This window comes from Petromyzon marinus, unplaced genomic scaffold (genome assembly GCF_048934315.1).
Source record: "Petromyzon marinus isolate PM22_M1 ecotype Great Lakes invasive population unplaced genomic scaffold, UKy_Petmar_22M1.pri1.0 PM_G_Scaffold_20, whole genome shotgun sequence".
Classification (NCBI taxonomy): Eukaryota; Metazoa; Chordata; class Hyperoartia; order Petromyzontiformes; family Petromyzontidae; genus Petromyzon; species Petromyzon marinus.
In genome coordinates this window covers 2147744-2277309 of record NW_027422762.1, presented here as the reverse complement: position 1 = coordinate 2277309, position 129566 = coordinate 2147744, and the positions used below count along the sequence as shown (strand labels likewise).

At 48.3% G+C, this 129566-nt stretch overlaps 4 protein-coding genes across 5 annotated transcripts; all 4 read right to left on the bottom strand.

Annotated features, from left to right (window-relative positions):
- Nucleotides 1-21746: 21746 nt before the first annotated feature.
- On the bottom strand, nucleotides 21747-42262 carry LOC142912439 (ephrin type-A receptor 3-like). Its single transcript, XM_076060638.1, has 10 exons — nucleotides 41596-42262; nucleotides 37089-37153; nucleotides 33264-33936; nucleotides 32503-32658; nucleotides 31101-31466; nucleotides 29212-29336; nucleotides 25690-25849; nucleotides 23967-24167; nucleotides 22584-22645; nucleotides 21747-22106 (listed from the first exon to the last, which is right to left on the bottom strand). The coding sequence occupies exons 1-10, from the start codon at nucleotides 41702-41704 to the stop codon at nucleotides 21747-21749; spliced, it is 2277 nt and encodes a 758-aa protein (XP_075916753.1). The 5' UTR covers nucleotides 41705-42262.
- Nucleotides 42263-61269: 19007 nt separating this feature from the next.
- On the bottom strand, nucleotides 61270-104674 carry LOC142912438 (uncharacterized). Its single transcript, XM_076060637.1, has 15 exons — nucleotides 104507-104674; nucleotides 94873-94936; nucleotides 93180-93239; nucleotides 82079-82248; nucleotides 76398-76451; nucleotides 75895-76031; nucleotides 74921-74977; nucleotides 74627-74705; nucleotides 71547-71642; nucleotides 68588-68761; nucleotides 67750-67803; nucleotides 67260-67396; nucleotides 65754-65810; nucleotides 65074-65158; nucleotides 61270-61308 (listed from the first exon to the last, which is right to left on the bottom strand). Exons 1-15 carry the CDS (start codon nucleotides 104672-104674, stop codon nucleotides 61270-61272), a joined length of 1431 nt encoding a protein of 476 aa, XP_075916752.1.
- A 938-nt stretch (nucleotides 104675-105612) lies between these two features.
- On the bottom strand, nucleotides 105613-108633 carry LOC142912437 (uncharacterized). The gene is made up of 3 exons (XM_076060636.1): nucleotides 108617-108633; nucleotides 106297-107181; nucleotides 105613-105813 (listed from the first exon to the last, which is right to left on the bottom strand). Exons 1-3 carry the CDS (start codon nucleotides 108631-108633, stop codon nucleotides 105750-105752), a joined length of 966 nt encoding a protein of 321 aa, XP_075916751.1. The 3' UTR covers nucleotides 105613-105749.
- Nucleotides 108634-110691: 2058 nt separating this feature from the next.
- On the bottom strand, nucleotides 110692-118452 carry LOC116937304 (gap junction gamma-1 protein-like). Of its 2 annotated transcripts, none has more exons than XM_076060605.1 (4): nucleotides 118373-118452; nucleotides 114727-115061; nucleotides 114119-114580; nucleotides 110692-111449 (listed from the first exon to the last, which is right to left on the bottom strand). In XM_076060605.1, exons 2-4 carry the CDS (start codon nucleotides 115026-115028, stop codon nucleotides 111005-111007), a joined length of 1209 nt encoding a protein of 402 aa, XP_075916720.1. In that variant the 5' UTR covers nucleotides 115029-115061; nucleotides 118373-118452; the 3' UTR covers nucleotides 110692-111004. The 2 variants fall into 2 exon arrangements, with proteins under 2 accessions (XP_075916720.1, XP_075916721.1); XM_076060606.1 differs by having other exon boundaries at nucleotides 114239-114580.
- Nucleotides 118453-129566: the final 11114 nt, after the last annotated feature.

The window sequence follows — 129566 nt, the reverse complement described above, 5'->3', positions numbered from 1 at the left end:
CCCGAGGCCTGCGTATTTGGAGTTTTGCAGGCCTCTCTCCCCGCGTGGTTGAGTGGATTTTTCCTCCGGCTCCTCCGGTTTTTCCCTCTGCACGTAGGAAACATCGCGTCGGTCAGCTTCACAGTGGAACAGACTTCAGCAGCAGGCCGCGATGCCAAGGAGCGTGAAAGGCAGCAGCGGAGAGGCCGGTCGTCGCCGTGCCGGTTTTCTGTCGACGCTAGAAGCTAGCCGCTATGAGGGCGCTGAAGGCGACGGTCTGTCAGCAGCGGCCACGGCCGGTTCTGGATTCTGGCTCGTTCGGGAGGCAGTTACGGGTCGATGATTGGGGTCAAGTCTAGCAAGCAATGGCACGATCCATCGGCTTGGAGGTGGGCATCAAGCGGGACAGCCATGGCCGACAATTACCCCGATGGATTTAACCCTGTACGGTAATATACTGAACATGCATGGGCATACCAAGTACTTGCACCATATATTGATAGACGTTATGCTGTTTTAAAGCGTGGATTCTTGGGGACTTTTTTATGGGCCATCAGCCATCACGACAATTTCCGTCTGCTTATGACAGCGTAACGTGCCGACTTATCCCGAGATCCACAAACAAAAAATATTTTGCGATCCACCCATGAATCACCATCCACGCATTGGCCACCGCTGACCTGCTCGCGCAACAGAATTGTTAACCGGTATGAAGCAGGAGATGTTTTGTGGACCACTCAAAATCCAGGGCCCCGAACGGCAGCCCCGGCTGCCCCTGGCGATTGTTTACGTACAATCCTTTTCACTTCAGTCGTAAAATTAAAGATTTTTTGTTAAACAATGGGCAGTGCCACCCGTTCCCAGGGCGGTGCGGAGCGATCCTGAGAGATGCTGACAGATGCTGAGACACGTACCGCGTCGCCCTCTACCCTGTCCGTGCATCAATCCTGAGAGACGCTGGCAGATGCTGAGACACGCACCGCGTCGCCCTCTACCCTGTCTGTGCATCGATCCTGAGAGACGCTGACAGATGCTGAGACACGCACCGCGTCGCCCTCTACCCTGACCGTGCATCGATCCTGAGAGACGCTGACAGATGCTGAGACACGCACCGCGTCGCCCTCTACCCTGTCCGTGCATGTCTCGACATCTTAAGGCGTGAAAATTATTTCTAGCCAAGGGGGGGGGGATGGTTTGGCACACAAAGTACGTAGATTTATTTATCCCACATATGCACAATGTCTTAACAGCTGCAAAAAAAACTGTCAATTTGTAATGAACGCCTTTTCAAAGGAGAAGTTTTTCATCAGCAAAGAAATGTCCATAATACAGGTTAACTCTCCAATGAGTGACACTTTTTGACAATACATTCAATGTGTATGTATTATACAGTTTTTCAGTACAAACAATGTTAGAAATAACATTTTTTTTTGGCGTGACATCAAACGTGCAGTGTGCAAATGTGTGACCGTGTGCGTCTATGGATGTCCTTTGTGGTTTCACGTCACGTGGCCTCAACGTGCACATAGCCTGGCACAAGCGCCGTGGTGACGTCACCGCCACTTAGTGGCGAATGGTGGTTGTTGTGTTCTATGTTTGTACGCGTGGCTCTGGTTCTGTGTCTTTTGATGTCCTTGTCTGTGAGTGCAGAAATTGTGGCACTGTCGGATGTCATCGGTACCATAACGACCTCCCACAATGAGCAAACAGCAGCGATGGGGGAAACGTCGTGAACCAACCGCACTGCATCATCATACCTCGTGACGTTATGCCCTGTGGCAGCTTGTCATTACACTTTGGCTGGGGCCTAGACTTTGACTCAAAATTGACAGAAATTATTTACAATGCGTATTTTTATTCTTGGTTCTTTCGATAAAGTCACCACGTAGAAGGGAAACAATAAAATAATAAAAATATAAAACAATAAAATGTATCACGACGTTTAGACTGCAACACAAGCAATCATCATCAGGTGTGAAAACCACAGCAAGAAAAATTCAAATTGTTCTTGCTGTGGTTTTCACACCTGATGATGATTGCTTCTTGTGTTGCAGTCGAAACGTCGTGAGAATTGTATTGTTTTATATTTTTATCATTTTATTGTTTCCCTTCTACGTGGTGACTTTACCGAAAGAACCAAGAATATGAATCCCTGCAGTCACGAAAGCTTTAAATCAAAATTTAATGCATATTTTGTTTTTCTGAACAAAAATACGAGCGTGTTGTGTGTTGAATCCTAGGGTCAGAGTCTATGCCACACGTGCAGTCTCAAGTTACCTATTGACAACTTTTACTCAGCCTACCCTGTCAACTCCCATCGTTCACTTTACTGGACTTCACCCAAGCTCGACTGCCAAGGTCTACACAAGTCTCACAATTTATCGATTTAAAGCTTTCGTGACTGCAGGGATTCATCTTCTTGGATTATTTCGGTAAAGTCACCACGTAGAAGGGAAATAATAAAATAATAAAATAAAATAATATTTTATTATGTTTTATTTGTATTACTTATGTTTTATTTGTATTATTGATGTAGTGGAGTAGATAATGCGCATGGGAATTGGCCATGTACAGTACATACAGACAGACAAGGAGAACGGGTCACACGAGGGCGAACAGGTGGTCGAGTCGCAAGTGCCGTAACCAAACCCAAGTAATTAAGAGAGTTGTGACACGAGGGCTGTGATTGGTCGAGAGGCTGTTAGCGTTAAGTGGTGGCGTCGGAATGTCTGATGAGGGGGACAGGTGCGGGCTGGCGGGAAACGGCCAGCGAGCCACGTGGCAATTAATTAAGGCTAATGCGAGAGGGGATAAAACGCGAGGTGGTTTGAACAGAGGGGGGTTGCTGTTGGGGAGTTACGGTTGGAGAGTTGCTGCTGGGAAGTTGTTGCTGGGCAGTTGTTGGCGAGAGGTGAAGAGATACGGAGAAGACAGCTGGAAATGTTCTGGAAGAATAGATAGAGAGCCGGATCCCAAAGACAGTAAATAGCGATAGGGAGAGTCAGCGTTAGCGGAGATAGATAGAGTCACTGTGTGTGGATAGATGGAAGTCACTGCGTGTGAAGAGATAGCAGCGATACTGTGTGTGAGGAGATAAAAGGCGAACCACTGTGTGTGGAAGAGATAGAAGACGAACCACTGTGTGTGGAAGGGAAGACACTGTGTGTGAAGAGATAGGCGAAGAAACACTGTGTGTGGAAGGAGATGCACGGACGATGCTGAAGTAAATCGGAGCGTCCGAGTTGGCGGAGCACGGAGAGAATTACTGTGTGTACGGAACGATGGAATAAAAGTGACGGCGGAAAAAGAGACGGTTGTCGTCCGGGTGAATTCACGGCACTACATTTGGTGTCAGAAAAAGTACGGAACACGCCACAATGTCAGGAAAGCGGCAAAGAAGAGAAATGTGCCAGTGGACTTGAGCGGCGACAGCGACAACAACGATTTGCAGCCCGGCCAGATGGCCGGCAGTACTCCGGACGGTGACAGCGGTTCGGGTGGTGCTGAAGGCCCGGGATCGCCGGAAGATTGGGTGAGTCCTCATGACCCAGTGGGAGGCCAGAATGGAGAAGTTGTTGGAGGAATTCCAGAACTTCTTGACGGAGAACCGCATTCAACTACCCGTACCGGGTCCACCGCCGGAGGTTGCCGCTCAGCCGGAGCGGTTGGAAGAATCTGACGACGAAGACGACCCGTCGGAGGGACCGCCACGACGGCTACACGTACAACGATTTGAGGCCAAGGTGGGAGATTGGACGGCCCCTGCCGGGGCTGCGAGCACGGTGGCGGTGGTGGTGGACGAGGCGCCGCCGATGGCAGCGGCGGCCGGGGTGTCGACCGGAGACCGACGGCGTCGTCCCGGGGCATATGGAGATGGCGTGCATCGGACATGCTACGAGTGCGGGCGGAGGGGTCATCTCGCCCGCGACTGCTGGAGATGAAGAGGTTGTCCTCCATGGGCGCCGAACTACTACAGCGGGCGGTTCCCCCAAGACCAAGGATCCCGGGTGAGTCGAGATGCATTCAATACAGGGCCGCCCTATCCACATCACTCATCCGCGTCATCTCACCCGTATTCATCGGGTTCGGATAGTACGCATGGCCGGGATACGTGGGGCGCGTTGGTACATCGTGTGTTGGGGGCCGCGCCAGGATCGTTGGATGTGATGGGGCGTCGGCGACTCTCATTTCGTTGCAAACTTTTCGGTCGCTGCCGACGTCGCCTGGCTCGTTAGCGCCAGTGGAAGGGCCATGCGTAGCGGCAATCGGGGGTAGTTTGGGCATTATGGGCTGCGTGGTTGCGACAATTCAAATTGGGGAGGTGATTGTGACGGGAAGTGTTTTGGTTTCAACGGCCTTGGCGGTACCGTGTTTGTTGGGCACAGATTTCTTGCAAAAGATGCCAATTAAGATTTCAGTGGAAAAAGGTTGTTTGGAATTACCGTCGGGGAGATGTATGAAATTTTTGGGGACACCTTCGAAATTTGCGGTGGCGAACGCTGTGGTGCAGGCCGTGGTGAGCCGCACCGTGCGTGTCCCACCTGCATCGCAAATATTGATACCTCTACGGTTAAAGAAGGAATTGCCTTGGGATGAGCTGCAGGAGGGATTGCTGTTAACACCCTCAAATGCTGTATCGAGAATGCCCACCGTGGTAGGGGCTTTGACCACAATACCAACGTATTGCGATCCTTTCATTCAAATTGTAAACACGGGGCACGAAGAGGTTGTTATTCAAGAGGGCACTACGTTGGCGCACGCGATGGGTGCGCCGGGTCCAGAAACGAAAACATGCTTGCCTAGGGGACAGGATGAAATGTTGTCAAGGGAGGAAGACGATCCGGAATGGTTAAGGGATCTTTACAAACAAAACCCAGAGTTATTGCCTGTGCAGCAGTCGGGTTTGCATGCGTTGCTAGTGGAATTTAAAGATGTGTTCAGTTCAGGGAAATACGACGTGGGTCGAACGACGTTGTTGCAGCATCGTATTGACACGGGGAACGCACCCCCGATCAGGTTAAATTCGCATCGTGTAGGTCCTCTTCAGAAAGAATGTATTCGGCGATCTGTTGATGAAATGCTAGAGCACGATATTATCGCCCCATCGTCCAGCCCCTATTGTCCTCGTTAAAAAACGTGACTGAACCATGCGATTTTGTTTTGACTATCGGAAATTGAATAAAGTTTCGGTGGCGGAAGCGTACCCGCTTCCACGAATTGATGATTCGCTGGACGCCCTGTCCGGCGCCAGAATCTTTTCAACCCTCGATTTGTTGTAGGGCTTTTGGCAATTGCCCCTGGATAAAGAGTCAAAACCTAAAACGGCATTTCGGACACCACAAGGATTGTATCAATTTAACGTGCTCCCGATGGGACTCCACTCAGCGCCGGCGACCTTCCAGCGATTAATGGAACTCGTGTTGTCGGGCCTGCAGTGGGAGTCGTGCTTGATATATTTAGATGATGTGATTGTTTTCAGTAGGAATTTCGATGAACATTTGCAACGGCTGCGCGCCGTTTTTGGCAGAGTGCGGCGCGCTGGATTGAAATTTAAACCACAGAAGTGCCAATTGTTGAGAACATCGGTGAAGTATTTGGGGCACGTCGTTAGTGCGTCAGGAGTGGCCACTGATCCGGAAAAGACGAGTTGTGTGCGTACATGGCCAGTGCCGAAAACAGCAGGGGAAGTGCGTAGCTTTGTGGGCTTTGCATCGTATTATCGGCGGTTCGTTAAGGATTTTGCCACGATTGCTCGACCATTGCATACGCTGACCGGGAAAGGTGTAAAGTTTCAATGGGGGATTGCTGAACAAAAATCGTTTGAAGCGTTGCGGGCCGCACTGGCGGATGCACCGCCGTTGGGATACCCGGATTTTACGAAGCAATTTATACTTGACACGGATGCCTGTGATACGGGCATAGGCGCGGTTTTGTCACAAATGGTTGATGGCGTCGAGAGAGTGGTGCCATATGGCAGCCGGGTGTTATCGCCGGCAGAGCAAAAATACTGTGTGACGCGTAGGGAATTATTGGCGATTGTCCATTTTGTGTGCCAGTACCGACCGTATCTATACGGCAGGGAATTTTTGATCCGCACTGATCACGCGGCGCTACAGTACTCGCTGCGCATAGGTCAGCAAACGGGGCAAATGGCTCGCTGGATTGAGACCCTCCAGGAGTACTCTTTCACGATCCAGCATAGGAAAGGGACGCACCATGTAAACGCGGATGCTTTGTTGAGGTTGCCGCGACCGGCTGAGACGTGTCGGTGCAAAGATGGCTCGCTGCGTTGCGGCCCGCCGCTGCAGGAGGTTCCGCAAACGGTCGCTGCAGCGGGTTCGGGGGTGCCAGGGATAATCCCTGGAGCAGAAATTGGACTGTTGGGGTTGTCATTGAAGCAGTGGAAGCAACTGCAGGTGGAAGATTCCTCGCTGACCAGGATGAGGCTGCGTGCCTCTCGTTCAAGGGAATCGGAGGATCGCCCATTTTTGATGTTAACGGAGGGGTTGCTTGTTTGCTGGGATGTGGAAGCACAAAAATTTTGTATTGTTGTCCCGAAGGTGTTGCGGGGGAAACTGATTAACGAGATACATGAGAAATTGATGCATCTGGGGGAGAAGAAGACCGCGTTGATGGTGGGGAGTGAATTTTACTGGCCGGGAATGTTTAACGATGTGAAACAGCATGTAAAAGCGTGCCAGGAATGTGCACGGAGGAAAGCGCCGGCACGGCCATATCGTGTCCCTTTGCAATCGATTCAAGTTTCGAAAGTGAACGAAATTGTGGCACTGGATATTTTTGGTCCGTTTCCCGTCACCCCTCGAGGGCACAGATATTTGCTCGTCGGGGTGGAATATTTAACTTGTTGGCCGATGGCATGGCCGCTAGTAGACCAGTCAGCGACGTCGATCGCTGAGGCTTTCTTGAATGGATACATATTAGATAAGGGGGCCCCGGAACATTTGCTTCCTGACCAAGGCAGAAATTTTTCATCGAAATTGATTAAGGACGTGTGTGACTCGCTGGGGAGCAAAAAGATTCGGACGTCCCCGTACCACCCGCAGACTGACGGGATGGTCGAGCGGCGGCATAGGACGCTGACGTCCATGCTTTGTCACCAAGTAAACACCACTCAAGATGATTGGGATCTGCATGTTGCAGTGACGCTGGCCGCGTATAGATCGGCCCCGCATGCCTCAACGGGGTACTCGCCATTTTTTCTGATGTATGGACGGGAACCGGAATCGCCGGCTATTGTGAAATTGGGAATTCGAAAACGGGAGAAATCTACGACGGTGCCTGCTCCGATGCAGGTGGCTTTGGACCGTCTAAGGGAAGCCGAGAGGCTGCATTGAAAAATACGGCACGATGACAAGCCGCTAACGAAAGATTGTTCGGCAGGCAGTGGCCACGAGAGCCGTGGAGTGTTGGAGATAAAGCCTGGTTGCACTGCCCCATGGTGCCGGTGGGAACGTCCCCGAAATTTCACCGCCCCTGGCAGGGGCCCGTTGATATTGTGGAGGTTTTACGGGATCAGAGTGTGCGAATAAAATTCGGTCGTCGGACATGGTTTGTTCACCCGTCGCGCCTGAATAAATTTGTGTTACCATATGATGCGTCATCCCCCATCCGAGAGCGGCCTGTATTGGATGTGTCCGACGAACCTGTGGGGAGGTCACAAGTGCGCGTGTCCCAGAAATCTGCCCCCCGTATGCCTGCAGGATCGCCCTTTTTGGGCAGGGTTACCGACCGGACGCCGATTGAACGGCCACAGATCCGGACCAATGGCCGTCCCGACCATGAACGACGGACAGCCCCACCAGCTGAGTGTCGCGGGGACAGGGATGGGCGCAGGATTCATTGGCAAGACGAGCAAGGCCCTCCCTTACCGAAGAGATTCCCGTGCAGGGGAGATGGACCGGCAGCGGGAACCCGTTCCAGGAGGAATGCAATACATTGACTTTGGGGGTTGGGAATTCTGTATAAAGGTCTTGTGTGCTTGTCGTTGCGTGAGTGTACAAAATGGTTGTATATTGCAAATGCTTTATGTATATATGTTGTCATCGTTCCGTCCGCTTCACTCCACTACTCCAATTCGAGTATATCGTAGCCGGGGACGGCTAGGTTCTTTCATCACGGGGGGGGGGGGGGGGGGGGGGGGGTGATTTAGTGGAATAGAAAATACACATGGGTAAATTGGCCATATACAGTAAATACAGACAGACAAGGAGAACGGGTCACACGAGGTCGAACATGATGTCGAGTCACGAGTGGCATAAACAAACCCAAGTAATTAAGGGAGTCGTGGCACGAGGGCTGTGATTGGTCGAGAGGCTGTTAGCGTTAAGTGGTGGCGTCTGAATGTCTGATGAAGGGGACAGGTGCGGGCTGGCGGGAAATGGCCAGTGAGCCACGTGGCAATTAATAAAGGCTAATGCGAGAGGGGATAAAACGCGAGGTGGTTTGAACGGAGGGGGAGTTGCTGTTGGAGAGTGGCTGCTGGGGAGTTGTTGCTGGAGAGTTGTTGCTGGGCAGTTGTTGGCGAGAGGTGAAGCGATACGAAGAAGACAGCTGGAAATGTTAGGGAAGAATAGATAGAGAGCCGGACCCCAAAGACAGTAAATAGCAATAGGGAGAGTCAGCATTAGCGGAGATAGATAGAGTCACTGTGTGTGAATAGATAGAAGTCACTGCGTGTGAAGAGATAGCGGCGATACTGTGTGTGAGGAGATAGAAGACGAACCACTGTGTGTGGAAGAGATAGAAGACGAACCACTGTGTGTGGAAGGGAAGACACTGTGTGTGAAGAGATAGAGGAAGAAACACTGTGTGTGGAAGGGGATGGACGGACGATGCTGAAGTAAATCGGAGTGTCCGAGTTGGTGGAGCACGGAGAGAATTACTGTGTGTACGGAACGATGGAATAAAAGTAAAACTTTTATAATATCACAAAATACACAACCTCAATCCAGATTGTATGTTACATTTCCATATTTAGTAAAACTTTTATAACATCACAAAATATACAACCTCAATCCAGATTGTATGTTTCATTTCCATATTTAGTTAAACTTTTATAACATCACAAAATAAACAACGCCAATCCAGATTGTATGTTACATTTCCATATTTAGTTAAACTTTTATAACATCACAAAATAAACAATGCCAATCCAGATTGTATGTTACATTTCCACATTTAGTAAAACTTTTATAACATCACAAAATATACAACCTCAATCCAGATTGTATGTTACATTTCCATATTTAGTTAAACTTTTATAACATCACAAAATAAACAACGCCAATCCAGATTGTATGTTACATTTCCATATTTATTAAAACTTTTATAAAATCACAAAATATACAACACCAATCCAGATTGTATGTTACATTTCCATATTTATTAAAACTTTTATAAAATCACAAAATAAACAACGCCAATCCAGATTGTATGTTACATTTCCATATTTATTAAAACTTTTATAACATCACAAAATACACAACGCCAATCCAGATTGTATGTTACATTTCCACATTTAGTAAAACTTTTATAAGATCACAAAATATACAACGTCAATCCAGATTGTATGTTACATTTCCATATTTAGTAAAACTTTTATAACATCACAAAATACACAACCCCAATCCAGATTGTATGTTACATTTCCATATTTATTAAAACTTTTATCAAATCACAAAATATAGAACACCAATCCAGATTGTATGTTACATTTCCATATTTATTGAAACTTTTATAACATCACAAAATACACAATGCCAATCCAGATTGTATGTTTCATTTCCATATTTAGTCAAACTTTTATAACATCACAAAACAAACAACGCCAATCCAGATTGTATGTTACATTTCCATATTTATTAAAACTTTTATAACATCACAAAATAAACAACGCCAATCCAGTTTGTATGTTACATTTCCATATTTAGTAAAACTTTTATAACATCACAAAATATACAACCTCAATCCAGATTGTATGTTTCATTTCCATATTTAGTTAAACTTTTATAACATCACAAAATAAACAACGCCAATCCAGATTGTATGTTACATTTCCATATTTAGTTAAACTTTTATAACATCACAAAATAAACAACGCCAATCCAGATTGTATGTTACATTTCCACATTTAGTAAAACTTTTATAACATCACAAAATAAACAACGCCAATCCAGATTGTATGTTACCTTTCCATTTTTAGTAAAACTTTTATAACATCACAAAATACACAACCCCAATCCAGATTGTACGTTACATTTCCATATTTAGTAAAACTTTTATAAGATCACAAAATATACAACGCCAATCCAGATTGTACATTACATTTCCATATTTATTAAAACCGTTTATAACATTACAAAATACACAACCTCAATCCAGATTGTATGTTACATTTCCATATTTAGTAAAACTTTTATAACATCACAAAATATGCAACCTCAATCCAGATTGTATGTTACATTTCCATATTTAGTAAAACTTTTATAACATCACAAAATATACAACCTCAATCCAGATTGTATGTTACATTTCCATATTTAGTTAAACTTTTATAACATCACAAAATAAACAACGCCAATCCAGATTGTATGTTACATTTCCATATTTTTTAAAACTTTTATAAAATCACAAAATATACAACACCAATCCAGATTGTATGTTACATTTCCATATTTATTAAAACTTTTATAAAATCACAAAATAAACAACGCCAATCCAGATTGTATGTTACATTTCCATATTTATTAAAACTTTTATAACATCACAAAATACACAACGCCAATCCAGATTGTATGTTACATTTCCACATTTAGTAAAACTTTTATAAGATCACAAAATATACAACGTCAATCCAGATTGTATGTTACATTTCCATATTTAGTAAAACTTTTATAACATCACAAAATACACAACCCCAATCCAGATTGTATGTTACATTTCCATATTTATTAAAACTTTTATAAAATCACAAAATATACAACACCAATCCAGATTGTATGTTACATTTCCATATTTATTGAAACTTTTATAACATCACAAAATAAACAACGCCAATCCAGATTGTATGTTACCTTTCCATTTTTAGTAAAACTTTTATAACATCACAAAATACACAACCCCAATCCAGATTGTACGTTACATTTCCATATTCAGTAAAACTTTTATAAGATCACAAAATATACAACGCCAATCCAGATTGTACATTACATTTCCATATTTATTAAAACGTTTATAACATCACAAAATACACAACCTCAATCCAGATTGTATGTTACATTTCCATATTTAGTAAAACTTTTATAACATCACAAAATATGCAACCTCAATCCAGATTGTATGTTACATTTCCATATTTAGTAAAACTTTTATAACATCACAAAATATACAACCTCAATCCAGATTGTATGTTACATTTCCATATTTAGTTAAACTTTTATAACATCACAAAATAAACAACGCCAATCCAGATTGTATGTTACATTTCCATATTTATTAAAACTTTTATAAAATCACAAAATATACAACACCAATCCAGATTGTATGTTACATTTCCATATTTATTAAAACTTTTATAAAATCACAAAATATACAACACCAATCCAGATTGTATGTTACATTTCCATATTTATTGAAACTTTTATAACATCACAAAATACACAACGCCAATCCAGATTGTATGTTTCATTTCCATATTTAGTCAAACTTTTATAACATCACAAAACAAACAACGCCAATCCAGATTGTATGTTACATTTCCATATTTATTAAAACTTTTATAACATCACAAAATAAACAACGCCAATCCAGTTTGTATGTTACATTTCCATATTTAGTAAAACTTTTATAACATCACAAAATATACAACCTCAATCCAGATTGTATGTTTCATTTCCATATTTAGTTAAACTTTTATAACATCACAACATAAACAACGCCAATCCAGATTGTATGTTACATTTCCATATTTAGTTAAACTTTTATAACATCACAAAATAAACAACGCCAATCCAGATTGTATGTTACATTTCCACATTTAGTAAAACTTTTATAACATCACAAAATATACAACCTCAATCCAGATTGTATGTTACATTTCCATATTTAGTTAAACTTTTATAACATCACAAAATAAACAACGCCAATCCAGATTGTATGTTACATTTCCATATTTAGTTAAACTTTTATAACATCACAAAATAAACAACGCCAATCCAGATTGTATGTTACCTTTCCATTTTTAGTAAAACTTTTATAACATCACAAAATACACAACCCCAATCCAGATTGTACGTTACATTTCCATATTTAGTAAAACTTTTATAAGATCACAAAATATACAACGCCAATCCAGATTGTACATTACATTTCCATATTTATTAAAACGTTTATAACATCACAAAATACACAACCTCAGTCCAGATTGTATGTTACATTTCCATATTTAGTAAAACTTTTATAACATCACAAAATATGCAACCTCAATCCAGATTGTATGTTACATTTCCATATTTAGTAAAACTTTTATAACATCACAAAATATACAACCTCAATCCAGATTGTATGTTACATTTCCATATTTAGTAAAACTTTTATAACATCACAAAATATACAACCTCAATCCAGATTGTATGTTACATTTGCATATTTAGTACAACTTTTATAACATCACAAAATATTCAACCTCAATCCAGATTGTATGTTACATTTCCATATTTAGTAAAACTTTAATAACATCACAACACGTACCACACTCCAGGCTTGTTGACACCCCAGGCTGTACACGTTACATCTTCACGTTGTGTGGTGAGCGCCGTGTCCTGGCCATGGCAGGAACCACCTGACAATCCCACACCACCCAATGGGGGTGAGTCAGCTGTGGGTAAATCACCTGGGGGGGTGAGTCACCTGGGAGGGGGGTGAGTCAGCTGAGGGGGGTGAGTCAGCTGTGGGGGGTGAGTCAGCTGGGGGGGGGTGAGTCAGCTGTGGGGGGTGAGTCAGCTGGGGGGGTGAGTCAGCTGTGGGGGGTGAGTCAGCTGGGGGGGGGTGAGTCAGCTGTGGGGGTGAGTCAGCTGGGGGGGTGAGTCACCTGGGGGTTGAGTCAGCTGGGGGGGGTGAGTCAGCTGTGGGGGTGAGTCAGCTGGGGGGGTGAGTCACCTGGGAGGGGGGTGAGTCAGCTGGGGGGGTGAGTCACCTGGGAGGGGGGTGAGTCAGCTGTGGGGGTAAGTCAGCTGGGTGGGGTGAGTCAGCTGGGGGGCATGAGTCAGCTGTGGGGGTGAGTCAGCTGTGGGGGTAAGTCAGCTGGGGGGGTGAGTCAGCTGTAGGTAAATCACCTGGCGTGGTTGAGTCAGCTGTGGGGGTGAGTCAGCTGTGGGGGGTGAGTCAGCTGGGGGGGTGAGTCACCTGGGAGGGGGGTGAGTCAGCTGTGGGGGGTGAGTCAGCTGTGGGGGGTGAGTCAGCTGTGGGGGGTGAGTCAGCTGGGGGGGTGAGTCAGCTGAGGGGGGTGAGTCAGCTGGGGGGGTGAGTCAGCTGGGGGGAGGTGAGTCACCTGTAGGTAAATCACCTGGCGTGGTTGAGTCAGCTGTGGGGGTGAGTCAGCTGGGGGGGGTGAGTCACCTGGGGGGGTGAGTCAGCTGAGGGGGGTGAGTCAGCTGAGGGGGGTGAGTCAGCTGGGGGGAGGTGAGTCACCTGTAGGTAAATCACCTGGCGTGGTTGAGTCAGCTGTGGGGGTGAGTCAGCTGGGGGGGGTGAGTCAGCTGGGGGTTGAGTCAGCTGGGGGGGTGAGTCAGCTGTAGGTAAATCACCTGGCGTGGTTGAGTCAGCTGGGGGGCGTGAGTCAGCTGTGGGGGGTGAGTCAGCTGTGGGGGGTGAGTCAGCTGGGGGGGGTGAGTCAGCTGTGGGGGGTGGATCACCCAGTGGTACTGGATCTGGGGGTTCATCATCCAGGGGTGACTCAGCTGCTGAGCCAGCTGTGGGCGGCTCACAAGCTGGGGGTGACTGACAGGAGCCTGGCGATACACCGCCTGGGAGCGACTCCCCCAGGGGGGGAGATTGACCCCAGGTTGAGTCAGGCCGCGTTGACTCCTCACCGGGCGGTGAGTCAGCTGGGAGGGGAGTGGGGACAGAGGGGGCAGAGAGAGAAGATGAACATCAGGTAGGTCACCACCACACTCACCACCACACTCACCACCACACTCACCACCACCACACTCACCACCACCACACTCACCACCACCACACTCACCACCACCACACTCACCACCTGCTTCTGCTGTTGGCGCTCTCCTTCTTGTCCTCCCACGGTGGTGGTGGCCCCCAACCCCCCCACCTCCTCCAGCTCCTCCACCTCCTCTTTCACCTCCTCCTTCATCTCCTCCTTCACCTCCTCCTTCATCTCCTCCAGCTCCTTCACCTCCTCCTCCTCTTCTTCCAGCTTCTTCACCTCCTCCTTCATCTTCTCCAGCTCCTTCACCTCCTCCTCCTCCAGCTGCTTTACCTCCTCCAGCTCCTCCACCTCTTCCACCCCCTCCTCCTCCACCTCCTCCTTCACCTCCTCCTTCATCTCCTCCTTCACCTCCTCCTTCATCTCCTCCAGCTCCTTCACCTCCTCCTCCTCCAGCTGCTTCACCTCCTCCAGCTCCTCCACCTCCTCCACCCCCTCCTCCTCCACCTCCTCCTTCACCTCCTCCTTCATCTCCTCCTTCACCTCCTCCTTCATCTCCTCCAGCTCCTTCACCTCCTCCTCCTCCTCTTCCAGCTCCTTCTTCACCTCCTCCTTCATCTTCTCCAGCTCCTTCACCTTCTCCTTCACCTCCTCCTCCAGCTGCTTCACCTCCTCCAGATCCTTCACCTCCTCCCACGTCTCCCCCCTGCACCTGCTGGTGTCTCTGTAGCACGTCACCGATCGTGGCACCACCATAGACACCAAATAGCCACCACCAGAGACACCTCCGCTATAGCTACCACCATAGCCACCACCAGAGACACCTCCGCTATAGCTACCACCATAGACACCACCAGAGACACCTCCGCTATAGCTACCACCATAGCCACCACCATAGCCACCTCCGCTATAGCCACCACCAGAGACACCTCCGCTATAGCTACCACCATAGCCACCACCATAGACACCACCATAGACACCTCCGCTATAGCTACCACCATAGCCACCACCATAGACACCTCCGCTATAGCAACCACCACCACTGCCATCATAGCGCCACCAGGCCCCCTCTCTGGCAAGTGCACACCACCCTCCCCAACCAGCCCACATCCACGCCCAAGCTTCTTCACCTCCTCCAGATCCTTCACCTCCTCCTTCACCTCCTCCAGATCCTTCACCTCCTTCCACGTATCCCCTCTGCACCTGCTGGGGTCTCTGTAGCACGTCACAGATCGTGGCACCACCACCACCTCCACCACCACCATAGACACCTCCACTATAGCCACCTCCACCACCACCTCCACCACCATAGCCACCACCATAGCCACCACCACCACTGCCATCATAGTGCCACCAGGCCCCCTCTCTGGTAAGTCCATGCCACCCTCCCCAACCAGCCCACATCCTCGCCCAAGCTTCTTCACCACCTCCACCACCTCCACCACCTCCTCCACCACCTCCACCACCTCCACCACCTCCTCCTCCTCCCCTTCCTCTCTGATGGTCGCCACCTCCGGCCCTCCTCATCTCCTCCTCCATCCTCGTGGTCCGAGGGGCACCTGGGAGCGAGACAGAGAGATACAGACTTCAAACATTCAGTAGCAGCAGCAGAAGGTGTCGCCAGGGTCGGGATCGAACCCACGGACCTCTGTAGACCAGGCGAGGGAGTTAACATCTCCTAGCCAACCGCGTGGCGAGGATCTCTCACATTGCTACATTTTAAGTTGTCGTGACGTAAAAGGTAAAAAAACGAGCCTACTTTTTTCCTACCTTTTACCTTACCACAATACAATCACTCTATCTACCTTTTACCCTTCAGCAGGTAAGGAAAAAGGTTAAAAACAACGAGCCTACCTTTTCCCTACCTTTTACCTTACCACAATACAATCACTCTACCTACCTTTTACCCTTCAGCAGGTAAGGTTAAAGGTTAAAAACAACGAACCTACCTTTACCCGACCTTTTACGCTTATGTGGGTTGTGGTGATGATGGTTGATGTGGGTGGTGGTGGTGATGATGGTTGATGTGGGTGGTGGTGATGATGGTTGATGTGGGTGGTGGTGATGATGGTTGATGTGGGTGGTGGTGATGATGGTTGATGTGGGTGGTGGTGATGATGGTTCATGTGGGTGGTGGTGGTAATGATGGTTGATGTGGGTGGTGGTGATGATGGTTGATGTGGGTGGTGGTGATGATGGTTGATGTGGGTGGTGGTGATGATGGTTGATGTGGGTGGTGGTGATGATGGTTGATGTGGGTGGTGGTGATGATGGTTGATGTGGGTGGTGGTGATGGTGGTTGATGTGGGTGGTTGTGATGATGGTTGATGTGGGTGGTGGTGATGATGGTTGATGTGAGTGGTGGTGATGATGGTTGATGTGGGTGGTGGTGATGATGGTTGATGTGGGTGGTGATGATGTGGGTGGTGGTGATGTGGGTGGTGGTGATGATGGTTGATGTGGGTGGTGGTGATGATGGTTGATGTGGTGGTGGTGATGTGGGCGGTGGTGGTGGTGATGGTTCATGTGGGTGGTGGTGATGATGATGGTTGATGTGGGTGGTGGTGGTGATGGTCGATGTGGGTGTATAGATGTTGTGTGTGTAGTGTATAGTGTAGTGTATGTGTTGATAGCTATGTATATAGATGTGTGTAGTTTATAGTGTAGCGTATAGTGTAGTGTATGTGTTGATAGCTACACTACACTATAGTACACACTACACTAAAGTACACACTACACTATAGTACACACTACACTATAGTACACACTACAGTACACACTACACTATAGTACACACTACACTGTAGTATACAGTACACTACACTATAGTACACACTACACTATAGTACACACTACACTATAGTACACACCACACTATAGTACACACTACACTATAGTACACACTACACTGTAGTATACAGCAGACTATACTATAGTACACACTACACTATAGTACACACCACACTACAGTACACACTACACTATAGTACACACTACACTGTAGTATACAGTACACTACACTGCACACTACACTATAGTACACACTACACTACAGTATACAGTACACTATAGTACACACTACACTGTAGTACACACTACACTATAGTACACACTACACTGTAGTACACACCACACTACAGTACACACTACAGTACATACTACACTACAGTACACTATAGTACACACGACACTATAGTACACACTACACTATAGTATATAGTACGCACTACACTGCAGTATACAGTACACACTACACTACAGTACACACCACACTACAGTACACTATAGTACACACGACACTATAGTACACCTTACACTATACACTATAGTATACACTAGAGTCTACACTATAGTACGCGCTACACGTATAGTTCCAACGTGCGCACACACACACACTGTAGTGTAGTGAAATACGCCGTGCGTACAGTTGACCGAGGGGCAAGTCGATGCGCAGTGTGCAACACGTGAGGGTCGTTGATGTGGGTGGTGGTGATGATGGTTGATGTGGGTGGTGGTGATGATGGTTAATGTGGGTGGTGGTGATGATGGTTGATGTGGGTGGTGGTGATGATGGTTGATGTGGGTGGTGGTGATGATGGTTAATGTGGGTGGTGGTGATGATGGTTGATGTGGGTGGTGGTGATGATGGTTGATGTGGGTGGTGGTGATGATGGTTGATGTGGGTGGTGGTGATGATGGTTAATGTGGGTGGTGGTGATGATGGTTGATGTGGGTGGTGGTGATGATGGTTGATGTGGGTGGTGGTGATGGTGTGATTGATGTGGGTGGTTGTGATGTGGGTGGTGGTGATGATGGTTGATGTGGGTCGTGGTGATGGTGGTTGATGTGGGTGGTGGTGATGATGGTTGATGTGGGTGGTGGTGATGATGGTTGATGTGGGTGGTGGTGATGATGGTTGATGTGGGTCGTGGTGATGGTGTGGTTGATGTGGGTGGTTGTGATGTGGGTTGTGGTGATGATGGTTGATGTGGGTGGTTGTGATGTGGGTTGTGGTGATGTGGGTGGTGGTGATGATGGTTGATGTGGGTGGTTGTGATGTGGGTGGTGGTGATGATGGTTGATGTGGGTCGTGGTGATGATGGTTGATGTGGGTGGTTGTGATGTGGGTTGTGGTGATGTGGGTGGTGGTGATGATGGTTGATGTGGGTGGTTGTGATGTGGGTGGTGGTGATGATGGTTGATGTGGGTCGTGTTGATGGTTGATGTGGGTGGTTGTGATGTGGGTGGTGGTGATGGTGTGGTTGATGTGGGTGGTGGTGGTGGTGATGATGGTTGATGTGGGTGGTGGTGGTGATGGTTGATGTGGGTGGTGGTGATGTGGGTGGTGGTGGTGATGGTTGATGTGGATGGTGATGATGATGGTTGATGTGGGTGGTGGTGATGTTGGTGGTGGTGGTGATGGTTGATGTGGGTGGTGGTGGTGATGGTTCATGTGGGTGGTGATGATGGTTGATGTGGGTCGTGGTGATGATGGTTGATGTGGGTGGTTGTGATGTGGGTGGTGGTGATGGTGTGGTTGATGTGGGTGGTGGTGGTGATGATGGTTGATGTGGGTGGTGGTGGTGATGGTTGATGTGGGTGGTGGTGATGTGGGTGGTGGTGGTGGTGATGGTTGATGTGGGTGGTGGTGATGTTGGTGGTGGTGGTGATGGTTGATGTGGGTGGTGGTGGTGATGGTTCATGTGGGTGGTGATGATGATGGTTGATGTGGGGGTTGGTGGTGACGGTTGATGTGGGTGTATAGATGTTGTGTGTGTAGTGTATAGTGTAGTGTATGTGTTGATAGCTATGTATATAGATGTGTGTGTAGTGTATAGTGTAGTGTATGTGTTGATAGCTATGTATATAGATGAGTGTAGTTTATTATGTAGTGTATAGTGTAGTGTATGTGTTGATAGCTATGTATATATATGGTGTGTATAGTTTATAGTGTAGTGTATGTGTTGATAGCTATGTATATAGATGTTGTGTGTAGTTTATAGTGTAGTGTATAATGTAGTGTATGTGTTGATAGCTATGTATATAGATGTTCTGTGTATCTTCTTTGGTTCTTTCGGTAAAGTCACGTAGAATGAGAATAAAATAATAAATTGATAAAATAAAATAACACAATAATATTCTCACGACGTTTCGGCCACAACACAAGCGGCCTTCATCAGGTGAAGGGGGCGAGACTGTCTGGTAGGACAGCGCTGGAGTGAGAGAGCCACGTTCAGATCACGGCTTTTAAGCTGTGTGAGAGGAACAAAAAAAATGTTCTGTGTAGTTTATAGTGTAGTGTATAATGTAATGTATGTGTTGATAGCTAAATAGAAGCATTGTTTCACTCTGTCCCATGTGTGTGTCTCTCTCTGTGTCTCTGTGCTGGCTCTCTCTGCTTGGATGTCAGTATATGTGTCTGTGATCTGTACTCTATCACTCTTAACCTATAATTTAGCAATCTTTGAAATAACTTAATCAGCCAGACCATGCGTTAATTGTGTTTTGACCGACCCTCTGTGCTGCATTATATTGTTTCCAAAATTTTACTAAATCTTGTTTCAATTTGATGTGCTTCTCCATCTCTCTGTGTTTCCTCTCTCCCTTAAATTTAGCTCTTCTATACCTGATGATGATTGCTTGCTTTGCAATCGAAACGTCGTATGCTATCATGTAATTTTATTTCATTATTATTTATTATTTCTACGTGACTTTACCGAAAAAAACAAAGAGTATTTTCAACCGAAAGTTCAAAAGTTCAAGTTTCAACCGCAAGTCCAAAATTTCAAGTTTCAACCGCAAGTCCAAAAGTTCAAGTTTCAACCGCAAGTTCAAAAAATGCAAGTTTCAACCGCAAGTTCAAAAGTTCAAGTTTCAACCGCAAGTTCAACAGTTCAAGTTTCAACCGCAAGTCCAAAAGTTCAAGTTTCAACCTCAAGTTCAAAAAGTTCAAGTTTTAACCGCAAGTTCAAAAGTTCAAGTTTCAACCGCAAGTTCAAAAGTTCAAGTTTCAACCGCAAGTCCAAAATTTCAAGTTTCAACCTCAAGTTCAAAAAGTTCAAGTTTCAACCGCAAGTTCAAAAGTTCAAGTTTTAACCGCAAGTTCAAAAGTTCAAGTTTCAACCGCAAGTTCAAAAGTTCAAGTTTCAACCGCAAGTCCAAAAGTTCAAGTTTCAACCGCAAGTTCAAAAGTTCAAGTTTCAACCGCAAGTTCAAAAGTTCAAGTTTCAACCGCAAGTTCAAATTTCAAGTTTCAACCGCAAGTCCAAAAGTTCAAGTTTCAACCGCAAGTTCAAAAGTTCAAGTTTCAACCGCAAGTCCAAAAGTTCAAGTTTCAACCGCAAGTTCAAAAGTTCAAGTTTCAACCGCAAGTTCAAAAGTTCAAGTTTCAACCGCAAGTTCAAAAGTTCAAGTTTCAACCGCAAGTTCAAAAGTTCAAGTTTCAACCGCAAGTTCAAAAGTTCAAGTTTCAACCGCAAGTTCAAAAGTTCAAGTTTCAACCGCAAGTTCAAAAGTTCAAGTTTCAACCGCAAGTTCAAAAGTTCAAGTTTCAACCGCAATTTGAAAGGCACCACGGGCGTGAGGTGGCGGCTCTCCCTGTTGGTGGAGTTGGCATGGTGGGCAGCTCTGCCAGTCGCCCCCCCACCCACCCAGTCAGTTGACCTCCCCACCACAATCCGAATTGTCTTGCGACCTCCTGCCGCGTGAGCTTCTGCCATTCCACTTTGGCTCCTCGCTCGTTCGTTCCGCCACAGGTTGCCATTGCGACGTCGCTCCGTGACATTGCCACTAGGCGGGGCTTCCCATGAAAGTGATAAAACTGTCTCATCTACCGGCGGCGGGCGCTTATAGACAATACGACTTTTTTTTTGAAACACGACAAAACAATTTGCGGGAAAAGTTAATTTTTTTATTAGAAAAGTAATTTGTCATCTCGAGCTGCTTTGTGGGGCGATGTCCCAACTCCCCCTTAGTGGATGAACCAACGCAGCAGCCCCCAGGTAGTGATTACATAAAGAGCCTCAACTCAGCGCACAACTCAAACGCCTGGAGACGTGGCAGCAGCAGCAGTCGAATCACGGCCGCACGCAGCAGCAGCAGCAGTAACGGCGTCATCCAGCAGCGGAGAGAGGAGCTGACCAGGGATTGTGTAAGTCGTCGGCCCTGCTTCCACTATAGTCTGTGTGGTTAGTAAAGAACACGAAGAGACGATGTGATGCAGCCACGACCGTCAATTACCCCTACAGGCCGGCAGGTGTCACCCTGTCATTACACAAGTTAAGGGATCAAAGAGGAGGCACGCGAACAACAAACGAGCACGGGGAAGACGCAGGTCGTCGCGAGCGGGGGAAAAACAATAGAAAGTGTTAAAACCGACGGGGGAGCGCCGTGAGAAAAACCCAACGGGACACGAGAGGCAAACGCTGAGACCCCGAGTGCGTGTGTGTGCGTGTGTGTGTGTGTGCGTGTGTGTGTGTGTGTGCGTGTGTGTGTGCGTGTGTGCGTGTGTGTGTGTGTGTGAGGTTAATGCATTTCGCTCGACGCACGGCGGCGGCAAGTACTTTCGGCGAAAAACGGAAGCCCCTTAGGGAGCGGTAACGCCGCGCCGACACACGCCGGGCCGGCGCGGCTTTGCCTTCTCCTCGACTCCGGCCGAACGTCGGCCGAACGTCGGCCGAACGTCGGCCGTCGACGACGCCGGCGCTTCTTTTTTCCTGCCCCGCCTTACCCGGGAGGTGTACGCTCCCTCGGGGTCGGCGTCCAGTAGAAGCGTCCGCGAGAGGCCAAAGTCGGACACCTTGCACGTCAGCTCGCCACTCACGAGCACGTTGCGGGCGGCCAGGTCGCGGTGCACATAGCCCTTGCGGGACAGGTACTCCATGCCCGATGCGACGTCACGCAGCATCCCGAGCAGCTGGGTCACCACCAGGTGCCCCTTCTTCATCTACACCGTGCCCGGCCAGGGGGGGGAGAGAGGGAGGGAGGAGGGGAGGAGAGGGGGGAGAGGGGGGAGGAGAGGGGGGAGAAGGAAGAGGAAGGGAGGGAGAAGAGGAGGCGATGAGGAGCCGCCTGGGTGACGTTGTGCTGCTTGTTGTGCGGCCGTCTGGAATGCTCTTCCGGGAGCTGCTATGTGCGTTTAAGTCATCGTTGTCTAAACTAATTTGTTTAGAACTCTCGCTTGTTGTGTTTAGTTTGTCCCCCCCCCCCGCGCCAGTTGGCTACGTAAGGTACAAAGGAAGTTTGACGCAGACGCGTGCAGTTGTCACCACAAGCGGAGCCCCGGTTAGTAGGATCTACAGCACACACACACAACAATGCCACCGTGTGCTCTCCATTTGTGGACAGTTACACACACAACCGCTGAGGAGTGTGAGACTGCAACACACAGATGATCGCATCATTTGGCATTGCCACTTCTTACCCTGAGGAATAAATCCAAGGAATGGTTTTCCATGAATTCGGTGATGATCATGACAGGTTTACCTTCGTCGAGAGGACAAGAAAACCAAACGTTAGCAATCCACGCACAGCATTCACGACTTATACCGTAACATCATCACTTGGTCACATACACACCTTGTATCTCTGCCAAGATGCGTCGCTGTGGGTTCATACACAGGGACTCCTCTACTTACGAATGTTCCTCTTACGAACTCTCAGAGGTACAAACAAACCTGTTCGTACGTCCGGTTGCCCGTTCTGAACCGAGAGTCAGAGGTTCAACCTCTGCGCAATAGATGGTGGTGGCATCTACATCTGCAGAACGTGAAGAACCAGTGGCATGTACATCTGCAGAACGTGAAGAACCAGTGGCATCTACATCTGCAGAACGTGAAGAACCAGTGCATCTACATCTGCAGAACGTGAAGAACCAGTGCATCTACATCTGCAGAACGTGAAGAACCAGTGGCATCTACATCTGCAGAACGTGAAGAACCAGTGGCATCTACATCTGCAGAACGTGAAGAACCAGTGGCATCTACATCTGCAGAATGTGAAGAACCAGTGCATCTACATCTGCAGAATGTGAAGAACCAGTGGCATCTACAGCTGCAGAATATGAAGAACCAGTGGCATCTACATCTACAGAACGTGAAGAACCAGTGGCATCTACATCTGCAGAACGTGAAGAACCAGTGGTATCTACATCTGCAGAACGTGAAGAACCAGTGGCATCTACATCTGCAGCACGTGAGGAACCAGTGGCATCTACATCTTTAGAACATAAAGAACCAGTGGCATGTAGTGTATAGTAGTGTATAATGTAGTATAGAGGAGTGTAGTGTATAGTCGTGTATAGTGTTGTGTATAGTGTAATGTGCAGTGTGTATAGTGTAGTATAGAAGTACACCACACCGGTGTGTTGGAGAGCAAATCCACAACATTTCCAATCTGAGTACAATCACCAGTGATTACAACAACGGGCATAATCAACTGGACAGCCAGCTACATAACAGACTTGCCAGTTTTAAACTTGGTTCGAAGCTTTTGTGACTGCAGGAATTAATCTTTGTTTTTTTCGGTAAAGTCACGTATAAATAAGAAATAATAAAATAACATAATAGCGTCCGACGTTTCGGTTGTATACATCTGGGGTTATGTATTTCCCCTCTCTCTTAAATTTAGTTCTTCTGTACCTGATGATGGCTGCTTGCGTTGCAACCGAAACGTCGTACGCTATTATGTTATTTTATTACTTCTTATTTATATGTGACTTTACCGGAAAAAACAAACAAAGATTAATTGCCAGTTTTTAGTTTGTTTAAAATGCGTGTGGCATCGATTGGACGTTCTCGAAGCTCACTCTTGGTGACGACGCCCTCCAGGCGGACGATGTTGTCATGCTCGAACTGTCCCATGATGCTCGCCTCACATAGGAAGTCCTGCTGCTGCTGCTGCTTGCTGGATCCGCCCTTCAGCGTCTTGATGGCCACGCGCACTGTTGCCGCCCCTCCGCTGCTGCCCTGGCGCTTCAGGTATCCGACGTGCACCTTCCCAAACTCTCCTGCGGGCCGAGGGGTCGATGACAGTGGGTAGCACGTAGAGCAGGTGTGAGGACCCCCCCCCCCCCCCCCCGTCCAGCTGCTAAGTAAGGTTCGTCACGTGAATAAAACGTGCCGATTGCTTGCTGGTTGTGCACTGGCCGGTCGCTGTGTGGTGCATGCGTTGGGGAGTGTGAACCCACGGCAAACGACGGGGTGCTGCAAAACAATGTTAACACTTTTCGATTTGAAGCTTTCGTGACTGCGAGGATTCATCTTCTTTGGTTCTTTCGCTAAAGTCACCACCACGTAGAATGAGACTAAAATAATAAATTGCTAAAATAAAATAACGCGGTAAAACTCTCACGACGTTTCGGCCACAACGCAAGCGGCCTTCATCAGGTGAAGGGGACGAGACTGTCTGGAGGACAGCGCTGTCCAGACAGTCTCGTCCCCTAGGGTTAGGGTTAGGGTTAATAAAAAACAATAACACTCCCCCAAACCATTTACAGCATTAACGCGATATCAAGGTCACATCACCATTTTAAAGGTGCAGACATTTATTTCAGTTAAGCATAAAGGAAGGAAATATGCAGTTTTTTTTACAGTGCCTTCATTTACGTTCCATCATTCGCCACTTAGTGGCGAATGGCGGTTGTTGTTGTGAGTGTATGAGGGGTGGTGTGTGAGGGGTGGTGTGTGAGGGGTGGTGTGTGTGTATGTGTGTGAGAGGTGTGTGTGTATGAAGGGTGGTGTGTGTGTGTGTATGAGGGGTGGTGTGTGTGTATGAGGGGTGGTGTGTGTGTGTGAGTGGTGTGTGCGTGTGTATGAGGAGTGGTGTGTGTGTGGGTGTATGAGTGGTGTGTGTGTGTGAGGTGTGTGTGTGTGTATGAGGAGTGGTGTGTGTGTGTATGAGTGGTGGTGTGTGTGTGTGTGAGAGGTGTGTGTGTATGAGAAGTGGTGTGTGTGTGTGTATGAGTGGTGTGTATGTGTATGAGGAGTGGTGTGTATGAGGTGTGTGTGTGTGTATGAGAGGTGGTGTGTGTGTGGGTATGGTGCTGAGGTGATGGGGATGGTGCTGGTGAGTGGTGCTGGTGAGTGGAGGTGGTGGGGTGGTGGTGGTGTCGGCGTATTGGTTGGGTGGGGATGGTGCTGGGGTGGTGGTTGGTGGTGGTGGGGTTGGTAGTGGTTGGTGGTGGGTGGGTGGTGATTGGTGGTGGGTGGTGGTGGTGCTAGTTGGTGGTGGTGGGGTGGTGGTTGGGGGTTGGTGGTGGTGGGCTTGGTGGTGGTTGGTGGTGGTGGGGTTGGTGCTGGTTGGTGGTGGGTGGGTAGTGGTTGGGTAGTGGTTGGGTAGGGTTGATGCTGGTTGGTGGTGATTGGGTGGTGGTGGCTGGTGGTGGTGGGTGGTGGCTGGATTGGGTGGTGGTGATGATTGGGTGGTGGTGGTGATTGGGTGGTGGTGGCGATTGGGTGGTGGTGGTGATTGGGTGGTGGTGGTGATTGGGTGGTGGTGGTGATTGGATGGTGGTGTTGTTGCTCACGTGCGGGAGACGTCTGGAAGTGGAGTGTGGGGCTGTAGTCTCCGTAGCCGGCGGCGTTGCGAGCGCGGACCTGCAGTGAGTAAACCGCGGCATGCCGGAGCCCCGTCACGGTGATGCTCGGCACGCTGGAGATCAGCCTCATTACCTCTCTCGTCGTCGTCATCCTGGTGGGGGGTACAGATGGGGGGGGGGGGTACAGATGGGGGGGTACAGATGGGGGGGGGATGGGTTCAGACTCATCCCACAGAGACCCATTGAACCTGGGTCACGTGGTTCACAGCATATTGTTGTGTTAACTCTACTGCCCTCCACTTGCTAATGCAAAGACAAAGAACCCCCGTATAGTGTCAGCAGACTGTCGGGGCGAGTGCTGTTAGCGGCCACCTATGGAGGCACACGAGGGGGTGGGTGGTCAGCACCACGCCCGGCCGCCTTTGTATCCACAGTGGTGATGTTGTTGTATACGGCCCTTTTTCCACAATTAATATCCATAAGAATATTTACGGATGCATACACCTAGATTTCTTTTTCCTTTCTTTCGTGACAAACAATTTATATTTTTTAATGAATAAAACCCGTAAGCCAGAAACACGAAAAACCAGATGTCGGTCATAAACAGGCCATATATATATAAAGAAATAATAAAACTCTCAAGGCGAGGAGGATGTAACAGCTATCGGCAAAAATCTCCAGGTGAACAAGAGTTTGATGGGCCCTTAGGAAAGGTCCCTCCGAGGTCAGAACACCAAGAGAGTAGACACAGAGACGCCAACAGGGTAAATCGTATACATATTCTTTTCCTTATTTGCCAGTAAAAAAAAAGGCAACAACAAGAATAAGATAGAATTAGCGATCCTAACGCTCACTCCAATTAAGAACAGGCCACCAGACACATCAGTGAATATTATCCAATGATTAATTCGCTATCAAATGATTTTCACCTTTAATACTTTTACTGTTAAAACAAAGCTTGGAGCAGGAATACCAAGTCACATCAAAGGTTATCGAGAAGGAATGAGACAACGGGTAAACTTGCAAAATAATTTAAACAATATCCCAAGCAACCCCGACCACCTTTGTCCCTCTCACAGCGCGGAGAAGCAGGAATTACACCTTATCACAAGGGGCCATCTGGAAAAGCCAGCCGGGTTTGATGAGGAGACACACCCCACCCCACACACGGCAACCAGGCAAAGACAGTTTTAAAGAAAATTGCAATATAATATTAATAATAACAACGTGTTAACCTTACACGACATTCCATTATAGAACCTTACAGAACCAAGGGATATGGATTCCAACAATCAAGAAACGGACCTCTTAAACTCAGGATGATAATTATTTTTCTTTTTAATAATTCTATCATAACAATTCGAACCTCGGTAAAACCGAGAGGTGTCGGGAGGACGTAGTTACAAACACGAGTCTTGGCGAACATGGGACCAAATGGTATTTGAGAAATATAAGTCGAAAGTATAAAGAGGTGCTCCCGACCACCTTTGTCTCTCCCGAAGAGCGCGAGAGAGGAATTTCACGCCAGGGCAAACAGATCGTTATCGCGGGGACCATCTGCCACACACGGGACTTAGTAGTGGCCCCCACCCCACCCTGCACACGGGCAGCAAAAGAGCGTATCTACTCGTTCACCAACATCCGTCGAGTCCGAACCAACTACTGAAAGAAGAATCAACTGATACGTATGATACACTGCCCCCCACTACACGACAAACCAGACGTCTGCTTGACGCAAAGAATCGATTCCGAACATTGGCCTACTCTTTCACCACTCATACCATTCAACACACACACACACGGGTCATTAACAAAGCCTAAAACCTCAAGCCATTGAACCATCCGTGATTGTGGAAACATCGCAACGACCGAGTGAATAATCCATCGTTTTTAAGAGTGTTCATAATTTTCCTCTGTAATATTGTGCTGGGGCTGTACTTCTAACCGCATAAATTACCAACTGACCCATTAACAAGGATTAATTCTTGGCACCTCACCACGGAGCGCCGCTCGCGGGGGTGAAGAGCGTGCTCAACCGGTTCCCTGTCAGGGATCTGGCCACAATTAATTAAAAGATTGGCCCGAGATAAGGATCTAAAAAGGAAACATCGCCACCCATTGAGTCGCGTTGAGAAGTCGATTAGAAATACTTGAGTCGTTCGTTAATATTTTCTTTCTACATAATCTTGCTGGTATCCACGAATGAAATAACGAATTCAAATGCATATTTGTGCCTCCAAGAATAATACTGGTTGGAGTGCCCCTTCAACGAGTAGCGTTGCATAATAATTAGTCATCCTATTGTTAACAACGTGACAATAATTGCATTAAGGGCCGCGCATGATCAATGACCGAATGCTGTGTTGTGTGACAATTCAAGTAACGAAGCATTGCGGCCATCGAGTGTTGTTGATAAGGTAATTAGAAGTATTTCAGTCGAACGCTTTAAATTCATAATCGTTATGAATCAATGAACGAACATCAACGTGGTACTGTGCTGACGATTTCAAGCATAATAACTTCGCATATCAGAATGTATTAAGGATTGGATACGAATCAAAGACCAAGTGCCGTATTGTGTAACAATTCAAGTATACGAGTTTGCATATTATAAAGTTAAGGTTTGATAGAATAGTTCGCATATTTTTAATCTCTCTCTCAACAACCGATCGATTGCGTTACGCGTCGGGAATTAACCACAGGTGCCGCTATCGAGGTGAAACGCAATCGTGATGTTATGTTAACGCTGTGTTGAAATTCCAAATCCCGAGATTGAGTTTTCATATTATCCAAAAATTAAAGTTAGCTAGAAATAAAATTGATAAAAGCAGAACGTTTGTGTGTGATTCTTCCTGAAATCCTGCATAATATTGTTCTGCGTATGAGATCTGAATCCTGGGGACCTATCATAAGTACACTATCACCACACATAATCCATAACACACATAATTCATAATGTTCAATCGAGAGTAATCGTATCCTTATCGATAATACGGAATTAAAGAGCAGAGTCGAATCGACTCTCTCTCATTCACGCTCACAACGCCTGCGTCACTGCATACGATTAATTGCGTTATTCCAATTCATAACACAATCCTCGTCACCGAGGCTCGACCTTATAATCCATAACGACCTGCATTATCATAACCACGCTCACTCGCATAAATTAATACGATTATCTCTCGAATCAGCATAATTTATGCACATAATTACACTGATTAACATAATTTCGGATAAATTATGCGAATTTCATAACACCTATATATACAACAATGTTTACTACACACCGCACCAGGGTACTCAATTTGAGGCTGAGTCGACCTAGGGGAGACCCAGGACTCGTTCAGATTATCGTCACCGGTGCCGGTTGCCGTGAGCGGGAATCGAACTCGAGACGCCGGGTTCGTAGCGCAGCGTAGCGCGTATCGCTGCACCACCGCTCAGCACGCACGCGCGTGCACATTCACACGCACACGCGCGCAAGTAAAATGGATAATCGCGAGCCGCTACGCACCTCGTCAAAGCATTTGACTTCATAGTCCATAACGATGCCATTGGGCTGCTCCGGCTCGGCCCAGGTCAACAGGACGGCGTCTTCAGAGACGATCTCCGTGTGGACACGCACCACGGGTGACGGTGCTGCGGGCAATCACAGCATGTGGTCACGCGCTAACTCGTTTGTTTACCCCCCTGGCCAACGTCTCGAGGTGCGGTGAGTGACAATCGGTGTGCGTTTCCCCTTGCTGCTGAATGAAATACGAGTTGCGGTGAGATGTTCAAACACCAAGCAGACGGACGCCGCTTTGCGAGCAATCAACTCAACTTGCAACAGCCACACACGCGGTGCTTTGTGGTGAACATGCGAACATGGCTATGATGATGATAATTATAACAGATGATGCATTGTCTTTAAGAATAATAATTAGAGTGGTATATGCATTAAGAATAATATAATTATAATGTTACATGTGTAGTGGAGTAACACGCGCGCTGGGGGGGTTTGCAAGCGGTGTGCACGGATGTGTGAGGTCGCATCGGGGCGAACAGGAGCAGCGAGAGACGCCCAAAAAAGATGCAGAGCGGTGATTGGCTGGCTGCAAATGCAGGCGGCCAATTTAGATGCAGAGCGGTGATTGGCTGGCTGCAAATGCAGGCGGACAATTTAGATGCAGAGTGGTGATTGGCTGGCTGCAAATGCAGGCGGACAACTAAGATGCAGAGCGGTGATTGACTGGCTGCAAATGCAGGCGGACAATTTAGATGCAGAGCGGTGATTGGCTGGCTGCAAATGCAGGCGGCCAATTTAGATGCAGAGCAGTGATTGGCTGGCTGCAAATGCAGGCGGACAACTAAGATGCAGAGCGGTGATTGGCTGGCTGCAAATGCAGGCGGCCAATTTAGATGCAGAGCGGTGATTGGCTGGCTGCAAATGCAGGCGGACAACTAAGATGCAGAGCGGTGATTGGCTGGCTGCAAATGCAGGCGGCCAATTTAGATGCAGAGCGGTGATTGGCTGGCTGCAAATGCAGGTGGCCAATTTAGATGCAGAGCGGTGATTGGCTGGCTGCAAATGAAGGCGGACAATTTAGATGCAGAGTGGTGATTGGCTGGCTGCAAATGCAGGCGGACAACTAAGATGCAGAGCGGTGATTGGCTGGCTGCAAATGCAGGCGGCCAATTTAGATGCAGAGCGTTGATTGGCTGGCTGCAAATGCAGGCAGACAATTTAGATGCAGAGCAGTGATTGGCTGGCTGCAAATGCAGGCGGATAACTAAGATGCAGAGCGGTGATTGGCTGGCTGCAAATGCAGGCGGCCAATTTAGATGCAGAGCAGTGATTGGCTGGCTGCAAATGCAGGCGGACAATTTAGATGCAGAGCGGTGATTGGCTGGCTGCAAATGCAGGCGGACAACTAAGATGCAGAGCGGTGATTGGCTGGCTGCCAATGCAGGCGGCCAACTAAGATGCAGAGCGGTGATTGGCTGGCTGCAAATGCAGGCGGACAACTAAGATGCAGAGCGGTGATTGGCTGGCTGCAAAGGCAGGCGGATAATTAAGATGCAGAGCGGTGATTGGCCGGCTGCAAATGCAGACGGCCAACTAAGATGCAGAGCGGTGATTGGCTGGCTGCAAATGCAGGCGGCATTGTCTTTAATCATAATATAATTATCATGTTTTTGCATAGCATTTAAGAATAATATTATTATAATGTTATGTGCATGTTATAGCTTTTAAAAAAGGAGAATGTATTTTTAAAAAAATATTTTAAAAAACCATTTAAAAAAAGATAGAAAAAAAATATTTGACAAAAGCAACTAAATATCTAAAGATGAAAAAGAGATTTCAAAAAAAGAAAGACGATGGCCGTGAGCGAGAGGAGGAGGGGGGGGACGACGACTCACGATCCCGTGACGTGGCGACGTGGACGGCCGCGAACGCCGAGGGGACGCCGCTCAGGCGGGAGACGCCATTGGTGGCGTGCACCTCCAGGGTGTAGGCGGCGTTCTCACGCAGGCCGCTCACCTCCACCGAGGCGTTCGTCAGCGGGAGCGGAGGCCGGAACCTCACGGCCGGGCCGCACGGCGGCGCCGGCTCCTGGCCCCTCTCCCCACCCCCCCCCCGCAGGGGGGGCGGGTGGAGCCGGCACACGACGGAGTAGGCGAGGTCGGAGCGCCCGCCGGGATTCGCCGGCGGGCTCCACCGGAGCGTCACCGAGGCGGCGGCGGAGAGCGGCGAGGTGACGACGTCCCTGGGGGCCGACGGCGGCTCTGGCCGGGGGGGGGGGGGGCGGAACGGAGTTTATAGAGTAGTGTAGTAGGTAGTGTATAGTGTAGTGTATAGTGTAGTGTATAGCGTAGTAGTGTATAGTGTAGTGTAGTACTGTATAGTAGTAGTGTATAGTGTAGTGTATAGTGTAGTGTATAGTGTAGTGTATAGTGTAGTGTAGTAGGTAGTGTATAGTGTAGTGTATAATGTAGTGTATAGTAGTGTATAGTGTAGTGTAGTGTATAGTGTAGGGTAGTAGTTTATAGTGTAGTGTATAGTGTAGTGTAGTAGGTAGTGTATAGTGTAGTATATAGTGTAGTAGTGTATAGTGTAGTGTACAGTGTAGTAGTGTATAGTGTAGTGTATAGTGTAGTGTATAGTGTAGTGTGTAGTGTAGTAGGTAGTGTATAGTGTAGTGTAGTAGTGTATAGTGTAGTAGTGTATAGTGTAGTGTAGTAGTGTAGAGTGTAGTGTAGTAGTGTATAGTGTAGTGTAGTAGTGTATAGTATAGTGTAGTAGTGTATAGTGCAGTGTAGTAGTGTAGTGTATAGTGTAGTGTAGTAGTGTAGTGTATAGTGTAGTGTAGTAGTGTATAGTGTAGTGTATAGTGTAGTGTATAGTGTAGTGTGTAGTGTAGTAGGTAGTGTATAGTGTAGTGTAGTAGTGTATAGTGTAGTAGTGTATAGTGTAGTGTAGTAGTGTAGAGTGTAGTGTAGTAGTGTATAGTGTAGTGTAGTAGTGTATAGTATAGTGTAGTAGTGTATAGTGCAGTGTAGTAGTGTATAGTGTAGTGTATAGTGTAGTGTAGTAGTGTAGTGTATAGTGTAGTGTAGTAGTGTATAGTGTAGTGTATAGTGTAGTGTATAGTGTAGTGTGTAGTGTAGTAGGTAGTGTATAGTGTAGTGTATAGTGTAGTGTAGTAGTGTATAGTGTAGTGTAGTAGTGTAGTGTATAGTGTAGTGTAGTACTGTATAGTGTAGTGTAGTAGTGTATAGTGTAGTAGTGTATAGTGTAGTGTATGGCGCATAGTGAACGAACTTGCACAGGCCACAGACTGGGGCTCGCCGCTGGGCCGGAAGTATCCATCGTGGCAGGTGCAGGACGTCGCTCCGATGACGCTGCCCGTGCTGTGTGGCGGACACCGGGAGCAGGAGCTGTCTTGGGCCGTCTCCTTATAAGAGCCCTGCTCACACACTGCACGCACAAAGGTCCCGCCCCCCGACCTGTAGCCTTTACAGACTCAGTTTAACACCTTTATTATGAACCTTTACAGACTGTTGGTGCTGTCAGTAGCGAGAGATGGGGAGAGAGATGAGCAGATGGGGAGAGAGATGAGCAGATGGGGAGAGAGATGAGATGGGGTGGGTGAGAGAGTGCGTGGGTGGGTAAGTGGTTGGGTGAGTGAGAAAGTGGGTGAGTGAGTGGATGAGTAGGTATGTGGGTGGGTGAGTGGGTGGGTGAGTGGGTGAGTGGGTGAGTGAGTGGGTGAGTGAGTGGTTGGGTGAGTGAGTGAGTGGGTGGGTGGGTGAGTGAGTGAGTGGGTGGGCGAGTGAGTGAGTGGGTGGGTGAGTGGTTGAGTGAGTGAGTGGGTGAGTCAGTGGGTGAGTGAGTGAGTGGGTGGGAGGATAAGTGGTTGGGTGGGTGGGTGGGTGAGTGAGTGAGTAGGTGGGTGGGTGAGTGAGTGGGTGAGTGAGTGGGTGAGTGGGCGAGTGAGTGTGTGGGAGGTCCGCTGGGTCTTTCCACATCTCTCTCGAGGGTAAGCGATGATGAATCTACTAAAACAAATCCCAACGCGTCACCTTGGCAGGCGTTCCCCGCCTGCTGGTACCCGGCACGGCAGACGCAGCTCCCGGGGTGGCCCTCCCACTCGCCGTCGGCGTTGCAGAACATCGCCGGCTCCGGCTCCCCCTCGGGCCGGAGCGCGTGGCCCACGCACGCCCCCGTCACCTCCGACAGCGCCCACGGCCCGTCGCCGGCGGCCGGAGCGTCGGGGAACTCGGCGAGGCGGACCGCGAGGGCCGGGCAGCGCCTGCGGTAGACGCGCACGGACGCCAGCCACGCGCAGGCCCCCGTGTCGCGGAACGCCAGACGGAGGCCGCCCCGGGAGAGGGGCCCCACGTCGCCCGCCGCCTCGACCTCCGACCCGCCCGAGCCGACGACGTCGACCTTGGAGAAGAGCCGCCGCTCGTCGTCGGCGAAGACCCCGGCGGCGACGTCGCCGGGGTCGTCCGACTCCCGGTAGTAAACGTCCAACGTGTCGTCGTCGCAGCCGGCGGCGGAGGCGGCGGCGGCCGGGAGGCGACGGGGGCACCGGCGCCGTAAGCTGAAGCGGAACTCGAGGAAGATGCGGCGAGCGTCGCCGCGCGGGATCCAGGCGGTGCGCAGCCACTTGTCCTGCCTGGGCACGGCGGGGCGGCACTGCGCCTGGTACAGCCTGGGCCTTGAGCGTTGGCCACTCGTAGCCTGCTGCCACTGCGGTCGTGATGAGGGGAGAGGGAGTGGAGTGTGGGAGGGAGTGTGGGGGGGAGTGTAGATGTCACAGTGATTCTGAAACATTGTTCTCCACTCCTTGAATCAATTTTTATAACCTGTAAACCGTTTTACTCGCCTCGCGAGTTCGCGTCGCTCATTTTGGTCGGAGTTTATTTGCCGCCATGTCCTCAGGTTAAAGAGGCCCAACGCATGCTCGCCGATCAGATTCTGAGTGTGGAGCGAGCAAATCCAGATTCGTTGGTTATCGTACTTGGCGACTTTAACAAAGGTAATCTCAGCCACGAACTCCCCAAATACATACAATTCATTAAATGCCCAACCAGAGAAGGGAACACTCTGGATCACTGCTACACTACAGTCAGTAGAGCCTACCACGCCGTCCCCCGAGCAGCACTAGGACACTCTGACCATGCCATGGTCCACCTGATTCCTGCATACAGGCAGAAACTAAAACTCTGTAAACTTGCTGTGAGGACATCTAAACAGTGGACCAGTGAGGCTGTGGAAGATTTGCGGGCGTGCTTAGACTGTACTGACTGGGATATGTTCACGACTGCTACCAATAGTCTGGATGAACTCACAGAGGCTGTGACGTCCTACATCAGCTTCTATGAGGACTGCTGTATCCCAACACGTAACAGGGTGAACTTTAACAACAACAAGCCCTGGTTCTCAGCAAAGCTCAGAAGGTTGAGGTTGGAGAAGGAGGAAGCGTTTAGGGGTGGAGATAGAGACAGATTCAAGGAGTCGAAGAACAGGTTTAGCAAAGCGGTGAGAGAGGCTAAACGACTGTACTCAGAGAGACTAAAACACCAGTTCTCTACTAACGACTCTGCTTCTGTCTGGAGAGGGCTCAGGCAGATCACCAACTACAAGCCCAGAGCTCCCCACACCACTAACGACTCCCGCCTGGCCAACGACCTGAACGAGTTCTACTGCAGATTTGAAAGACAATTAGACTGTCCTGAACTACCCCTTCCCACTCAAGAGGCCCCATCCCCCACCCATACTACAGAGACGACTCTCTCCTTTCAGGAGGGAGACGTTAATAGACTTTTCAAGAGGCAGAATCCACGCAAAGCAGCCGGGCCGGACTCTGTCTCTCCAGCCACCCTCAGGCACTGCGTTGACCAGCTGTCTCCGGTGTTCACCTACCTCTTTAACACCTCCCTGGAGACATGCCATGTACCAGCCTGTCTCAACTCCTCCACCATCATCCCTGTGCCCAAAAAGCTAAGGCCAACAGGACTAAATGATTACAGACCGGTCGCCCTTACATCTGTGGTAATGAAGTCTTTTGAGCGCCTGGTCCTGGCACACCTCAAAGCCATCACAGACCCTCTCCTGGACCCCCTTCAGTTTGCCTACAGAGCCAACAGGTCTGTGGACGACGCAGTTAACATGGCCCTCCACTTCATCCTACAGCATCTGGATGCCCCAGCATCCTACGCTAGGATCCTGTTTGTGGACTTCAGCTCTGCCTTCAACACCATCATCCCTGCCCTGCTTCAGGACAAGCTCTTCCAGCTGAACGTGCCCTACTGGATCACAGACTTCCTGTCTGACAGGAAGCAGTGCGTTAAGCTAGGAACACAAGTCTCTGACTCCAGCTCCATCAGCACCAGAACTCCTCAGGGCTGCGTCCTTTCCCCACTGCTCTTCTCTCTGTATACCAACAGCTGCACCTCCAATCATCTGTCCGTCAAACTCTTGAAGTTTGCGGACGACACCACCCTCATTGGGCTGATATCTGGTGGGGATGAGTCTGACTATAGGTGGGAAGCTGACAACCTGGTGACCTGGTGTAGCCAGAACAACTTAGAGCTAAATGCTCTAAAGACAGTTGAGATGGTTGTGGACTTCAGGAAGAATACAGCCCCACTCACCCCCATCACCCTGTTAGACTCCCCAGTCAAAAGTGTAGAGTCCTTCCGCTTCCTGGGCACTATTCTCTCCTGGGACCTCAAGTGGGAACTGAACATCAGCTCCCTCACCAAGAAAGCTCAACAGAGGATTTACTTTCTATGGCAGCTGAAGAAATTCAACCTGCCAAAGACAATGATGGTGCAATTCTATACAGCAATCATTGAATCCATCCTCACCTCCTCCATAACCGTCTGGTACGCTGCTGCCACTGCCAAGGACAAGAGCAGACTGCAGCGTATCATCCACACTGCTGAGAAGGTAATTGCCTGCAATCTACCAACCCTCGAGGACCTGCACACGACAAGGACCATGAGGCGAGCGAGGAAGATTGGGTTTCCTGCCGGTAAGGCATCACTCTCGACAGCCCAGGGGGGGGAACAGGAGCGCGGCGGCCCTTCCCCGCCCGGTGAGGAGTGCAGCGGCGGCAGCTCCCACACTAGTGGAGAGTCTGGGGGCGTCGGTACTTCGCGGGCAGGGTCGCAGGCAGGAGAGATCCCGGGGGCCGACGACCCTAACATAATCATCATCAGGTGTGAAAACCACAGCAAGAAATTTAGAAAAAAGTGGCGTTTTTTTAACGTTAGCACCACGGAGAGCGATTTGGCAGTTCAGAAGGACGAGTCCATCTATGTTCGGAAAAGAGGAGGGGGGAGACGAAAAATAATGGATGAGGTCTGAAGGCCACCGTAAGCGTGAACAATCAATTAAGACCCGAAATGGTTTATCAAATCCTTCCAATGATTGCTAAGCCAGAATCCATCTTCTCGGTTGAAATTGTCTCTGTGTTTGTATATGTGAATAGACTCATGAACGAATCTCTCATGGTAGCCAGATGGCTTGCAAAGAACCTCTGTCTTGGATAAGTCAATGTCATGTGAGCCTACTGAATTATAACAGTGATCTGCCACGGCCGAGGTGTTGGTCCTACCGTGTTTCAGGTCTGCTTTGTGTTCACGAATGCGGTCCGAGACATGTCATTTGGTTTCTCCAATATAACTACTCCCACCGAGGCAACTTAGCGTTGTCTGTATTTATTTAAAGTTGCGCATTTTGATGATGTGACGTCACATTTCTCAAACCTCCCTCTCTCGTCACGCATCGTCACAAATGTCTGACCCCGCCCCCTAAGTGCGTGACGTCATCTATGGACGCCCCTCCCCCCCCGAACATCCACGGAGGTCTCGTGGCCTCCACGCTCGACTCACCCCATCGGGCGGGGAGGCGACCCAGCCGAGGTCGCCCTGCGCGGTCTCCGTGTCGAGCAGGTCCACTGCGGCGGGGTGGGTGGGTGGGGGGAGAGACACGCGCACGCGCGCACACAGAGAGAGACGAAGTTTCAAGTTTGTTAGGTACGAGCTGTACTACCCGGCTACGCCCGGGACGAGGATTCACCACGTCCCCCCAGTGGCGATGTTCACACAGCAGAGCAGGTACTCGTTTGATGCCAAGTCGACCTAGGGAAGGCCCAGGACCGGTAAAAAAATAATCGTCACCGGCGGTGGCCGTGAGCGGGAATCGAACTCGGGTTACTACACTACAACGCGTTACGCTTCCACGTGCGCGGGTCACGTGACAGATTTGACGTCACAGCTCACTTGACGTGCAAAAAAAATAGATGCATTATTGAGCTACCCCCCTAAAGAAAAAGCAAAAGTGTATTTTTATAATTTTAGGATGGTGTACAGTCTGGAAAGCACCCACGTGGCAAATTTCCAGTTTGTTGCATGTCGGGAAGTACGCTAAACATTTTGAACAGACACGCACAATCACAACTTTGCCTTTTATATCTATGGAGATAGCGTTGTGAGCCATGCGGCTCTCAAGTCGGGTGCAGCCGCAACAAACAAAATATGAACACAGAACATCTTAAAGCGACAACGCGTAACAGAAACATCCTGGAAAAAAAACAGCAAATATTTAATATAAAACGCCGCGTGCAAAAAATCCCCACCATCGTGTACACGACGGCTGTCACGGACTGCCGGGGCAAGTGCTGCTGCTGCTCGCGAGTAGCAGCACCTACCAAGGCTACCGGCACTGTGGCACACGAGGGCGTGGGTGGCCAGCACCACGCCCGGCCGCCTTTGTCTCCCCAGTGGCGATGTTTACTACACACCGCACCAGGTTACTCATTTGAGCTTGAGTCGACCTAGGGGAGGCCCAGGACCGGTTCAGAGAATCGTCACTGACGGTGTTGGCCGTGAGAGGGAATCGAACTTGGGTCGCCGGGTTCGTAGCGCAGCGCGCTAACAGCTACATACACACACACAACAACTGCCATTCGCCACTAAGTGGTGGTGACATCACCACGACGCTTGTGCCAGGCCATGTGCACCTTGAGGCCACGCTGGCAGGTCACGGGGCAGACCCAGGTGCCACGGGTCGACTGACTGAGATGACCGAAATGACTGGCTGGTGCACCACCTGTGCCCCCTACTGTGCCAACCTGCTGTGCTTTAGCCACCCGGCGCTCCGCTCGTTGTTGTGAGCGTCGCTCCTCCACCCTCCGTTGTTGTTGGAGGGCGACTGCCTCCAACTGCCCAGTAGCGTCCTTCACGAGCCTCCTCCACAGAGGCCAATTTTGACACCGCTGGTACCAGTCATCGACAAGTCCACTCAGCTCCACGTCCTCCCGTACCACATCACTCCATCTCCTCTCTAGCCCGTGCCGCGCCCGTTTAGCCCCCTCGATCCGGCCGAACAAAAGCTGTTTCGGCATGCGGTGGCTGGGCATGCGGGCTACATGACCCAGCCTTGCCTGCCGGAGGAGCTCATCGATGGGACCTTGCCCAGATCTTTCAAGGATTTGTGAGCTCCTCACACAATCCAGTCTGGTTAAACCCAGGATGGATCGTAGGCAGGCCAGCCTAAATGTTTCAACCGGCGAAAATGCTCCATTAAGGGGGTCCACGTTTCGCAAGCGTAGAGAAGGGAGGGAATGACCGTGGCCGAGAAGACCTGAAGCTTAGTGCGGAGCGACAGACCAGGTAGCTTCCACACAGCGTTACGCAACCGATGAAAAGATATTGCCGCTCGACTGATTCGGAGTGAGACCTCTGCTGTTAAACTGGAGCCAGTCATAAGCACACTGCCCAGGTATGGGAAACTCTCCACTCTCTCCACAACTGCCCCATCACCGATTGGGAGTTGTGGGGGTGGAGTGTCCGATGGTACAAAATATCCAGGCAGGTGCTTAGTTTTGGTGTGGCTGAAGGTAAGGCCCCCATCTCTTAGTGGCACGCTCCAGTCTCAGCAGCAGCGTCTCCAACTCCTCCTCTGAATGAGCAGCTATTACCAAATCATCAGCATACATAACGTGGTTGAGCAATAGGGAGCCATCCCTTGACCGCACCCGGGCATCGATCAGCCTCCCATTATAGCTGTACCAAATGGAGATTCCCCCGGTACAGACACACACACTCACACACGTACACAGACACACACTCACACGTACTCAGACACACACTCACACGTACACAGACACACACTCACACGTACATACATGTACACACACTCACAGACACACACTCACACACGTACACAGACACACACTCACACGTACACTCACACGTACACAGACACACTCACGTACAAGACAAGACAAAGATCCCCATATAGCCTTAACAGACTGTAGGGGCAAGTGCTGTTAGCGAGCACCTATGAAGGCCGAAACGGTACACGAGGGGGTGGGTGGCCAGCACCACGCCCGACCGCCTTTGTCTCCCTAGTGGCAATGTACTCATTTGAGGCTGAGTCGACCTAAGGGAGGCCCGGGACCGGTTCGAATAATCGTCACTGGTGTTGGCCGTGAGCGGGAATCGAACCCGGGTTGCCAGGTTCATAGCGCAGCGCGCTAACCGCTACACTATCGCACATACATACACACGTACACACACGTACACACACTCACACGTACACAAACACACACACTCACACGTACACAGACACACACTCACACGTACACAGACACACTCACGTACACACACATACGTACACACACGTACACAAACACACACTCACACGTACACACACGTACACACTCTCTCTTCATGTGGTCGCGTGGATTTTTCCCTCCGTGTCCTCCGCTTCCCCCACCACCCCCACCCCCACATCGAGAATGGACGTGGCCGCCACGCGGGGCATCATCATCATCATCAGTTTGTGGTCACCGCTCGCTGTGCATCATCTCAGCACGCGGTGAGACGCTTCGAGCGGCGTCGGCGTCGTCTAAACAAGCGAGCAGCCTCGCCTGCTAGCGTCAAAGGCTCCGTCGGAGCGCTCCATCTCGGCGAACGAGTTGACTCCGCGGGGAACGAGAGAGACGCGGAGAGAGACGTGGAGCTTTCAAAGAGCCATCGTTGTGCGGAGCCACGAGCCGCTTTGTGTTTTTGTCACCTTCAGTTTATCAGATGTTTTTTTTCTTCAGTTTCAGTTTATTTTGGTTATAGCCCCTGTGAGCCGTTCGGCTCTTGAATAGGGTCCAACCGCAACAAACACAAAAACACAAAAACACGAACGAGAAAACAGAGTGACTATGTGGTGACTGTGTAAACAGAAAATCCGTGAAAAAAAACCCATGCAAAAATATTCCGGAAAAAAGCACCGTACACCACCAACGCTGTGTGTGTACCACCAACACTGTGTGTACACCACCAACACTGTGTGTACACCACCAACCCCTGGTGCACCACCAACCCCTGGTGCACCACCAACCCCTGGTGCACCACCAACACTGTGTGTACACCACCAACACTGTGTGTACACCACCAACGCTGTGTGTACACCACCAACACTGTGTGTACACCACCAACACTGTGTGTACACCACTAACACTGTGTGTACACCACCAACACTGTGTGTGTACACCACCAACACTGTGTGTACACCACCAACACTGTGGTGTACACCACCAACACTGTGTACACCACCAACACTGTGTGTGTACCACCAACACTGTGTGTACACCACCAACACTGTGTGTACACCACCAACACTGTGTGTACACCACCAACGCTGTGTGTACACCACCAACACTGTGTGTACACCACCAACACTGTGTGTGTACCACCAACACTGTGTACACCACCAACCCCTGGTGCACCACCAACGCTGTGTGTACACCACCAACACTGTGTGTACACCACCAACACTGTGTGTACACCACCAACACTGTGTGTGTACCACCAACACTGTGTGTACACCACCAACACTGTGTGTACACCACCAACCCCTGGTGCACCACCAACCCCTGGTGCACCACCAACCCCTGGTGCACCACCAACACTGTGTGCACACCACCAACACTGTGTGTACACCACCAATGCTGTGTGTACACCACCAACACTGTGTGTACACCACCAACACTGTGTGTACACCACCAACGCTGTGTGTACACCACCAACACTGTGTGTACACCACCAACACTGTGTGTACACCACCAACACTGTGTGTACACCACCAACACTGTGTGTGTACACCACCAACACTGTGTGTACACCACCAACACTGTGGTGTACACCACCAACACTGTGTACACCACCAACACTGTGTGTACACCACCAACGCTGTGTGTACACCACCAACGCTGTGTGTACACCACCAACGCTGTGTGTACACCACCAACGCTGTGTGTGTACCACCAACGCTGTGTGTACACCACCAACGCTGTGTGTGTACCACCAACCCCTGGTGCACCACCAACGCTGCGCCCACCTTCATAAGCAGCGGCCACCGCCAAGACGGCGACGATGCCAACGGCGACAGGAGATGGAGCCAGACTCCTGCAGCTGCGGAGGGGCGCGGAGACGGAGCCTGGGGACATTTCTGCTGGTGCTGGTGGTGGTGGTGCTGTTGGTGGTGGTGCTGTTGGTGGTGGTGGTGCTGGTGGTGGTGGTAGTGCTGGTGGTGGTGGTGGTGCTGGTGGTGGTACTGCTACTGGTGGTGGTGGTGCTGGTGGTGGTGGTGGTGCTGGTGGTAGTGCTGGTGGTGGTGGTGCTGGTGGTGGTACTGCTACTGGTGGTGGTGGTGCTGCTGCTGCTGGTGGTGCTGCTGGTGGTGGTGCTGGTGGTGCTGCTACTGGTGGTGGTGCTGCTGCTGCTGCTGGTGGTGCTGCTGCTTTTGGTGGTGGTGCTGGTGGTGGTGGTGCTGCTGCTGGTGGTGGTGGTGATGCATGGATCGGCTCGGTTCACCAACCCTCCTCTTTTCCTCCTGCGAGGGAGACGAGCAGGCGAGAGGATTTAAAAGAATGGAATGAGTCAGAGTGAGTGGGGTGTGTACGATTAATGATTGACCCAGCTGGAGAAGACACCAATGAATTATTAACCCTGGCAGAAGTGAAGGTTTGCTGAGGCTTTCGGCTCCCCTCCCACCTCCCTCCATCCAAAACCACTCCACACATCTCTCTCCTTGTGTGTAACTGTGAGTGTGTGTAAGTGTGAGTGTGTGTACGTGTGAGTGTGTGTACATGTGTACGTGTGAGTGTGTACGTGTGTGTACGTGTGAGTGTGTGCAGGTGTGAGTGTGTGCACGTGTGAGTGTGTGTACGTGTGAGTGTGTGTACGTGTGAGTGTGTACGTGTGTGCACGTGTGAGTGTGTGTACGTGTGAGTGTGTGTACGTGTGAGTGTGTGTACGTGTGTGCACGTGTGAGTGTGTGTACGTGTGAGTGTGTGTACGTGTGAGTGTGTACGTGTGTGCACGTGTGAGTGTGTGTACGTGTGAGTGTGTGTACGTGTGAGTGTGTGTACGTGTGTGTACGTGTGAGTGTGTGTACGTGTGAGTGTGTGTACGTGTGAGTGTGTACGTGTGAGTGTGTGTTCGTGTGAGTGTGTGTACGTGTGAGTGTGTGTACGTGTGTACGTGTGAGTGTGTACGTGTGAGTGTGTGTACGTGTGAGTGTGTGTTCGTGTGAGTGTGTGAACGTGTGTGTACGTGTGTACGTGTGAGTGTGTACGTGTGAGTGTGTGTACGTGTGAGTGTGTGTACGTGTGAGTGTGTGTACGTGTGTGCACGTGTGAGTGTGTGTACGTGTGAGTGTGTACGTGTGAGTGTGTGTACGTGTGAGTGTGTACGTGTGAGTGTGTGTACGTGTGAGTGTGTGTACGTGTGAGAGATACACGGGGAGAGATACACGGGGAGAGATACAGGGGGAGAGATACACGGGGGAGAGATACAGGGGGAGAGATACAGGGGGAGAGATACACGGGGGAGAGATACAGGGGGAGAGATACAGGGGGAGAGATACACGGGGAGAGATACAGGGGGAGAGATACAGGGGGAGAGATACACGGGGAGAGATACACGGGGGAGAGATACAGGGGGGAGAGATACAGGGGGGAGAGATACAGGGGGAGAGATACACGGGGAGAGATACACGGGGATAGATACAGGGGGAGAGATACAGGGGTAGAGATACATGGGGAGAGATACAGGGGGAGAGATACACGGGGGAGAGATACAGGGGGAGAGATAAACGGGGAGAGATACACGGGGGAGAGATACACGGGGAGAGATACACGGGGAGAGATACAGGGGTAGAGATACATGGGGAGAGATACAGGGGGAGAGATACACGGGGAGAGATACACGGGGAGAGATACAGGGGGAGAGTTACACGGGGGAGAGATACACGGGGGAGAGATACAGGGGGAGAGATACACGGGGGAGAGATACACAGGGAGAGATACAGGGGGAGAGATACACGGGGAGAGATACACGGGGGAGAGATACACGGGGAGAGATACACGGGGAGAGATACACGGGGGAGAGATACAGGGGGAGAGATACACGGGGGAGAGATACACAGGGAGAGATACAGGGGGAGAGATACACGGGGAGAGATACACGGGGGAGAGATACACGGGGAGAGATACACGGGGAGAGATACACGGGGAGAGATACACGAGGAGAGATACACGGGGAGAGATACACAAGGAGAGATACACGGGGGAGAGATACAGGGGGAGAGATACACGGGGAGAGATACAGGGGGGAGAGATACACGGGGAGAGATACAGTTAGGGAAAAAAGTATTTGATCCCCTGTTGATTTTGTACGTTTGCCCACTGACAAAGAAATGATCAGTCTATAATTTTAATGGTAGGTTTATTTGAACAGTGAGAGACAGAACAACAACAACAAAATCCAGTAAAACGCATGTCAAGAATGTTACACAGGGAGAGATAATGCAATCAATTTATAACATTCTTGACATGCGTTTTTCTGGATTTTTTGTTGCTGTTATTCTGTATCTCACTGTTCAAATAAACCTACCATTAAAATTATAGACTGATCATTTCTTTGTCAGTGGGCAAACGTACAAAATCAACAGGGGATCAAATACTTTTTTCCCTCACTGTATAAAGCGCCTGCATGTTTGTTCGGGTGTGGTCTCAGGTCGAGTTGGGACTTGAGCTGTGTGTGTGTGTAACATAATCACATCCTGTATGTGTGTGTGTAACATAGTCACATCCTGTATGTGTGTGTAACATAGTCACATCCTGTGTGTGTGTGTAACATAATCACATCCTGTATGTGTGTGTGTAACATAGTCACATCCTGTATGTGTGTGTAACATAGTCACATCCTGTGTGTGTGTGTAACATAATCACATCCTGTATGTGTGTGTGTAACATAGTCACATCCTGTATGTGTGTGTAACATAGTCACATCCTGTGTGTGTGTGTGTAACATAGTCACAGCCTGTATGTGTGTGTGTAACATAGTCACATCGTGTGTGTGTGTGTAACATAGTCACATCCTGTGTGTGTGTGTAACAATCACATCCTGTGTGTGTGTAACATAATCACATCCTGTATGTGTGTGTGTAACATAATCACATCCCGTAGCTGTGTGTGTGTGTAACAGTCACATCCTGTGTGTGTGTAACATAATCACATCCTGTATGTGTGTGTGTAACATAATCACATCCCTGTAGCTGTGTGTGTAACATAGTCACATCCTGTTTGTGTGTGTGTGTAACATAGTCACATCCTGTTTGTGTATGTGTAACATAGTCACATCCTGTATGTGTGTGTGTAACATAATCACATCCTGTGTGTGTGTAACATAGTCACATCCTGTGTGTGTAACATAGTCACATCCTGTATGTGTGTGTAACATAGTCACATCCTGAAGCTGTGTGTGTGTAACATAGTCACATCGTGTGTGTGTGTAACATAGTCACATCCTGAAGCTGTGTATGTGTGTCACATAGTCACGTCCTGAAGCTGTGTGTGTGTGTAACATAGTCACATCGTGTGTGTGATGTGTGTGTAACATAATCACATCCTGTGTGTGTGTGTGACATAGTCACATACTGTGTGTGTGTAACATAGTCACATCCTGTATGTGTGTGTAACATAGTCACATCCTGAAGCTGTGTGTGTGTAACATAGTCACATCCTGAAGCTGTGTGTGTGTAACATAGTCACATCCTGTGTGTGTGTGTAACATAATCACATCCTGTATGTGTGTGTAACATAGTCACATCCTGTATGTGTGTGTGTAACATAATCACGTCCTGTATGTGTGTGTGTAACATAGTCACATCCTGTATGTGTGTGTGTAACATAATCACATCGTGTGTGTGTGTAACATAATCACATCCTGTATGTGTGTGTAACATAGTCACATCCTGTATGTGTGTGTGTAACATAATCACGTCCTGAAGCTGTGTATGTGTGTGTAACATAGTCACATCCTGTATGTGTGTGTAACATAGTCACATCCTGTATGTGTGTGTGTGTGTAACATAGTCACGTCCTGAAGCTGTGTGTGTGTAACATAGTCATGTCCTGTATGTGTGTGTGTAACATAGTCACATCCTGTGTGTGTGTGTAACATAATCACATCGTGTGTGTGTGTAACATAGTCACATCCTGTGTGTGTGTGTAACATAATCACATCCTGTATGTGTGTGTGTAACATAGTCACATCCTGTGTGTGTGTGTGTAACATAGTCACATCCTGTATGTGTGTGTGTAACATAGTCACATCGTGTATGTGTGTGTGTAACATAGTCACGTTATGTGTGTGTGTAACATAGTCACGTCGTGTGTGTGTGTAACATAGTCACATCCTGTATGTGTGTGTAACATAATCACATCCTGTATGTGTGTGTAACATAGTCACATCCTGTATGTGTGTGTGTGTAACATAATCACGTCCTGAAGCTGTGTGTGTGTGTGTGTAACATAGTCACGTCCTGAAGCTGTGTGTGTGTAACATAGTCACATCCTGTGTGTGTAACATAGTCACGTCCTGAAGCTGTGTGTGTGTAACATAGTCACGTCCTGTAGCTGTGTGTGTGTAACATAGTCACGTCCTATAGCTGTGTGTGTGTGTGTAACATAGTCACGTCCTGAAGCTGTGTGTGTGTGTAACATAGTCACGTCCTGAAGCTGCGTGTGTATAACATAGTCACGTCCTGAAGCTGTGTGTGTGTAACATAGTCACGTCCTGTAGCTGTGTGTGTGTAACATAGTCACGTCCTGTAGCTGTGTGTGAGTGTAACATAATCACGTCCTGAAGCTGTGTGTGTGTGTAACAAAGTCACATCCTGTAGCTGTGTGTGTGTGTAACATAGTCACGTCCTGTAGCTGTGTGTGTGTAACATAGTCACATCCTGAAGCTGTGTGTGTGTGTGTTTAACATAGTCACATCCTACAGCTGTGTGTGTGTGTGTAACATAGTCACGTCCTGAAGCTGTGTGTGTGTAACAAAGTCACATCCTGTAGCTGTGTGTGTAACATAGTCACGTCCTGTAGCTGTGTGTGTGTAACATAGTCACATCCTGAAGCTGTGTGTGTGTGTGTTTAACATAGTCACATCCTACAGCTGTGTGTGTGTGTGTGTAACATAGTCACGTCCTGAAGCTGTGTGTGTGTAACATAGTCACGTCCTGAAGCTGTGTGTGTGTGTGTAACATAGTCACATCCTGAAGCTGTGTGTGTCACATAGTCACGTCCTGAAGCTGTGTGTGTGTGTGTAACATAGTCACGTCCTGAAGCTGTTTGTGTGTCACATAGTCACGTCCTGTAGCTGTGTGTGTGTGTAACATAATCATGTCCTGTAGCTGTGTGTGTGTGTAACATAATCACGTCCTGAAGCTGTGTGTGTGTGTAACAAAGTCACATCCTGTAGCTGTGTGTGTGTGTGTAACATAGTCACGTCCTGTAGCTGTGTGTGTGTAACATAGTCACATCCTGAAGCTGTGTGTGTGTAAGATAGTCATGTCCTGAAGCTGTGTGTGTGTGTAACATAGTGACGTCCTGAAGCTGTGTGTGTGTAACATAGTCACGTCCTGTAGCTGTGTGTGTGTGTGTAACATAGTCACGTCCTGAAGCTGTGTGTGTGTGTAACATAGTCACGTCCTGTAGCTGTGTGTGTGTGTAACATAGTCACGTCCTGAAGCTGTGTGTGTGTGTAACATAGTCACGTCCTGTAGCTGTGTGTGTGTGTGTAACATAGTCACGTCCTGAAGCTGTGTGTGTGTGTAGCATAGTCACGTCCTGTATGTGTGTGTGTGTAACATAGTCACGTCCTGAAGCTGTGTGTGTGTAACATAGTCACGTCCTGAAGCTGTGTGTGTGTGTAACATAGTCACGTCCTGTGTGTGTGTGTAACATAGTCACATCCTGTATGTGTGTGTGTGTGTAACATAATCACATCCTGTGTGTGTGTGTGTAACATAGCCACATCGTGTGTGTGTGTGTAACATAATCACATCCTGTATGTGTGTGTAACATAGTCACATCCTGTGTGTGTGTGTAACATAATCACATCCTGTATGTGTGTGTAACATAGTCACATCCTGTATGTGTGTGTAACATAGTGACATCCTGTGTGTATGTGTGTGTGTGTAACATAGTCACATCCTGTGTGTGTGTGTGTAACATAGTCACATCCTGTATGTGTGTGTGTGTAACATAATCACATCCTGTGTGTGTGTGTGTAACATAGTCACATCGTGTGTGTGTGTAACATAGTCACATCCTGTGTGTGTGTGTAACATAATCACATCCTGTGTGTGTGTGTAACATAATCACATCCTGTATGTGTGTGTGTGTAACATAATCACATCCTGTGTGTGTGTGTAACATAGTCACATCCTGTATGTGTGTGTGTGTAACATAATCACATCCTGTGTGTGTGTGTAACATAGTCACATCGTGTGTGTGTGTGTAACATAGTCACATCCTGTGTGTGTGTGTAACATAATCACATCCTGTATGTGTGTGTAACATAGTCACATCCTGTATGTGTGTGTAACATAGTGACATCCTGTGTGTATGTGTGTGTGTGTTTAACATAGTCACATCCTGTGTGTGTGTGTGTGTAACATAGTCACATCCTGTATGTGTGTGTGTGTGTAACATAATCACATCCTGTGTGTGTGTGTAACATAGTCACATCGTGTGTGTGTGTAACATAGTCACATCCTGTGTGTGTGTGTGTAACATAATCACATCCTGTGTGTGTGTGTAACATAATCACATCCTGTATGTGTGTGTAACATAATCACATCCTGTAGCTGTGTGTGTGTAACATAGTCACATCCTGTGTGTGTGTGTAACATAATCACATCCTGTATGTGTGTGTGTGTAACATAATCACATCCTGTAGCTGTGTGTGTAACATAGTCACATCCTGTTTGTGTGTGTGTAACATAGTCACATCCTGTATGTGTGTGTGTAACATAGTCACATCCTCTATGTGTGTGTGTGTAACATAGTCACATCCTGTATGTGTAACATAGTCACATCCTGTATGTGTGTGTGTAACATAGTCACATCGTGTGTGTGTGTAACATAATCACATCCTGTGTGTATGTGTGTGTAACATAGTCACGTCCTGAAGGTGTGTGTGTGTGTAACATAGTCATGTCCTGTATGTGTGTGTGTAACATAGTCACGTCCTGAAGGTGTGTGTGTGTAACATAGTCATGTCCTGTGTGTGTGTGTAACATAATCACATCCTGTGTGTGTGTGTGTAACATAGTCACATCCTGTGTGTATGTGTGTAACATAATCACATCGTGTGTGTGTGTGTAACATAGTCACATCCAGTGTGTGTGTGTGTAACATAGTCACGTTCTGAAGCTGTGTATGTGTGTGTAACATAGTCACATCCTGTATGTGTGTGTGTGTGTAACATAATCACATCCTGTATGTGTGTGTGTAACATAATCACATCCTGTGTGTGTGTGTAACATAATCACATCCTGTATGTGTGTGTGTGTAACATAATCACATCCTGTGTGTGTGTGTAACATAGTCACATCCTGTATGTGTGTGTGTGTAACATAATCACATCCTGTGTGTGTGTGTAACATAGTCACATCGTGTGTGTGTGTGTAACATAGTCACATCCTGTGTGTGTGTAACATAATCACATCCTGTATGTGTGTGTAACATAGTGACATCCTGTATGTGTGTGTAACATAGTGACATCCTGTGTGTATGTGTGTGTGTGTTTAACATAGTCACATCCTGTGTGTGTGTGTGTGTAACATAGTCACATCGTGTGTGTGTGTAACATAGTCACATCCTGTGTGTGTGTGTAACATAATCACATCCTGTGTGTGTGTAACATAATCACATCCTGTATGTGTGTGTAACATAATCACATCCTGTAGCTGTGTGTGTGTAACATAGTCACATCCTGTGTGTGTGTGTAACATAATCACATCCTGTATGTGTGTGTGTGTAACATAATCACATCCTGTAGCTGTGTGTGTAACATAGTCACATCCTGTTTGTGTGTGTGTAACATAGTCACATCCTGTATGTGTGTGTGTAACATAGTCACATCCTCTATGTGTGTGTGTGTAACATAGTCACATCCTGTGTGTGTAACATAGTCACATCCTGTATGTGTGTGTGTAACATAGTCACATCGTGTGTGTGTGTAACATAATCACATCCTGTGTGTATGTGTGTGTAACATAGTCACATCGTGTGTGTGATGTGTGTGTAACATAATCACATCCTGTGTGTGTGTGTAACATAGTCACATCCTGTGTGTGTGTAACATAGTCACATCGTGTGTGTGATGTTTGTGTAACATAGTCACATCCTGTATGTGTGTGTAACATAGTCACATCCTGAAGCTGTGTGTGTCACATAGTCACGTCCTGAAGCTGTGTGTGTGTGTAACATAGTCACATCGTGTGTGTGATGTGTGTGTAACATAATCACATCCTGTGTGTGTGTGTAACATAGTCACATACTGTGTGTGTGTAACATAGTCACATCTTGTATGTGTGTGTAACATAGTCACGTCCTGAAGCTGTGTGTGTGTGTAACATAGTCACATCCTGAAGCTGTGTGTGTAACATAGTCACGTCCTGAAGCTGTGTGTGTGTGTAACATAGTCACATCCTGTGTGTGTGTGTAACATAATCACATCGTGTGTGTGTGTAACATAATCACATCCTGTATGTGTGTGTAACATAGTCACATCCTGTATGTGTGTGTGTAACATAGTCACGTCCTGAAGCTGTGTATGTGTGTGTAACATAGTCACATCCTATATGTGTGTGTAACATAGTCACATCCTGTATGTGTGTGTGTAACATAGTCACGTCCTGAAGGTGTGTGTGTGTAACATAGTCATGTCCTGTGTGTGTGTGTAACATAATCACATCCTGTGTGTGTGTGTAACATAGTCACATCCTGTGTGTATGTGTGTAACATAATCACATCGTGTGTGTGTAACATAGTCACATCCAGTGTGTGTGTGTGTGACATAGTCACGTTCTGAAGCTGTGTATGTGTGTGTAACATAGTCACATCCTGTATGTGTGTGTGTGTGTAACATAATCACATCCTGTATGTGTGTGTGTAACATAGTCACATCCTGTGTGTGTGTGTGTAACATAGTCACATCCTGTGTGTGTGTGTGTAACATAGTCACATCCTGTGTGTGTGTGTAACATAGTCACTGTGGGGGCTACCGTCCCCCGCCATCACTGAATTGTCGGGGCCGTTGCCCACCGACTCCCCCGTTCCATTCATACCGCTACCTCCCCGGCTGCTCTGTCAGGTCCAGACTACCGACCCCTAATGCCTCGCCCCCCTGTACCTCTGCCTGGGATGTCGACCGCGTTTGCGTAGCTTAATAAACGGCTCGTACGCTTTGCGCTCGCGATGCGCTACCCTGTTCAACGCCGGCGTGTCGCGGTGAGCGCGCTCGCAAAGCAAAACCCCGTCCTGCACGGGAATAAACAGGCGCGGCGCGCCCCCGTGGGATTCCCTCCCACCTACGCTCCACGCGCTTAAGCAAAAACAACCACGCCGCAATTACTTTGCTCCGATTTAACGGGCTGTTTACACAGCTGCGTATTCACACACGCCAGGCGCTTAATTCGCTATTAGACAATAGCGCGAGTGCGCGACCACCACCCCGTCACACAGGCGCGCGAGCGCAAAGCGCTACTGTAGGCTATTGCGCAGGTACACGAGCGCTGGGCACCACCGAAGATATTCGTGTAGGTACGCGCGCGCTGAACAATACTGTAAACGACCGTACAGGTACCGGCACTAAGCACGTTCTACTCCCTTATTCGCTGCAAACAGCCGCGTATGCGCGAACACAAAACACTCTGTACACACTCGTACCGGTATGCGAACACCAAACACTCCGTCTCCCTCCTCGCACTCACAGTGACCACGACACAGCTTTATCCTATTAGTGGTTTTATTCCCCGCGAGTATCGAACTAGACTGTGCGTGTCAGTACGGACCAGCAGGACAGGTCTAACCTATCTCGCTACTGCCTGATACTTAATGGACCTGTCTGCCCTCTATTTTCTCTCCGAATTTCGTCCCTTTGTCTTACCTCTCTCCCTCGTACTTACGGTCCGACCGCGCAGCGATGGAGGTCGCGGATAGATGATGCTGTAAACAGAATCTGGCTGTTCTCTGCCCCATCTCACGGACGTGCGAGTAACAGTCAGGTGACGGCTCCCCGATCCCTCCCTCCTGTTGATCTCCAGTCAAGTAAAAAAATGGCCCCTTGCTTCCCCAAAGCATCCCCTTTTATGCTCCTTTCAAAGCCCTCGCAGCGCCCATCCGCGGTGCATCACGGGTCAGGCCGTTAATCCGCGGTGCATCATGGGTAGGGCCGTTAATCCGCGGTGCATCATGGGTAGAGACGCTAGCCCGCGGTGCACCATGGGTAGAGACCCTTAACCCACGCTGCCCCGCTCCCCACCTGTCTGCTGGTCCGCGTGTGTCCTGGGCATCTCCTCAATGCGGTTCTCAGCGAGTTCTCCGTGGTCATTTAATTCTAAGTTAAGCCACGGCGCCGCAGTGCCATTTGGCCTGGGGGGGGGGGGGGGGGTGCCTGCCAATTCCCTGACCCTGAGAAACCGTGGAGCACCCCCACGAGGGGGCCTCTCGGGTAAAAATTCAGGGCAGGTGCCCCCCTCCCTCCCCATGAGGCCCTACTTGAGTGTGTGTGTGTGTGTTAAGGTGGGGGGGGGGGGTGGCGGTTGAAGTGCTGTGATGGGAGCCGGGTGGCTTCTCGGTCGCAGCAGCACAGCGACGGCCCCTATTTAGACGGAGCGGCTTCGCTGTTGTGACACAACAATTACATCCAGCATCATCGGGCAATTCACCAGAATGGTAAAGCCCTCGCTTGCTCCCAGTCTTAAATAGAGCAGCAGGCTGACGTCATCATTTAACTCATATCAGGTGCAGTGATTAGAGGCGGATGGGGGGTATTGTAATTATATAATCGATTGGTAATCAGTCAATGGTTATGATTAGTAATGAGTTGTAGATTAGTAATTAGTTGTAATGTGTGTTATTGTGATTATATGCTACGTTAGTAATCCGTTTATTAGTATGTGTTTCCCCCATAAGGAATTGTAATATGTATTATTTAATAATACATATTACCGCACTAAGCCTGTAGCTGTCAGAGCGATTAAAGTTATTTCTATTCCTCTCAATTTCAATGGATTCTCTAATTAGTTTTACACAACACTTCAACGTTATCAAAATCAATTCAGTGTCCTTGTTGAAAAGCATGTTCTGCCACTGCCGACAGTTGTGTATGAGATAATTTAATATTTCTTTGATGTTCTTTTAGTCTTATGCTGATGTTACACCGGTTGATAATTTAGGTAATGCGTCTTTAGTGCAAGATACTATTTTTTTAATTTTGTGTACTGTACCAAATCATACTGTAATGTTTTGCTTTTGCAAAACACGGGCTAATTTGTCAGTTACTCCTGAGATATATGGAATATTTATTGTTTTAACAATCTGATCGCTTTCAGCAGTATTGCTTTGCGATCGTGATTTGGCATTCAGTGCACTGTTAATTTGAGCATTATTGTAGCAATTCTGTCGTAGTGCTTCTGTAGAGGTGTTAACTACGCGCTGTTGCGTAACCTGCATTGCCACCAGGGCAGTGCAGCATTACCCCTGGGTAAAACGGTTGGGGTCAGTTGAGGTGAAACGGATCGTGGCCAGGGTTTGGTGCGAACCAATCAGACGGTTCCACGTGGGAATGTATGATTGGTTCTACCCGGCCACGAAGGGGTATAAGACGGGTGACCCAACGGACCTCGGGGAGTTCTCTCCCTGCACGAAGATAGAAGACTGGGCTGAAGCCTAGCTAGGACCCTGGACCAGCCTTTCAGCCCTTCTAAGGGCTAAGGCTCGGCATACCCAGTGGTCAGGACCCACCGGGCCAGCGGTGGGTCAGATAGCCTCCCCTAGGTCCTAGCCGGAGGACTAGGATAGCGGTAGACGTGTGAGTCCTGCCAAGTCCGGAGGTTGTACCTCCTTAGGTATCAAGGAGGTTAGCGGTAGACGTGTGAGTCCCGCCAGGTCCGGAGGCTGTACCTCCCTAGGGTATCGGGTGAGGGGACCGAATATCCCTCTGTGTGTGTTAAGCGTTGTATAAGGAAATAATACAATAAACAGAGTGTGCCTCCTAAAAAAGTTTGCTCGTCCTTACAACACTGCAACTGGTGTCAGAAGTGGTTGGAAATGGAAACCAGAAGTTCAGCCCACGCGCGGAGCCAGAACGAAGATAACGCTGCCTCACCTGCAAGCACCGCCAGCTCCGCTGAAAACGCTGCCACGTTGACAGCCGCCCAGCCACCGGTTGAGCAGCCAGCCGGTCGCTCCCCCTGCCATGGGGGACGGACTCAGGGCAGCACACGGCCGTCTCGCTCAACTCGTACATGCCGCGGCCTCCATTCTCGAAGAGATCAACTTGGAGGTCGCGAGCAGGCCGAGTCAACCACCGGCAGACATTCCCGCCATCGGCCGGGGCGGACATTTTGATTTTCCCGCCGGAGAACCACGTGATCCCGCCGGAAGCGGAAGCCAGGGGCATCCTGGGAACGCGGGGGGCCAATCACAACCCGCAACGTCATCGGCACGCGACGCTGCGAATTCAAGTTCCTCTGCGGACGCCGCGTCATCACTGTACCGACATGGTACAGTAGACTCTATCGGCCGGGAAATCACCGATCTCCGGCTCGAGATGGTGCAAGCTGAGGGAGAGACGACGTCCGCCCTCCAACAACGCCTGCCCATCTTCCGGGAATTCTCATCTGAAGGGGGTGACTGGGCGGCGTTCCAGCGTCGCTTCCTGAGCCACCAAGAGATGGTGGGCTGATCGGACGCACAGGCACGAAAGGGCGACTCTTCAATCGGCCCTCCGACGGATGTCCGACGTCTACGGGCCTCCATCCAACGTCCGCAGCCGATTTTACGACAGGCGACGCCGCCCTAAAGAGTCTCCGTTGGCATTCCGGACCGCTCTACTGGCGATGGCAAGAGCGGGTTACCCTCGCATGGATGACGAGGCCATCGACGCCATCGTTCTCCAGAAGATGCTGGAGCTGGCGCGCGAGCTGCGCATCGTCATCCAAGCAGTGGACGACGACAGTATGTGCTCGCTACGAGCCGCTCGGTGCATCCACGCACATCTGCTGCTCCACACGGAATCGACCATCGCCGCCTCGGCTTCGACGTCGGAGCCTGCCAGCAGGGACGCCGAGTTCTCCCCCGACCGGGCCTTCATGGCGACCAGGTCAACGGGCCGGCGATCGTCAGACCACGCTGGTCGCCGCAACGACCAGCAGCGGGGACGGCCTGCTCCACGCAGCGACGTGACGTGCTTCAACTGTGGCCAACGAGGCCACATCTCCTCTGACTGCCGTGCGCCTCGACGACGCCCCTCCGCATCCCGGGGCCAGGACTACAGGACGTCCACGGCATCGCGGCAAAACCAGGCAAGTCGCGACGCCTCTCACGCTCGGCCCTCATTCACACCATACACACTGCAACGCACCATAAGAAGGGCTCGCGATTCGGCGTGTGATGGGGGGTATTCTGGCGTTTGTTCGCGGCCACTCGGACCTGGGCAGTGGTCTGAGTTGGCCCATAGGGTAGTCGCGGCGTTGGCAGGTTCGTCCGTGGTTGTCGGATCAATCGAGGGTGTGGAATTTCGCGTGTTGGTCGATACTGGTGCGTTGGCTACGATCATTTCGGGTTTTTGATTTACAATATACTGCCCGTACGATGCCGCCCCTTGGAATGGGTTTCTATCCCGTGTTTCACCGCTAATGGCAGTTCACTTGGCATTATTGGGCAAATTCGGGCGCAAATTTCGATTGGAGACATTAAATTGGCAGGGCCTATTTTGGTCTCTTCTTCCCTCGCCGTGCCGTGTTTGTTAGGCACTGATTTTCTCGCAAAAATGCCTATTAAGATCCTTGTAGATCAAGGCTGCATCGAACTCCCGTCGGGTCGACGGATGGCGTTCTTGCCCACACCCTCACATCCGCGCATGGCTAGTGCCTCGGTGCAGGCGTTTGTCGCGAGCACAGTCCGCATTCCGCCAGGGACACAAATGCTCGTGCCCTTGCAACTTAAAAAGCCGCTAGCCCCAGAGGCCTTGGCACATGGCATTTTGCTGGGGCCTTCAAACGCAGCTGCTAAGGGGTTAGATTTGGTGGCTGCACAGACCCTCGTAGCAGCCGACAGGGAGCTGTTCTTGCAGGTTTTGAATGTCGGATTGTCCACAACCGTCATTTCGCAAGGAACTGTGTTCGCTCACGCGACCCCGGTGCCGTTGGGGACCGGAGTCGTGGGACACGTGCATGACACGCCGCAGGTCCCACCTCCTTCCGAATCGGATGAGAGATGGTTGGACGCGCTCTGCACAGACACGGGTGATCTGTCTCATTCGCAGCGAATTAAATTGCGCGCTCTTCTGCGAGAATTTTCCGATGTCTTCAGTAAATCTAAATTTGATATTGGCTGCACCAAGCTGCTGCGTCACCACATTGATACTGGTGACGCTGCCCCGATTCGACAAAACCCGTTTCGGCTTAGCCCGGCGGAGAAACAGCATGTTAAATCGGCTGTGGATGACATGCTGAAGGCCGATATAATTTCTCCCTCCACTAGTCCCTGGGGTGCTCCAATAGTGCTGGTCAAAAAGCACAATGGCAGTCTCCGTTTTTGCGTTGATTTTCGGCGCCTAAATAAAATCTCGGTAGCGGACGCCTACCCTCTCCCTCGTATGGACGAGTCATTGGATGCCCTGGCAGGGGCGCACTATTTCTCCACCTTGGACCTTCTGTCGGGGTTTTGGCAACTCCCCCTCGACGAATCATCAAAACCTAAGACTGCTTTTCGGACACCACAGGGCCTTTTCGAGTTTAATAGATTGCCCATGGGTCTCCACTCGGCCCCAGCGACGTTCCAGAGGCTCATGGAGCTGGTCCTCGCTGGGCTCCAGTGGGACTCATGTCTCATTTATCTTGACGACGTCATCGTCTTTAGCCGCACGTTCGGTGAACACATCGAACGGTTGCGTGCTGTCTTCTTGAAAATGCGGGCCGCTAACTTGAAATTCAAGCCGCAGAAGTGTCACCTTCTGCGTGAGTCTGTGCGCTATCTGGGGCACAGTTAACCGCTCGGGCATCTCTACCGACCCTGAAAAAACCAAATGTGTTCAACATTGGCCGACCCCTACATCTGCGGGCGATGTTCGTAGTTTTATTGGTTTTGCGTCGTACTACCGCCGGTTTGTTGCTGGCTTCGCGACGATTGCCAAGCCGCTCCACGCCCTTACGTCAAAAGGGGTGGCGTTTCATTGGGGGGACGCAGAACAGGCTACGTTCGACTCCTTGCGGAACGCGCTCGTGACGGCACCGTCCCTTGCGTACCCCGATTTTTCCGTGCCATTCGTGTTGGACACCGACGCTAGCAATACGGGGATTGGGGGTGTTCTGTCCCAAAAAGTTGATGGCATTGAAAGGGTTGTTGCCTATGGTAGCAGAGTCTTGTCTCTTGCTGAACAAAGATACTGTGTGACCAGACGTGAGCTGCTGGCCATTGTTTTTTTTATTCAGCAATACAGGCCGTACCTGTATGGTCAGCATTTTACCGTGCGATCTGATCATTCGGCTTTACAGTACGCTCTGCGGGTTGACCAACCGTCCGGGCAGCTTTCTCGGTGGCTCGAAGTCCTTCAGGACTACGATTTCAATGTCACTTACCGTAGGGGTGCACAACACACGAATGCCGATGCGTTGTCTCGCCTTCCGCCGGCTCAAAAATGTGCGTATTTTTTGGGCTCGGGCCGTTGTAAGCCGCCATTGCCTGCGCAGGTTGCGCCTCTCACAACGGTGTCAGCCACGCTTCCCGCCGCCTCAGCGCCGATGTTCGATCATGCAGATCCAATGGCCAGTGACGATTTGCTGGAGCTAACTTTGGCCGAATGGGGTCGGCACCAGGGCGAGGACATGTCGTTTTTGAGGTTGCGTCGCCACGCGAATAATGCGGTTCCAAGACAGGGCAAATTTAATTCATTTGTCATGAAGCACGGCTTGTTGATGCATTGGGATGCTGACTCGTGTCAACATAAAATCGTCGTGCCATCCGCCTTGCGATGCAAGGCCGTATGGGCGGCGCATGAGCGTTTATTGCACCTGGGTGTTCATAAGACCATTGGGTTGTTGCGGTTGCAATTTTTCTGCCCGGGCATGCTGCGCGACGTCACTGACATTTTGCTGGGATGCACCCATTGTGCGCAACGTAAACCGCCGGCTAAACTGGCATGTCCACCCCTGAAACCCATTTCGGTCTCTCGTATAAATGAGTTGGTGGCTCTCGATATTTTGGGCCCTTTTCCTACTACGCCACGGGGTAATAAGTACCTTCTGGTTGGGGTAGAGTATTTTACACGGTGGCCTATGGCCTGGGCCCTCCCCAACCAGTCGGCGGCGGCCGTTGTGGACGCCTTTGTTCAGGGCTACGTCCTGGACAAGGGCGCACCAGAACGGTTGCTGACCGATCAGGGAAGAAATTTTCCGGGAGCCTTGCTGAATGATGTGTGCCGCCTGTTGGGCACTAAGAAAGTGCGCACTTCACCCTACCATCCTTAGACCGACGGCATGGTGGAGCGCCTTCATAGAACTCTCACCGCTATGTTATGCCATCAGGTCGATGAATCCCACCTCGATTGGGAGTTGCAGGTTCCGGGGGTCCTCGCCGCATACCGTATGGCACCTCACGCGGCGACGGGATTTTCCCCGTTCTTTCTAATGTACGGCAGGGATGCCTTTCCTCCCGCCGACGTTCGGCTGGAAATCGAACAGCCACCGCAAAAGTCAAAGCTCGTTGACCACTTGCGATTCAACCTCCGTAAGTTGGCCGAGGCACGGGAGGCCGCCATTGAAAATTCGGCTTCCCGCCAACGGGCGAATTTGCGACTGCGTGACCCCCGGACGTACACGCATCGGTGGGCACCGGGAGACAGGGCATGGCTCCACTGCCCCCAGGTGCCGGTGTCCACGTCGGCCAAACTCCTCAGACCATGGCGAGGCCCGGTTGAGGTAGTGGAAATCCTGCGTCCCCAATTTGTTAAAATTAGCTGGGGACGGCGTCGCTGGTGCGTTCACCCCTCTCGGTTAAAACCCTTCGTCACGCCACGCATCCCTCCACAACACGCACGACACGGGGGCCGAGTGCGCGACGCGTCCGACGAGCCGGATGTTGCCCCGTTGGTGCCTAACCCACAGCGCAGGCGTGTCAGTCCTCCTGCAGATGACGCGGGAGTGACGGCTCCATGCAGGCCACGTTCGGCCTCAATGGACCGTGGAGCAGCGGGTGTCCCCGTGGAGATGCCTAAAGGCCCACCGGATGCTCTGGCTCATCCTCCTCCTTCCCTTGTGCCGCCGACAAAGCCTGCCATCCCCTACGATGGTCCCGCGAAACACACGCGCGCGAAATCTCGCTGGTAGTTATAATTTTTTTTGGCATGTCTAGTGCCTTGTACATACGTTATGTTGTTAAGGGGGGTATTTATAGGGGTTTTATTGTTCTTGTTGTTCGTGAGGCACACTCACAATTATTCTACCGTTAGTAATTTCGGAGTTTCCCATTGTTGCAGCCGGGACGGCTGGAGCTTCCGAAGGAGGGGGTGATGTAGAGGTGTTAACTACACGCTGTTGCGTAACCTGCATTGCCACCAGGGCAGTGCAGCATTACCCCTGGGTACAACGGTTGGGGTCAGTCGAGGTGAAACGGATCGTGGCCAGGGTTTGGTGCGAACCAATCAGACGGTTCCACGTGGGAATGTATGATTGGTTCTACCTGGCCACGAAGGGGTATAAGACGGGTGACCCAACGGACCTCGGGGAGTTCTCTCCCTGCACGAAGATAGAAGACTGGGCTGAAGCCTAGCTAGGACCCTGGACCAGCCTTTCAGCCCTTCTAAGGGCTAAGGCTCGGCATACCCAGTGGTCAGGACCCACCGGGCCAGCGGTGGGTCAGATAGCCTCCCCTAGGTCCTAGCCGGAGGACTCGGATAGCGGTAGACGTGTGAGTCCCGCCAGGTCCGGAGGCTGTACCTCCCTAGGGTATCGGGTCAGGGGACCGAATATCCCTCTGTGTGTGTTAAGCGTTGTATAAGGAAATAATACAATAAACAGAGTGTGCCTGCTAAAGAAGTCTGCTCGTCCTTACAACACTACATAATTACTAGCGAAACGTCGTACTCAGATTGTAAATGTTGTGATTGTGCGCTCCAACGCTCCGATGTGCTGTACCAGTAACGAATTGGCACGTTCTGTTCACGTGACAAACCTTACTTATTGGCTGTGTCGGGTGGTGGCGGGTTTAACGACACAACATTTATATATTGACACGATCTAACGCAAAAAAAATCTGTATTATGGGATGATATTGGTCACGAAAGCCTACCACGTGTTAAACCAAATACAAGGCAGTTTACATTTTGATTTAAAGCTTTCGTGACTGCAGGGATTAATATTCTTGGTTCTTTTGGTAAAGTCACCACGTAGAAGGGAAACAATAAAATAATAAAAATATAAAACAATAAAATTCTCACGAAGTTTCGACTGCAACACAAGCAATCATCATCAGGTGTGAAAACCACAGCAAGAAAATTTGAAAAAAGTTTCGTTTGTTTTTAACGTTTACGGTGACTTTCAGACCGCATCCATTATTTTCGTCTCCTCCCCTCCTCTTTTCCGAACATAGATGGACTCGTCCATCTGAATCACTGCCAAATCGCTCTCCGTGGTGCTAACGTTAAAAATAACCGCCACTTTTTTCAAAATTTCTTGCTGTGGTTTTCACACCTGATGATGATTGCTTGTCTTGCAGTCGAAACGTCATGAGGATTGTATTGTTTTATATTTTTATTATACTGGTAGGAACGAAGTTGTAAACTGAGTGTACCAGCCTGCAATAGATTAATGTGTCCGTCCGTCCGTCCGTCCCCTTTCAATACTTTAACGAAGTGAAATCTCGTGCTGTTGGGTGTAAAATCAGCAATAGACAGCGCAGAGACTTGATATGTCTTATTGCACCCAACATTTGGGAGTAACAATGTCATCAAATTGCGCAAAATTCCAATGTTCCTACCAGCCCACCCTGCAGGGACCTGTTTTTGTTGTGTCTCTTCTACGCGGTGGTGACTTTACCGAAAGAACCAGGAATACAAGGCAGTTTGTTCATATTATTTAAATCACGTACAATTTGTCAAAAAAATACGAAGTGTTTTCTTGCTCACGTAAAAAGCATCGAGTGACTCTCATCACCAATGCCAGCAACCAAACAAGGTGAAATTTCCACATTCCCATAATAGGGGGCTACGTTTGTTCACAGGATGAAAACTTTTCAATCATCATCATCATCAGCAGCTATGCCCAAATAACCCAGAATGTACCCGATCTAGTCAAATCCTGGAAGATAATCAGGTTTTAACTTGGATGTTGCTGGCGCAGTGCTGACCACACGCATAGCAGGTTGGCATGGGCAGCTGCAGGGGTGCAAGGTGGTCAGCTGAAGGATCCATTGTTGTACTGTACTTATATGCTCTACTCGCACTTGTGCCCATCCATTTTGTGTTCCGCTTTCTGTCTCGCAGTGAAATTCCCAACGTGTGCGATTGTTACATTTGATTTGTCAGTGTGAGTTCCGTTCCTGATCATTGTTTCTGATCACTCGCAAGACAATTGAGAGATGGACATTGGAAGGCCTTCTTCCAGAAGCGGACAGAGAATGACTTTGATGATAAGTCATTTGACTCTCAATTCTATTTCACATTTGCTTGGTTATGGTATTTACTAAAATGCAAAATAACCCTCCAAGCTTTGTTTATCATTCAAATAATTTGAAACGAGCATGCAACCAAGATTTTGCTGCATGTTGTTTTATTTGCATGTTTCATTTATAGGCTGCTATATACTGGTGGGGAGGTGGAAAGGGAGAAGTGGGGGGGGGGGGGGATTGGGAGGATTTGTGTGCTGGGGGGTGGGCAGAAGCTTGTGCAAGCTGTTTTTTCTACATAACTCAATTTACTTTCTTTCATTTGTCAAACTTGCAACATTTAAATTGTTGATTTAAAGCTTTCGTGACTGCAGGGATTCACATTCTTGGTTCTTTCGGTAAAGTCACCACCACGTAGAAGGGAAGACAATAAAATAATAGAGAATTTTATTGTTTTATATTTTTATTATTTTATTGTTTCCCTTCTAGCGAGAATTTTATTGTTTTATATTTTTATTATTTGATTGTTTCCCTTCTACGTGACTTTACCGAAAGAACCAAGAATTTGCAACATTTAGTTGATATACTAAGCGACCTCTCACGGTCTTTACATAACGTCTTGACATGTAACCTACTCCGATCATTTGTCCCCAAGTTAAAATCGCCCTAAATGCATGGAAATAATTTGACACAGCACCCACGACCACTGAAAATAAGAATGCTTGATTAAAGCACTGATGTGCGTTTATTGTTGTAACTGTTGACGATGAAAAAAGAAGCAATCCGAGCACAAAGCAACACATGGATGCACATGCAATCAGGGAATCATGTCGCAGCTCCGATTATAGCACGGTTGGCTACGTACAGTGTGAAAGGCGTTCTCCACGCATACTAAATTTAATTTCACATTTGTAACGTATTTGTTGCGCAAGGTGAAAAAAATATTAACAGATGTGCACACGTATGTATTAGAATGTGAATCAATTATTGCATTATCCAGTTCATATCATGTACTCGGCAATGACACACAATGTTTGCTTTGTGATTGTATATTATGGATATTTTTTGGTCTATAATACGGTATCTTCCTCCACATTTTCAATAAGCTAAGCAATGAGAGATCAGCACATATAAATCATTAAAAGATCATTGTTTACCCAAGCTCATATTTAGTGTATCGTGATGTTGATGAAGATATATTATTGTTGTTACATGCAAGTGCTGTTGCTGAACAACTGAGAGATCAAAACAATGTCCATTAGCAAATTAATCTCCTGAACAACACCATATGGTGGGACCAGAATTATTTGTAAAGTAACCATTGTTAACAGGCATGGCAGTCAAAGAATGTAACGCATCAGTTGGGAGATGGAGCAATGAAATCAGCTCGTGTGCAGGTCATAGTTGGATTATTACATCATAGCATCGTCAAAGGTGGTGGGTTGGGGAGGCCTCCATTCATTGACCATGGCTGATGATGATGACGATGATGATATATAAAGGTGTCTCAGTTTTAGTATTTGATTCCTTGCTGATTTTGTACGTTTGCTCACTGATAAACAAATTATCAGTCTATAATTTTAATGGTAGGTGTATTTGAACAGTGAGAGACAGAAAAACAACAAAAAAATCCAGAAAAACGCATGTTAATAATGTTATAAATTAATTTGCATTTTAATGAGGGAAATAAGTATTTGACCCCCTCTCAATTAGAAAGATTTTTGGCTCCCAGGTGTCTTTTATACAGGTAACGAGCTGCGATTAGGAGCACACTCTTAAAGGGAGTGCTCCTAATCTCAGCTTGTTACCTGTATAAAAGACACCTGTCCACAGAAGCAATCAATCAATCAGATTCCAAACTCTCCACCATGGCCAAGACCAAAGAGCTCTCCAAGGATGTCAGGGACAAGATTGTAGACCTACACAAGGCTGGAATGGGCTACAAGACCATTGCCAAGCAGCTTGGTGAGAAGGTGACAACAGTTGGTGCGATTATTCGCAAATGGAAGAAACACAAAAGAACTGTCAATCTCCCTCGGCCTGGGGCTCCATGCAAGTTCTCACCTCGTGGAGTTGCAATGATCATGAGAACGGTGAGGAATCAGCCCAGAACTACACGGGAGGATCTTGTCAATGATCTCAAGGCAGCTGGGACCACAGTCACCAAGAAAACAATTGGTAACACACTACGCCGTGAAGGAAATCCTGCATCGCCCGCAAAGTCCCCCTGCTCAAGAAAGCACATATACATGACCATCTGAAGTTTGCCAATGAACATCTGAATGATTCAGAGGACAACTGGGTGAAAGTGTTGTGGTAAGATGAGACCAAAATGGAGCTCTTTGGCATCAACTCAACTCGCCGTGTTTGGAGGAGGAATGCTGCCTATGACCCCAAGAACACCATCCCCACCGTCAAACATGGAGGTGGAAACATTATGCTTTGGGGGTGTTTTTCTGCTAAGGGGACAGAACAACTTCACTGCATCAAAGGGACGATGGACGGGGCCATGTACCGTCAAATCTTGGGTGAGAACCTCCTTCCCTCAGCCAGGGCATTGAAAATGGGTCGTGGATGGGTATTCCAGCATGACAATGACCCAAAACACACGGCCAAGGCAACAAAGGAGTGGCTCAAGAAGAAGCACATTAAGGTCCTGGAGTGGCCTAGCCAGTCTCCAGACCTTAATCCCATAGAAAATATGTGGAGGGAGCTGAAGGTTTGAGTTGCCAAACGTCAGCCTCGAAACCTTAATGACTTGGAGAAGATCTGCAAAGAGGAGTGGCACAAAATCCCTCCTGAGATGTGTGCAAATCTGGTGGCCAACTACAAGAAACATCTGACCTCTGTAATTGCCAACAAGGGTTTTGCCACCAAGTACTAAGTCATGTTTTGCAGAGGGGTCAAATACTTATTTCCCTCATAAAAATGCAAATACATTTATTACATTTTTGAAATGCTTTTTTTTCTGGATTTTGTTGTTGTTATTCTGTCTCTCACTGTTCAAATAAACCTACCATTAAAATTATAGACTGACCATTTTTTTGTCAGTGGGCAAACGTACAAAATCAGCAGGGGATCAAATACTTTTATCCCTCACTGTACATTGTTATTAAAGGCAATGCATCCTATTGTTATAGTTACATTGTTATTGAAGACAATTCATCATATTGTTATAGTTACATTGTTATTTAAGACAATGTATCCTATTGTTATAGTTACAATGTTATTGAAGACAATGGATCATATTGTTATAGTTACATTGTTATTGAAGACAATTCATCATATTGTAATAGTTACATTGTTATTGAAGACAATGTAACCTATTGTAATAGTTACATTGTTATTGAAGACAATGTATCCTAGTGTTATAGTTACATTGTTATTAAAGACAATGCATCATATTGTTACAGTTACATTGTTATTAAAGACAATGCATCCTAGTGTAATAGTTACATTGTTATTGAAGACAATGCATCATATTGTTATTATCAGAGCCATGTGTGTTTGCATGTTCACCCATTCACCCACCACTCACCCACGCACTTAGTCAACCACCATCGCCCCACTCTCCCCCCACTCTCCCCCCACCCTCCCCCCACTCTCCCCCCACTCTCCCCCCCCACCCCCACTCTCAGCTTCTTCTCCTTAGCGATTCTCTCCGCCCTGAGCGCTGCCACCTGGACAGGTGACAGCGGCGTCTCGTAGCTGATACCGCTGCAACAACATCAACAACATCAACAACACCATCAATAACATCAATAACATCAACAACACCATCAACAACATCAACAACACTATCAATACCATCAATAACATCAGTAACATCAAAAACACCATCAACAACATCAACAACATAAAGAACACCATCAACAACAATCAACAACATCAACAACACCATCAATAACATCAACAACATCAAAAACACCATCAACAACATCAACAACACCATCAATAACATCAACATCAAAAACACCATCAACAACATCAACAACACTATCAACAACATCAACAACATCAACAACATCAACACCATAAACAACACTATCAATAGCATCAACACCATCAACACGATCAACAACATCAAAACCATCAACAACACCATCAACAACACCATCAACAACATCAACACAATAGAACAACACCATCAACACCATCATCAACACCATCAACACCATCATCAACACCATCAACACCATCATCAACACCATCATCAACACCATCATCAACACCATCAACACCATCATCAACACCATCATCAACACCATCAACACCATCACCATCATCACCATCAGCGGTGTGGGGTGCTCACCTCTCCGACGGCACCGACACGCGCTTGGGATTCTTCTGGAAGAGATTTGTCCCCAACCTGAAAAGAGCGCAGCACACACACACACAGTCACACACACGCACGCAGACACACACACACACACGCACGCAGACACACACACATGCACAGACACACACACGCACGCACGCAGACGCACACACGCACGCACGCAGACACACACACATGCACAGACACACACACGCACACGCACGCAGACACACACACATGCACAGACACACGCACGCAGACACACACACATGCACAGACACACACACACACACGCAGACACACACACATGCACAGACACACACGCACGCACGCAGACACACACGCACACGCACGCAGACACACACACATGCACAGACACACGCACGCAGATACACAGACATGCACAGACACACGCACGCACGCACGCAGACACACACACGTAGACACACGCACGCGCACGCACGCACACGCGACGTCAGAGGGGGCGGGTGAGTGAGTGGATGAGCGGGTGGGTGGGTGAGTTTGTGGGTGAGTGAGTGGGTGAGTGAGTGGGTGGGTAGGCGAGTGAGTGGGTGAGTGAGTGGGTCGGTGAGTGGGTGGAAGAGTGTGTGTGTGGGTGGGTGGGCGGGTGAGTGGGTGAGTGGGCGGGTGAGTGAGTGGATGAGTGAGTGAGTGGGTGGGTGGGTGGGTGAGTGGGTGGGTGAGTGGGTGAGTGAGTGGGTGGGTGGGTGAGTGGGTGAGTGAGTGGGTGGATGGGTGGGTGAGTGGGTGGGTGGGTGAATGGGTAGGTGAGTGGGTGGGTGAGTGAGTGAGTGGGTGAGTGAGTGGGTGGGTGGGTAGGCGAGTGAGTGGGTGAGTGAGTGGGTGGGTGAGTGGGTGGAAGAGTGTGTGTGTGGGTGGGTGGGCGAGTGGGTGGAAGAGTGTGTGTGTGGGTGGGTGGGCGAGTGAATGGGTGAGTGAGTGGGTGGGTGGGTGAGTGAGTGGGCGGGTGAGTGAGTGGATGAGTGAGTGAGTGGGTGGGTGAGTGGGTGAGTGGATGAGTGAGTGAGTGGGTGGGTGAGTGGGTGAGTGTGTGGGTGGGTGGGCGAGTGAGTGAGTGAGTGGGTGGGTGAGTGGGTGGGTGAGTGGGTGAGTGAGTGGGTGAGTGGGTGAGTGAGTGGGTGAGTGGGTGGGTGGGTGAGTGAGTGGGTAGGTGAGTGGGTGGGTGAGTGGGCGGGTGAGTTGGTGAGTGAGTGGGTGGGTGAGTGAGTGGGTGGGTGGGTGAGTGAGTGGGTGAGTAAGTGAGTGGGTGAGTGAGTGAGTGGGTGGGTGAGTGAGTGGGTGAGTGAGTGGGTGGGTGAGTGAGTGGATGAGTAAGTGAGTGGGTGAGTGAGTGAGTGGGTGGGTGAGTGAGTGGGTGGGTGAGTGAGTGGATGAGTAAGTGAGTGGGTGAGTGAGTGGGTCGGTGAGTGAGTGAGTGGGTGAGCGAGTGAGTGGGTGGGTGAGCGTGCGGGCACCCACACGGGTTTGAGTGACATCCTGCGCTTGGCAGCGCTGCTCCGCGCCAGCTCAAACTTGGCAGAGAAGAGCTCCGTCTGAGTCGTGTGCTCGTCCTGCGCGAAGATCTGGCTGGTGCACAGCGGCTGCCTGCTCTTCGTCTACGCGGGGAGGGAGGGAAGGGAGGGGGAGGGAGGGAAGCAGTCAAATGATCATCACCACCACCACCATGAGACCCACTACAGCCATCATCATCGCCGCCATCACCATCACCACCACCATGAGACCCACTTAGCGCACCTGCTCACCCGCTCACTCGCCTACTCACCCGCTCACCCGCGGCTCGCTCGCCCACTCACCCACCCACCCACTCACCCACCCGCTCACCCCTCTCACCCACCCACCCGCTTGCCCGCCTGCCCACTCACCCACCAACCCACCCGCTCACCCACCCGCTCGCCCATTCACCCACCCGCTCACCCACTCACCAGTGGCTCGCTCACCAGCCACTCACCTTGTAGACGCCTTTGGTCTTCTGCTTCTTCTTGGGGTGGAAGTCGTAGAGGAGCTGGGGGAGACATTGAAGGCACGAAGACGGTCAGCAGCTCACCACCACCGTCACCATGGTGATGGTGAGCTCACCACCACCATGGTGACAGTCAGCTCACCACCACCGTCACCATGGTGACAGTCAGCTCACCACCACCACCGTCACCACCATCACCATCACCATGGTGACAGTCAGCTCACCATCACCGTCACCATGGTGACAGTCCGCTCACCATCACCGTCAGCTCACCATCACTATGGTGACAGTCAGCTCACCACCACCGTCACCATGGTAACAGTCAGCTCACCATCACCGTCACCACGGTGACAGTCAGCTCGTCACCACCATCACCGTCACCACGGTGACAGCTCACCATCACCGTCACCACCACCACTGTCACCATGGTGATAGTCAGCTCACCCACTCACTCACCCAGCCACCCACTCACCCATTCACCCATTCACCCACCCACCAACCCACTTACCCACCCACCCCCCCACCCAGCCACCCACTCACCCACTCACTAACCCACCCACTCACTCACCCACCCACTCACCAAACAACCCACCCACCCATCCACGCCTCACTCACTCACCCACGCAGCCACCCACTCACCCACGCAGCCACCCACTCACCCATGCACTCACTCACTCACCCAGCCACCCACTCACCCACTCACTAACCCACCCACTCACTCACCAACCTACCCACTCACCCATTCACCCACCCACCAACCCACCCACTTACCCACCCACCCCCCCACTAGCCACCCACACACCCACTCACTTACCCACCCACCCACCTTGCCATCCTCGCGTGGCACCACAACGGCCTCGTAGCGCGAGCGGCAGTGCTTGGGTGAGCGGTAGACGCGGCTCACCACGTTCACCACATCGCTCACCAGCTCCCAGTTGGGGGTGTGCGCCGGGGACACCGGGGCCAGGTTCAGCGGCAGCTCCAGCAGCTGCTGGATCGCCTGGTGAGGAGACACGGAGGGAGGGGGGGGGGGTTGGTGGGTGGGTGGGTGAGTAGTTGGGTGAGTGCGTGGGTGGGTGGGTGAGTGGGTGAGTGAGTGGGTGGGTGGGTGGGTGGGTGAGTGAGTGAGTGAGTGGGTGGGTGAGTGGGTGGGTGAGTGGGTGAGTGAGTGGGTGGGTGGGTGAGTAGTTGGGTGAGTGGGTGGGTGAGTAGTTGGGTGAGTGGGTTGGTGGGTGAGTGGATGAGTGAGTAGGTGAGTGGGTGGGTGGGTGAGTGGGTGAGTGAGTGGGTTGGTGGGTGAGTGGGTGGGTGAGTGGGTGAGTGAGTGAGTGGGTTGGTGGATGAGTAGTTGGGTGGGTGAGTGGGTTGGTGGGTGAGTGGGTGGGTGGGTGAGTGAGTGGGTGGGTGAGTGGGTGAGTGAGTGGGTGGGTGAGTGGGTGGGTGGGTGAGTGAGTAGTTGGGTAGGTGAGTGGGTTGGTGGGTGAGTGTATGGGTGAGTGGGTGGGTGAGTGGGTAAGTTTGTGTGTGTGTGTGTGTCTGTGGTCCGGCATGCCTAAACAGCTTTTGTTCTGCCGGATAGAGGGGGCTAAACGGGCGCGGCCCGGGCCAGAGAAGAGATGGAGTGATGTGGTACAGGAAGACGTGGAGCTGAGTGGACTTGCCGATGACTGGTACCAGTATTTTCAAGATCGGATTTGTTGTTGAAAGTGGTTGCGCAATTGGCGGTTTGGAGTGTCCGTCTAAGGCTTTGATGGTCTTCCAAAGTTTTGATGAGTTTTGGCGGTGGTCAAAAGATTCGACAAACTCGTGCCAGCGTTCCCTGTTTTGGCTTGATTGATTAGCTTTGTGATTTCAATATTGAAGGCCGGGAGGATTTGTGGTGATGTAGGATTTTTTGTCCTAATGGTGTTCCGTTGGTTTATTAGCGTTGAGGCTTGTTTAGGGAGGCAGGGAAGGTGTTGCTTGCAGCAACCCCCCAGCGATGGTGTGCTTGGTGGTAGTCGCGATGATGTTTCTGAAATTATTTTCAGAGTTATGTGCGGATGTGTGGCTATGGTTGATGTTGTCGGTGAATAATTATTCTGAATCATAAGTGAAAAGTGGCCAGTTTCCTTTTTTAAAGTTGTGATACAAGCGGTTTTTAGGATTTAAATGTAGATTTAAAGCTTCCGTGACTGCAGGGATTCATATTCTTGGTTCTCTCGGTAAAGTCACCACCACGTAGAAGGGAAACAATAAAATAATAAAAATACGTTAAAAAAATAATTCTCACGACGTTTGCAATCATCATAAAAAACGCCACTTTTTTTTCAAATCTTCTCGCTGTGGATTTCACACCTGCTGATGATGATTGCTTGTTTGTTTAGCAATCGAAACGTCATGAGAATGTTATTGTTTTTATTATTTTATTATTTCTCTTCTATGTGACTTTACCAAAAGCATCGAGTGAACGGTTTTTAGGAGTTTGTGAATGTTTGGCGGCATTGAGGGTCAACGCAATAGGTGGGCGGTCGGCTCCAAGGGCCTCAAAAAGACTCGCCAGTCGATTGATGAAAGGAGTTTTCCTGACGCTATTGAAGGGCAAGATGATGACGGAACTCTGGTTTGATTCTTTTCATCGAGTACCCCATAGGGGGAGCCGTTCAAGATACCGGCCATGAGGTCGCCACGTGCATCGGGGAGGGGAAGACTGCGGCCTTTTTTTGTGGGCGTCGAAATCTCCAATAACAATTGAGTCGTCGTTTGGAAAAAAGTCGATATATATTGAACTCATAGTTGCGAGGGCAAGACCTCGTCGCCGAGATGTAGACGTTGATTAAGGTGAGCGGGCCCAGACGGGATTTGATACGGACGCTTAAGACTTCTGCGGTGATATCACAATGAGGCATTGGGATTTTAATATCTTCAAATTGAATGCTGTCGTGGATGAGGTAAAGGGAGACCGCCACCGGCTGTTGGTCGGTCTCTCTTACGGAGGAAAGTGACATTTTGTAAGTCGGGGCGCGCGAGAAGTGGATTTTAATTTTGTTTCTTCGATGGCGGCTACGTCAATGGAGTTCTCTTGTAGGAAGGTGCCGGAGTTCAAGAGATTTGTCGTTGATGCCGTCGATGTTTTGGTCGAAGGATTTTAAGGTCGTTTTTGTCGTGGACGTTTCGTGTTGTGGTTGTGCAAGGTGGAGTTGTTGGAGTGGACGATTTGCAGAACCGGCCGGAATTTGAGCTGGGGATGCGGGCTAAAGCAGCGCAGCGTTTGCGTTACGAAGCTTTGCAAACCGTCGTGTTGGATGGAATTTGCATTGACGTTCATGCCGCAGCCGCCACAAGGGAAAGACGTGGCCTGGATTAAAATCGACGTCCCCGGCAATAATGAGAAGCCAGCTCCAGCATGCGGGGAGGCCTGGGCTGGCTGGCGAAGTTGCCATGTTTCGATTTAAAGCTTTCGTGACTGCAAGGATTCTTTCGGTAAAGTCACGTAGAATGAAAATAAAATAATAAATTGATAAAATAAAATAAAACTTCGTGAGAATTTTATTGTGTTATTTTATTTTACCAAATTTATTATTTTATTCTCATTCTACGTGACTTTACCGCAAGAACCAAATAAGAAGTTGCCATCAGCAAATGCTTTAGTAGCACTTGGGTCTCTCCACTTGGAACAAGCGACAACACCGCAGCGGTGGTTGTTGTCGAGCGGGTGGGTGGCCTAAACCCCTAAACCTTAACCGTGACGTAAACCCTTAAACCCTCCCCACCTCACCCACCACCCTCACCCCCCACCGCGTCACCTGCAGCAGGGCCCAGTCCTCGTTGACAAGCCACTGCGGCTGGTCGGCGGTGAGATCCGGCGGCGGCGGCCCCACACGGCCCGCGGCCGCCACGTCCTATTGTTATAGGTACATTGTTATTAAAGGCAATGCGTCCTATTGTTATGGTTACATTGTTATTAAAGACAATGCATCCTATTGTTATGGTTACATTGTTATTAAAGACAATGCATCATATTGTTATAGTTACATTGTTATTGAAGACAATACATCCTATTGTTATGGTTACATTGTTATTAAAGACAATGCATCCTATTGTTATGGTTACATTGTTATTAAAGACAATGCATCCTATTGTTATAGTTACATTGTTATTAAAAACAATGTATCATATTGTCATAGTTACATTGTTATTAAAGACAATGCATCCTGTTGTTATAGTTACATTGTTATTAAAGACAATGTATCATATTGTCATAGCTACATTGTTATATTCTTAGTTTTTTCGGTAAAGTCACGTTGAAGAGAAAAAACAAAACAACAAAATATATATAAAACAATAAAAAATTCTCACGACGTTTCGACCATAACTCAAACGGTCATCATCAGGTGTGTCGGTTTGCATAAATTTATTTCGAAAACGGCATATTTATTTATTTATATAAAAATAACGTTTGCGTCACGCGCAACGATTGGCTGTTTGCCAGGACTAGTCCATCTATTTTTTGAAAAGAGGAGGGGGGAGACGAAATTTGTTTTTATGTATGCTGTCTGAAAGCCACTGTAAGCGTGAACAATCAATCAAGAACTGAAATGATTTATCAAATCTTTCCAATGATTGCTAAGATAGAATCCATCTTCTCGGTTGAAATTGTCTCTGTGTTTGTATATGTGGATAGCCTCATGAACGAATCTCTCATGGAAGCCAGATGGCTTACAAAGAACCTCCGTCTTGGAAAAGTCAATGGCATGTGAGCCTACTGAATTAGAACAATGATCTGCTACGGCCGAGGTGTTGGTCCTACCGTGTTTAAGGTCTGCTTTATGTTCACGAATGCGGTCCGAGATATGGCGTTTGGTTTCTCCAATGTAACTACTACCACAGAGGCAACTTAGTTTGTAGACACCAGGGTATTGTATGTCCGGAATCACATCTTTTACAGACGGAACCAGATCACGGATTTTATGTAATGTGTTGAAACGGACCTGGATCTTGTTTTCCAAGACGGAGGTTCTTTGTAAGCCATCTGGCTTCCATGAGAGATTCGTTCATGAGGCTATCCACATATACAAATACAGAGACAATTTCAACCGAGAAGATGGATTCTATCTTAGCAATCATTGGAAAGATTTGATAAATCATTTCAGTTCTTGATTGATTGTTCACGCTTACAGTGGCTTTCAGACAGCATACATAAAAACAAATTTCGTCTCCCCCCTCCTCTTTTCAAAAAATAGATGGACTAGTCCTGGCAAACAGCCAATCGTTGCGCGTGACGCAAACGTTATTTTATATAAATAAATAAATATGCCGTTTTCGAAATAAATTTATGCAAACCGACACACCTGATGATGACCGTTTGAGTTATGGTCGAAACGTCGTGAGAATTTTTTATTGTTTTATATATATTTTGTTGTTTTGTTTTTTCTCTTCAACGTGACTTTACCGAAAAAACTAAGAATATGAATTACTGCAGTCACGAAAGCTTTAAATCAAAGCTACATTGTTATTAAAGACAATGCATCCCGTTGTTATAGTTACATTGTTATTAAAGACAATGCATCATATTGTTATAGTTATATTGTTATTAAAGACAATGCATCATATTGTTATAGTTACATTGTTATTAAAGACAATGCATCCTGTTGTTATAACTACATTGTTATCAAAGACAATGCATCCTATTGTTATGGTTACATTGTTATTAAAGACAATGTATCATATTGTTATGGTTACATTGTTATTAAAGACAATGTATCATATTGTTATGGTTACATTGTTATTGAAGACAATGTAAACATATTGTTATAGTTACAATTTATCAATTTATTATTTTATTCTCATTCTACGTGACTTTACCGAATGAACCAAAGAAGATATAGTTACATTGTTATTAAAGGCAATGCATCCTGTTTTTATGGTTACATTGTTATCAAAGACAATGTATCATATTGTTATAGTTACATTGTTATTAAAGACAATGCATCCTATTTTTATGGTTCATTGTTATTAAAGACAATGCATCCTATTGTTACAGTTACATTGTTATTAAAGACAATGCATCCTGTTGTTATAGTTACATTGTTATTAAAGACAATGCATCCTGTTGTTATAGTTACATTGTTATTAAAGACAATGTATCATATTGTTATAGTTACATTGTTATTGAAGACAATGCATACTATTTTTACGGTTACATTGGTATTAAAGACAATGCATCATATCGTTATAGTTACATTGTTATTGAAGACAATGCATCACATTGTTATAGTTACGTTGTTATCAAAGACAATGTATCCTATTGTTATGGTTACATTGTTATTAAAGACAATGTATCATATTGTTATAGTTACAATTTATCAATTTATTATTTTATTATCATTCTACGTGACTTTACCGAAAGAACCAAAGAAGATATAGTTACATTGTTATTGAAGACAATGCATCCTATTGTTACAGTTACATTGTTATTAAAGACAATGTATCCTATTGTTATAGTTACAGTGTTGTTGAAGACAATGCATACTCTTTTTACGGTTACATTGTTATTAAAGACAATGCATCATATTGTTACAGTTACATTGTTATTAAAGACAATGCATCCTAGTGTTATAGTTACATTGTTATTGAAGACAATGCATACTATTTTTACGGTTACATTGTTATTAAAGACAATGCATCATATCGCTATAGTTACATTGTTATTGAAGACAATGCATCATATTGTTATTATCAGAGTCATGTGTGTTTGCATGTTCACCCATCCACCCACCACTCACCCACGCACTCAGTCACCCACCCTCGCCCCACTCTCCCCCCACTCTCCCTCCACTCCCCCCCCCCACTCTCCCCCCACTCTCCCCCCCACCCCCCCTCTCACCTTCTTCTCCTTAGCGATTCTCTCCGCCCTGAGCGCTGCCACCTGGACAGGTGACAGCGGCTTCTCGTAGCTGATACTGCTGCAACAACATCAACAACATCAACAACACCATCAATAACATCAACATCAACAACACCATCAATAACATCAACAACATCAACACCACCATCAACACCATCAACACCATAAACAACACCATCATCATCATCAACAACACCATCAACACCATCATCAACACCATCAACACCATCACCATCATCACCATCATCACCATCAGCGGTGCGAGGTGCTCACCTCTCCGACAGCACCGACACGTGCTTGGGATTCTTCTGGAAGAGATTTGTCCCCAACCTGAAAAGAGCGCAGCACACACACACAGTCACACACACGCACGCAGACACACACACACACACGCAGACACACACACACGCACGCAGACACACACACACGCACGCAGACACACACACATGCACAAACACACACACGCACGCACGCAGACGCACACACATGCACAGACACACACATGCACACACATGCACAGACACACACATGCACGCATACGCACGCAGACACACACATGCACGCATACGCACGCAGACACACACACATGCACAGACACACGCACGCAGACACACACACGCACACACATGCACAGACACACACACGCACGCAGACACACACATGCACAGACACACGCACGCACGCAGACACACACACACACGCAGACACACACTCACACACACGCACGTAGACATACGCACACACACGCACGCACGCACACGCGACGTCAGGGTGGGCGGGTGAGTGAGTGGATGAGTGGGTGGGTGAGTTTGTGGGTGAGTGGGCGAGTGAGTGGGTGAGTGAGTGGGTGAGTGGGTGGGTGGGTGAGTGAGTGAGTGGGTGGTTGAGTGGGTGGGTGGGTGAGTGAGTGGGTGAGTGGGTGAGTGAGTGGGTGAGTGAGTAGGTGAGTGGGTGGGTGGGTGGGTGAGTGAGTGAGTGAGTGGGTGAGTGAGTGGGTGAGTGGGTGGGTGGGTGAGTGAGTGAGTGGGTGGTTGAGTGGGTGAGTGAGTGGGTGAGTGGGTGAGTGAGTGGGTGAGTGAGTCGGTGAGTGAGTGGGTGGGTGGGTGAGTGAGTGAGTGGGTGGGCGGGTGAGTGAGTGGGTGATTGAGTGAGTGAGTGGGTGAGTGAGTGAGTGGGCGGGTGAGTGAGTGGGTGAGTGAGTGAGTGGGTGAGCGAGTGAGTGGGTGGGTGAGCGTGCGGGCACCCACACGGGTTTGAGTGACATCCTGCGCTTGGCAGCGCTGCTCCGCGCCAGCTCAAACTTGGCAGAGAAGAGCTCCGTCTGAGCCGTGTGCTCGTCCTGCGCGAAGATCTGGCTGGTGCACAGCGGCTGCCTGCTCTTCGTCTATGTGGGGAGGGAGGGGAGGGAGGGAAGCAGTGAAATGATCATCATCACCACCACCATGAGACCCACTACAGCCATCATCATCGCCGCCACCACCATCACCACCACCACCATGAGACCCACTGCAGCCATCATCATTGCCGCCATCATCATCACCACCACCACCATCACCATGAGACCCACTTAGCTCACCTGCTCACCCGCTCACTCGCCTCCTCACCCGCTCACCCGCGGCTCGCTCGCCCGCTCATCTACCCACCTCCTCGCCCGCCTGCCCACTCACCCACCCGCTCACCCCTCTCACCCACCCACCCATTCACCCACCCGCTCACCTGCTAACCAGCGGCTCGCTCACCAGCCACTCACCTTGTAGACGCCTTTGGTCTTCTGCTTCTTCTTGGGGTGGAAGTCGTGGAGGAGCTGGGGGAGACATTGAAGGCATGAAGACGATCAGCAGCTCACCACCACCGTCACCATGGTGATGGTGAGCTCACCACCACCATGGTGACAGTCAGCTCACCACCACCGTCACCATGGTGACAGTCAGCTCACCACCACCATGGTGACAGTCAGCTCACCATCACCGTCAGCTCACCATCACCATGGTGACAGTCAGCTCACCATCACCGTCAGCTCACCATCAGCATGGTGACAGTCAGCTCACTACCACCGTCACCATGGTGACAGTCAGCTCACCACCACCACCGTCACCACCATCACCATGGTGACAGTCAGCTTACCATCACCGTCACCACCACCACCGTCACCATGGTGACAGACAGCTCACCATCACCGTCACCATGGTGACAGTCACCACCACCGTCACCATGGTGACAGTCAGCTCACCATCACCGTCACCACCACCACCGTCACCATGGTGACAGTCAGCTCACAAACACCGTCACCACCACCACCACCACCGCAGTGACGGTGATGACGATGATGACGATGAAGATGCCGATAATGCTGATGATGATGATTCTGCTGAAGCCGATGATGATGCTGATGATGAAGCTGATGATGATGCTGATGATGCTGATGATTCTGATGATGATGCTGATGATTCTGCTGAAGCTGATGGTGTGAGAAACTCATAATCAACATCATTATTGTCACCATCGTCAGCGGCAGCATCACCACCACCCACTCACTCACCCACCCACCAACTCACTCACTCACACACCCACTCACTCACCCACCCACCCACCTACTCACTCCCTACCCACTCACTCACCCACCCACTCACTCACCCACCCACCCACCCGCTCACCAAACCACCCACCCATCCACGCCTCACTCACTCACCCACGCAGCCACCCACTCACCCACCCACCCACTCACCCATGAGTGGGTGAGTAGGTGGGTGGGTGAGTGGTTTGGTGGGTGAGTGAGTGGGTGGGTGGGTGAGTGGGTGGGTGAGTAGTTGGGTGGGTGAGTGGGTTGGTGAGTGAGTGGGTGGGTGGGTGAGTGGGTGGGTGAGTAGTTGGGTGGGTGAGTGGGTTGGTGAGTGAGTGGGTGGGTGGGTGAGTGGGTGGGTGAGTGGGTGGGTGAGTAGGTGGGTGGGTTGGTGGGTGAGTGGGTTGGTGGGTGAGTGGGTGGGTGAGTTGGTGGGTGAGTGGGTGGGTGGATGAGTGGGTGAGTAGGTGGGTGGGTGAGTGGGTAAGTGGGTGGGTGAGTGGCTGGATGAGTGGCTGGCTGGGTGAGTGGCTGGGTGAGTGGCTGGGTGAGTGGCTGGCTGGGTGAGTGGGTAGGTGAGTGGCTGGGTGAGTGGCAGGGTGAGTGGCTGGGTGAGCGGCTGGGTGAGTGGCTGGGTGAGTGGCTGGTTGAGTGAGTGGCTGGCTGAGTGAGCGGCTGTCACCCTGCAGCTGCAGCTGGTGCCGGGCACCACCACCACCGCTGCCCCCGGCGGTGGAGCAGATGAAATAATGGGCACGTTATTTTAATCCCCCCATCCCTCCACTCCTCTGTGCACACCGGCAGTACAAGGGGATTAAGTTAGAAATGTGTGGTTTAAGATGTGGAGCAGAGATCTCAACAAAATCATAATGGTGCATGAATGAACAAATTTAAAAAAATCGATTTTAATAAAGTATGTAATGATTGCCAGTCAGTAAGACATTCTGATTAAAATTATTAAAATTGTGTTTATTTTTACTTAACAAAGAATGCATTTATAATCACACTTACACTTCAGTCAATGAATTAGATGGACACAAGAGGGTATGTGTGTATGTTGAACGTATTTCGCATTGTACGTAACCAACCGTGCACATTGGAGGTGTGAGGTAGCAGTAGCGTTAAATGGTTTTTAACGCCAAACGGATGGATGGTTAGAAAAATGGGTTGCCATGAATAACAAAAAAAATTTTGAGCCAAATTTGTGAATGCAACACTTCCAAAAAAATGTATTTTTTTAAAAAAGATTAACACTTTCATTCTGTACTCTTTGGTTCTATTCGGTAAAGTCACGTAGGTAAAAAATTAAAACAACAAAAATCACGACGTTTCGGCCACAACACAAGCGGCCTTCATCAGCTGAAGGGACCAGACTGTCACCTGATGAAGGCCGCTTGTGTTGTGGCCTGAAACGTCGTGATTTGTGTTTAAATTTTTTTACCTACGTGACTTTACCGAATAGAACCAAAGAGCGTGGATCCTTGCAGTCACGAAAGCTTCAAATCGAGAACTTTCATTCTGCCCTTTTTTGTAACGTTACGAGCACCATCCCCTCCGATGCAACATTATTGTTGTTCACGCTTCTTGACGCGGCGACGACAGCGGCCCACTTCGTGGGGCTGTCATTTGCGGTGGCCGGGTCGCTTCTAAAACAGCGCTGCACAGCAACTCACCGGGGCCTTGCCTGGTCAAATAAAAGGCAGTTTTAGTTTGCTTTAGTAGAACGCGGTGAACCCCGCGGTGAACCCCGCGGTGAACCCCGCGGTGGCCTCGTGTGCACGGTGGGCAGCTGCGGAGGAGGAGGAGTTCACGTCGTCCCTCTTGCACTTCACTCACTCGCTGGTGACGGCCGAGCTGCTGTCCACCCATGCTGCAGGTGAGGCTCACTCACTTACCCACTCACCCACCCGCTCACCCACTCAACTACTCACTCGCCCACCCGCTCACCCACCCGCTCACCCACTCACTCACACACCCGCACACCCACTCAACTACTCACTCGCCCACCCGCTCACCCACTAACTCACCCACCCACTCACCCACCACTCACCCACCTGCTCACCCACCCACTCATCCACTTACAGTGAGGGAAAAAAGTATTTGATCCCCTGCTGATTTTGTACGTTTGCCCACTGACAAAAAAATGATCAGTCTATAATTGCAATGGTAGGTTAATTTGAACAGTGAGAGACAGAATAACACCAAAAAATCCATAAAAACGCATGTCAAAAATGTTATAAATTGATTTGCATTTTAATGAAGGAAATAAGTATTTGACCCCTCTCAATTAGAAAGATTTCTGGCTCCCAGGTGTCTTTTATACAGGTAACGAGCTGAGATTAGGAGCACACTCTTAAAAGAAGTGCTCCTAATCTCAGCTTGTTACCTGTATAAAAGACACCTGTCCACAGAAGCAATCAATCAATCAGATTCCAAACTCTCCACCATGGCCAAGACCAAAGAGCTCTCCAAGGATGTCAGGGACAAGATTGTAGACCTACACAAGGCTGGAATGGGCTACAAGACCATTGCCAAGCAGCTTGGTGAGAAGGTGACAACAGTTGGTGAGATTATTCGCAAATGGAAAAACACAAAAGAACTGTCAAACTCCCTCGACCTGGGGCTCCATGCAAGTTCTCACCTCGTGGAGTTTCAATGATCATAAGAACGGTGAGGAATCAGCCCAGAACTACACGGGAGGATCTTGTCAATGATCTCAAGGCAGCTGGGATCATAGTCACCAAGAAAACAATTGGTAACACATTACGCCGTGAAGGACTGAAATCCTGCAGCGCCCGCAAGGTCCCCCTGCTCAAGAAGCACATATACATGACCGTCTGAAGTTTGCCAATGAACATCTGAATGATTCAGAGGACAACTGGGTGAAAGTGTTGTGATCAGATGAGACCAAAATGGAGCTCTTTGGCATCAACTCAACTCGCCGTGTTTGGAGGAGGAGGTATGAGTGAGCCAGTGTGAGTGAGGAGGTGTGAGTGAGGGTGTGAGTGAGGAGGTGTGAGTGAGGAGGTGTGAGTGAAGGGGTGTGAGTGAGGAGGTGTGAGTGAGGGAGTGTGAGTGAGGAGGTGTGAGTGAGGGAGTGTGAGGGGATGTGAGTGAGGGAGTGTGAGTGAGGAGGTGTGAGTGAGGGAGTGTGAGGGAATGTGAGTGAGGGAGTGTGAGTGAGGAGGTGTGAGTGAGGGAGTGTGAGGGGATGTGAGTGAGGGAGTGTGAGTGAGGGGGTGTGAGTGAGGAGGTGTGAGTGAGGAGGTGTGAGTGAGGGGGTGTGAGTGAGGGAGTGTGAGTGAGGAGGTGTGAGTGAGGGGGTGTGAGTGAGGAGGTGTGAGTGAGGGGGTGTGAGTGAGGGGGTGTGAGTGAGGGGATGTGAGTGAGGGGGTGTGAGTGAGGGGGTGTGAGTGAGGAGGTGTGAGTGAGGAGGTGTGAATGAGGAGGTGTGAGTGAGGAGGTGTGAGTGAGTGAGTGAGGAGGTGTGAGTGAGGAGGTGTGAGTGAGGGGGTGTGAGTGAGGGGGTGTGAGTGTGAGTGAGTGAGGAGGTGTGAGTGTGTGAGGAGGTGTGAGTGTGTGAGTGAGGGGGTGTGAGTGAGGAGGTGTGAGTGAGGAGGTGTGAGTGAGTGAGTGAGTGAGTGAGGAGGTGTGAGTGAGTGAGGAGGTGTGAGTGAGTGAGTGAGGAGGTGTGAGTGAGGGGGTGTGAGTGAGGAGGTGTGAGTGTGTGAGTGAGGGGGTGTGAGTGTGTGAGTGAGTGAGTGAGGGGGTGTGAGTGAGGAGGTGTGAGTGAGGAGGTGTGAGTGTGAGTGAGTGTGAGTGAGGAGATGTGAGTGTGAGTGAGTGAGGGGGTGTGAGTGAGGGGGTGTGAGTGTGTGTGAGTGAGGAGGTGTGAGTGAGTGTGAGTGAGTGAGTGAGGAGGTGTGAGTGAGTGAGTATGAGTGAGTGAGGAGGTGTGAGTGAGTGAGTGAGGGGGTGTGTCCGTGCGAGTTGCGATCGAGGGCCCCTCACCCAGGCCGTGCAGGAAGCTCCGTGAGTCTGCGTGCCTTCTCCGCCGCGTCCACGCAGCGCCGCCAGCCACGCCAGCCACTCGGCCGACGCGGCCTTCGGCGCTCGCGAGTCCACGGGGCGGCGGCGTAGGCGGCGGTCGCGTTTGGGGCGCGTGCGGGTCGGCGTAGCGGCGAGCGGCGGCGCGGCGGTTCACGCACCGCGTCGACGAGGCCCCCCCCCATGACCCGGGATCGATTCTCGCTCACGGCCAACCTCGGTGATGACAGACGCGAACCGGTCCCGGGCCTCCCCTCGGCCGACTCTTAGAACGAGCGCCCCGGTGCGGTGCGTGGTAAACGTTTGCCTCGCGCGCCGTGCCGGTCTTCACGGCGCTCGCCCCAAAGGCCCGTCAACGCCACGGGTGGGGTATTTGTCTTTGCGCACGTCACCGTACGTACACACGCGGATGTATTTGTAGCCGGGCGGTTGGAGGCGGTCGCCCTCCAACAACAACGGAGGGCGGAGGAGCGACGCTCACAACGACGAGCGGGAACGACGAGCGGAGCGAGAGGGGCGGCTAAAATGCAGCGAGTTTGGGTACGGTAGGCGGCACGCAGCTGGTGGTGCGTCTACCAATCGCCTCAGTCAGTCAACCCACGGTACCACCTGGGTCTGTTCCGTGAGCTCCCGTCAGCGAGCCTTCGACACTTCACGCGTCCTCAACGTGCACCCGGCCTGGCGCAGGACGCGGTGGTGACATCGCCGCCGCTTGGTGGCGAACGGCGGCTGCTGTTGTTGTAGTGTTCGTGGCTGCGCAGGTGACCGAGTGTGTGTTTACAGTTGTGCGAATGTAGTCGTGGTTTCCCCCGGCGCATCGTCACCTCTGGCGGGTGCAGCACGTCCATCAGCTGCTTGGTATTCCGCTGAGCCATGAGCACGCGCTCACCCGCCGACGGACACCCTCCGCACGGCAGGCAGTCGCTCACCAGCAGGGCCTGCGTCCGCTCCTCACTCCCACACTCACCCCGGCCCGCTTCCTCTTGGAGCATTCCTGCACACAGCGGAGACGGTGAGCCAAGTCTAATGATATCGGTCTAAAATGTACGTGGCGGCGACGCTGCTGCATTGGCAGTGGTGTCACGAATAAACTTCAACATATTCGTCAAGAGGACTGTCACCTTAAAAAGAAAGGGTATATTTACTGGTGACGTTTCAGGCAATGGCCCTTCTTCACAGCACATAGAGAAAGCAGAGAAGTGGGGTTCCAATAGACGGTAAATTACTATACAGTATTTATTTAACAAGGTAAATCCCACCGAGCTGTCTTTTTCAGAAGCGACCTGGCCACAAATTATAGCTCAACAAAGTGGCTCATTCACGTGGAAATGTATAGCAGCCAAATACTCTAAACGCACGTTGATTATATAAATGTGGAGGGAAAGCCGGAGCCGGAGAAAAATCTACGTGACCACGGGGAGAGAGAGAGACACCGCAAACTCCAAATACACAGCAGGCATTGTCAGGGTCGGGATCGAACCCACGACTTCCTGTACACCTGGCGAGGTAGTTAACATATCACCACACAGAGACACCGCAAACTCCAAATACACAGCAGGCGTCGTCAGGGTCGGGATCGAACCCACGACTTTCTGTATACCTGGCGAGGTAGTTAACATCTCACCTCCGCAGTGCCCCTTCCAACATCACTCACTACCAATATTCGCAGCATTTCTCCCATCACCATTCACATCATCACGGCACTGCTCACAACATCAAGTCTTACACAATCACTCCCGTCACCTACTCCACTATCACTCGAACCATGACTCCCACCATCCCTCGCAACACTTACACCACCACATCATCATTTCCATATCATCGTCATGTACACCATTACACCACAACTATCACATTATCACTCACATCATTCCCCCCATTATCACACTATCTCTCACACCCCTTACGCTGCATCACCCCCCCCACCCTCCACACACACGAACAACACTCAAACTATCACACCCACACATCACAATCACCTCCACACCATCACCCACCCCTCCACACACACGAACAACACTCAAACTATCACACACACATCACAATCACCTCCACACCATCACCCCCCACCCTCCACACACACGAACAACACTCAAACTATCACACCCACACATCACAATCACCTCCACACCATCACCCCTTCACACACACGAACAACACTCAAACTATCACACCCACACATCACAATCACCTCCACACCACCACCCACCCCCCTCCACACACACGAACAACACTCAAACTATCACACCCACACATCACAATCACCTCCACACCATCACCCCCCACCCTCCACACACATGAACAACACTCAAACTATCACACCCACACATCACAATCACCTCCACACCATCACCCACCCCCCTCCACACACACGAACAACACTCAAACTATCACACCCACACATCACAATCACCTCCACACCATCATCACCTCCACTTCACCGTCACTCACCAACACCAACATCTACACCCGCAGCGCCGTCTTACGCCATCACCACCACGCGTTGTGATCATCTTCCACATCACTCATCATTTTACACGACATCACCAACATCGCCCTCTTCCTCCTCCTCACCGCCTTTGTGCTGTTGGTCACACGTCCTCACGTATCCCCCTCACGTATCCCCCTCACGTATCCCCTCACATATCCTCCTCACGTATCCCCTCACGTATCCCCCTCACGTACCCCCCTCACGTATCCCCTCACGTATCCCCTCACGTACCCCCCTCACGTATCCCCTCACGTATCCCCTCACGTATCCTCTCACGTATCCCCTCACGTATCCCCCTCACGTATCCCTCTCACATATCCCCTCACGTATCCCTCACGTATCCCCCTCACGTATCCCTCACGTATCCCCTCACGTATCCCCTCACGTATCCCCTCACGTATCCCTCTCACGTATTCCCTCACGTATCCCTCTCACGTATCCCTCTCACGTATCCCTCACGTATCCCCTCACGTATCCCTCTCACGTATCCCTCACGTATCCCCTCACGTATCCCTCTCATGTATCCCCTCACGTATCCCCCTCACGTATCCCCCTCACGTATCCCCCTCACGTATCCCTTCACGTATCGCCCTCACGTACCCCTCATGTATCCCTCACGTATCCCCTCACGTATCCCCTCACGTATCCCTTCACGTATCCCTCACGTATCCCCTCACGTATCCCCTCACGTATCCCCTCACGTATCCCCCTCATGTACCCCTCACGTATCCCCTCACATATCCCTCACGTATCCCCTCACGTATCCCTCTCACGTATCCCTTCACGTATCCCTCACGTATCCCCTCACGTATCCCTTCACGTATCCCCCTCACGTATCCCCTCACGTATCCCCTCACGTATCCCCCTCACGTATCCCCTCACGTATCCCCCTCACGTATCCCTCTCACGTATCCCTCACGCATCCCCCTCATGTATCCCCTCACGTATCTCTCACGTATCCCCTCACATATCCCCCTCACGTATCCCCCTCACGTATCCCCTCACGTATCCCCTCACGTATCCCCTCACGTATCCCCTCACATATCCCCCTCACGTATCCCCTCACGTATCCCTCTCACGTATCCCCTCACGTATCCCTCTCACGTATCCCCTCACGTATCCCCCTCACGTATCCCCCCCACGTATCCCCTCACGTATCCCTCTCACGTATCCCTCACGTATCCCCTCACGTATCCCCTTCACGTATCCCCTCACGTATCCCCTCACGTATCCCCCTCACGTATCCCCCCACGTATCCCCTTCACGTATCCCCCCACGTATCCCCCTCACGTATCCCCTCACGTATCCCTCACGTATCCCCCTCACGTATCCCCCTCACGTATCCCTCACATATCCCTCTCACGTATCCCCTCACGTATCCCCCTCACGTATCCCCCCACGTATCCCCCTCACGTATCCCCTCACGTATCCCCCTCACGTATCCCCCCACGTATCCCCCTCACGTATCCCCTCACGTATCCCCCTCACGTATCCCCTCACGTATCCCCCTCATGTATCCCTCACGTACCCCTCACGTATCCCCTCCCTTCAGCCAAGTCACGCTGACCCTTACCCCGTCTCTCTGCTCGAGGTCGTCACCAATATTGAGCAATCCCCACCCCACCCCACCAGTGAACAACAAAAACAAAACAAAATTTTAAAAAAACTCGACTTAAGCTAAAATACGATAATCATGAGGTAAATTATGAGGTAAAGTGTTCATTAATTGTGTTAATTAATTACGCTGTACTATGTAGAGAACAATCGTGTCGAGGAGGAGTTTTTGCGCGGGTCGCTTTTGTTACCTCGCCTGCAAAATACAAACAGTAATCGATTCTTCGATTACTGACATACAAAATTGGGAATCGTAAATTTTAATCTGATGCTATGGCTCGTCTCTGGAATCGTTTCACAGGACCTTTGCTGAGTCGATTACTTTGACTGCTACTGTGAAAACGGCCCTCAAGGCAAAAAAATCCTCCCCCAATAATGGCGGCAAATTACTCACCCAAGATGGCTGAAACTACTCACCCAACATGGCTGCAAACGCTCGTTCAAAACAGCGGAACCTACTTACCCAACATGGCGGCAACAGAGGCCGTAAGACGTCAAGAGTCACGTGCTTGCACGGCGGTGGAAATTCCACATTCCTCTGGACGGGGATGAGCGTGGAGCATAGAGGGTGGAGCAGTGGTCGGTGGAACCCGCACCCCTCCCACGTCCACACAGGGAGAGAGAACTTAGAATTTGGTGATTGTGCTTTGGCAGTGACTTTTTATATACAACGAGGACTCCTCGACTTACGAACGAGTTTCGTTCCAGAGGTCTCTGTTCGTAACTTTACTCCAAACGTGTTGTACGGCGTGTACACTAAACACGGGGAATGCGCTTTAAAAGTTGTATAATCTCCTGCAGATGTAGATGCCACTGGTTCTTTAAGTTCTGCAGATGTAGATGCCACTGGTTCTTTAAGTTCTGCAGATGTAGATGCCACTGGTTCTTTAAGTTCTGTAGATGTAGATGCCACTGGTTCTTCAAGTTCTGTAGATGTAGATGCCACTGGTTCTTTAAATTCTGCAGATGTAGATGCCACTGGTTCTTCAAGTTCTGTAGATGTAGATGCCACTGGTTCTTTAAATTCTGCAGATGTAGATGCCACTGGTTCTTCATGTTCTGCAGATGTAGATGCCACTGGTTCTTCAAGTTCTGTAGACGTAGATGCCACTGGTTCTTTAAATTCTGCAGATGTAGATGCCACTGGTTCTTCATGTTCTGCAGATGTAGATGCCACTGGTTCTTCAAGTTCTGTAGATGTAGATGCCACTGGTTCTTTAAATTCTGCAGATGTAGATGCCACTGGTTCTTCACGTTCTGCAGATGTAGATGCTACTGGTTCTTCACGTTCTGTAGATGTAGATGCCACTGGTTCTTCACGTTCTGTAGATGTAGATGCCACTGGTTCTTCACGTTCTGTAGATGTAGATGCCACTGGTTTTTCAAGTTCTGCAGATATAGATGTCACTGGTTCTTCACGTTCTGCAGGTGTAGATGCCACTGGTTCTTCATGTTCTACAGATGTAGATGCCACTGGTTCTTCACGTTCTGCAGCTGTAGATGCCACTGGTTCTTCACGTTCTGTAGATGTAGATGCCACTGGTTCTTCACGTTCTGCAGATGTAGATGCTACTGGTTCTTCACGTTCTGCAGATGTAGATGCCACTAGTTACTTAAGTTTTGTAGATGTAGATGCCACTGGTTCTTCACGTTCTGCAGATGTAGATGCCACTGGTTCTTCACGTTCTACAGATGTAGATGCTACTGGTTCTTCACGTTCTGCAGATGTAGATGCCACTAGTTATTTAAGTTCTGCAGATGTAGATGCTACTGGTTCTTCACGTTCTGTAGATGTAGATGCCACTGGTTCTTCACGTTCTGTAGATGTAGATGCCACTGGTTCTTCACGTTCTGTAGATGTAGATGCCACTGGTTCTTCAAGTTCTGCAGATATAGATGTCACTGGTTCTTCACGTTCTGCAGGTGTAGATGCCACTGGTTCTTCATGTTCTACAGATGTAGATGCCACTGGTTCTTCACGTTCTGCAGCTGTAGGTGCCACTGGTTCTTCACGTTCTGTAGATGTAGATGCCACTGGTTCTTCACGTTCTGCAGATGTAGATGCCACTGGTTATTTAAGTTTTGCAGATGTAGATGCCACTGGTTCTTCACATTCTGTAGATGTAGATGCCACTAGTTATTTAAGTTCTGCAGATGTAGATGCCACTGGTTCTTCACGTTCTGCAGATGTAGATGCCACTGGTTCTTCACGTTCTGTAGATGTAGATGCCACTGGTTCTTCATGTAGCATCTACATGACATACGGACAGGTTTTTCGCATCTCTGAAAGTCGAACGTTCGTAAGCAGAGGAGTCCCTGTATAAGGCGACGTTTCGGACAATGGCCTTCCTACACTGCACATAGGCCAGAGAGCGATGTATAAGGGTTGGAGACTGCTCATATAATTATATTTTATTTCAGTTCATTTTTGTGAAGGCAAATCGCTGTTGACTTCCAAAACAAAGTGGTACCCAATTTATCGACCCTCCCCCCACCTCCGCTGGAGGCAGAGGATGATGGGTTGAGCCAACCCCCCCAAGTCGGATTAAAAATTCGAAATCCTTCAACTCACTGGCAGCTGTGAACATTCTCGCTTGAGAGAGAACACCTGCGGTGTTGTGCATGGGGTCAATAATATCATCAGCCATGTATTTAGGATTCTTTCGCACCAATCCACTGCTGGATGAAGGCCTCCCTGAGCCACTGCCGGCATCTCAACCCAGCAGCGTCTACCCACGAAGCTATCCCATCGCTCCAGATCTAAATCAGAACACAGCTACCACGACTCCTTCATGGACTGCAAAACCTCGGCTTAACAAGCAGGCTGACGCGACCAATATAATCCATAGTACAGGGTTATTTTTTATGGGTGAGTGGGGGGGGGGTGGTAGATCGCGTAAATAGAGATGTGAAGTTAATACGGTTTATGTAAAGTTTGTTTACGTGACAAACCTTAGTAATTGGCTGTGTCGGGTGGTCAGTGGGTTTAACGACACATGTATATTTACACGATCTAACCCCCCAAAAACCACTCTGTATTATGCCTTCCTGTAGCGTCGTACACTTATATTGTATTTTATACTTGATCATACTTTATATTTAGCCTTTCGTTTAAAGTAATTATATCATCATCATCACCACGATTCATGGACACGTGGCCCCGTTAGGTGTCCACTGCACATTCCATCATTTGTCATTTCCACTTTTCTCTCTCTCTGCTTTGTATTACGCTCAAGTAGTGCACCACATCACACTGACACCCAATCTCTTCCGCTGTCGTCAACCCATTCTCTGTTAGGTCCTTCCTCTGCTTAAAGCAATGGTCACAAATCCAAAGTTCGAGATATCGAACGTACGCATATCGAGGTGTTCACTTCAAAGCCACACTCACGTGTCTCAAGACTTTTCCTGCCAAAGTTGTCCGTGGTAGGGAGAGCGATTTTGCTGTTGCTGCCGCTGCTGCTGCGTGTAATCCCGAATGAGTAATCGTCCGGTACTTTTTTTTAGCCACTGGGATATTTATTAAATCAATTCCAGTTTGCACTTGTGTTTGTGTTTAACTGCGGGAGGAGGAATGATGGAAAATCTAGAGGAAACAGATGCAGAACTGGGGGAGATAATCTACAAACGCCACAATCACTCTGCAGAACAGGAGGTCATACAAACTCCACTCACACTCACTCTGCAGAACAACAGGAGGTCATACAAACTCCACTCACTATCACTCTGCAGAACAGCAGGAGATCATACAAACTCCACTCACTCACTCTCACTCTGCAGAACAGGAGGAGGTCATACAAACTCCACTCACTCTCACTCTGCAGAACAGCAGGAGATCATACAAACTCCACTCACTATCACTCTGCAGAACAGCAGCAGATCATACAAACTCAACTCACTCTCAATCTGCAGAACAGCAGGAGATCATACAAACTCCACTCACTCACTCTCACTCTGCAGAACAGGAGGAGGTCATACAAACTCCACTCACTCTCACTCTGCAGAACAGCAGCAGATCATACAAACTCCACTCACTCTCACTCTGCAGAACAGGAGGAGGTCATACAAACTCCACTCACTCTGCAGAACAGCAGGAGATCATACAAACTCCACTCACTCACTCTCACTCTGCAGAACACGAGGAGGTCATACAAACTCCACTCACTCTCACTCTGCAGAACAGCAGCATATCATACAAACTCCACTCACTCACTCTCACTCTTCAGAGCAGGAGGAGGCCATACAAACTCCACTCACTCTGCAGAACAGCAGGAGATCATACAAACTCCACTCACTCACTCTCACTCTGCAGAACAGGAGGAGGTCATACAAACTCCACTCACTCTCACTCTGCAGAACAGCAGCAGATCATACAAACTCCACTCACTCTCACTCTGCAGAACAGCAGGAGATCATACAAACTCCACTCACTCTCACTCTGCAGAACAGGAGGAGGTCATACAAACTTCACTCACTCACTCTCACTCTGCAGAACAGGAGGAGGTCATACAAACTCCACTCCCTGCAGAACAGCAGGAGATCATACAAACACCACTCACTCACTCTCACTCTGCAGAACACGAGGAGGTCATACAAACTCCACTCACTCTCACTCTGCAGAACAGCAGCAGATCATACAAACTCCACTCACTCTCACTCTGCAGAACAGGAGGAGATCATACAAACTCCACTCACTCACTCTCACTCTGCAGAACAGGAAGAGGTCATACAAACTCCACTCACTCTCACTCTGCAGAACAGCAGCAGATCATACAAACTCCACTCACTCTCACTCTGCAGAACAGCAGGTCATACAAACTCCACTCACTCTCACTCTGCAGAACAGGAGGAGGTCATACAAACTCCACTCACTCTGCAGAACAGCAGGAGATCATACAAACTCCACTCACTCACTCTCACTCTGCAGAACACGAGGAGGTCATACATACTCCACTCACTCTCACTCTGCAGAACAGCTGCAGATCATACAAACTCCACTCACTCTGCAGAACAGCAGGTCATAGAAACTCCACTCACTCTCACTCTGCAGAACAGCAGGAGATCATACAAACTCCACTCACTCTCACTCTGCAGAACAGGAGATCATACAAACTCCACTCACTCTCACTCTGCAGAACAGGAGGAGGTTATACAAACTCCACTCACTCTCACTCTGCAGAACAGGAGGAGGTCATACAAACTCCACTCACTCTGCAGAACAGCAGGAGATCATACAAACTCCACTCACTCACTCTCACTCTGCAGAACACGAGGAGGTCATACAAACTCCACTCACTCTCACTCTGCAGAACAGCAGCATATCATACAAACTCCACTCACTCACTCTCACTCTTCAGAGCAGGAGGAAGCCATACAAACTCCACTCACTCTGCAGAACAGCAGGAGATCATACAAACTCCACTCACTCACTCTCACTCTGCAGAACAGGAGGAGGTCATACAAACTCCACTCACTCTCACTCTGCAGAACAGCAGCAGATCATACAAACTCCACTCACTCTCACTCTGCAGAACAGCAGGAGATCATACAAACTCCACTCACTCTCACTCTGCAGAACAGGAGGAGGTCATACAAACTTCACTCACTCACTCTCACTCTGCAGAACAGGAGGAGGTCATACAAACTCCACTCCCTGCAGAACAGCAGGAGATCATACAAACACCACTCACTCACTCTCACTCTGCAGAACACGAGGAGGTCATACAAACTCCACTCACTCTCACTCTGCAGAACAGCAGCAGATCATACAAACTCCACTCACTCTCACTCTGCAGAACAGGAGGAGATCATACAAACTCCACTCACTCACTCTCACTCTGCAGAACAGGAGGAGGTCATACAAACTCCACTCACTCTCACTCTGCAGAACAGCAGCAGATCATACAAACTCCACTCACTCTCACTCTGCAGAACAGCAGCAGATCATACAAACTCCACTCACTCTCACTCTGCAGAACAGGAGGAGGTCATACAAACTCCACTCACTCTGCAGAACAGCAGGAGATCATACAAACTCCACTCACTCACTCTCACTCTGCAGAACACGAGGAGGTCATACATACTCCACTCACTCTCACTCTGCAGAACAGCAGCAGATCATACAAACTCCACTCACTCTCGCTCTGCAGAACAGCAGGTCATAGAAACTCCACTCACTCTCACTCTGCAGAACAGCAGGAGATCATACAAACTCCACTCACTCTCACTCTGCAGAACAGGAGGAGATCATACAAACTCCACTCACTCTCACTCTGCAGAACAGGAGGAGGTTATACAAACTCCACTCACTCTCACTCTGCAGAACAGGAGGAGTTCATACAAACTCCTGCTCATTCAGATATTAATTCAAAGCATTGCCACAATGGCTGAATAGAAATTAACAGAATAACTAACTAGATGTCAAAGTTGATCTGTGACATTAATAATGAATGGTTATGATCACTTACGGGGGGAACAGTGCCGTAGTAGTTAGAGTACCGCAGTTCAATTCCTTGCCACAGCTCAAATCAATAGTGAGTGACATCTGATCCGGTCCTGGGCACTTCCTTTCACAAACTTGCTCAGGCCAGCGTGGTGATACACGGCTAAAACCCCCATGACCGACAAGGCATCAGGGAGGAATCAATCCATCCATCCATCCATAAGTAGACTGAGAATGGCCAACATGTTAATTTGATTCGAGCATTCATACGATTAGTCACAAGCCAAGTCTTCATTGGCATAGCTTCAGTGGAAATGCGAGAGAGAGAGAGAGAACCTATAGTATTTGCAAGTAGAGGGAACAAATCTTGCATAGTGTCCAATCTGTAGAACGGCACACGGTATTCAGGAAGGGATTCCATTTCAAACACTAACGCTCGTGACCCAGTGGCTGATGCCCTGACATGTAACTTGAGTAGCACATCTATTTAATAATCCTTTGATCTATCCGTATGTATACGTATGGTGGTTCAGAGAATATCACCGAAACCGCTCTGCCAATTTCAATACATGGGGAGTCCTAGGCTAGGCCTACGACATGCAGATCCTGCCCGAATGATTTAAATAATTATACAAGAATTACCACAGATTTTATAATTCGACTGATTCGTCGGCTTAATGGCCACGACGGAGGTCATCCGGACCTACCATATGCGATAGTCTGGCCTGTTGGTGTGACCCCCTTTCCGAAATCATACGTCCTCTCCCCATTGCGCTGTCAGCCCCCCCCCCCTCCCTCACAACTTGTAAAACTTGTAAAACGATGGCACCACCAGTGCCAGTTTGCACGGGCAACGACGCTGTGGCTGGCAAGCCTTGGCAAGGTGGCGCATCGCATACGCAACATCTACCCGCGTGCTGTGTTCACGTGCTGTGTGTCACGTGCTGTGTTCACGTGCTGTGTTCACGTGCTGTGTTCACGTGCTGTGTTCACGCGCTGTGTGTCACGTGCTGTGTTCACGTGCTGTGTGTTCACGTGCTGTGTTCACGTGCTGTGTTCACACGCCGCTTGTGCACTGGATCTTTACAAAAATAGTTCTGGCCGCGCTGACAATTTCGGCAGGCTCCTCGAGAAGTTGCGACTCCCTGGCGAGCGTGCGTAAAAACTGTCAGAAAATAAATAAGTGGACTTTTATTTCCACCCCCCTCCCCCCCCACCGTACTTTTTGGAAAATCTAACTTAGAATTGGCACGAGTCGTAAGCTGTTGTTTTGGTGTCAAACTTCTCGTGACAGCCGACACGGCAGCAACCAACTCGGGGGGGTGTTCGTGTGCCTGTGCCTCTGTGGCGATGGCTCAGTCAGTGAGCGGACACTTGCCTGCTCGGTTGGACTGGTCAATCATGGGCTGCACTATCCCGACGGCGAGCGTTGATGAACCTGCACAGAAACACAAACGGCAACGGCAAAAAACAACAACAGCAACAACAACAACAGCAAGGGCGATGACGACGACGTGAGTTGAGACAGAGAAAGATGAATGAAGCAAATATTTTTTATTTGAAGCTTTCGTGACTGCAGTAATTCATATTCTTAGTTCTTTCGGTAAAGTCACGTTGAAGGGAAACAATAAAATAATAAAATATCTATAAAACAATAAAATAAATTCTCACGACGTTTCGACACGCGCAGCGATTTGGCAGTTTATTTAGAAGGACTAGTCCATCTATGTTCTGAAAAGAGGAGGGGGGAGACGGAAAATTTAATGTATGCTGTCTGAAAGCCACTGTAAGCGTGAAGAATCAATTAAGACCTGAAATGGTTTATCAAATAAGGTCTTAATTGATTGTTCACGCTTACAGTGGCTTTCAGACAGCATACATTAATTTTTTCGTCTCCCCCCTCCTCTTTTCAGAACATAGATGGACTAGTCCTTCTAAATAAACTGCCAAATCGCTGCGCGTGGCGCTGACGTTTTTTTAAAAATAAATACACCGTTTTAAAATAAATAAATTAATGCAAACCGACACACCTGATGACGACCGTTTGTGTTATGGCCGAAACGTCGTGATAATTTGTATTGTTTTATATATATTTTATTATTTTATTGTTTCCCTTCAACGTGACTTTACCGAAAGAACTAAGAATATGAAGCAAATATTATGGTACGCAAAGGGTTGAGACTGGATAGTGTTTTAATGGGTCATCACGGAGCTGAGCATCGGTGTCAGTTCATTACGTTTTTGATCCAGCTGGCGATGATTGGGCAAAAACTTAGCCCCACTGTTGACCCAAGCAACTGAAGGGCGCACAGACCAAGTGCTTCGAACCGAACGTCGTGTGTTGTGGGCTACGTCGAGCCTGTTAGAAGCAGTACGGTACGCTGTTGTACTCTACTCCTATGTCCCCCGCCTCATAATACTCGCACGGATCGGCGTGGTAAAATGACCTCCACAACCCGCACGGCAAGGGGGAAGTCCTCATCCAGAAGTGGCCTGTGACAAGGGCTGTTCACGTTGTACGAAGAATGTTATAAAAATAAAACACGTTACGTTCCGAGATAACGGAAGAACGTTTTTGGTAATGGAATGTTAAATGAATACATAAACCAACAGTTTTCATGCCATTCCTCTATAGCATAACTCTGTACATCGATGCCTTCACCCCACGTTGCAACAGCATAAGTGCATAAACAGTGGGCCTTAAACATTGTCATGACCCATCATCATTTGTACGGCCCTGCAAACCACATTCTCCGCGTTACATTTGATCTTGGCACACCATATCAAAACAGCCATTCTGATGCCTAACATGATGCTTGTCATTGTGTTTATTTTATAGATTCTGGGGGGGGGGGGGGGGGGTGGGATGAAAATGCTCTTAAATAAAATTTTCACCGCCCCCCACCCTCCACAAATTTAGCTCAATCGCCTCTTCTTCTGAGTCTCCTTTCATTTTCTAACCGTTTCAAACACCGACAGTGCCGCGCTCACTTCACGTTCACGCGTGCGACGCAGCCGGTATTCGCCCGCACTTATCTCTGTGTCACACGCAGATTACCACGTAGGCCTACGGTGCCACACCAGCGGGGCGTTGTTCTCAAGCCTTTTGCCATAATAGAGAGGGACGTTACGGGTCTGAAATAGGTAGGGCGTGAAAGAACAACAGGGAAATAACGTTGGTTGTGTGTCCACCTATTCCCCGTTGTGTCCATACATTCCTGGTTGTGTGTCCACCCGTTCCCCGGTTGTGTGTCCACCCATTCCCCGTTGTGTCCATCCAGTCCTCGTTGTGTGTCTATCCATTCCCAGTTGTGTGTCTATCCATTCCCAGTTGTGTGTCTATCCGTTCCTTGTTGTGTGTCTATCCATTTCCCATTGTGTGTCTATCCATTCCCGGTTGTGTGTCTATCCATTCCCAGTTGTGTGTCTATCCATTCCCAGTTGTGTGTCTATCCATTTCCCGTTGTGTGTCTATCCATTCCCAGTTATGTGTCTATCCATTCCCAGTTGTGTGTCTATCCATTCCCAGTTGTGTGTCTATCCATTCCCAGTTGTGTGTCTATCCATTCCCAGTTGTGTGTCTATCCATTCCCAGTTGTGTGTCTATCCATTCCCAGTTGTGTGTCTATCCATTCCCAGTTGTGTGTCTATCCATTCCTCGTTGTGTGTCCATCCATTTCTTGTTGTGTGTCTATCCATTCCCAGTTGTGTGTCTATCCATTCCCAGTTGTGTGTCTATCCATTCCTTGTTGTGTGTCTATCCATTCCCAGTTGTGTGTCTATCCATTCCCGGTTGTGTGTCCATCCATTCCCAGTTGTGTGTCTATCCATTCCCAGTTGTGTGTCCATCCATTCTCCATTATGTGTCCATACATTCCTGGTTGGGTGTCTATCCATTCCTTGTTGTGTGTCTGTCCATTCCCAGTTGTGTGTCTATCCATTCCCCATTATGTGTCCATCCATTCCTGGTTGTGTGTCTATCCATTCCTTGTTGTGTGTCTGTTCATTCCCAGTTGTGTGTCTATCCATTCCCAGTTGTGTGTCTATCCATTCCCGGTTGTGTGTCCATTCATTCCCAGTTGTGTGTCTATCCATTCCCAGTTGTGTGTCCATCCATTCCCCATTATGTGTCCATCCATTCCTGGTTGTGTGTCTATCCATTCCTTGTTGTGTGTCTGTCCATTCCCAGTTGTGTGTCTATCCATTCCCAGTTGTGTGTCTATCCATTCCCAGTTGTGTGTCTATCCATTCCTTGTTGTGTGTCTATCCATTCCCAGTTGTGTGTCTATCCATTCCCGGTTGTGTGTCCATCCATTCCCAGTTGTGTGTCTATCCATTCCCAGTTGTGTGTCCATCCATTCTCCATTATGTGTCCATACATTCCTGGTTGGGTGTCTATCCATTCCTTGTTGTGTGTCTGTCCATTCCCAGTTGTGTGTCTATCCATTCCCCATTATGTGTCCATCCATTCCTGGTTGTGTGTCTATCCATTCCTTGTTGTGTGTCTGTTCATTCCCAGTTGTGTGTCTATCCATTCCCAGTTGTGTGTCTATCCATTCCCGGTTGTGTGTCCATTCATTCCCAGTTGTGTGTCTATCCATTCCCAGTTGTGTGTCCATCCATTCCCCATTATGTGTCCATCCATTCCTGGTTGTGTGTCTATCCATTCCTTGTTGTGTGTCTGTCCATTCCCAGTTGTGTGTCTATCCATTCCCAGTTGTGTGTCTATCCATTCCCAGTTGTGTGTCTATCCATTCCCAGTTGTGTGTCCATCCATTCCCCATTATGTGTCCATCCATTCCTGGTTGTCTGTCTATCCATTCCCGTTTCTCGACCTACTTCACCGCCAAACAACACAACGTGGCAACTGAACTCCCCTCCACACCGCAACCTCTTTCTCTCTCTCTCCCCACCACCACCACGAGCCTCATCCCTCTAATTCCCAGCTCCCCATCACTACATCCCCTCAGCCCCACCTCCCCATCACTACATCTCCCCAGCACCCCACCCCCCCCCCCCCCCACAACTCACCCCCACAAATAGTACCGCAGCCGCTTTCTCCCATACAGCCAGACCTGCTGCAATGGGAACTCGTGGGGTTACCGCGAGGTCAGGCTGGGTGGCAGAGTAACCTTTCTCAATCCAGAAACGTTTCACTACAAGCTCTATCGGAGGCTGGCTTGGAGAATTTGCGGGCTTCGTGCCACAATATTTACTGCAAAGACGTCTCGAGGAATCATCTCTGGAATGGTTGTACGCACCAACCAGATTGATATTTTGATTTAAAGCTTTCGTGACTGCAGTAATTCGTATTCTTAGCTCTTTCGGTAAAGTCACGTTGAAGGGAAACAATAAAATAATAAAATATATATAAAACAATAAAAATTCTCACGACGTTTCGACCATAACACAAACGATCGTCACCTGATGACGTTTCGACCATAACACAAACGGTCGTCACCTGATGACGACCGTTTGTGTTATGGTCGAAACGTCGTGAGAATTTTTATTGTTTTATATATATTTTATTATTTATTGTTTCCCTTCAACATGACTTTACCGAAAGAGCTAAGAATACAGATTGATATCATTCCAATTTATATCACCTCTGGCACACGGAATAGTGCGAAATGATAAAAATGCGTTGTGTATAAATGGTTTTCAAAATAAAATGTCTAATTCCAGAGATTTGACAGGGTGAACGACGGCGCGTTTGTTCTCATATTTGATCCATTTTTAAAGCGCAATATTACATTCTTTGGACAAGCAGTTCCACCGTATAAACCTGGGATAAAGTCAGAGGTAAATAATATCCTCTATCCCACCCCATCATTGTGGACTCTTCCAAGCTACAAGCAGTGCATCCGTCTTAATCATGATGCAGGGGCTTCGGTACACTGTTTATATTGAGGCAAATCAAAAGTACGGGGAGTTCTGAATCTCTGGCAATTGCATTTTCGAACAGTTTAACCCCTGTGTAGAATAATACAGCCAATTTATTCCGTTGGTTTATTATTATTTTTATTTTGCACACCGTTAAGACAACACACGAGAGCAGGATTGGAGTGCTTTTGGAAAACCGACAACGAAAAGCAACCGTAATCGACGCGTGTCCCCGAAGAAGAAACCATTCAATCGGCGAACGTTGCCCACTACAATGAAGGGCCCTGCCTCACGTGCCGGAGTGAGACGCGTTGCGGCGTCGTCGCAACGACGACGGCACGGGGAAGAGACCTTCGTCTTCTTTGGTTCTTTCGGTAAAGTCACGTAGAATGAGAATAAAATAATAAATTGATAAAATACAATAACACAATAATATTCTCACGACGTTTCGCCCACAACGCAAGCGGCCTTCAGCACTGTCCTACCAGACATTCTCGTCCCCTTCACCTGATGAAGGCCGCATGTGTTGTGGCCGAAACGTCGTGAGAATATTATTGTGTTATTTTATTTTATCAATTTATTATTTTATTCTCATTCTACGTGACTTTACCGAAAGAACCAAAGAAGATGAATCATTGCAGTCACGAAAGCTTTAAATCGAAATTTAAGAGACCTTCAACCCAGCGGTGGATAGACGCCAATGCGTAAACCGCGGCATCGACGGAGCAGGTTGTACGGTCACAGGTTAAATTTCGATTTAAAGCTTTCGTGACTGCAAGGATTCATCTTCTTTGGTTCTTTCGGTAAAGTCACCGCGTAGAATGAGAATAAAATAATAAATTGATAAAATAAAATAACACAGTAATATTCTCACGACGATGAAGGCCGCTTGTGTTGGTTTTATTATTTTATTCTCATTCTATGTGACTTTACCGAAGGTCACAGGTTACTCATCAAGCAGTCTTTTTTGTTTGCACTTTGACTGCTTGTGTTGTGTTTATTGCAGACACGATGCCTTGAATAAAGGTGTCAGTTTTTGTGCCAGTTAAAAGGGTAAAACCTGTTCCTAATGGCAGCGGCCTTTGCAAACAAAAGGGCATTTTGCTACTCTTTGCATGGCAACAAGTTGGGACGCGTCTGGCGGAGTGGGTTAAGTTTTTTTTTTTTAAGCTGCGCCACCGTTCACGCTGCTGCGGGGTCAACTCTCGACCTCTGAACTTCTGAGTCGAAAAGCAGGCCCTTCATAAAACATCGCCATCGCGGCCCGTTCTCGGTTGTAGTTGATGCGGGAAGATCACCGAATCCGTTCAAGAGGCTTCTGACCCATCCTGCCGCATATCGAAGCCACCTATGGAGGCCCGCCACTTCCCCCACAATCCCCCTGGGTCTTTCCACACGGCGTCAGCCACAGAAAAAAACGAGGATTTGCTTCTGCAATTACAAACGGCATGCTCCAAAGTGCTGCCCCCCCCCCCCTTTTATATTGACTCGTGATGTGCAACTATGGAGCAATGGTTAGTTGGCACACTGTGTTATAAACTTGGCGATCCGAGTTCGGATCGCCAGGTCAGCGGTGGTCGGGTGATATATGAAACCAGTCATGGACACGGCCCCCACTTCCTTCACCAACCCGCACTGCCCAGCGTGGTGAAGTATGTTCATGAACAACCACCCTCACGACCGAAACAGTCGTGGGCTGACACAGGTAAAAGATGAATTCGGATTAAGGCTCCGCTATTTGATGTGTCCACAAACGAGACAGACTCGATGAGCATTCGGCAATATTCCTCAGTTGGAGGTTGACCAGCAGCGACCGATTGCCGCTGTGATTGACAAAGAATGCGGTACATTTATTTTGGAGACCTTTCTCAACCCGCTGCTGGACGGAGACATTCCCACTCTCGTGTTCCCTGCTGCACTTACGAACGTGCCTCATCAGTGTTGTACCATGTAAATGCCAGAAGCGTAGACATCTCTGGGACACATGCATCCAATCCATCCACCTTCTTAAACCATTTTCACCGCTGAAGTGTACACCCTAACCTCCCCATACATTTCAGCTCCCTTCAAAGTTTTATTCACCAGAACCATAATCGCACAACGCTGCTATCCCAACGATGCAAGACACTGCTATTGCCGCCATATTGCAATTACCCAGACTGTTTTGCGCAGCTGTGATGCCACTCCACCAAGGATTTGCCAAATTTTGGCCACTGCCACTTACACACAAATTTGAAGCAGTGCTCTATCGACCGTTATTTTAAGACTGTCTACGCCCAAAGTGTACGGGTTAACCTTGAAAGAACATTGTTGGTTATGTTACCATTAAAGCTCCCACATTTCTAATTAAGTAAAAAGAGGCATGAAAAGCACATCAAAACATAACAATTGAGCGTCTAAGAGTCCGTACGGGACCTATCAGCAATGCGGAACATTAATGGGCCCACCACGGAAGTCTTTGATGGAGTGTAAAGATGTTAACCTTTTGCCGAGAAATCTTTTGCGGGTCAACCTTGGCCAACAATCCCCGCAAATGCTGTTGCAAACATGAATTATCCTGGTTATTGGCACACACGCACGTAATCCGCAACGTAAAGTTCTCCTTATTTTAAATACGTTGCAATATTTACTCCCCGAAAAACAATTTGAGAGGATTTTTTTGCTAAGTTGGTTTGGGTTAATGAGTCAACTCCTGCTTGGCGCACTGAGCCGCTGCATGACCTCCACTTCCGCTTTGTAATGAGCGTAAGTACGTGGCTGGAACGCGTAAAAATATATATGATAATAATTACAACAGAGTAACAAAAAAATGTAATTCAAAAAAATTCCAGGATTTGAAATTTATACTTTTTCTGACCTTTTAAATATTCGTGCTCGAGCTAATTAGCACTGCCACGAAAAACCAAGATGACCGATTGGTGGGATTATAAGCTGTGTTGTAATAAGAGCGAACTTTTTCTCTACCCCCTCTTCTTCCACTCCACCCTTTTCAAACGAATTCAATGTCACTGCAGAAGCACTCGAAGCCTGTCTGCAAATAGTAATGGTACCGGGTTACTTTTGTACACAATGTTCCCGCTGTCACCTGCAGCGCAAACACACCTAATATAACTCCATGTTAATAGACACACGGTATGTAACTATGTTCGCAGTACGTAACTGCAGTGCGTTTGTATACACATACACAAACAGCGGGGGAAAAAACGCATCTGCGTAATCACTTACACGAGTTATTTTATTTTTTTACCATCAGAATTGACCCTGAATGCAGGTCAGCTGTAACAAAAAGGCAACCTGTGACCTGCACGGTTGGCGTTATTTATTTACTTAAAAAAAAATGTTCTCTTTAAACATTCGGTGAGCGTGGAGGGAATGGTTAGGGTGGTGGTGTAAGAAATAGCGGTAGTTATTTCGCTCAGCGATGGAAATTGGCGCGAGCACCTTGGCGTTTCCGTGGCAGCATCAAAACCTCACCACTGTGATTTGTCAAAGTGATCCCGGCAGTCTGACTGCGGTTACCATGAAAATGTGGAAACGTGCGCCTCCGATCTGGGACGCAATGACTGCGATGCCGTGGGGAATTCGTGTTTAAAATTTGCAACATCAAACCCCTACTCTCCTCTCTTCCTAGCCCGCCCACCCCCACCTCCACCACAATTCCTTGACTCGCTATTCCCGTGCAAGCCCCCGCATAGCAAATTCCACCAAGTAGGGCGCTGAATCGCAAAATTGCCACAAATTGAGATGCGCCCCTGCAGGTTACAAAAGCAACAAATATTTATGAATACATGGGAATTATTTACTTGGCCGCTATGTCAGTTAAGCGGAGGTTGTTTGAACATACTTCACCACGCTGGTCATTGTGGGTAGGTGAAGAGAAGGGCCTAGCAGCGGTTCAGACATCGAAAGCCACCGATTTTAACTGGGTTTTTTTTACAATATACTAAATATCAGAGCGCTGCACTGCAAATTCTATTGTTTTATTTAACTTCCATGCTCTCACAGCTATGCTTCCTGATTTCAACAACCTGTACTGACCAGTGTGGTGAAGTATGGTCAAACGACCCCACCCACGGCCGACCGAAACATAAAAAAGGTGTGGATTTATTTTCTCGGCTCCGATGCCACCGCCGCCCGAGCACCCCGTCTGAATGAGCATCTGTGGACTCGTTCCGGCGTCTTCGCCGATCTTGAGCTGTGTGTAGGCGAGCTCTCGGCTCACTCGTTCGTCCACTGCACAAAGATCCCCCCCCCCCCCCCCCCCCCCCCGTATAGCCTTAACAGACAGGTGGGACAAGTGCTGTTAGCGAGCAGCACACGCGAGGGGGTGGGTGGCCAGCACCACACCTGGCCGCTTTAGTCTCTTCAGTGCTGATTTATATACAGTGAGGGAAAAAAGTATTTGATCCCCTGCTGATTTTGTACGTTTGCCCACTGACAAGGAAATGATCAGTCTAAAATTTTAATGGTAGGTTTATTTGAACAGTGAGAGACAGAATAACAACAAAAATCCAGAAAAACGTATGTCAAAAATGTTATAAATTTATTTGCATTTTAATGAGGGAAATAATTATTTGACCCCTCTGCAAAACATGACTTAGTACTTGGTGGCAAAATCCTTGTTGGCAATCAGAGGTCAGACGTTTCTTGTAGTTGGCCACCAGGTTTGCACACATCTCAGGAGGGATTTTGTCCCACTCCTCTTTGCAGATCTTCTCCAAGTCATGAAGGTTTCGAGGCTGACGTTTGGCAACTCAAACCTTCAGCTCCCTCCACAGATTTTCTATGGGATTAAGGTCTGGAGACTGGCTAGGCCACTCCAGAACCTTTGATGTGCTTCTTCTTGAGCCACTCCTTTGTTGCCTTGGCCATGTGTTTTGGGTCCTTGTCATGCTGGAATACCCATCCACGACCCATTTTCAATGCCCTGGCTGAGGGAAGGTTCTCACCCAAAATTTGACGGTACATGGCGCCGTCCATCGTCCCTTTGATGCAGTGAAGTTGTTCTGTCCCCTTAGCAGAAAAACACCCCCAAAGCATGTTTCCACCTCCATGTTTGACGGTGGGGATGGTGTTCTTGGGGTCATAGGCAGTATTCTTCCTCCTCCAAACACAGCGAGTTGAGTTGATGCCAAAGAGCTCTATTTTGGTCTCATCTGACCACAACACTTTCACCCAGTTGTCCTCTGAATCATTCAGATGTTCATTGGCAAACTTCAGACGGGCATGTATATGTGCTTTCTTGAGCAGGGGGACCTTGCGGGCGCTGCAGGATTTCAGTCCTTTACGGCGTAGTGTGTTACCAATTGTTCTCTTGGTGACTATGGTCCCAGCTGCCTTGAGATCATTGACAAGATCCTCCCGTGTAGTTCTGGGCTGATTCCTCACCGTTCTCATGATCATTGCAACTCCACGAAGTATGGTCAAACTAGCCACGCGACTGAAAAGAACGAGAAGGCCTCCATCGTAGCAGTGGATTGACAAAGAGCTTCAAATTATAATTATTACCAATACACTTATATTTATATAACTCCATGTTAATAGAGATACGGGTGAACTCTGGTTATCCGTCTCTCATTTGGGGAATGTTGAGTTTATCCACTTCTAATTTGGGGAATGTGGCATTGCAACACCAAGCCCTGAACAGAGACGGCTAATTTATTGTCACGCACAGCGATGTTAGTGTACAAATTACCGTGAAAAAACACGGCGACAGTCAGAGGAACAGTGGCAACACAAGCCAACAATCTTGTCAGAACTATAAAATTGTACATTTACACGCGATAACAAGTGCATGTTCAACAATCTTGTCAGAACTATAAAATTGTACATTTACACGCGATAACAAGTGCATGTTCAAAACTTTGTGACGTAGGGGTTGGAATTCAAGCATACTTTCATGGTGACACTGCAACACACATGCTAACAGACTATACAATTGTTTAAAATGCAAACGTAATTGCAATACTCAGGCATGTTTTTTAACAGTTTGAATGTGTCTCAGGGGAAACATTCAAACTGAGGCCATTCGATATCGCAACGAAATCCACGCAAACATTACTGGGATTGAGTAAAATTGCCTTACAATTTCGATTTAAAGCTTTCGTGACTGCAAGGATTCATCTTCTATGGTTCTTTCGGTAAAGTCACGTAGAATGAGAATAAAATAATAAATTAATAAAATATTATTGTGTTATTTTATTTTATCAATTTATTATTTTATTCTCATTCTATGTGACTTTACCGAAAGAACCAAAGAAGATGCCTTAGAATTATTACGTAGAGAACACAATCATCTCCACGCTCGTACTCCAATGTGGGAATCACAGCCTTAGGGCAAAGGTATTGCCTCGGGGATTTTACCACGGGGCCTAGGGGATTTTACCACGGGGCCTAGGGGATTTTACCACGGGGCCTCGGGGATTTTACCGCTGGGCCAAGGGGATTTTACCGCTGGGCCTCGGGGATTTTACCGCTGGGCCAAGGGGATTTTACCGCTGGGCCAAGTGGATTTTACCACGGGGCCAAGGGGATTTTACCACGGGGCCAAGTGGATTTTACCACGGGGCCTCGGGGATTTTACCACTGGGCCTTAGGGATTTTACCACGGGGCCTCGGGGATTTTACCACGGGGCCTAGGGGATTTTACCACGGGGCCTAGGGGATTTTTTGCGCGGTTTCTGCTCCGATGGCAGCCAATGGTATGGGCCCCCGCTCAGGGTGATCCTACATCACTCCCTGAGGGGGACCCTTCGCCGTCTCTCTCTGGGTTCCAGCGCCGCCATCGTGCCAACCGCGGAGCCTTCAACGGAGCCCCCCCACCACCACCGCCGCCGCCGCCGCCGACCCGGCGAAGATGAAGCCCGCGTTGATCGCCGTGCCCGGGGGCTCGGCGCCCGTCAGCGGCGCCGGCTCTTCCGGCGGCGTCCCCAAAGCGTGGGGGGCGCTTCCTGGTCGGGTGAGAGGAGACGCCTCTGCAGACGCCGCCATGGGCGTCCGGACTGGCGGCCACCTTGTACTCGCTCGACTGCCACGGGAGTGTAGCGTGACAACCTCCGTCAGCTGGGCGTCCCGGACCACCCGAGGCCTCCTCCTCCTCCTCTCACGGAGTCGTGGGCTCTCTCGGACCTGTGGATGGGTGAGTGGGTGAGTGAGTGGGTGAGTGGGTAGGTGAGTGGGTGGGTGAGTGAGTGGGTGAGTGGGTGGGTGAGTGAGTGGGTGAGTGAGTGGTTGGGTGAGTGGGTGAGTGAGTGGTGGTTGAGTGGGTGGGTGAGTGAGTGGTTGAGTGGTTGAGTGGGTGAGTGAGTGGGTGAGTGGTTGAGTGAGTGGGTGAGTGGGTGGGTGAGTGGGTGAGTGGGTGAGTGAGTGGGTGGTTGACTGGGTGAGTGAGTGGGTGATTGTGGGTGTGTGGATAAGTGGGTGGGTGAGTGGATAAGTGGGTGAGTGGTTGAGTGGGTGGTTGACTGGGTGAGTGGGTGGGTGTGTGGATGAGTGGGTGGGTGAGTGAGTGGGTGAGTGGTTGAGTGAGTGGGTGAGTGGTTGAGTGAGTGGGTGAGTGAGTGGTTGACTGGGTGAGTAAGTGGGTGAGTGAGTGGGTGAGTGGGTGAGTGGGTGGGTGAGTGGGTGAGTGAGTGGGTGGTTGACTGGGTGAGTGAGTGGGTGATTGTGGATGTGTGGATAAGTGGGTGGGTGAGTGGATGAGTGGGTGAGTGGTTGAGTGGGTGGTTGACTGGGTGAGTGGGTGGGTGTGTGGATGAGTGGGTGGGTGAGTGAGTGGGTGAGTGGTTGAGTGAGTGGGTGAGTGGTTGAGTGAGTGGGTGAGTGAGTGGTTGACTGGGTGAGTAAGTGGGTGAGTGAGTGAGTGAGTGGGTGAGTGGTTGAGTGAGTGGGTGAGTGGGTGAGTGAGTGGGTGAGTGAGTGGTTGACTGGGTGAGTGAGTGGTTGACTGGGTGAGTGGGTGAGTGAGTGAGTGAGTGGTTGACTGGGTGAGTAAGTGGGTGAGTGGGTGAGTGAGTGGGTGAGTGAGTGGTTGACTGGGTGAGTGAACCAGAGAATCAACCCCCTCCTATGGGGGGAGGGCGTTCCGACGGCGTCTGCAGGCCGCCTCTACCGGTGACTCCACCTGCACACTAGAACATCGGATCATGGTGTAAGTATTTGTACTACAATACACACTGCACCATAGACTCAACACTGCACCATAGACTCAACACTGCACCATAGACTCAACACTGCACCATAGACTCAACATTGCACCATAGACTCAACATTGCACCATAGACTCAACACTACACCATAGACTCAACATTGCACCATAGACTCAACACTACCCATAGACTCAACATTGCACCATAGACTCAACATTGCACCATAGACTCAACATTGCACCATAGACTCAACACTGCCCATAGACTCAACACTGCACCATAAACTCAACATTGCACCATAGACTCAACACTGCACCACAGACTCAACACTGCACCATAGACTCAACACTGCACCATAGACTTAACATTGCACCAAAGACTCAACACTGCACCATAGACTCGACACTGCCCACAGACTCAAAACTACCCATATGCTCAACATTGCCCATAGACTCAAGACCTCACCTCCGATTGAGTTGTAGTGGTAGTAGTAGTAATTGATGAGTAGTTATAGTGGTAGTAGTATTTTTCGTAGATATAGTGGCAGTAGTAGCAGTGGTAGTTGTAGTCGTAGTAGTACCGGTGCTAATGGTTGTAGTAGTACTGGTAGTAGCGGTAGTAGTACCAGTAGTAGTACTGGTAGTAGTAGTACTGGTAGTAGTACTGGTAGTAGTAGTACTGGTAGTAGTAGTAGTACTGGTAGTAGCGGTAGTAGTACCAGTTGTACTGGTAGTAGTAGTAGTTGTAGTACTGGTAGTAGTAGTACTGGTAGTAGTACTGGTAGTAGTAGTACCAGTAGTAGTACTGGTAGTAGTAGTACTGGTAGTAGTTGTAGTACTGGTAGTAGTTGTAGTACTGGTAGTAGTAGTTGTAGTACTGGTAGTAGTACTGGTAGTAGTAGTACTGGTAGTAGTACTAGTAGTAGAAGTACTGGTAGTAGTACTGGTAGTAGTAGTTGTAGTACTGGTAGTAGTAGTAGTACTGGTAGAAGTAGTAGTACTGGTAGTAGTACTGGTAGTAGTAGCAGTGGTAGTAGTAGTACCGGTGCTACTGGTTGTAGTAGTACTGGTAGTAGCGGTAGTAGTACCAGTAGTACTGGTAGTAGTAGTACTGGTAGTAGTACTGGTAGTAGTAGTACTGGTAGTAGTAGCAGTGGTAGTAGTAGACCCGGTGCTACTGGTTGTAGTAGTACTGGCAGTAGCGGTAGTAGTACCAGTAGTAGTACTGGTAGTAGCGGTAGTAGTACCAGTAGTAGTACTGGTAGTAGTAGTACTGGTAGTAGCGGTAGTAGTACTAGTAGTACTGGTAGTAGTAGTACTGGTAGTAGTACTGGTAGTAGTAGTTGTAGTACTGGTAGTAGTAGTACTGGTAGTAGTACTGGTAGTAGTAGCAGTGGTAGTAGTAGTACCGGTGCTACTGGTTGTAGTAGTACTGGTAGTAGCGGTAGTAGTACCAGTAGTACCAGTACTGGTAGCAGTAGTACTGGTAAGTACTGGTAGCAGTAGTACTGGTAGTGGTAATAGTGGTAGTAGTATTAGTAGTACTGGTAGTAGTAGTACTGGTAGTAGTAGTACCGGTGCTACTGGTTGTAGTAGTACTGGTAGTAGCGGTAGTAGTACCAGTAGTAGTACTGGTAGTAGTACTGGTAGTAGTAGCAGTAGTACTGGTAGTAGTACTGGTAGTAGTAGTAGTACTGGTAGTAGTAGCAGTTGGTAGTAGTAGTACCGGTGCTACTGGTTGTAGTAGTACTGGTAGTAGCGGTAGTAGTACCAGTAGTACCAGTACTGGTAGCAGTAGTACTGGTAGTGGTAATAGTGGTAGTAGTACTGGTAGTAGTACTGGTAGTAGTAGTACCGGTGCTACTGGTTGTAGTAGTACTGGTAGTAGCGGTAGTAGTACCAGTAGTAGTACTGGTAGTAGTACTGGTAGTAGTAGCAGTAGTACTGGTAGTAGTAGTACTGGTAGTAGTACTGGTAGTAGTAGCAGTGGTAGTAGTAGTACCGGTGCTACTGGTTGTAGTAGTACTGGTAGTAGCGGTAGTAGTACCAGTAGTACCAGTACTGGTAGCAGTAGTACTGGTAGTGGTAATAGTGGTAGTAGTATTAGTAGTACTGGTAGTAGTAGTACTGGTAGTAGTAGTACCGGTGCTACTGGTTGTAGTAGTACTGGTAGTAGCGGTAGTAGTACCAGTAGTAGTACTGGTAGTAGTACTGGTAGTAGTAGCAGTAGTACTGGTAGTAGTAGTACTGGTAGTAGTGCTGGTAGTAGTAGCAGTGGTAGTAGTAGTACCGGTGCTACTGGTTGTAGTAGTACTGGTAGTAGCGGTAGTAGTACCAGTACTGGTAGCAGTAGTACTGGTAGTGGTAATAGTGGTAGTAGTAGTTGTAGTACTGGTAGTAGTACTGGTAGTAGTAGTACTGGTAGTACAGTAGTAGTACTAGTTGTCGTAGGCCTTGTAGTAGTACCGCTAGTACTAATACCACAACTAGTAGTATTAGTGGTACTACTACTAGTACTAATAGTAGTAGTACCAGTACTAGTAGTACTGGTACTACTACTACTCGTGGTAGTAGTAGTACCAGTACTAGTAGTACTGGTACTACTACTACTCGTGGTACTCGTGGTAGTAGTACCGCTAGTACTAATACAACTAGTAGTATTAGTGGTACTACTACTACTACCAGTACTAGTAGTACTGGTAGTAGTAGTACTGGTACTAGTAGCCGCATCTTCACTGCCCTACTGGAGGTGATCAGTCTGCAGCTGGAGACGTCAACGTGGGCACAGGAGCAGCGCCGCCATTGTGGATCGCGAATCGTGGTTTTTATCGTCGATTCCCTCATGTCGAGTCGATCCGGAAGTGCCGCAGGCATTAAACGTCGATTCTTCGGCTGGTGAATCGTTTAGTAAACGATTCCTTCGACAAGCAATTCCTTTGTTCACGTGACACGCACACCCCCTGATTGGCTCACATCGCCTCCCTCCTCAAAGCCCCCTCAGCACGAGACAGCCCCTCCCCCCCACCCATAGCAGAGTGTATAGTAGTGTATAGTGGTGTAGTGTATAGTAGTGTAGAGTAGTGTATAGTGGTGTAGTGTATAGTAGTGTATAGTCGTGTAGTGTATAGTAGTGTATATTACTATAGTGTATAGTCATGTATAGTAGTGTATAGTGGTGTAGTGTATAGTAGTGTATAGTAGTGTATAGTGATGTATAGTGGTGTAGTGTATAGTAGTGTATAGTGGTCTAGTGTATAGCAACGTATAGTGTAGTGTATAGTAGTGTATATTACTATAGTGTATAGTCATGTATAGTAGTGTATAGTAGTGTATAGTGGTGTAGTGTATAGTAGTGTATAGTGTGTATAGTGGTGTATAGTGTAGTGTATTGTTGTGTATAGTGTAGTGTATAGTAGTGTATATTACTATAGTGTATAGTAGTGTAGTGTATAGTGGTGTAGTGTATAGTAGTGTATAGTGGTGTAGTGTATATTACTAGTGTATAGTCATGTATAGTAGTGTATATTACTATAGTGTATAGTAGTGTAGTGTATAGTGGTGTAGTGTATAGTAGTGTATAGTGTAGTGTATATTAATATAGTGTATAGTAGTGTAGTGTATAGTAGTGTATAGTGGGGTAGTGTATAGTAGTGTATATTACTATAGTGTATAGTCATGTATAGTAGTGTATAGTGTAGTGTATAGTGGTGTAGTGTATAGTAGTGTATAGTGTGTATAGTGGTGTTGTGTATAGTAGTGTATAGTGCAGTGTATAGTAGTGTATATTACTATAGTGTATAGTGATGTATAGTGGTGTAGTGTATAGTAGTGTATAGTGTAGTGTATAGCAGTGTATATTACTATAGTGTATAGTGATGTATAATGGTGTAGTGTATAGTAGTGTAGTGTATAGTGGTGTATGGTAGTGTAGTATACAGTATTGTGTGTAGTGTATAGTAGTGTAGCCTATATTACTGTGGTGTATAGCAGGGTATAGTGTAGTGTATAGCAGTGTATATTACTAGTGTATAGTGATGTATAGTAGTGTATAGTGCAGTGTAGTGTATAGTAGTGTATATTACTAGTGTATAGTGATGTATAGTAGTGTATATTGGTGTATGGTAGTGTAGTGTACAGTATTGTGTGTAGTGTATAGTGTAGTGTATAGTAGTGTAGCCTATATTACTGTGTATAGCAGCGTATAGTGTAGTGTATAGCAAGGTATATTCCTATAGTGTATAGTGATGTATAGTAGTGTATAGTGCAGTGTACAGTGTAGTGTATAGTAGTGTAGCCTATATTACTGTGTATAGCAGCGTATAGTGTAGTGTATAGCAGTGTATATTACTATAGTGTATAGTGATGTATAGTAGTGTATAGTGCAGTGTATAGTAGTGTATAGTGCAGTGTATAGTGTATTGTATAGTAGTGTAGCCTATATTACTGTGGTGTATAGCAGCGTATAGTGTAGTGTATAGTAGTGAATATTACTAAAGTGTATAGTGATGTAGAGTAGTGTATAATAGTGTAGTGCATAGTGGTGTATGGTAGTGTAATGTACAGTATTGTGTGTAGTGTATAGTAGTGTAATGTATAGTAGTGATGTGTATAGTAGTATAGTGTATAGTCGGGTAAAGCATAGTGCCGTGTGTAGTGTATAGTGTAGTGTATAGTAGTGCAGTGTATAGTGTTGGGAGAATAAATCCATGCTCACAATTGTTCTCTCAAACACGCTGGTGGGCTGCAGTAGTAACCACCCGGCACGAGGTTTCGTCTACGTGACACAACCTTGCTGGCTGATGCCGGGTGGTGGAGTGCTCAACGACATATCTACAACTCACAAGCGAGATCTGACCCCCCAAAAGAGAAAACCTTTATTCGTGAATAACTCGGCGTTCAACTCAAAACAGGAAACTTAAATCTCGACTTGAAGCTTTCGTGACTGCAGGGATTCACACTCTTTGGTTCTTTTGGTAAAGTCACCACGTAGAAGGGAAACAATAAAATAAAAAAATAAAAAAATAAAACAATAAGATAATTCTATTGCTTTATATTTTTCTTATTTTATAGTTTCCCTTCTACGTGGTGACTTTACCGAAAGAACCAAGAATAAAAAGTAAAATGTTTATTTCTACCGACGTGACTTTACCGAAAGGACCAAAGAGTAAGGAAACTTAAACTGAGATGGTTGGATATTTCTTCGTTCGGACGGCCCTTCCCTTCCTAGAGGCGGCCTTGACCTCTCCTTGTTCTTCTCCGGAATCTCCTACTTCGTCTGCCGCCGCCGCCACTTCGTATTTCTTGCCGAGCTGCACTTGGGGGTTTTTGCTCACGGCCACCGCGGCCGAGCGTAAGGCCGGAGTCTCCCGCCGTCCTCCCTCTCTGCCTCCCCCACCTCTCCCTGCTCCGCTCTCCCCGTATCCCCGCGTTGCCCTGGCCCGTCGGGGTGGTGGGGAAACCGTCAGCTCCAGCCGCCGCTGTATCGCGCGCAGGTAACCTTGCAGCTGCGATGCAGCCGCCGGCGTTATCGCCACCTGCCGGGGGGCGGCCTCCTCCGTCTCGGCCGCGCGACGAGGAGGAGGAGGAGGAGGCGGAGGAGGAGGATCGCCGTTCGCAATCCTGTTCATGGCAACGACAGTAGCAGCGGGAACGGCACGTTTTGAGCGTCAGGGAGGAAGCCCATACCCTTTCTGGCAATAAAGCACGAGTTGTGTTCAGATGTTGGAACGCCAAATAGAAACCTTTTGCATGGAATCAAGTTCACATTAACCACACGCAGCACTTGTGTGGTGGGTTCCATTTAGGCGCACACTAGAACTGGAGGCAACAGGTAACTCTCAACAGGATGACGACATAGGGCGGTAACCACCGCTCCCAACTTAGCTAATTATATTACCGGACCAGGACAGCTCAACACGCTGCCTGGTCCACTAGCGGAGACCGGAGACCGAGGACCTTAGATGGCGGCTTCATTCCCAGAGTTGACCCAGCAGCCCCGCTCCCACCCGGGACTTGGTTTATAACTGTGTGGCCGGCTCTGCCCTTGGCCACGCCCCCTTCCAGATCCTTCCGGGAGGGGGCGTGGCCGGCTCTGCCCTTGGCCACGCCCCCTTCCAGATCCTTCCGGGATGGTCCCTGGGTCCTTATCACGTAACCCTCACGTCCCCCCTTGCCCCCTCGTCCAGTCACGTGCCCTCTCGGGTTCACCCAGGATATCATGTCCTGACCCGACCTCAGCGACACCCGGACCCTGCCCTCTAGTGAGCCATTCCGTGCCGTGCTCACTCTGGTACCATAGAGCGGCACCACGCATACAGCACCACTCTTCACTCGCTACTGTCGCTACAGAGTAGTGACACCATTTATGTCGCTACACTTGTGGTGAACATGCAAACAAACATGCTCTGGTAGTATATGATGCATTGTCTTTGAAACTGATTGGTCCACACCAGGGAGAGCTATCTTTAGAGCCTAGCCTCAAACAGTGTTAGACCAGAGGATGCCAAAAGGCGAACAGCACAGACACAATGCCACTATCAGCACATTGAGAGCTCGTTGTGAGCAGCTACATCATGTGCAGCTACATCATGGGAGGTCCCATGGTGACGTCGAATTTGTTATCAGTGAAAACAAACGGCATCCCACGCGATAGCCGCGGTCAAAAAATAAATAGCGGAAGACATTTCCGCGTTCGATATTTCGAGGCTTACCTCGCGTGATATATTTTTGCTCCTCTCCCCAATGACTTCAAGTAGGAATCTGCCGAAGTGCGGGCACGCAGCGCGCCCTCCCGTCGAACGAGGGCACTGGCTAAGTAATGAACGTGTCAGCAGCGATGACGCACGTCCAGTTTCAAGTACCGCGTGAAGGAAGCCGAGTGACAGCGGAGGGAGTTAGTGACATGGGTTAGCAGCAGTAGCAGCTGTAGAACATTACTGCTGAAGGCCTACGAGATATAAGTGTCTAGGGCCTACAAGAACCTTAATCTGGCCCTGACTGAAGGCCTACGAGATAGAAGTATCTAGGGCCTACAAGAACCTTAATCCAGCCCTTACTGAAGGCCTATGAGACAGAAGTGTCTAGGGCCTACAATAAACCTCAATCCGGCCCTGACTGAAGGCCTACGAGATATAAGTGTCTAGGGCCTACAAGAACCTTAATCCAGCCCTGACTGAAGGCCTACGAGATAGAAGTGTCTAGGGCCTACAAGAACCTTAATCTGGCCCTGACTGAAGGCCTACGAGATATAAGTGTCTAGGGCCTACAATAAACCTCAATCCAGCCCTGACTGAAGGCCTACGAGATAGAAGTGTCAAGACCCTACAAGAACCTTAATCCGGCCCTGACTGAAGGCCTACGAGACAGAAGTGTCTAGGGCCTACAAGAACCTTAATCCAATTTCGATTTAAAGCTTTCGTGACTGCAATGATTCATCTTCTTTGGTTCTTTCGGTAAAGTCACGTAGAATGAGAATAAAATAATAAATTGATAAAATAAAATAACACAATAATATTCTCACGACGTTTCGGCCACAACACAAGCGGCCTTCATCAGGTGAAGGGGGCGAGACTGTCTGGTAGGACAGCGCTGGAGTGAGAGAGCCACGTTCAGATAACGGCTTTTAAGCTGTGTGAGAGGAACAAAGAGCCTTGACAAAGGAATTAGCATAAAATTTAGCATTGAAATGGCTGAATGATTAGCTTGTGACTGGTCACAGAAATAGCTATGTTAAAAGTTAAAGCATACACATCCGCAGAGGCACCCATTGTTAAAAGGAATTAGCATAGAATTTAGCATTGAAATAGCTAAGTTAAGGCATACACATCCGCAGAGGCACCCCTTGACAATGGGATTAGCATAGAATTTAGCATTGAAATGGCTGAGTGATTCGCTTGTAACTGCTACAGAAATAGCTACGTTGAAGTCAGAGCATACACATTCACCGAGGCACTTAGTACAAATCAAACAGGAGAATTTAGCATTGAAATAACTAGGCGAATTTAGCATTGAAATAACTGGGTGATTTGCTAGTGACTGGTCACAGAAATGACTACACATCTGAGCTATTCACAGTACTATATAGTGAACCAATAAAAACTAAAATATAAATTACCTTCATGTTATCAATAAACTCTATAGAATATATAGATGAAGGCCGCTTGTGTTGTGGCCGAAACGTCGTGAGAATATTATTGTGTTATTTTATTTTATCAATTTATTATTTTATTCTCATTCTACGTGACTTTACCGAAAGAACCAAAGAAGATGAACCTTAATCCAGCCCTGACCGTTGCTGGCGCTTGGCTCGGCTGCCTGGCAACAAGTCCCCGAGGGCGCCCATCCCCAGGTGCCACAGCTCGGCCAGGTCGAGAGCCAGGCTGAGGCCGCCCACGGCGTACATCACGTACAGGAAGACGGTCTTCTCCGTGGGCCTCGACACGAAGCAGTCGACGCGGTGGCGGCAAGGGTGGCGGCGGGGGCACTCGAAGCGGGGGATCACCTCCAAGCCGTACATCACGTACTGGCCCAGAAGGAAGCCCACTTCGGCCACCGTGCGCAGGACGAGCTGCAGCGTGTACGCCCACATGAGGCCGTCGGCCGGGATCGCGCGGCGCCCGTCGTGCCATCTGTGGTCGTTCTTCTTGACCTCGCCAGCCTCGTCGGCAAACTCCCCTCCTTTCTCCGCTTGGACATTCTCCTCGGCTTGCTCGGTCCGTCGGTGCTTTTTGTGGCCGGTCGAGCCTTCTGACCTGCGGATAACGACGCGGGAATGAAAGTTTAAAAATATCCTTCTCACCAAAACAAAGAGTGGAATTAAGGTTTTTTTTTGGGGGGGGGGGCCTTCATCGTCATTATCATCATCACGATTATCGTCGTCGTCGTAACTCTACTAGACCTCTGTATCCTGTGTATGGCGAAGGCGAGGTAGAGAATGCTGGGCGCCGCCACGGTGATAATCTGAAAAATCCAGAAGCGCACGTAGGAGAGGGGAGCGAAGGAGTCGTAGCAGACGTTTGTGCAGCCCGGCTGTTGCGAGTTGCACATGAACGAGCTCTGCTCGTCGTGGTAGATGGATTCGCCCGCCGCGATAGTCAGCATGATGCGCAAGATCAGGAACGTGGTGAGCCAGAGCTTGCCCAGGTACGTCGAGTGCAGAGATATCTCCTCCAACAGATGGGTCAGGAAGCTCCAGCTCATTGCGACCGCCGGCTCACCAAAAGCGTTGCCCGCCTGAGAATTCCAGAAGAGAGACGCGGATTTAGACGGCGCGTTGGCCGGCCGCGCGTCAACCAATGTCGCACGTTGGGCACCGCATTCAGCTTGAGACACCGTCGATCGTCATCGATTATCCGTCACCACACGATTATCATCCGACATTATCCAGCGGTCCTGGGCCGATCTGGCGAAACTGGCAAAGCCGCTCCAAAGGCCGTAGTAAACCAGTCCCGGCGATCGGCACCATTGTGCAGCGTGACCAAAAAAAAGCGTAGCCGCACTTGTGTTAGAGGATGTCTCACCCGTCCTCACACACTCTGGTGTTAAACCGGAGCCGGTCATGAGCACACTGGGCAGATGTGAGAAACTCTGCACTCTCGCCACATCTGAGCACTATTAATTCAGCAGTGCATAGTGACTGTGGTGGTCCGTGCTATTACTACAGCAGTGCATAGTGTGGTGGTACCTGCTTTCCCTGCAGCAGTGCATGCATACTGTGGTGTAAGCTGCTATGATTAGAGCAGGGCAAGCGAAAGTGGTGGTACCTGCTATGATTAGAGTAGTACATGCTGACTCTATAGCAGTATTAATGGACTGTACAGTAGTACATGCTGACTCTATAGCATTAGATATCGACTCTACAGTAGTACATGCTGACTGTATAGCAGTATTAATGGACTGTACAGTAGTACATGCTGACTGTATAGCAGTAGATATCGACTCTACAGTATTAATAGTGATTCTATAGCAGTATTAATAGTGACTCTATAGCAGTATTAATAGTGACTCTATAGCAGTATTAATAGTGACTCTATAGCAGTATTAATAGTGACTCGATAACAGTATTAATATTCACTCTATCGCATTATTAATAGTGACTCTATAACAGTATTAATAGTCACTCTATAGCAGTATTAATAGTCCCTCTATAGCGGTATTTATAGTGACTCTATAACAGTATTAATAGTGACTCTATAGCAGTATCAATAGTCACTCTACAGCAGTATTAATAGTGACTCTATAGCAGTATTAATAGTGACTCTATAGCAGTATTAATAGTCACTCTATAGCAGTATTAATAGTTACTCTATAGCAGTATCAATAGTCACTCTATAGCAGTATTAATAGTGACTCTATAGCAGTATTAATAGTGACTCTATAGCAGTATTAATATTGACTCTATAGCAGTATTAAGTCACTATATAGCAGTATTAATAGTGACTCTATAGCAGTATTAATAGTGACTCTATAGCAGTATTAATAGTGACTCTATTTCAGTATTAATAGTCACTCTATAACAGTATTAATAGTGACTCTATATCAGTATTAATACTGACTCTATAACAGTATTAATAGTGACTCTATAGCAGTATTAATAGTGACTCTATAGCAGTATTAATAGTGACTCTATAGCAGTATTAAAAGTCACTCTATAGCAGTATTAATAGTCACTCTATAGCAGTATCAATAGTCACTCTATAGCAGTATTAATAGTGACTCTATAGAAGTATTAATAGTCACCCTATAGCAGATTTAATAGTCCCTCTATAGCAGTATTAATAGTGACTCTATAGCAGTATTAATAGTGACTCTATAGCAGTATCAATAGTCACTCTATAGCAGTATTAAGTCACTCTATAGCAGTATTAATATTGACTCTATAACAGTATTAATAGTGACTCTATAGCAGCATTAATAGCGACTCTATAGCAGTATTAATAGTGACTCTATAGCAGTATTAATAGTGACTCTATAACAGTATTAATAGTGACTCTATAGCAGTATTAATAGTGACTCTATAGCAGTATTAATAGTGACTCTATAACAGTATTAATAGTGACTCTATAGCAGTATTAATAGTGACTCTATAACAGTATTAATAGTGACTCTATAACAGTATTAATAGTCACTCTATAGCAGTATTAATAGTGACTCTATAACAGTATTAATAGTGACTCTATAACAGTATTAATAGTGACTCTATAGCAGTATCAATAGTCACTCTATAGCAGTATTAATAGTGACTCTATAGCAGTATTAAGTCACTCTATAGCAGTATTAATAGTGACTATAACAGTATTAATAGTGACTCTATAACAGTATTAATAGTGACTCTATAACAGTATTAATAGTGACTCTATAACAGTATTAATAGTGACTCTATAACAGTATTAATAGTGACTCTATAGCAGTATTAATAGTGACTCTATAGCAGTATTAATAGTGACTCTATAGCAGTATTAATAGTGACTCTATAGCATTATTAATAGTGACTCTATATCAGTATTAATAGTGACTCTATAACAGTATTAATAGTGACTCTATAGCAGTATTAATAGTGACTCTATAGCAGTATTAATAGTGACTCTATAACAGTATTAATAGTGACTCTATAGCAGTATTAATAGTGACTCTATAACAGTATTAATAGTGACTCTATAACAGTATTAATAGTGACTCTATAACAGTATTAATAGTGACTCTATAGCAGTATTAATAGTGACTCTATAACAGTATTAATAGTCACTCTATAACAGTATTATTAGTGACTCTATAACAGTATTAATAGTGACTCTATAGCAGTATTAATAGTGACTCTATAACAGTATTAATAGTGACTCTATAACAGTATTAATAGTGACTCTATAACAGTATTAATAGTGACTCTATAGCAGTATTAATAGTGACTCTATAACAGTATTAATAGTCACTCTATAACAGTATTATTAGTGACTCTATAACAGTATTAATAGTGACTCTATAACAGCATTAATAGTGACTCTATAGCAGTATTAATAGTGACTCTATAACAGTATTAATAGTGACTCTATAACAGTATTAATAGTGACTCTATAACAGTATTAATAGTGACTCTATAACAGTATTAATAGTGACTCTATAACAGTATTAATAGTGACTCTATAGCAGTATTAATAGTGACTCTATAACAGCATTAATAGTGACTCTATAACAGCATTAATAGTGACTCTATAGCAGTATTAATAGTCACTGTATAACAGTATTAATAGTGACTCTATAACAGTATTAATAGTCACTCTATAGCAGTAATAATAGTAACTCTATAACAGTATTAATAGTGACTATAACAGCATTAATAGTGACTCTATAACAGTATTAATAGTGACTCTATAACAGTATTATTAGTGACTATAGCAGTATTAATAGTGACTCTATAACAGTATTAATAGGGACTCTATAGCAGTATTAATAGTGACTCTATAACAGTATTAATAGTGACTCTATAACAGTATATTTAGTGACTCTATAACAGTATATTTAGTGACTCTATAGCACAAAGTACTCACGTGACACAGTGACGCGATGTGGCCGTGAGGACGACCGAACGCGCATCACGTGGCAGGGTCCGCCCCCCCCCACGTGGCAGGGTCCTCCCCCACGTGGCAGGGTCCGCCCCCCGCCCCACGTGACAGGGTCCGCCCCCCCACGTGGCAGGGTCCGCCCCCACGTGGCAGGGTCGTGTGCCCATAGGTGGTAGTGGATGTGAAAGACCCAACGCAGAAGATCTCCGGGTTTGATAATCCGTGGGGTTACTCGCCCCCCACCATAGTAATGTGGAGTTTCCACCACTGGTTCAGGGCTGTAAACAGCCCCCCCCGCCTCGCCCATACCTCCCCCCCCCCACAAAACCAAGACCCCAATGAACCCCTCCCCCACACTGTCCACTCGCTCCAATTCCCACCTCCCCGTCCTACCAGACCCATCCTCACCACCTCCCTGTGATCCTTCCTAATGACCCCACAATCTTTTCATTAATCAGTCGCGACCCAGTCGCTAGGGTCCACGGTGTCCGCTCGCCACGAGCTACAATTTGCCCGGGGCTTCGATTCTCTCTGCATGCGTCGATGATCCGGCATCATAATTGTTCACCCGGCATAAAACATCCAGCCCGCATCTTTCTATGGCCCTGGTGGCTACTAGTCACGTGCCACCTAATTGGTACCTATTTTATCGACCACTCCCACCGAGGCATGATGATGATGATGGGCTGAGTCAATACCACCCCCTCTCCAGAGCAGGACTTGAACCTGGCCGGGCTTACGATTTTAATGACGCAGCAGAGTGGCGGCAGTCGACCTGGGCACTGAGTCACTTAGCCAGGAGCTGAACTCACCGTATCCGATACAAAGTGGAGGGGGTGCGGGGTGGGGGGGAAGCCGAACTTGGCCGATCCCATCTCTAAATGTAAATTGTGACCACCGAGACCCATTGTCGGGCAGGGCACTGCCAGCCCCCCCCCCCACAACGTCCAGCGCGGTGGTACAGTCCGGGTGGGTCACCAAGCCCCGCCCACGCGCCGCCAGTCGCTCGCTCCGACCGCGCGCGCGGTCGGTAATTGTCGCGGGGCGCTCCACTTGGAGTTGCCACCTGTCCCGGTTTCTCTTCCTGGTAAGTTCGCGTTTGCCGACGTCCGGGGAAGTCTCGAATCCTTTCCCGGGATATTGAAAGTCCAGGGTCAGCTGTATCAGCAACAATAATAATAATCTCGACTTGAAGTTTTCGTGACTGCAGGGATCCACACTCTTAGTTTCTTTCGGTAAAGTTACGTAGTAGGTATAAGATAAAATGTTGTTTTAATTTAAATTATTTTATTACCTACTTGACTTTACCGAGATACCCATAGAGCGGCTCTCTGTTGATTGGTTGATGAACACGATTGTACTGTTCAAAATAAAACCTCAACCAAAATCTTCAAAAATTTAAACTACCATATTCAACCAACCTTCACTTGATGTACTTGCAGTGTATAATAGTTTAAAACTTACAGGAATTGTAACTATTGATATATTGATAGATTTGAGCCGATTTCATAACTAAACATTAAATGTATCAGAGACCGAATGGTTAAACACTGTGTTTTGATCTTTTTTCCTTTGCATTCATTAACATTAAAAGGTATTAATCTTATAATTTGTTTTATGCAGTGTTTAAATTGGCCATACTATATATACTTCAAAATGTATTTGTACAAAAAAACGCCTTTGCACTGGCTGCTGTGTGCATTTAATCCACGTAAAAACAAATCAGCATTAGCCACTCATAACAGATTTGTAACTCGTACAGCAAGCGTAGTCATTACCTGGACCTTAATGAACCACATTAAACCAATCTATTTCGAGCAATATTAAATCACCGAGGGAGTACTCCCAAAGAAATTAAGATGCCTGGCAATGTCATTATTATTCTTGGTTCTTTCGGTAAAAGTCACGTAGAAGGGAAACACCTGATGATGACTGCTCGTGTTGCAGTCGAAACTTCGTGAGAATTTTATTGTTTTATATTTTTATTATTTTATTGTTTCCCTTCTACGTGCAGGTGACTTTACCGAAAGAACCAAGAATATGAATCCCTGCAGTCACGAAAGCTTTAAATCAAAATGTCATTATTGTTAAGTACTCACCTTTAACCTTTGCGAGTGGCGTGGCATAGCGCTGCCTACGACGCCACTACTGACGCCTGCAGGCCACGGTAGAAACTTGAGAGGGGGACATCTCGGCTAAAAGTCACAGAGGGTGCCAATCGGGAAGGGCGCTCGCAGGTTCCAGAAGGAGGGCGTGGCCGGGGAGGGGCGTGGCCTCGCTGAGAGTCCAGGAGGGGCCCCTGTGTGGGACCTCGTGGCTGTTGCTGGGAAGTGGGATGATTGCCCGTCGTGCTACTCACGTCCATCGTCGTCACCATCTCGCCGTCGCCTCCGAGAGAGAGACACAGGGATAGAGAAAGGGACAGACAGAGAGAGAGACACACAGGGATAGAGAAAGAGACAGACAGAGAGAGAGACACAGGGATAGAGAAAGGGACAGACAGAGACACAGAGAGACACAGGGATAGAGAAAGAGACAGACAGAGATAGACACAGAGAGAGACACAGGGATAGAGAAAGAGACAGAGAGAGAGAGACAGGGGTAGAGAAAGGGACAGACAGAGAGAGAGACACAGGGATAGAGAAAGGGACAGACAGAGAGAGAGACACAGAGAGAGACACAGGGATAGAGAAAAGGACAGACAGAGAGAGACACAGAGAGAGACACAGAGATAGAGAAAGAGACATACAGAGAGAGACACAGGGATAGAGAAAGAGACAGACAGAGAGACACAGAGAGAGACACAGGGATAGAGAAAGAGACAGACAGAGAGAGACACAGGGATAGAGAAAGAGACAGACAGAGAGAGACACTGGGATAGAGAAAGAGACAGACAGAGAGAGAGACACAGAGAGAGACACAGGGATAGAGAAAGAGACAGAGAGAGACACAGAGAGAGACACAGGGATAGAGAAAGAGACAGACAGAGAGACACAGAGAGAGAGAGAGAGAGGCAGACACATAGAGAGACAGAGAGAGACAGAAACAGAGACTCAGCAGGCCAAGTGTTACTAAGTAGACGTCACGAGCTGGCGTGTGTAGTAGTAGTAGTACTGTGTAGTAGTAGTACTGTGTAGTAGTGCTGTGTAGTAGTACTGTGTAGTAATAGTACTGTGTAGTAGTACTGTGTAATAGCACTGTGTAGTAGTACTGTGTAGTAGTAGTACTGTGTAGTAGTAGTACTGTGTAGTAGTACTGTGTAATAGTACTGTGTAGTAGTACTGTGTAGTAGTAGTACTGTGTAGTAGTACTGTGTAATAGTACTGTGTAGTAGTACTGTGTAGTAGTAGTAGTACTGTGTAATAGTACTGTGTAGTAGTACTGTGTAGTAATAGTACTGTGTAGTAGTAGTACTGTGTAGTAGTAGTACTGTGTAGTAGTACTGTGTAGTAGTACTGTGTAGTAATAGTACTGTGTAATAGTACTGTGTAGTAGTACTGTGTAGTAGTACTGTGTAGTAGTAGTACTGTGTAGTAATACTGTGTAGTAGTAGTACTGTGTAGTAGTACTCTGTAGTAATAGTACTGTGTAGTAGTACTGTGTAGTAGTAGTACTGTGTAGTAATCGTACTGTGTAGTAGTAGTACTGTGTTGTAGTACTGTGTAGTAGTAGTACTGTGTAGTAATAGTACTATGTAGTAGTAGTACTGGGTAGTAGCACTGTGTAGTAGTACTGTGTAGTAGTAGTACTGTGTAGTAATAGTACTGTGTAGTAGTAGTACTGTGTAGTAGTAGTACTGTGTAGTAGTGCTGTGTAGTAATAGTACTGTGTAGTAGTAGTACTGTGTAGTACTGTGTAATAGTAGTACTGTGTAGTAGTACTGTGTAGTAGTAGTACTGTGTAGTAGTACTGTGTAGTAGTAGTACTGTGTAGTAGTAGTACTGTGTAGTAATAGTACTGTGTAGTAGTACTGTGTAGTAGTAGTAGTACTGTGTAGTAGTAGTACTGTGTAGTAGTGATGTGTAGTAGTACTGTGTAGTAGTAGTACTGTGTAATAGTACTGTGTAGTAGTAGTACTGTGTAATAGTACTGTGTAGTAGTAGTACTGTGTAGTAGTACTGTGTAATAGTACTGTGTAGTAGTAGTACTGTGTAGTAGTAGTACTGTGTAGTAGTAGTACTGTGTCCTACTACCACTATAATGTAAAGTCTCCTGTATGAGTTTAAGGGGAGACGCAGCAAAAGTAGCAGCAGGAGATGTTTCATCTCTCTCTTTCGATGTCCCTCTCTCTCTCATCTCTTCCCATCTCACCCCCTCTCTCCCCACGGCTCTCCGTCGCTGAATCAACGCCAAGAAGGCCCCAGCGTGCTCCTCACTCCTCGCTTGGAGCTGTCCCTGGTGCGGACAGTTTATATACACGTAATATACAGTTTATATATACATAATATACAGTTCATATATACATAATATACACTTTATATATACATAATATACAGTTTATGTATACACACAAAAAACAGTTTAGATTACGCATAATCATCATACATCGCCTCACAATAATTTTAATTTCACCACGTAAGGCCCCACACTCACAGAGACCCATGCTTACAAAGACCCACGGAGACTCATACCCACAGAAACCCACACTCATAGAGACCCACTGCTACCCACAGAGACCCATACCCACAGAAACCCACACTCATAGAGACCCACTGCTACCCACAGAGACCCATGCTCACAAATGCCCACACTCATAGAGACCCACTGCTACCCACAGAGGCCCATACCCACAGAAACCCACACTCATAGAGACCCACTGCTACCCACAGAGACCCATACCCACAGAAACCCACACTCATAGAGACCCACTGCTACCCACAGAGACCCATACCCACAGAAACCCACACTCATAGAGACCCACTGCTACCCACAGAGACCCATACCCACAGAAACCCACACTCATAGAGACCCACTGCTACCCACAGAGACCCATACCCACAGAAACCCACACTCATAGAGACCCACTGCTACCCACAGAGACCCATACCCACAGAGACGCACACTCATAGAGACCCACTGCTACCCACAGAGACCCATACCCACAGAAACCCACACTCATAGAGACCCACTGCTACCCACAGAGACCCATACCCACAGAGACCCACACTCATAGAGACCCACTGCGACCCACAGAGACTCATACCCACAGAAACCCACACTCATAGAGACCCACTGCTACCCACAGAGACCCATACCCACAGAAACCCACACTCATAGAGACCCACTGCTACCCACAGAGACCCATACCCACAGAAACCCACACTCATAGAGACCCACTGCTACCCACAGAGACCCATACCCACAGAAACCCACACTCATAGAGACCCACTGCTACCCACAGAGACTCATACCCACAGAAACCCACACTCATAGAGACCCACTGCTACCCACAGAGACCCATACCCACAGAAACCCACACTCATAGAGACCCACTGCTACCCAGAGACCCATACCCACAGAAACCCACACTCATAGAGACCCACTGCTACCCACAGAGACCCATACCCACAGAAACCCACACTCATAGAGACCCACTGCTACCCACAGAGACAGATACCCACAGAAACCCACACTCATAGAGACCCACTGCTACCCACAGAGACCCATGCTCACAAATGCCCACACTCATAGAGACCCACTGCTACCCACAGAGACCCATATCCACAGAAACCCACACTCATAGAGACCCACTGCTACCCACAGAGACCCATTCCCACAGAAACCCACACTCATAGAGACCCACTGCTACCCACAGAGACCCATATCCACAGAAACCCACACTCATAGAGACCCACTGCTACCCACAGAGACCCATACCCACAGAAACCCACACTCATAGAGACACACTGCTACCCACAGAGACCCATGCTCACAAATGTCCACACTCATAGAGACCCACTGCTACCCACAGAGACCCATATCCACAGAAACCCACAATCATAGACACCCACTGCTACCTACAGAGACCCATACCCACAGAAACCCACACTCATAGACACCCACTGCTACCCACAGAGACCCATACCCACAGAAACCCACACTCATAAAGACCCACTGCTACCCACAGAGACGCATTCCCACAGAAACCCACACTCATAGAGACCCATTACTACCCACAGAGACCCATATCCACAGAAACCCACACTCATAGAGACCCATTACTACCCACAGAGACCCATACCCACAGAAACCCACACTCATAGAGACCCACTGCTACCCACAGAGACTCATTCCCACAGAAACTCACACTCATAGAGACCAGGGACGTGCGGTCAGGGGAGGCAAGGGAGGCAGAGCCTCACCTGTGATACTCCAATGAAAACAGCTGTTACGAAAAGTAAAAATAAAGAATAATCCAATAAAATAAATATTAAGATTTTTCCACTGATGTGTGTTATGAATGTAATTTCTGTACGATTCCAATCATTTTTAGAGTCAAAATCGCCAAATTTGCGGAGCTCCGCTGCAAATACAGGAAGAGACGAGAGGTGAGACAGCGACGAGCTCAGCCTCCCCTCTGATTGCGCAACCCCTCAGTAACTGGATGGAGCGTGGGCAAAAAGCACGTGCTTGTTACTATCTCAGTATGTCACCAATGTAATGTTTGTAGACCCCTTCATTTCATGTCCTCGCCTTCCATACTCCAGGTAACTTATTTCACGTGTATGTATAAAGATATGTAGGGCCGCTGGTCTCGTCGTGAAACTGCAATGAAAAAGCACCAGGGGAGGCAGCTCTCACATCTGCCTCACTGAGGGGGACGTGTCTAACACGCCCCCTCAGTGAGGCCACGCCCACATCAGTGAGGCCACGCCCCCCTCAGTGTGTGAATCTGGCTCTGACACCAGCCAGTGCCTCCCCCAGCCATTGACCTCACCGCACGTCACTGATAGAGACCCACGGAGAGCCACAGAAACCAGCACACTCACAGAGACCTACAGAGACCCACGCAGAGGTGACGGTGTTGGAGGCGATGACGGCCGCGATGGTTGCTGTGACGGCACAGGAGGGGCCGAGCAAGAATCCGACCGGTGACAACCGCCGGCCATGGAGAGGGGCCGAGGTCGAGGAGGAGAAGTCAACCGCGGGAGGATCTCCGACATCTCGGACAGGCTAAGGCAGCTGATTGACGCCGACAGGGGGCAGCAGCGGCCGCCGGACAGGGAGGGCCGGGGGCGGGGGGTCAGCAGCGGGGCCGGAGGCGACAGGGAGTCGAGGAGGGACTCACGGGTGAGGCAGAGGGAGGCGGTGGAGCAGGCGAGGGTTGCGATGGAGCGCGAGGTGTTCTTGAGGGAGCAGTTCTCGCGGCATCGGAGTTCTGTCGAGAGGCGACGGGAGCTACAGGAGCTCGCCAGCCGGGGGCGGAACGTCCACTTCAACCCGACGGAGGAGGCGTGGAGACACGCCGGGGGGGGCACGGCGGGGCGCGGGGGGAGAGGTGGAGGGAGCAGAGTTGGGGGAGGGGGGGTTATAGAGGAGGCGGAGGGAGGAGGGGTGGGTGGAGCGGGGGGAGGGGTGGAGAGAGGGGGAGGAGGAGGGAGGGCGGAGGGAAGGGGTGCAGGGGGGGGCGGGGAGAGGGGTCGGAGGGGGCGTGAGTGGATGGAGCGACTGCGACAGGCAATGACGCTGAGATGGAACCCGTATCATCAGTTTGGGAGGGGGGGGTCAGGAGGGACGAGCAGTGGGTGAGGGAGATAGGGAGGGAAGAGAGGGGTGGGAGGGAGGGGAGGGGTGGAAGGGAGGGAGGGGAGGAGGGAGGGGAGAGAGGGGTGGGAGGGAAGGGGGGAGGGAGGAAGGGGAGGATGGAGGGGGGTGTGTGCGGCCTGCTCCAAGCGTCTCAGCATCGCACCGTGCGGGGGTGGTGGGTGGTGTCAAAATGCCTCCAAGTGTCCCCAGGTCTCCACGTGGAACCCTGGGGAGGTTTCCGTCTTTTTGCGTTCGGGCCTCGGACGTGGAGTTGTTGTAGACATGTTGGGCTGAGTCGGCCCCCAACCAGGGATTGAACTGGTGTCCTTCCTCGTTTGATGGTTATCGTTTGTTTGTGGACGTTAATTATTTTGACATTAGGTTTAAAGTTACCTTTGCCGAATGCCACAATTGACACTGGGCGTGCGTTCATTAAAAGCGGTTCGAAATGTGTGGAGGATCGAACTGAATTACCTTATACAGGCTGTGTTTATCTATAGTGGGTATTACATCTGGGTGAAAGGATCCACCAGGGAAGCCTCTGAAACGTTCCCGAAGGTTCCAAGAGGGGCGTGGCCAGAGGCGGGGCTTAGCCTCCGCGGAGCGAATATAAGCCGGGGGCACAGCAACGTTAGGGGTCGGTGTTGAAGATCGAGAGGAGCTCCCCATCGCTGCTGCTGCCCCGCCATCTCCGCCGGCCACGTGGCGGCGAGACCTCCAGCCGCTCAGCCGCTCCCCAGCGCGCCGTCAGCCGGCGGCGTGTTGGTGAGCGGGGTGAGCGTGGGTGGACATCCGCAGAGAGAGAGAGTGATAGAGGAACAAGTCTGTGCCGAATATTTATTAATAAACAAACTTCAAGTCTTTACCGTGTCGGAGCCAGTCATTACATGATTATAAAAATTATGTGCAGTGCAAGGGGCATGTCCCCGCAGCTGTATGAAATACACTACACTACACACTACTACACTATACACTACACTATACACTACACTATACTACTCTACACTATACACTACACTACACACTAGTGCTGTGCTAGTACACTATACACCACACTATACACTACACACGAGTGCTGTGCTAGTACACTACACTATACACTACACTACACGCTAGTGCTGTGCTAGTACACTACACTATACATTACACTACTCTACACTACACACTAGTGCTGTGCTAGTACACTACACTATACACTACACACTACACTACACACCAGTGCTGTGCTAGTACACTATACACTACACTACACACTAGTGCTGTGCTAGTACACTACACTATACACTACACTATACACTACACTATACTACTCTACACTATACACTACACTACACACTAGTGCTGTGCTAGTACACTATACACCACACTATACACTACACTACACACGAGTGCTGTGCTAGTACACTACACTATACACTACACTACACGCTAGTGCTGTGCTAGTACACTACACTATACATTACACTACTCTACACTACACACTAGTGCTGTGCTAGTACACTACACTATACACTACACACTACACTACACACCAGTGCTGTGCTAGTACACTATACACTACACTACACACTAGTGCTGTGCTAGTACACTACACTATACACTACACTACACACTAGTGCTGTGCTAGTACACTACACTATACACTAAACTACTCTACACTATACTATACACTACACTACACACTAGTGCTGTGCTATTACACTACACTATAAACTACTATACACTACACTACACACTAGTGCTGTGGTAGTACACTACACTATACACTAAACTACTCTACACTACACTATACACTACACTAGTGCTGTGCTAGTACACTACACTATATACTACACTATACACTACACACTAGTGCTGTGCTAGTACACTGCACTATACACTACACTACCCTACACTATACACTATTATACACTACACTACTATACACTACACTATACACTACACTATACACCACACTACACACTCGTGCTGTGCTAGTACACTATACTATACACTACTCTACACTACACATGCTGTGCTAGTACACTACACTATACTCTACACTATACACTACACTATACACTGCACTATACACTACACTACTCTACACTACAGACTAGTGCTGTGCTAGTACACTACACTATACACTACACACTAGTGCTGTTAGTACACTACACTATACACTAAACTATACATTACACTATACACTACACTACACACTAGTGCTGTGCTAGTACACTACACTATACACTACACTACTCTACACTACCCTATACACTACGCTATACACTACACTAGTGCTGTGCTAGTACACTACACTATACACTACACAATACACTACACTACACACTAGTGCTGTGCGAGTACACTACACTATACACTACACTACACACTAGTGCTGTGCTAGTACACTACACTATACACTACACAATACACTACACTGCACACTAGTGCTGTGCTAGTACAATATACTATACACTGCACTATACACTACACTACACACTAGTGCTGTGCTAGAACACTACACTATACACTACACTACACACTAGTGCTATGCTAGTACACTACACTATACACTAAACTACTCTACACTACACTATGCACTACTATACACTACACTATACACTACACTACACACTAGTGCTGTGCTAGTACACTACACTATACACTACACTATACACTACACACTAGTGCTGTGCTAGTACACTACACTATACACTACACTATACACTACACACTAGTGCTGTGCTAGTACCATAAACTATACACTACACTACACACTACTATACACTACACTATACACTACACGCTAGTGCTGTGCTAGTACACTACTATATACACTACACTATACACTACTATATACTACACTATACACTACTATATACACTACACTATACACTACACTATACACTACACTATACACTCGTGCTGTGCTAGTGACGAATTGGCACGTTCTGTTTACGTGACAACCCTTACTAGTTGGCTGTGTCGGGTGGTGGCGGGTTTTAACGACACAACATTTATATATTTATGCGATGAAACCCAAAAACTTCTATTATGGATTCACTACGTTATAAGCAACATATTTGCACTCATAAGTCGCTTGCCTACTCGGTGTTTCGTATCGAATCTCATCTCAAACAATCGAAGGGTGCCCCTAAGTGGCAGCTGCCCCTGTGTGGCACAAGGTGGCCCTACACCGGCCTGCACGTGGGCATGAGTCTGTCGGTAAGGAGGCGATCATTGACGCGTCATCTCCCTTGTGGAGATTCTGGATAATGTTACTGGAATTACCACAATTTTGACCGTGACACCAACACGCAATATGACCTGTGCGTTTTGAGTGACACAATACTATGTTTGACATCCGCTGTTAAGCAGACTGCGCATATTGTGGTGAATGTTACTGGGGTGGGCAGGTGTGCCTGTCAGGTTTGAACCTTAAACCTCTGCA

Excerpts from the sequence above, each read along its gene's own strand:
- LOC142912437 (XM_076060636.1), bottom strand. Across the intron at positions 105,814-106,296 it reads CCACTACAACTCAATCGGAG|TGTGCAGGTGGAGTCACCGG; the intron begins GTGAGGTCTTGA and ends CCGATGTTCTAG.
- LOC142912438 (XM_076060637.1), bottom strand. The coding sequence starts at position 104,674 with ATGGCGGCGTCTGCAGAGGCGTCTCCTCTCACCCGACCAGGAAGCGCC. Across the intron at positions 74,978-75,894 it reads AGGATGTCACTCAAACCCGT|GTTGGGGACAAATCTCTTCC; the intron begins GTGGGTGCCCGC and ends CGCTCTTTTCAG. Across the intron at positions 67,804-68,587 it reads TGCCACGCGAGGATGGCAAG|CTCCTCTACGACTTCCACCC; the intron begins GTGGGTGGGTGG and ends TGTCTCCCCCAG.
- LOC142912439 (XM_076060638.1), bottom strand. The coding sequence starts at position 41,704 with ATGTCCCCAGGCTCCGTCTCCGCGCCCCTCCGCAGCTGCAGGAGTCTG. Across the intron at positions 33,937-37,088 it reads TCGCCTCCCCGCCCGATGGG|TGGCAGCAGGCTACGAGTGG; the intron begins GTGAGTCGAGCG and ends TCACGACCGCAG. Across the intron at positions 31,467-32,502 it reads CCAGTCTGTGGCCTGTGCAA|AGCCGCCGTCGGCCCCCAGG; the intron begins GTTCGTTCACTA and ends CCCCCCGGCCAG.
- LOC116937304 (XM_076060605.1), bottom strand. The coding sequence starts at position 115,028 with ATGAGCTGGAGCTTCCTGACCCATCTGTTGGAGGAGATATCTCTGCAC. Across the intron at positions 114,581-114,726 it reads GCCATACACAGGATACAGAG|GTCAGAAGGCTCGACCGGCC; the intron begins GTCTAGTAGAGT and ends CGTTATCCGCAG. Across the intron at positions 111,450-114,118 it reads CGAGCCAAGCGCCAGCAACG|GATTGCGAACGGCGATCCTC; the intron begins GTCAGGGCTGGA and ends TGCCATGAACAG.